The sequence below is a fragment of the Lynx rufus genome, unplaced genomic scaffold, assembly GCF_022079265.1.
Source record: "Lynx rufus isolate CCGP_SWC_20201006 ecotype Redwood Valley unplaced genomic scaffold, mLynRuf1.p SCAF_18, whole genome shotgun sequence".
Classification (NCBI taxonomy): Eukaryota; Metazoa; Chordata; class Mammalia; order Carnivora; family Felidae; genus Lynx; species Lynx rufus.
In genome coordinates, this window is record NW_025814832.1 from 23,354,787 (window position 1) to 23,489,973 (window position 135,187).

Genomic DNA, 135,187 nt, shown 5'->3' on the forward strand with positions numbered 1-135,187 from the left:
CCCTCTTGCTTGGTTCCTGCCAACAGTTCCCCCTCACATCCCCCCCCCAGCCCCAAGCATCCTCTTGCCCCTTGACTGCCGCTCCCCCAAATCTCACATACCTCCTTGGACCTTGCCTTCCCTTTCCTGCAATTTCCTAGCGCCCAACACACTTCTATGGTTCCCAACAGTTCTCAAGAGCCAAGATTCTGGGGTGTTAGGAAAGTTAAGAGAGCGTCCCCTGACCACCACCCCCTCCCAACTTCCCCGTTGCAGCCCTCCCTTTCTGCTTCTGCACTGCGTCCCGGGTCTCCCAACCCACCTCCGTGAGAACCTCAGGATTGTTCCTCAGGTGGTGAGGCCGGTTGGGTGGGTTGGCCGGTTTAGGGTTACGGAGTTTGGCACTAACTCACAGCCCAGGACAGCTGCCTTCTTTAATTAATTAATTCCAATTTAAACAAACAAACAAACAAACAAAAAAAACCCAACCCATCACTTTCAGTTGGACCTCAGTGCGTGCCTCCAAGGCATATGTCACATCAATTACAGACAACAATTAAGCGTGCTGCCTAAAAGAATCTGTGAGCCTCTTTAAAGACTCTAACACAGGGGCGCCTGGGTGGCGCAGTCGGTGAAGCGTCCGACTTCAGCCAGGTCACGATCTCGCGGTCCGTGAGTTCGAGCCCCGCGTCGGGTTCTGGGCTGATGGCTCAGAGCCTGGAGCCTGTTTCCGATTCTGTGTCTCCCTCTCTCTCTGCCCCTCCCCCGTTCATGCTCTGTCTCTCTCTGTCCCAAAAATAAATAAACGTTGAAAAAAAAATTAAAAAAAAATAAATAAAAAAAATAAAGACTCTAACACAATTTGGACCTAACTGCCTTAGATCACTCTGCTGGAGATAGTCCTCCAGGCAGAGCCCCCAGGGGAGGAAGCCGGCTGCTACTAACTGTTGGAGATACGAGGACGTTCTCCTGCTGGATCCCCGCCCTCAGCTGCCCACGTTGTTCCCTAACGCTAGGGTCGCCTCTGCCTTTGCTCAGGATACACAGGAACTGAGCTGTTGTAGGTGGGGCCTGGCCTCGCTTCTCCGACACCAATGTCCCTCAAATCCCAAGCCCACTGCTGCGCTGTCCTAACTGGCCGTCTTGCGTGGATAAGGATGAATCTCAGGCCCTGTGACGATAGGACGGCCACGGAGTTGATCTGTCCTTTTCCTCTCAGCAGAGATGGTGGAGGCGGGGTGCATTGAAGCTTGGACAGCAGTTAGCTTTAGGAAAATGGTTGAAGACGTTGCTCAGGGGCAGACGTGATTTCATGATGGTTCTTGATTCCCACCTTGGGTGACCCTTGGTAGATGTTCACAGAAAGTTGATACAATGTTGACGACAAAGAGGGGAACCAGTGTGGGACACCCACAGTATTTTTTCCACATACAAAGCCAGTAGGCAAAGAGGGGACTGGCCTAAGACCTTAGCCTCATTAACGATGTCCTCTTTACCTTCTCTACTAATAAATGGGGGGGGGGACCAACAATATTAGTAGAGCAGGTAAACATGGCTTTCCTTATCGATTTAACTCATTTATTTATTGGCAGATGCGGGTTGACCATAATCACTTTGTCCTTTTATGTTTGCCAGAATTGTCCATCTGAGTCCAAACTTCCAGAGAGCAGAGACCACATCTGTCCATTTTGCTTTGTAGGGTATCCAGCAAAGGGCTGCAGCACAGTATCACGGAGAAGTCCCGGACTTGAATCCTGGAGACCCACATTGTAGTTCTGGCCGTGTGGCCCTTCAAATCCAGGCCTCGTTTTTATTGGCTGTTGGAAAAAAAAAAAATGAAAACAGCATTTTCTGCCCTTCCTACCTGCCAACGACGAGGGAAGGATGAAACGATGTGATGTAGACTATAGATATGTAGAAATTGTCACATGAACATGAACATGAACCCATGTCACGTTTTTAAAAAAATTATAAAACGCATTTTCATGTACAGAGACCATGGCTTCGGGGGGTGGGGGGACTGTAAGTCAGATGATGACCCAAGGCCATGTTGCAGCCGGAAACCAAGCTTTGACCGAAGGGACACTGACCATCCCCATAGCTTCCCTCATCTCTGTCCCCAACGCAGAACAAATGCATTCGTGGGTCTGGCCTTTGAGGGTATCCTCTCTTCTTCTTCTAGGACACCCTGGCCTTTAGCTTACCTTTTTTTTTTTTTTTTAATAATTTTTTTTTTAAATTTAAATTTATTTTTAAAGGAGAGAGAGACAGAGCATGAGCGGGGGAGGGGCAGAGAGAGAGGGAGACACAGAATCCGAAGCAGGCTCCAGGCTCTAAGCTGTCAGCACAGAGTCTGATGCGGGGCTCGAACTCACAAACTGTGAGATCATGACCTGAGCCGAAGTCGGTCGCTTAACCAACTAAGCCCCCCAGGCGCCCCTAGCTTACCTTTTTAAAACAAGTAGGGGTGGGGGGAGGTGAGGGGGCACCGAATGAAAGTGCCCTTGGCTCACATCCCTTTAAGATTGGACATAAACACAGACCTGTGCGCGACACCTCATACACACGCAAGCCTTATGGCAGAAACGCAAAAGCCCAGCTTTCTGACTTGTCTCTAAACACCGTCACTTGGAGATACGAGAAAAAGTGAGTAAAAAAAGGAGAGCCCAGGACAGCTTTATCCATTCTGCAAAGGGGACAGCTTCTTGTACCGAGGGCTTCGAGATAGGAACTGGATAGTGCTTCTTAGCAAAGGAATGGCATTGTAAGATATTCACGAACAAAGTCAACTTTCTCGAATAGAATTCCGGGCATCAGATCTGGAAGACTCGTAAGAACCGGGTAACGCCGGCTGTTACAAAGCCTATTTGTAGGCTTTTACAAAGTCTAATAGGTGAAGGGATTGAGGGAGGGTTTCGGCACCACGAGAATGAGGATCTAAGGGACTATGACCAGGCCCCCGTCTCCAAGTCTGGTAGAACCGTCAAAGTGTGCAGAACTTCATACTAAAACTTTTTATTGTTTATTTATCGTCGGAGTAGAGTCGACGTGCAATGCCACGACAGGGATTCAGCCCCCACCGTATGCCGTGCTCACCTCCAGTGTGGTTACCACCCGCCACCATATAATGCCATTACCGTATCATTAACTACACGATTCTCTATGCTGCGCCTTTCATTCCTGCGATATATTCATCCCGGGACAGGAAACCTGCACCTCCCACTCCCCTCCTTCCCTTTCGCCCAACCCCACACTTTTTTCCGCTCTGGCCACCACCACTGTGTTCTGTGCCTTCGTAGGTCTGATTCTGCTTTTGCTTGGTCAATTCATTGTTTTGTTTTGTAGATTCCACTTCTAAGTGACAGCATATGGTATTTGTCTTTCTCTGACTTAGTTCACTTAGCATAGTACCCTCTAGATCCATCCCTGTTTATTGTAAGTGGCAAGATCTCATCTGCTTTTATGGCTAATATTCCTGTGTGTGTGTGTGTGTGTGTGTGTGTATGTGTGTGTGTGTGTGTGTGTGTGTGTGTGTACTAAACTGTTTTTTGTTTTTGTTTTTTTTAGTGGCTTGTACTGGGTTTTGTCCACTCTCCCACTCTCTCTCTCTCTCTTTTTTATTCCTAATTTATTCTATTATGGAAGTGTAATTGGTATACAATGTTCTGTTAGTTTCAGGTATACAGTATTGATTCAATACTTCTTTTTTTTAAGATGAAATTTATTGTCACGTTGGTTTCCATACAACACCCAGTGCTCATCTGCACAGGTGCCCTCCTCCAGGCCCATCACCCACTTTCCCCTCCCTCTCACCCCCCGTCAACCCTCAGTTTACTTTCAGTTTTTAAGAGTCTCTTACGGTTTGCCTTTGTCCACTCTCTTGATGAAGAAATTAGCGAAGGACTATCCAAGGCCAGGAAACCAGGGTGAAAGAAGCCTGATCTTCCGGTAAGGCCAGATGTAGGTGCTAAATGTTGTCTGCAGCTGAAGAAGGGAGGCATGGAATGAGGGAGTCTGGCTGAGAGCAAACGCTCCTTCTTGTGACATGTTGAGCGAGGACACTGGCCGGTAGCCCTCTTCTGTGGGTCAATGCATGAAAGGGAAAAGTTAAGGGACAGCAGAGAAACCGGGATCTCCTTGCTAGCCCAAGACCCAACGCCTTCCAAAGTACCAGTCACCAAGACCTCGAATACACGGGGACGAGTCCTAGGGTCCTGGATTGAAAAAAGGGGGGGTGGGGGAAGGAAACGTGAAATAAAGGAGATGCAAATGTAGAACTGAATATTAAAATCATTCTCTCTCGCTTGCGAAGGCTACCTGTTTTTACTCCACAGGAACATGTAGCAGTTTTTCGGAGTCAAACCCTCCATTGTTTTCTGGGCTGAGTGATTGACTGAGCCATTAAACATTCCTTGGCCCAAACTTCCTTTATTGGGAATAATTCCTGTCTTGCCTGCCTCACAGGATTGTTGGAAGATCTGATGAGATAATGGACGTAACCTCTCTGCAGAAACCATAAAGCACTCCTCAAATAGAAAGTAATAATATGACTATTCTAACTACTAGGAGCCCTTCAGAGGGTTGGCCTGTGAGTGGCGAGTCATAGAAGCTTGGAAGGTTACCTCTCTAGCCTTTGCTCTGCACTTGCCTCTTCCAAGCTGGATTGCCCTGATCGGCAGAGTAGGGCATTGATCAAATGTCCTAGAACGCAAAACTAGACATCCCAGTCAGATATTCTGGGCTCACCACCCCCCATGGATGCCAAGTCCTTTCTTACATTAAATCTGAGTCTTCCCTTTTTTTTTTTTTTTTAAGATTTTCTTTTTTTAAGTAATCTCCACACCCAGCATGGGGCTTGAAGTGACAACCCGAGATCAAGAGTCGCACGCTCCACCAACTGAGCCAACCAGGTGCCCCTAAGTCTAATGCATGGTTATTTCCTCCTGCTCTGCCCTGAAGATTTTCTCTCTACCTGCTGAATTAGGACATCATTTTTTAGTGTTTATCCACTGAAGACACTCACTACTGAGGAACACGACCCAAAGGTGCCAAATTATACTCGCTGGAGTGTGGAGTCCAAGTGTAATAAAAAAACCTGTTTTCAGAAGGGCCCAAGGACAGAGCTAGGCCTTGAATCCTTTTGTGTATCAAGTTTCAATCTCTTCCCTAACCCTATGCCAGATTCGGGTCCTTTCACTTGCTATAAGACTAGTTTTGAGGGGCGAGGGTGGCTATTTTGGCGCAAAGTAGCTGCACCATGTTGAAAATGTATAGAGAGGTAGGTCTTAATGCCAGGACATTTGTTAAGCCTGCTTTTTTTTTTTAATGTTTTTTAACGTTTATTTATTTTTGAGACAGAGAGATACAGAGCATGAACGGGGGAGGGGCAGAGAGAGAGGGAGACACAGAATTGGAAGCAGGCTCCAGGCTCTGAGCCATCAGCCCAGAACCCGACGCGGGGCTCGAACCCACAGACCGCGAGATCGTGACCTGAGCTGAAGTCGGACGCTCAACCGACTGAGCCACCCAGGCGCCCCTAAGCGTGCTTTTAATAACGAAAGGAGGATGAGGAGTTCCAATGGAGGTAAGATTTGGGAAACGTCAGGGGGGGTTGGTTTATGGGGTTGGTTTGTGGGGAAAGGTCAACCTCCCCCTCCAAGCTGCCCTCTTGGGTCCTCTCCTCCTTAGGCCTTCGCCTCACCTGCTTTACTCCCCCTCTCTGTACTCCAAGCACTTGTAATTATGATCACCCGCTCTTGGCTCTGAACTTGGATAAATGCTACCTTGTTAGCTAATAGTACCATTAATTATATTAATGATTAATAGCTAATTAGTCATAATGCTGTAATCCTTTCAATGGAGGGCTCCTTTCTTATAGCAGTTCTCTGCCTCAAGCACACACGCATCCCCTTCCCTATTCCTGGCCGCAGAACAAACGTGGCTCTAAGTTGGTGTTTCTGACCACTCCGGCAATCTCTAAATTTCTCCAGCGTTTACTAGCTGTCCCATCTATCTAGTGAACGACCACTACTGCTTATATTTTTACCTCCTTTATTTCTGTCCTCTGTCACTCACACTACCCTCCAGGAACAGAGGCCGCAGTCAAGATTTTTTTTTTTTTTTTTTAATTTCATAAGCCAAGGGCTCTTTTACTTCTGAGTCTCCCTTGGGCCCGCTTTCCTCCTTTGGTCCCCCTTCTTCACTTTACCTTCCCCTGAATCCTCACCCGCCCCTACTTCGGGGAGGCTCACACCCTCTGCCCCAAGCTCCCTCCCACTCTGCGACTTGGCTTCCTTTCAGCAACCACGCCCCCAGACCCAGGGAGGGCGGCGCGCACGCGCAGTCCACGCCTTTACCTGGGCGCTCGGCAGTGGGCGGAGTGGGGGAGGGCGGGGGTGGAGCGGGAGCCGGCGGTTATCTGGGCGGCGGGGCGCTCACATTGTGGCAGCGGGGAGAAAAGGTGCGCCGGGGCCGGCCCGAGGGGGCTGCGCATGCGCGCCGCCGCGCCCAGCGGCCGGGATGCCAGGGGGGCGGGCGGAGGGAGGTGTCGGCTCCCCGTTGGGCGGGGGGGCGGGCGAGGGACGGGGCCGCGGGCGCGCGCGCGCTCTCGCCGCCGCTCGCCCTCCCTCCCTGCCCCCGGCTCCGCACACACAACCACACACGCACACCCCCTCCCCTGCCTCCCTCCCCGCGCGCCGCCCGCCCCGCCGGCCCCGCTCGCCCTCGCGCGCTCGGAAGGGAGTCGCGAGACGTCGGAGCGGCGGCCACGTAGCGCTGCGGCGGCGGCGGCGGCGGCGGCGGCCGAGGCCGGGTCTGCGGAGCGGCCCTGAGGACAGACGTTGGGCGGGGGGGAGGGGCCGGCCCGGCCGGCGGTTGTTACTCGAGCGCCGCGGCTACAGGCCCCCCGCCGCAGGATGGACCGCCGAGGCGGCGGTCGGGGCGGCGGAGGCGGAGGCGGCCGGCCAGGGTGAGTAGGGGCCCCTGCCCCCCACGCACACGCCACAGTCGCGGCTGCGCCCCTTGCAGCAGCCCTTCCTCTCCGCCGCCCGCCGGGCCGGCCGGGGCTCGGGCGCCGGGTTAACCCTTCGCCGAGGCAGCTGCGTGCGCTAGGCCGGAGCAGCCCCCATCCGGCGGGGAGGCCCGGGGCGCTGCGCTCCTCCGGCCGCGAGCTCGGGCCGGGGGCGCCCGCTCCTGCTCCTTCGCCCCCTCGCTCCCGGACCCGGGCCGGGCTCCAGTTTTGCAGAGAGCCCGCTCGCCCCGAGGCCCGAGGGGAGGCTGGGGTTGCCTGGGTTAGCGGGCCGAGGGAGGTTTGCACTGGTCCTCCTGCGAGCCTTCCCCTGCCCTGCAGCTGGTGGCTTGCACCCACTGCCTCCCCGGCCCTGCGGCTGCGCCCAAACCTCCAACCCCCGGAGTATTGTGCCGCCTGAGATAAAATGCATCCAGTGTATACCCGCCCAGCACTCACCCCAGAGGGTAATGCAGACCTTTCTCCTCCCCCACCTCCTCCACCCCTCCAATCAGGCTCTACTTAAGATTCTTAGATGGGAGACACTAAAGGTAGTGACACCCCCGTTACATCTGCGCCGAACATGTTCATCGTCGAGGGATGTCTCCTGTAGAAATGATAAATGCCCCTGCCTCACCCTCGAAGTCTGTCTTCACGATTTGAGATCCCATATGCTGTTCTTTGAAGAGGGCCAGTCTTTGATCACATCTAGTACGTCCCTCCCCCACAACACACACACACACACACACACACACACACACACACACGCACACACACACACACTTCCTGATTGCCAGAGCAGCCCCTGTCATCGCGGATCCATTGTCAGGAATGGCTTGTGCCAATCAAAGGAATGTGCTCTTGCCTTTGGAAAAGGATTCTTTCCACAACCATGTCCTCAGGATGTTCCTGCGTGAGTCTGTCTCTGATTGTCCCCATGTTCAAGCGTCGTTATCAGAGTATTTTGCTGATAGGCATCTCCTGTGTACCCTCAGTAATCACTGAGTGGTGCTTTTTTCCTCAGTTGATGAGATACATAGGGTGTGTGGGTATTTCATTTATTTTGTGATGAGGTTTAACATCAGTCGTCAAGGTGCAGTAAATAAATAGGGTAATAATTTGGGGAAGAATGTGTATTTTTTTCCAGAGATGGCCAGGCCTGTATTGTTCTGGGAATGGCAACTAGCACATGCTTTGTTGACAACATGTGTATGCGTAAGGAATGAGGGGCTGGCGTGTGTGTGTGTGTGTGTGTGTGTGTGTGTGTGTGTGTGTGTTGAATGCAGGTGATGTTCCCGCCTCGGGCTGATTTGAGAGTGGTCAACTGAACTGTGATGGTCGGGACTGGCAGGGCATCTTGGTTGTCTGTATCAGGACTGTGCACATGTATTCAGATAGATACTACCTTTAGTATAATTTTGTTTAAAATGTGCACCTCTGAGTTGTAGGGATTCTGGAAATGTCTGCTTCAGCGGTTCTTAACCTTTCTGTGGGGTCACCGAAGCCTTTAGGGGCTGTCTTCTTAGTGAAAGAGACACACACAATTTTGTATGCGATTACAGTCCCCTTGAAGCTAGTCCTGGGACCTCAGGTTAAGATCTATATTATGCAAAAGTGAAAGGAACTTGAGTTCTGTGTTTTGTTTCCCAAGGTTTGGCATTACAGTACTTTGGTTCTGAGCAGCAAGCTCAGATAACAAAGTGGATTATATATGTATCCTTGTGTTTTGTTCCTTGATTACAGGGGGTCACGTATTTGTAAGGCATCATTCCCTGTCTTCCTGTAAGAAGGAGATGTGCGAATTTCAGAAAAAGTTAAAACTGGAGTCAAAACAATTTGTCCCAATTTGACCAATGGATGATGCATGCTCCTTGCACCGTATTCTAAATGCAGCACATTTCAGCATCAAAGTCGGTGGCCTGTTTCATGATGACTATCCGGAATGTTTATGTGTTGATTGAGGTTGATTTGATTTCTTAAAAGAAGGCTTTATCATTCCCATAGTAGAGCACCTTCTCCGTGCAGAGTTTTTCCACCTTTATTAAATACGATTTCATGTCTTCATTCAGGGTGGCACTGCCGTCAGAATCATCTTCTTTTAAAGTTTTGTTTTAATGGGAAGATCTGAACTGCAGTTAGGGAATTCGGTCTCCGTGTTTAGAACTTAGAACTGGAGAGTAACGTTGCACCATCCTGGGATAAATATCAGCTATTCTTGTTTAAATCACTCTGCATCCAGCTTTTGCCTTCTGATTCTATTTCAACCAAGAGAGATTTATTCCAGCTTGTGATCGTGCTGTGATGGGCAGTGACATTAAAGAAACACAGGCCCCGGCTTTCTGGGAGCTTACATTTCCAACAATATTTTTTACATAAAGAATCCTTTGAGACCTTCATATTTTTTGCGTTTTGGGGGTTCTGAGAGGCCGAGGAATTCATGGTATTAACAGCTTTTTGGAAGGCAAGGGAGCCTTGGAATCTTGCAAAGAACCTGTTCCACACACCTGAAGAATAGCATTTATTCTAATAATTATGCCGTGTACCCTATGAAGTTTGAAAGCATGCTGAGATTGCAAATATTGCACTTTTTATTATCTCATAAACATGCTTGAAGTGGCTTGTATTACAGGCTTGTTTTATATTTTTTTGTTCATGTCATGCCTGAAGTTTTACTGTCGGAAATTATTTGCCTGTCCTAAGCCCAGACCATCTCAGAGTTGCAAATATGTTACTTTTCTTTGTCAGCCTAGTGTAGTGCCAGATCGTTAAAATCTCAGGGGGGCAGTGTGCTTCCTTGATTGAATATTGCTGCACGGCTTCTAACTAGTCGCTTACCTAGTTAAACACCCACACACCGCAGAGCAGCTGATCCTGTAACACCTATGGCTGTGAGACCAGAGTTCTGACTGCCAGATTCAGAGCTTGGAAGGGTGGAAAACAATCGCCTAGCAGTGGAACACTTAAGGAGCAGTAGCGCCAGCAGGTCACTCATTAATACAAACAGCTTGCTTTAGCTTCTTTAACACCCTTCTTCAGACACCCTTCCCTTAGGACGTTTCAGATCAGCAGCTCCTACTCAAGGGAGACAGCACCTACTTTCCGCAACTGTGGCCTCAAGATCCGAGTCGCGACGCCCAGAGCTGTTTCCATTTCTGCTCTGAGTATGGGAAGTAATCTTGTAGTGTGGTAAGACGATACTTTTCAAGCCTGTAGAAAAAGGTTGATCAGCAGCGCTACTGATGGGATTTTGCTTTTGAATTGTCTGGAGCCTGTCGAAGAAGTAAACTGTGAAAGCGAACGGTTTAAAAAAAAAAAAAAAATCACCCTTCACTCCAGGGTTTTAGCAGTCACTGGCTGTATGGCAACGGGCGTATCACCTTTGTCTCTCTGGCCTCAGTTACCTCACCAGGAGAATGGGATTTGTTATGAAGATTAGAGATGCTGTGTGCAAGCTTCTGGCATTCCTGGCGCATGTACCTGTTAAGGAGGCAGTAAATGGCAGGAATGGCTGATGTGGGAACATACGGATCATTCTGGTTTGCAAGAGGTCCGGTGTTTCACTTGTGCCGATTTGGGAGGAAAAAATTGCAAATGTTTGACTTGGAGCACACCGAAGTCTTGCAGGTACAGTGTGCTTATTGGAACTTTGATTCGTTGCTCTATGGCCGGCTGAACGTGGTGGAGACCGGAAGACTTCGCTCCAGTGTCTACAGCGCTGCCCGCAGGCCGTGCTTGTTTTAAGCGTGTTCGGAGCTTCTGTGGTGAAAGGGGTGTTTCAGGACGTTAACGTATCTCGGTGCGTTCTGTGTCCAGAGTTGAATCATGTGCAAAGCCTTGTGTAAATTGTCACGGCTAACGTAAGCCATAAAGTGCTTGGTAGAATCAGTGAAGACATCAGACGCCTATTTTAGTTAATCTGTTTGTTTATAGAGCAGTTAGGTTTGATTTTAAGAAACACTTAGGGACATTCTCTCCTAAAGAATCCCCACTGCTCATCTGAGGTTTTGATCATAAACTGTCATTAGGGTTATAAGTCTGACTGCCTTAGGCATTGTTTGCTTCGGTGGGTGAAGGAAAGAACAGTCAAGTCGCCTTACCTGTCAGATTTTATCAACTCTCTACTTTTGGCCTGTACCTACAGATTGTGTGTGTGTATCCCTAGCCTTGTTTTTAGCCCCAAAGGTGGTGTTGTAAAAATATGACATTTTTTTTTCCTCTTTAAAACATAGGGTAAGAGATTGATTACTTCGAAAAGTAGATTCGAGGGCATGTGTACGGTTCTATTCAGTGCATAGAGCTTTGAAAATAGAATTTCTTGGGCTCCATAGAATTAAATTATTCTGTCATTTTTGCAGGATATCGTTGTGATAAGCCAGCGAACCCGCAAGAGTTACGTAGAGACTTTTCAGATAAGGTAGACACATCAGTAATGCATTAGGATTTACCTCAAGGGAATCTGTTAATCCCTGTTTTCTTTTATTATTGAGCCACCTAGGGGCTTTCCCGTCAATGGAAATCAGTCACTAGTATTGGATTGCTGATAAAGAGGGATTGGCAAATAATGGCCTTAGATTTGCCTTAGGTTTTGCAGAACACTTGAAAAAATTTAATCTCGGCCAGATGTATAATAATAAGAGGACTCGCGCCAGGTGAGCCCAGACTAACTAAACAAATAAAATTGGGATGATTGAGCTACGTGTTTTTTTCTCAACCAGACTACATTTTGCTAAGTAAACTTTCTCTGGGGACGAGGGTGCTGTTTTTCTTTTTTTTCTTTTTAATTGTTTTAAATGTTTTATTTGATTTTTTAAGAGACAGAGAGGGACAGTTCATGAGCAGGGGAGGGGCAGAGAGAGAGGGAGGGAGACACAGAATCGGAGGCAGGCTCCAGGCCCTGAGCTGTCAGCACAGAGCCCGACGCGGGGCTCGAACTCGTGAACTGGGAGATCGTGACCTGAGCTGAAGTCGGACGCCCGACCGACTGAGCCACCCCAGGCGCGCCTATTTTTCTTTTAACTGTTATTTTTCCTGGTGTGCTGGCGTCACGGGGCCTAGTGGAGAGCGAGGTGCTTCCGAACGTTTCTTGGTAAACCAGTCCGTGTGGTGAGAAGGGATTGTTGGAAGGGAACAGAAATAGAAACGAGGCAGGGTGCGGCTCCATTGCCTGACTCCGGGGTCTTGCTCTGCATGCGGCATCCGAGGGTCAGTACTCTCAGCCGGAGTTATTTCATAAGGGTAAACCGCGTTGGGTGATTCCCTTTTGTCTTGGATGCTAGTGAAGGATATAGTCGTGAAGAGCTTTGGAATTTAGACTTTTCAGCTTTGGAATTTTGATTCGGTTTTGGGGATTCAGTGGCATATAGCTTCTTAATGACCCCGTGTGGCCTACGAAATGAGTATAAGCAGGCCCTCATGAATTGTTTTCGTCCTTTCAAATGTGCCATTTTAACGTGTCTCAAGTCACGTCAGTGGCCTGTGGACATTGACACATGATAAAGTGTTGGGTTTTTGGAGGAGGTGAGGAGTGTGTGTGTGTGTGTGTGTGTGTGTGTGTGTGTGTGTGTGAGATGTTCCAGTTGTACGGATAAATCTGTGTTTTTTTTACCCAGTTCCTCCTAAGAGGAGGGGATTTGAAGTTCCCTTGCCTGAAAGATCCTTATAGAGAGCCGTGCAGCTTTCTTTGTAGCCTCCAGAGCAGACAGAGTCCTCCAAATAAACTCAACAAAAGTTTGGAAAAAACCTAAATGTCCATCTGTATAGAAGTTGGGTAGATAAGCTAGGGTATGTTCACGCAGCAGGATAAATTTTATAGCCGTAAAAAAGAATGAGAAAACCACGTATGGCTGTGGAAAATCTCTAAGCGGTGTATAAGTGGAGTACAGGATGTGCTCATTTGATTTGTGTGTGGTGTCCTTCACTCAAAATTATGTTTATAACATTCACTCTTAACTTTCGCGTGTAATAACTCATTTTGCCTCACGTAATATTCAGTTGCATATACTGTAATAATGTATTTGTCCATTCTCCCATTGATGGGCATTTGGATTATTTCTGGTCTTGGCTCTCGTGAGTAGTGGTGCTCTATCCTCTACACTTTCTTCTTAAAATGTTTGATCCATGTGGATGTATACCTACTAAATAATTTTTCTTTTTAATTTAAAAAAGTGTCCCTCACCTCTCTGGAGGGAAATGATAATGCCCTATTTTAAATTACATATTGAAATATTTAGTGGGACAGAATGATTCAAACCATCTTTTAAATGGTTTGAAATTTTCAAACCTAGCTTGGAGTTGTACCATATTAAGAGAATTCTGAAGTCAGTCTACAAGCAAACCCTGTGTATTTTCATCCTAAAAGAGGGGCTTAATGTGACAGAATAGGTCTTAAGAATAGTTACATCTCTTGAAAGGTTTGTCTTTGTAACTGCTAAATATTTCTTTTACTGCTTCATTTCAGAATATTCATATAATAATCCTTGCATTGCTAGTTATTAAAAGTGTTTACTTAATATTTTTATAACCGTGGTATAATTAAACTTTTTGGAAATTCGGGGTTTTAAACACATAGCAACAGGAGAAATTTACTGAAACACAGTTAACCTGGTGTTGAATATTTTGAAATTTGGTCGCCCTGCCGGGTTGGTCGGTGGAATGTAATTGTATGTGCCCACGAACCATAATAACTGCTGAGGCGTCGTCATTTCCATTGAAAACTGCATTTGATCACATTTTTTTTTTTTTGCTGTAATTGCAGTATTGCCATTTTCTCCCTCTTACTGCCCAAACGTGGAAATCGCGATTAAAATATAAATTTATAAAGCAGTGGTTCAACCAAGAGCGATTTTACCTCCAGGAGATACTCTGCAAGGTCTGGAAATAGCTCTGATTTGACATAAGGAGGCCCTGGGCCGGGGGGGGGGGGTGGGGGGAGTGGTGGGGCTACTGGCCAGAGATTCGGCTAAACATGCTACAGGGCCCAGGACGGCCCCTCATAACAAAGAATGATCTCTCTGCTCTAACATGTCAGCCGCGCTGAAGTTGAGAAACACTGCTATGAGGCACCTCACTGAGCTGATGCTACGAGGCAGGTAGCAATTTTAGCATTGACTTTGTTGGATTTAGCACACTGAAGTCACATTTAGTTTATTTAGTCTACAGAAGAAATAAGCTAGGTAGTTTTCTAAACTGTAATAAGGTTTTATTATTATTATTTATTTATTTATTTATTTATTTATTTTTAGTTTATTATTTTGAGAGAGAGTGCACGCGCACATGAGCAGGGGAGAGGCAGAAAGAGAATCCCAAGCAGGCTCCGAGCTGTCAGCCTGGAGTCCAGTGCAGGGCTTGAACTTAGGAGCCCTTGAGATCATTGACCTGAGCCGAAATCCAGGAGTGCCACGCGTCACCAATTGAACCACCCAGGCGCCCCCAAAGCAGACACATTTTAACTTTTCTGATCCTAATGGGTATCTCGTTCTGCTCCAAAAGAAAATATTTGCTTGACATAAGGTATTTAAAAAAAAAATTTTTTTTATGTTTATTTATTTTTGAGAGAGAGAGTGAGAACGTGAGAGAGGGAGACCCAGAATCCAAAGCAGGCTCCAGGCTCTGAGCTGTCAGCACAGAGCCCGACGCGGGGCTTGAACTCACAGACCGCGAGATCATGACCTGAGCCAAAGTCGGATGCCTAACCGACTGAGCCACCCAGGCGCCCCTACATAAAATATATTTAAATCTTGTAAGTTAAACTTAATGTTGCTCAGTGACAATAATGTTCAAATTAAATTTGGAAAATACATGCATAGTATAAAATTTTTCTACTTCCATGTGGCTGGTTTCTTCCTGTCAGGTCGTGGTAAAGGACGTGTACACTTGTGCCCCTGTTCCACCTTGTCGGGTATTGTAACGATGTCCAAGAGGTAGTTTGTTCTGCCTCCCATTCTCTCTCTGCCCTTTTCATCAGCTCCAGTGGAAAGTTAGATTTTTTTCTTTGAGGATGACTTCTGTCTCTAAGGTCAGGTGGTGAACAGGTTTTAGTGAACACTAAAAAGATTTGTCCACAGAGGCCAGATGTTGCAGAATTGGACCATTCTCCATCTAAAACTGTTTGTTGAGTTCCCCATAGCGCTCTTTCTCAAACTTTCTGACCGTGACCCACAGTAAAAAGCAGTGTGTGTGTGGTCATGTGTGTTCTCTCACGTTGAGTACCCCTACCCGCAGCTGAAGCAAGACTTCATGAAACAGTGCTTACCTTATTTGTGAAGCATTCTGTTGCGTTTTTTTTTTTTTAAATTCTATTTCATTTAAAAAAAAAATTGGGTTGGGTCGGGCAGTTTGAAAATCACCTCCCCTGGGGCGCCTGGGTGGCGCAGTCGGTTAAGCGTCCGACTTCAGCCAGGTCACGATCTCGCGGTCCGTGAGTTCGAGCCCCGCGTCAGGCTCTGGGCTGATGGCTCGGAGCCTGGAGCCTGTTTCCGATTCTGTGTCTCCCTCTCTCTCTGCCCTTCCCCCGTTCGTGCTCTGTCTCTCTCTGTCCCAAAAATAAATAAACGTTGAAAAAAAAATTTAAAAAAAAAAAAAAAAGAAAATCACCTCCCTATATCGTCCTTAACAAAAAGCATTTTTTTTTTTAATTTTTTTTTTTCAATGTTTATTTATTTTTGGGACAGAGAGAGACAGAGCATGAACGGGGGAGGGGCAGAGAGAGGGAGACACAGAATCGGAAACAGGCTCCAGGCTCTGAGCCATCAGCCCAGAGCCCGACGCGGGGCTCGAACTCACAGACCGCGAGATCGTGACCTGGCTGAAGTCGGACGCTTAACCGACTGCGCCACCCAGGCGCCCCAAAGCATTTTTTTTTTTAATGTTTACTCATTATTGACAGACCGAGCATGAGCAGGGGAGAGGCAGAGAGAGGGGGAGACACAGAATCGGAGGAAGCAGGCTCCAGGCTCGAACTGTCTGCACAGAGCCCGACGCGGGGCTCGAATCCCCTGACTGCGAGATCATGACCTGAGCCGAAGTCAGACACTTGACCCGCTGAGCCCTCCTGGGCGCCCCATATAGAAAGATATTTTTAACTGTATAGTATAACTTTCTTTAACACAGAGCCTGGTTTAGACAAGCATTTGCTTATGTAGAATGTGTACAGAATAAACGTATAGCAAGGACTCAGTGGTGAATGTTTACTTCTGTGTGAAAATCAGACTCCAGGGTCGAACTGTGTTTCAGAGACCGCCCTATCAGAAAAGCACTTATCAGAACCTCGTTCTCCAGAAGGATAAAAACTTAAAAGTTACATGGTTGGCATTGTCTTTCATTTCTGTACCCAAAGTTATATATAGTGTCTGTATTTTTGCTACTTATCAACCTTTACAAAGCACTTGCCATGTAATCCTCATATAACCCTTTGAGGTAGTGTATTATTACCCCATTTTACCAGCAGGGAAATTGAGACAAAGTGAGGTTATGTAACTTGCCAAGTTAAATATGTTCTCTTCTTGGCAATGAGATTTTATAAGAAAGGACCCATTAAATCATTTTATTTTGCTAATTAAAAACTGAAGTTTAAAAAACCGAATTTAAAAGCCCAGAAATATTTCTGACTTTCAGAACCCAGAGACTGCGTAAGGCATTCGTTTTAATTTTTAAGTTCATGTACAGTGACATTGACACTTTGGTACGTGTACAGTTCTGTGAACATGAGTACATGTTACGGACTCGTGTAACCGCCGCCACAGTCAGGAGACAGAACAGTTCCGTTGTCTGGAAACACTCCTGCCACAGTGCACTCCCCCACCCTCTGAACCTGGCAGCCGTTGATCCGTTGTTCATCGTGTTTTCTCTTGTGGAGAGTGTTACCTAAATGGGATCATACCGCGTGTGACCCTTTGAGACTGCTTTCAGCATAATACCTTTGAGATTCGTCCTAGTTTTTGTAGGTATCAACATTTTGCTTCTTTTTATTGCCAAGTAATATTCTGTCCTATTCTGTGGATGGATCGCACTGTTTTTCCATTCACCTGTTGAAGGACATTTGGATTGTTTCCAGTTTTTGGTGATTCTAAGCAAAGCCTCCGTAAATGCTCATGGACGGCTTTCAGAGCGACTGTAAGTTTTCATTTCTCTAGAGTGCATACCTAGGAACAGGGTTGCTGGGTCACGTAGTGTGTATGTCCGGTCTGTTTTCCAGAGTCAACGTGCTCCTTTGCATCCCCACCAGAAACCTGAGAGTTCCAGTTCTGCATCTCTGTCAGCACCTAATAATGGTCAACATTTTTTGATTTTAGTCATCATTTTGAGCCTTATGACCAGAATCTGGGTGGTCGGCCAACTCTACCGTCAGCTAGCTGTTGACCTTTAAAGGAGCCATTTAACTTTTCTGAGCCTCTGTTTCCTTGTCTCTCTTACAACCGAGAATATCGAATGTGTTGTAAGTTCTCCTCCAGTTCCCAAATCCATTGATATGGAACGAGAAGTCCTTGACAAGAGGACAGATTTGTGTTTGCTTGTGCAGAAAAAGCCTACTGACCCGTCTTCTGAGCTAAAGTAAGAACACTGCAAGCAGTATACATATTTATAAATAGAATCCATATGAAATTACTTGATATTTATAACTATAGTTAGTCGTTTGGAGCTAAACGTGACATTGTGATGGTGTGTGTCACATCTATAAGCAACAGTCATGTAGCTAATGTTACAGTTAACGTTGGCAGCCTATAATCTTTTGGCTAATGTTGGATATTTTTATATTGTAATTATTCCTTAGCTCTCTAGGGTTACAGTTTGCGAAATTTAATAGCAAATACTTTGCCGTTTTCTTTTTTTTTGAGAGAGAGAGCATGTGAGTGTGAGCAGGGCTGGGGCAGAGGGAGAGGAAGAGAGGCAGGGAAGGAGAGAATCTTAAGCAGGCCCCATGCCCAGCGCAGAGCCCAACTCGGGGCTCGATCCCAGGAAGACGAGATCATGACTTGAGCTGAAATCAAGAGTCAGGCACTTAACCAGCTGAGCCTCCCAGGTGCCCAGAGGATCACTTTTTAAAAAAGATTACGTATTTAGCTACTTGTCCTTAATGACTTTCTTTGAGTAGGAGACAAATTGCCTCGATATAGCATTAAAAAAATAGCTTTATTATTTTTCTAAAGAATTATACATGCTTATTTAAAACTAGGTAAGGATTTCAGAAAAATACAAAGAAAAGAAGTATCTCCTTCCCCATCCTTACTCTATCCTGAGACATCTCTCGGTATGACTGTACAAGACATACTTGTAAGGACATGGTTTTACATTAATGAGATGACATGAGCCGGCTCTTTAGTCTTTTTTTTTTTTTTTTTTTCTGATGTGGACATACTTCAGTGTTAAATAATATAAATCCATATCACATCTGGATGGCTACGTAGTATGCTGGTGTCTGTGTGTACCATTATTTATGTTTCAAGTCTTTTTGTTATAACAAATAATGCTACAGTGAATGCCCTTGTATACACACCTTTTTATGCTTGTGGCATTATCTTCTTATGGTGAATTCCTTGATGGCTAGGTCCAAAAGAATGCACACGTCACACTTAGGAAAATAGCACTGAACCCCTCTAAGGAAGGTTACTCCCTGCTTAGACAATCTGCTGTGCCAGGCAATGTCATACGTCAGGCTGTTTTGGCATTAGCCAGTTTGGGATTAAAGCCATAAAACATATGTACACATGTTTGTACATGGGTCCTGCTGAAAAAAACCAGCCCATTCGCTAATTGATAGTCTTTGCCAAGTAAACCTGCGAATGTTTCAAAACATCAAAGCCTTAAAAAACAAAGTTTAAAAATTACTTTGGAGAAAAGTTAACTGATAAAGCAACCTGCTTTTTTAACTCAAAGGGAATCTTTTAATTAAAGTGATCATAAATAACTCAATTTGTGCTATTCCAGTAAGTTCTGTTAAACATTTTTTAAAAATAATTTTTAAATTTTGGAATAATTTTAGGCTTTCAGAAAAATTGTAGAAAGAGTATTTGTAGACTCCTCATCCAGTTCCCCTTACTGTTAAGTTCTTACATAACCATGTTAAAGTCTTACATAAACTAAGGAAACAACATTGGTATATTACTATCAACCCAGAGTTCACTAGTTCATCAACAACTATCCTTTCTCTATTTGGAAACATCCTAAATCAGGCTTTTAAACTCTGTGCTTAAGTGAACTTGAATATCTGTTCATAGGTTAATTTTAATTTTAGTCATACATTGTATGTACCATACGTAATGTGTTTGGGTCTGTATTTAGACAAATATAACTCGTCTTTAGCACTAATATCTCTGAAAGTTATCTTTTGACATTTACAGACAGTTTTGCCCAAGGCCATTTTAGGGTAAACTTGAAGACTTTTTTCTCTACCCGTCTGTGTTGCATATAGAAATACGGGGTGTCTGGGTGGCTCAGTTGGTTAAGCGTCTGACTCTTGATTTCGGCTCAGGTCATGATCATGCGGTTCGTGAGTTCGAGCCCCACTTCGGGCTTGCACTAACGGTGTGGAGCCTGTTGGGGATTCTCTCTCTCCCTCTCTGCCCTTACCCCACTCATGCGCTCTCGCTCTCTCTCTCTCTCTCTCTCAAACTTCTAAAATAAAAGTAAGAAAAGAAATACAATCTATAACATGGATGAGTGTAACTCTTGCACAGGGGTACCGTTTCCGATACAGTTATGAGTTGCTGTCTCCAGGAGCACGTGAAAAATAGCCATCTTTTGTTTACTGGGAAATTAACTTGTCTCTTAATCGCAGGTAGTGGTCACCAGTCTACGCTGCCTATAATGTCTGTAATGACTGGCTCTGAGAGAATTTTAAGTATTAGGTGGTTCTTTAAATGTTTTTTTTTAATGTTTATTTATTTTTGAGAGAGACAGAGACAGAATGCGAGTGGGTTAGGGGCAGAGAGAGAGGGAAACACAGAAACAGAAGCAGGCTCCAGGCTCTGAGCTGTCAGCACAGAGCCCGACGCGGGGCTCGAACTCGAGGACTGTGAGATCATGACCTGAGCCAAAGTCGGACGCTCAACTGACTGAGGCACCCAGGCACTCCAAATATTAGGTGGTTCTTGAGGGAGAAACAGGTGCTGGCCTTGAGAAAGAACACCATTATACTTGGGTATCTTTGACTCTACGCTTTCTAATGCAGAGAATCCTTTCCGAGGCAAACCATGGCATCTAAACTCATATTAATTTGAATCACTCCTGGAAACTGTTTGGTTTATGGAAGAGGAGGAAGGAATTGGGAACATTAAAATAGATGTGGATTTATTTATTTTTTTAATATTTATTTATTTTTGAGAGAGAGAGACAGAGTGTGAGCAGGAGAGGGGCAGAGAGAGGGGGAGACAGAATCTGAAGTGAGCTCCAGGCTCTGAGCTGTCAGCGCAGAGCCCGACGTGGGGCTTGAACTCACAAACCACGAGATCATGACCTGAGCCGCAGTCGGTCGCTTAACCGACTGAGCCACCCAGGCACCCCAAAATAGATGTGGATTTAAAAAAAATCACTTTTCTTCCAGAATAAGTGGGACTCCTTGAGTGTTCCCTCCATCAACACGCCACATTTTTTTTTTTAATGAAAAAAAAAATCTTCTTAAGCATTCTAGGAAACAAAAATGTGATCCAGAAAAGCTTCAAGAAGAAGGTGCATTTGAGCTAGGTCTTAAGAGATGGCTAGGATTTTATAATTGAATGATGGGGGAGCAGCCATATTTTAGGTAGATGGAAAAAATGGCACAGTCAAAGATTTCGAGGTAGAAACAGTCAAGGTGTGTTTGAGAGAGGGCACAAGCATGTTAGACGGGAGAGGAGGCCCTTAGGAGCTAAAACTGAAAACGTCAGTTTGGCTCAAAACTTTTGGAATGCTCTACTGAGGAGTGGTAGCTTATTCCAAGGCTTTAGAAACCAATAAAGATTTTGTAGCTGGGGAGTTACGTGATCCACATTCTTTAGGAAACTGGGGTTTAGAAGATCTGTGTGTAGTGTGGTTTGAAAGAGGGAGTCAGACCGTTACAACCTGTGTATGAGGTGATTAGGGCCTGAACCGGAGGTCGTGTTAGCCGTCGGAACAGAGAGGACAGGGCACTTGGTTAAACGAGCACTTGCCGGCTCATGAGAGAGAGGAGTGAGGCGGAGGGAAGAGCCAAAAAGGCACACGAGGTTTGGAGCCTCGGTCAGAGGCTGCAGCTGATTCACTGGGACCTTCGGCAGATTTGACCGTAAAATAAAAACCGAAAGGCGATAGCGTCCTGGAACTGGGGTCAGACACGTAGCGTTGTGCTTTTCGAAACAGAAAACAAACGTGCCGCGTAGACTTGAGGACACGTGGTATTTGCTGACCTAGGACGGAGGGAGCACACCAGGAATGGAAGGAGGTAGGTTTTTATGTAACGGTTGAGAGCCGCGGTTCTCTCCCGACCGGCTTTTGTGCGGTGAAATGCTTCAGACCGTTGTGCGCCCAGTAACCCCGCCACCGCCACTGCCACGCTGACTGAACAAGAAGAGAATCCTGGTCCCCTCACAGGACAGCAAGTTTTACGCAACGGTCTTTCCGTTGGACCCGTGTATGCAAAGTGCCAGACCCTGCTATGTCGTGTATCAGCCAGAGAATACGCAGGAGGCCGTTTGAACGCCAGTCCCTACGGAAACCTTGGCTGTGTCCTTGAGCAGTATAGGTCTGAAACCTTACCTGCAGCCAGATGTACATAGTTCCACATAAAGGCAAAAGAAGGTTGTGGTGTTACCGTTCTGTCCTTGAAAACTTAAAAAGCAAAACCCGGCAGCGGCTACTGCCTAGAAGGTTGGATTCCAGTCTTGACCGAGCGGTGACCTTCCCAGGCAGTTGTTTTACTCCTATCACGTTTAATTTTTCCTTTATAGTCGATCATTGTGTGTGAACGTATTCGGGATTATAGTCTTATTAAGGCAGAAATACACCGTATTGCCCACATTATAGTTTTTAGAGAGAACGAGTTTTGAGCTGGATAAAGAGAAAATGAAGCAGTGGTCCTAATGTGAAGGAATTTTCACACAATATTTTACTTTCTCTTTAATTCCGTAGATCAGAATGTCAATTTAGATTTAATTGTAGTTGTTGTTATATTTTTTTCTACGTTGTCAGATTAGGGTTCTGTATGTTTCTAAGTTATGATCCTGGTTTTTGGTCTTTAAAAGGAGGTGAGGCTGCTTTTGAATAAAGCCTTTTTAGGTTACGGAAATTCTCCAATATAGGGACACCTGAGTGGTTCGGTCGGTTGAGCGTCCGACTTCGGCTCAGGTCATGATCTCACAGTTCGTGGGTTTGAGCCCCGCGTCGGGCTCTGTGCTGACAGCTCAGAGCCTGGAGTCTGCTTTGGATTCTGTGTCTCCCTCCCCTGCTCTCTCGCTCTCTCTCTCTCTCTCTGTCTCTCAAAAGTAAATAAAAAATTAAAAAAAGAAACTCTCGGGGTGCCTGGGTGGCTCAGTCGGTTGAGCGTCCGACTTCAGCTCAGGTCATGATCTCCTGGTGTGTGAGTTCGAGCCCCACATCAGGCTCTGTGCTGACAGCTCAGAGCCTGGAGCCTGCTTCAGATTCTGTGTCTCCCTCTCTCTCTGCCCCTCCCCTGCTCATGTTCTGTCTCTCTGTCTCAAAAATAAATAAAAAATTTAAAAAAATAAATAATAAAATTTTAAAAAAATAAAAAAAAGAAACTCTCAAATATAAAAAAGAAAAAAGAGAGAAATGTGATTAATATGTCCATCTCTCAGCTTCAACAGTTATCTCTACATGGCCAGTTTTGTTTCATTCATATGTATATTTGCCGTCACTATACTCCCTTTTCCAGTTCCTTTGAAGCAACTCTAGGGGCATCTGGCTGACTCAGTTGGCAGAGCATCTAACTCTTGATCTCTAGTTTGTGAGTTCGAGCCCCATGTTGGGTACGGAGATTACTTTAAAAAAATTCTAGACATCATATCTTATTATTTATATTCTTTCTGAAAAAGACAATTGCAATACCATTATTACATTTAAAAACTTCCTGAACATCATTAAGTATTCAATCAGCGTTTATATTTTTCAATTAACTCATAATTGTTTTTCCAATTTGTTTTTTCAACAGACATAGGCTAGAATGTTGAATTAGGGTCCAAAGAAGAGTGATTAGTTAATTATGTCTGGTAAGTCTCTTTAATCTATAGGTGTGATCCTTCCTTCCTTTCTTTTTTTTTTTTTTCTTTCTTTTTCTTTTTTTTTCTTTGCAGTTTTAGTTTAAGGATCTGGATCATTTGTTGTGTAGTTTCTCATAGTCTGGATTTTGCTGATTGCATCCATGTGGTGTCATTTAACATGTTCCTCAGTCCCTTTTACCTTTTATAAATTTGTTCTTAGATCTACAAGCTTTCTTTTTCCTTTTCTTTTTTTATTAAGAAATTTTTTCATGTTTATTTACTTTTGAAGGAGAGAGAGAAGGAGTGTGAGCAGGGGAGGGGCAGAGAGAGAGGGAGACACAGAATCTGAAGCAGGCTCCAGGCTCTGAGCTGTCAGCACAGAGCCCAACGCAGGGCTCGAACTCACGGACCGCGAGATCATGACCTTAGCCGAAGTCAGGCGCCCAACTGACTGAGCCACCCAGGCGCCCCTCACCTACCAGTTTTCAAAAGAATGAGTTGGTTCTCTTAGCAAGCTCTAAATGTGACTTTAAATGGATTTAAGCATATTTGATGTGTGTCAGTCCACTAATGTTGTCAATCCTCGTTGATACTGAATTGCCTCTGTCTTTGTCCATTAGGTGCTTATCAGGCTGGCTCCTGAGTCTTTTGACCCAGCCCTGGTAGCCTTTGATAGTTTCCTTGCTTTTCATTATGACGAGAAGTTCCAGATTTATGCATTTCCCGTCCTCTTTCCTTTTAGTAGGAAATACCTGAAAACCACAGTGGCTTCTTAGTACTGAGTTCAACACAGGTTAGAATGTTGAAGTAGTGTTTCGAGAAGAACTGCCTGCCCTCAAGGGGTTTATAGTCTTTAAAGTTTTTTTTTTTTCATTTTACTTACTTGCATACATTTTTTGAGGTGATAAAATCAGATTTTGATTTCTTCTTGATTAAAGCAAGTTGTGGATTTCATTGTATACCAGGTGAAATCATACAGCAAAGCGAGATGAATGTCTAAAACAAGTTACATTTTATCATTTAAGAAAATGCAAACTAAAAAGGAATGAAATGAATTTAAAAAGAAAGCTAAAACCTTGAAATGATCTACATTTTACAGACCTGTTGCCCTGTAGGAAGAATCGTTTTGTTTTTGCATAAATAGGCAACCATATAATTTATTGGCCAGCCTGGGAGATGTGTGAGAGGGGCATTATTAACAATTACTTTGAGAGAAACAAGTAAACCAGGGCTTTGCCCAGCGAAGCAGAATATAAACAAATTGACAGTATCCATAAGCCTCCTGAGATCAGGGAGCATACCTGTTATGTTCACAGTTATGTTTGTGGCACCTGACACGTAGTTGGTGCTCAGTAAGTATTTGTTGACTGTTAGTAAAAGCCTGCTCATATTTGGAGGGTTGGTGTAGATTTTAAGTGTTTGCTATGCTTAGTTAAATTATGATTGCGCCTTTTCCCCAACTTTCTCTCATTAACACTTGCATCTGAATGATCCGACACGTTGAATCTGAATGGGTGTGGTGAATTCATTCATTTATTTGTTAAAATTTTTTTTTAATGTTTGTTTATTTTTGAGAGAGAGCGAGAGCGGGGGAGACACAGAATCTGAAGCAGGCTCCAGGCTCCAAGCAGTCTGCACAGAGCCGGACTTGGAGCTCGAACTCACAAACCGTGAGCTCATGACCTGAGCCGAAGCCAGATGGACGCTCAACAGACTGAGCCCCCCAGGAGCCCCAAATTCATTTATTTTTTTTAAGTTTGGAATTAGTTGTTTTGTTTATTATAGAATTAATCCATGTTCGTTATAAAAACATCAGAAAATCTAGATAATCTCCTTACCACCACCCCTTGCCTCTACTTAAAAAAAAAAAAAAAGTCATCTGGCTTCTGGTTGGATTTTAAAGGGAGAAGAGAGCCTAGCAGTTATATATTCAACTAGTTCTTGCTCTTTCAGAATCCCTCGGACTCACCTTTTAGCCACTGGGCCTTAGTTTTTTCCATTTATAAGAGACGAGTACTTATCTGACAGGAACTTTGTCGAGGCTTAGATAAATGTGGTTTTTAGTGGGGAGGAGCTGAGGAAGGAGGGAGTGATCACTTGAACAACGTTTCTGTGATCAGAACTATCTTGGGTCTCTCTAGCCACATGTCTTAAAGATATTGCCAAAAGCAGTGCCAGAAAATTTGCATTGATGTGAACTTCTGTGAAAATTCTTTGATGGTGGTAAAGGAAGTCTATGTGCAGTCAAAGTCCACATTACTAACTAAGATCTTTTCCTTCACCATAAACAGATGAAGGGGAATTACATGCAGTCCTGTGTCCTCAGGCCTCTGACTGGGCACCCTGCTCGGTCACGTTGGCTTGGTTATCTTGACCACTCAAGACAAAAGTTATTTAAAAAAACCAAAGAAGCAAGCAAATACAGATTTATTCAGTTTTTTATTAACATCTATTTATAGTACACGTGTTGTGAAGAGCTGCGGTTTTCTTTAGGTTAAGAAACATTGTATAAAAAAAAAAATCACTTGAATGTTCCCTCCACCTACTCATTTGTCTGCAAAGCCAGGAGTCTGTTCACTTCCTCTTGAGCTCGGGGCCTTTGCTCATAGGCTCATGTTTTTAAGACATTCCAGTGCAGTTAAAATATAAATCTCGAAAGTGTGTATTGTTACTAATTAATTTATTTTATACCTTAAAAGTAACTTCTCTGGAGCTCAAGAGCAAATCGTGTCTTAAAATAGGCTGTTCATTCAGAAACTTGGACATTTGGGATTTTTGTCCTCCTGAAACATGTATAGTCATTACCAGTTCAATGTGGAGAATCCTATTCTGGGAAAAGGTAATTAAGACTTCCATGTGGAAAAATAACTTTTGTATTTGAACATCTCCCATCAGCTTTCCCTGCTCAGGTTGTTACTGACCAGTTGTTGGGCCAGGGAGCAAAGAGCTGAGAGAAATTTTGTGTGGTGCTGAGGGCTTCCCCCCTCCCCCCCCCCAAGTAGATTGTTAAATTACTAGCTGTTTATAGCTTAGCCCAGAGTTAAAATCTTAGTGTTATGTCACCAGTAACTAACAGAGGTTTGTCAATTTTGTGTGTGTGTGTGTGTGTGTGTGCGCGCGCGCATAATGATTGGGTCTTTCTTTCCTTAACCTGAAGAGTTGAGATGTGTTGAAGCATGAAGATGTGTTGAAAAAATTCCCCCTACACTTTACCTTTTATCTGGCATTTAATGAAAAAATCTTGCTCGAAAGTTGCAGGTCCCTTGAGGGCAGCAAACACTATACTCAAAATGAAACTAGGTTACTGTTTCTGTAACATGCCGTGGTTTGTATCAAAAGCTGTTTTGGTCTTAACTTTGAGATTATCCCGTCTTCTTTGAAGTGGTCCTATTTTAACTTGGAGTGGTTTTAAATTTTCGAATCTCCTGAAGTGAACATAAAAATGTTTTAATATTTTCTTATGTGGTTGTTGTACACAAGCTTATAGAAAGCTTATCTCGAGACGACGTATTTCTTCAGTAAGACCAAAAGAAAAAAAAATACTTAGGATTTGAGAAAGGATGGCAAGCGGACAGTGTTTTAGGTGGGTATTCCAAACGGGTTCTGGTAGCTCTGTTCTAGGTGTCCTTAGCTTTTAGCTGTCTGGACTTTCATGGTTTAGTATTTTGAGTTTGGGTTTCAGTGTGCGAACCATCTTTATGGCGTAAACCAAGAGAACTGAGCACTTTTCATTTGCTCTTTACTCTTACTGCTTTTTATAAGGCACCGTCTTTTTTCTTTTGGTTGACACGTTCTGAAGGGAGGTGGAGCTCAGCGCTTGAGGCTTTATCATATTTTTCTCCTGTATCTAATTTTTGAAAGTTTAACGAACTAACCTCCCACTGTAATGAATTGCAAGATGGTTTTTTGTAATGGATCCTTTGCGGTGAGAGGTGCTCCTTCCCACTGGCGTTCGGACACAGTCAGGTCTCCCCCACCCTTAAAAACCCAACTCAGACCTTCTCCCCTGGGCCGACTCCCACCCCCAGCTTCCGTTCCTCAGCGCCCATGCCCTCTGCATCACACCTTAGCCAGCTGGTTGAGGAGGCCCCACGGCCAGGGGGTGAGAGCTCCAGAACCCAGCCCAAGCCTCAGCCCTGAGCCCGTATATACTCATTAACTCAACACTGCTGTTTGTCCAGGGAGGAGGGGGGAGGCTCGCGGAAGGACAGGGGGCCCTTCAGCTTAGGGAATGACTTCAGCCCCTAAAGTCGGTGGTCAGTTTTCTCTCTTACTCCGTGTTTTAGCAGCATTTGATACAGCTGACCAGTCCTTTCTTGAGGAAAATGTGTTTATCTTGTGGCTTCGGTGCTTTGCACTTTTTAGTGTTTCCTTTTACCTCCGCGTTGAGTTTTTCCTCTCCTCTTGGTTGGCTCTTTCTCCTCTGCCCTGAGGTGCTGCGGTGTTTTCTTTTCTCTGTTTATCCCGTCTTCCCAGCCCCCAAATTTAAATTCTTTCTGTGTGCTGATGTCTCCCAAATATTCAGCCCCAGGCCTGACACACACACACACACACACACACACACACACACACACACACACACCACACACCCGCCTCCCATCTCCACACTCTTTTGGCCAGCTGGGCACTTGACTTGTGTCCTTAGTTGTCTCGTTTGCATCTTAAACATGACTGTGTCAAGTAGGATGCTTTGGGTTTCAACTGATAGAAAATCTAATTCAAAGTGATTTTAAAATAGGGAAAGTGCATCATTACAAGTAACAAGATGCCTCAGCCTCGGATTGGTTTAGGACTGTGGTTCAGAGACATCATCAAGGACCCACATTCTTTCCGTCTTTCTGTTCTGCCATCTCAGAAATGTCTTTGTCCCTTATCCATCTCCCACCGTGGGTGCAAGATGGGCACCTCCGCTCCAGGCATCATATCCAGACAAGAGAACATCGAGCAAGGGGTGGTTAATACTTTCTTTCGCTTTTTAAGAGCTTGGCAGTCTTTCTCAGAAGCCGCCCAGCTGGCCTTCACTCACATCTCACTAACAAAACTTGGCCATGGGCCCGCCCCTAAACCAGCCACTGGCAATGGGAATGTGGACAGATGAGCAATTTTTGGACAAAATAGAATGAATAAGTATGTTAGAAGTAGTAGTGGCAGAGTATAGATACAGGGGAAGTGATGGGGCTGGGGAATTTCAGGAAGAGTAAGTGGTGTTTGAACCGAATGCTAAAAAATTAGCAAGATTCGGTTGTTAGGGAGGGAGATAAGGCGCTCTTGGCTGAGGCGGCAGGATACACTGATGCCTGGCCTGGAGAAATTCTGCGATGCTCAGGGAACGTTGGACCCTGAAGCTGATGCATAGGTTTGTGGAGGGATGCGGAGGGAAGTGAGAGTCGCGCAGTAAGGTGAGGGGTCTGATCTGGAGGGAAGTTTGGACGTAATTTTATGGCAGTGGTTGTCATCGTAAGAGAATCTTAGTGATATTCCACGAACAACTTCTCTCATTACTGTGTGAAAGAGATGCCCTCTCTGAATTTGAGGCTGATGATCTTATATTTTTTATTTTGCCTCTCCCACCTGTATTTTCCTGTTAGCTGTAAAGGATGGAAATTCACACTGTCTGAATCCTCTTTGATCATGTTCTTTCTTTATCCATCACGCCTGATAAGCATATTCTGTTGATTTCTCCCTTTTCAGCCCTCTCTGCCGCCTTTGGTCATGCATGTATTTCCTAGCTCTGCAATCAGAACCCTCCGTGTTCTGTCCCTGCTCTGTATTTATTAACCCGATCGCCTCTTGATTCCCAGCAAGACTCCTTTGGCTGGGTCTGTGTCTTCATCGCCCCTGGAATATACTATTCTTATTCCTAATGGCAGCTTTACTTGCATAGCCCTCTCCTCCACCTGTCTTTTCATTTCCTCTCTGCCTTTTCACGTCCCTCCCATTTGTCAGGACCTAGCTCAGATCTCATGCTCTGCACAGGGCCCTCCATAGCCTGTGCATTCTACATCTTTCTTGCCCTTTTAAATAATTGTATGGCACCTCTAAAAGAAATACCATTGGGACACCTGGGTGGCTCAGTCAGTTAAGCATCCGACTCTTGATTTTGGTTCAGGGCATGATCTCATGGTTTGTGGGTTCGAGCTCCACCTTGGGCTGTGTGCTGACGGCTCGGAGCCTGCTTGGGATTCTCTTTCTCTCCCTCTCTCCCTGCCCCCCCCCCCCCCGCCCCATGCTCATGTTCTCTCTCTCTCTCTCAAAGTAAATAAACTAAAAAAAAGAAAATACCATGTGTTTTATTTGGCAGTTGTGACTTATTTTTTGTGTATAGTTCTTGCTCCTCAAACAAATTTTAAGCTTGTGATGGTTAGGGCCAACACAGTAATTATTTGAAGGAATGAGTAAAAAACATATCTTCACCTTATATTAGGCTCTTGGCGCTTTGCATGTAGATGATAGTCACAGCTTGTAAACAGAGTAGAGTGAGAATTGCACAGAAAGTGCTTAGTGTATAAACCCTTTTGAACTATAAACGTCACCTTTTTAATCAGAAAAAAAAATCAAAAAGCTATTTCTCTCTTTGGAGGAAAAAAGGAGAACTGGGCACCTATAAATAAACCTGTGTTTGAGTAACAGTTGTAGTAAACAGAGTCCCATCTCTTCCAAGCCTGTGATATGCTGGGTATACTGTCTTGTGAAGATTCAAAACCATAACTCAGTGTGGCGAGGGTAATCGAACCCTAGTAATCCACTTCTCTGTGTTCAGCCGTGCTTCCCCAGAGGGAGGGAAGATCTCTTGGGTCAGTGTGCCAGCCTCCAATGTAGAAACACCTCTACCGAGTCAAGTTGCACTGTCCTTTACCTCTGGAGTGGTTGGGCCCTTTTGCCTTTAATTTTGACATAGTCGTGGCATTGTTACCCGGTTTTGTTTCACTCAGCCTACAACTTACGTTGAAAAACAAACACCAACAAAAGGATTCATAAGCCAATTCTAACGTTCAAAACTCAAATGGAAATTACGGTAAAGCTGGACACACCGACCGAGAAATTATGATAGGCTCTTTTTTTATATTTGGTTGTTAAGACATTTTTTAAAAAGTACGATCTAAATGCAGATTCTGAGACACAATATTTAAAAAGCAGTGCTCTGTGGGAACGTGGCTGGGGAACTGGGGGTGGAGAGAGGAGCGTACGACAGCCCTTCATGTTCAAACGGTTGGGAATGACGTGGCAGTGGGCGACCAGAGGAATTAGGCAAAAGAATGGAAACACATGATCAACACAATGTGAGTGAATGTGAGTGTTGGAAGGGAATCCCTTATTTTCATGGTTGAGGAAACTGAGGGCTGGAAAGGCAGAGTAGCCTGCCCAGCGGTACGGAAGAGCCCGGCAGAGCCCTGCCTTAATTTCCCCGGTCTCACTGCACTCTGCTGTCCGAGCCCAGCTCTTAGCTTATGGCCCAGCCACTCATCCAGCAGTGTCATTTTTATGTAAGCTGTCATAATTTTCAGGTAATCTTATTTTCTCAGACCACCTTTGGACTATTCGTGTTCAGGTAGCCTATTTCGTTTTATTTATTTTTATGGAGATAATCATTCGTCCACCATATATAACTCGCCGTTTAAACATGTACGGTCTCAGTGGTTTCCGGTATATTCACAAGGTTGTGCAGCCGTCACTAGTATCGGACTCCAGAACATTTGCATCACCCGAAAAGAAACCTGGAACCCATGAGCAGTCCTCCCTGCTCCTCCCTACCCCAAGCTCCTGTCGGTCACTGATTCACTTTCGGTCTCCCTGGATTTGCTTATTCTGACCACTTCATGTAAACGGAATCCTATGGTGATTCCCTTTTGTGTGTGGCTTCTTTCGCTTAGCATAACATTTTCAGGATTCATCCATGTTCCACTGTGTCTCTATTCCATTCCTTGCTTTGATAATATTCCACCATGCGGATGTGCATTTTCTTCGTGCATTCATCAGTTCATATACCTGTGGATGGTTTGCGCTTTGGGGCTACTGTGAGTAATGCTGTGAACATTTATGTGCAAGTTTTTATATGAACATTCATTTTCAGTTCTCTCGAGCATACACCTAAGAGTGAAATTGCCGGGTCATACGGTAACTCTTGTGTTCAACTTTTTGAGGAACTGTCAAACTGTTTTCCAAAGTGGCTGCTGCAGTTTGTATTCCCATCAACAGCACATGAGGGTTCTTTTCACTCCACACCCTCACCAACCCTTGTTGCTGCTGGTGGGTTTTGGTTTTTTTTGTTTTTTTTTTAAGTTTTTTTGTTTGTTTGTTTTTGTTTGCTTTTTGCTTGTTTTTTAGGATTACAGATTTTATTCTAAATTTGCCACTTTGTAAATTTTTGCATTTTCAAAATTTATACAGTGCTACACATAAATATTATATTGTATTCTGTTATTATATTTAACACAAAAACATCATAGTTTTTGACCTTAGTTCTTTTGACAGGTGTGAGATGGGAGCTCATTGTAGTTTTGATTTGCCTTTTCCTGATGATGAGTATCTTTTCTTTCATGGGTCTGCTTAGCCCATTTCGTTTTTTGTTTTTTGTTTATTTATTTATAACATTTTAGTCAGTTGACATACAGTGCAATATTGGTTTCAGGAGTAGAATTCAGGGGTTCATCACTTACATTCAAAACCCAGGGCTCATCACAACAGGTGCATCACCCATCTAGCCCATCCCCCGCCCACCTCCCTCCATCAACCCATAGTTTGTTCTCTGTCATTAAGAGTCTCTTGTGGTTTGTTTCCCTTCTCTCCCCACTCCCTTCCATATGTTCATTTGTTTTGTTTCTTAAATTCCACGTATGAGTGAAATCCTATAGTATTTTTCTTTCTGATTGACTTATTTCACTTAGCATAATACATTCTAGCTCCATCCACATCATTGCAAATGGTAAGGTTTCATTTTTCTTGATAGCTAATATTCCATTGTGTGTGGGGGGGGTCTATGTGAGTGTGTGTGTGTGTGTGTGTGTGTATAATATATGTATATGTTATATATATATACCACATTCTTTATCCATTCATCAGTCGATGGACATTTGAACTCTATCCATAGTTTGGTTATTGTTGATAATTAGCCCATTTCATTTTTGAACCTTACTTTCCCTTCCCTATCTTTTGCATTTTTTTTCATCTTCATTACCTCATGTTCACTATGGAAAAATGTGTGCAACAAACTCTAAAATTACATAAATCTCTACTCTGTCACCTATAGTTTATAACTTCTTTGAGAAAGAGTTTCTCAACTGAGAAGGAGAAAGGAGCCAGCACTGAAAGCCCCCCATGTACTGGGAACTTTGCCTGTGTTACCAGATTATGTAGGTGTGGGCGCTCTTATTCTAGTCTTACGAGGGGATGCAGTGAGATTGAGTGACATCAGTTGCCTCGTCCAAAGTCACATACCTGGTTAAGTAGTATATCGGTGTTCATACAAGATCTTTTATTCTATACTTAATGATGTCACTCATCAGTGTTCTTTCGTTCAGCTGTTAATTCACTTCTGATCGTGGATACACTGTAGAGATTGAGAGAAAGGGTAGGAAGAGGAGAAAACATTAATTTGTAAACCTCACTACATATATGTTACAAAATCAGGAAAAGTAAAATCTGCTTATGATACGAGGTCTTTGCTTGGGAGTTTTGGACCTCTGAGGGTTCCATGGATGGGTTTCTGGAAATGGGCAAACTCCTTGAAATGGCATGTGAAATTTTGTGTGTTCATTTTTCTCGGGGAGAAGATCTTTAATTTTCCAAAGATTCTCAGAAGTGTAAAAATTGCTGTGCCAACTAGAGCAACATACAGACCTTATGGGAGGGAAAAAGCAGGCAGTATGAGAGCAGTTGTCTCTTCCCATTGGCCATGTTTTGGGTATGTTAGGGTTGGGTTAAACCTTCCCATCTGTCATCAGATATCTTTGTGTGAGACTGTTTATACCTGTTGGTTTAAGACTATTTCAGTTCAGCTTTTTTTCCAAGTGTTAACTTTTTGAAGTGTGAACAGTTAATGAGAAAACAGTAAGAGTCATTTGTCTTTTGGTAAATTCCAGCATTTCCTTGTTTACACGTCTGGAATATCTGCGATTTTTATTTCTGTGAAATATAGGAATGTAATGAGGGCCTTTCTCCATTATTTTCATTTTCTGAGTGAGTTTTCCATTCAAGTTCACAATAGTCTAGTCAGTTGACATACGTATAGGCCTCTCATAATGGCTTACATTACAGGCGGCCACAGTGAGAACAAGAAAGATTTATAAGACCTTTTAAGTCTCTGAATTTTATATTGATCAGTGTACCAGGGCAACTGCGTGATTCAGTCAGTTAAGCGTCCAACTGTTGATTTTGGCTCAGGTAATCATCTCACGGTTCATGAGATTGAGCCCCGTGTAGGGCTCTCGGATGACAGCACAGAACCTGCTTAGGATTCTCTCCCCCTCTGTCTCTGCACCACCCCCTCAAAAATGAAAGAAATAAACTTTTAAAAAAATGATCAGGTCCTCACACAGCCATTTTGAAAATGGACCAGTGCATTAAGTAGCTTCATTCCATAAAGCAATTTGGGTCAAGGCTAGCCTGAGACTTTCCAAGATTCTGTATCTCGTGGATACGTTCTGGTTGTTTTTAAGGGCACAGAATTTTATTTGAGTATTCCTGCAGCCGGGACTTTGTCGGGTTTTAACGAAAGAGATAGCAGGAATGCAAAAACTCTTACTCTTCCTTTTGAAAGAGCTCCTTCGTGGGGCACCTGGGTGGCTCAGTCGGTTAAGCGTCTGACTTCAGCTCAAGTCATGATCTCGTGGTTTGTGGGTTTGAGTCCTGCGTCGGGCTCTGTGCTGACAGCTCAGAGCCTGGAGCCTGTTTCAGATTCTGTGTCTCCCTCTCTCTGCCCCCCCCCGCCCCACCCCCCACTCACACTCTGTCTCTCTCTCCTTCAAAAATAAATAAACTTAAAAAAATTTTTTTAAAAAGAGCTCCTTCGTTTAAATTATATTCTCCTGTCTGTAGATGATGTTTGGGAGTTGAATAATGGAAAGATGTTTTGAATATAACTGTGATCATCCAGGCCCTGCAGCGTAGCCTGCTTAGTATTTGATTTCTCCTTTGGCCCTCAGGGGTTATTGGTAAAAGTTAAGGTTGCCTAAGCCACTGTGATGAGTAATGCACGTTAGTTTTTATTGTCTTGAATGGAAATGTGGAGACTGTGGATGTTTCGAAGGTAATTAGGGAGTCCCTTAGGAGGAGTACTTCCTCTTTGTCCTCTTTTTCCTAGCTTCTCCTGTGTGTTATTGAGGAAACACAGTGGCAGTCTCATTTAAATGTAGGTGTAAAAAACTTCAGTGAAGTTTTATTTTTTGCAAAAGCTTTGTCTAAAACTAAAGGTGACAAGCATTTCTCAATTCCATTTCTTACGGACAACGGATTAGATGGACTGCTTAAAAAAGAATTGACATATGAAATCTTATTAGGTGAGATTACATTAAAATTAGTTGTAGGGACACCTGGGCGGCGCAGTTAAGCGTCCGACCCTTGGTTTCAGCTCAGGTCATAGTCTCACGGGTTCGTGAGTTCAAACCTCCACCTCAGGCTCTGCTCTGACAGTGGGGAGCCTGCTTGGGATTCGCTGTCTCTCTCTCTCTCTCTCTCTCTCTCTCTCTCCCTCCCTCCCTCCCTCCCTCCATGTCTCTCTCTGCCCTTTCTCTGTTCGCTCTCACGTGTTCTCTCTCAAAATAAACAGTAAAAAAATTTTAAATTAGTTGTATTTTTCACCTATATGAAATACAGGCATCTGAGAACACTTTATAATATTGATCTAAAATATGGCCCAGTAATCTATGTCATTTGAGGTTTTGCTTATTGTAAAGCTGAATTTTACATGTTGTGTCGGTAGCTTTTCTAGTGCGTCCCAGGTTTGTTCTGTGCCTACCCTTGGAAATGAAGGACATTTACAACGTGCTACTGATCTTGTGACTCAGAACGTTTTTTACTGTCAGTTTTGTATCTGTAACTCCCACTTTACACACCCAAGTTTAAAGTCTACAGATTTCTTAAGGTTTCATCTGCTGAAAACTTAACAGTATTGTTGTGAGAAAACGAACTGAACCACATTACATTTTTACCTTGTCAGATTGGTCCCTGTGGAACACCCAGTGCAGGCGAGGCGTGCTGAGACCTGAGATGTGTCCCTGGGAAGTGACCCAACACTCGGGGCCTCGTGCAGGGAGGTGGGCATTCACTAGCGAAGGTTCAAACTTGGACCCTTGAATAACATTTTATTTCTTTTACTTTGTCTCATTAGAGACTTTTTTGTGTTGTTCAAGGCCTAAATACCTCTTTTGGAATAATTGTCATAGTGCACCAAGAGGCCGTTGGTAAACGGGACTGGGAGTTAGAACACCAGAATTCCAGCCCTTGTTCCATCACGTATCCAGCAACCATAATGGGAAAGTTATCAAACTGAGCCTCAGCTGTGAAATAGGAACTTGCAGTCCAAGCCACTGCAGGGCAACGGCTGCTTAACTAAGACAAACAAAACCCTATGTGGTTTCATTCCTATCTTTTTCATGTGAGTTTCTTGCCTGTAACTTTGCCTACTTCCCTTCTCCATCTCTCTGACTTCTGCTTGTCCTTCAGAACCAGCTCCAGCTTTATCTCATCTCTGAAACTTCCCCTAACAGGTGACCCCCCCCCTTTACACCAGTCAGTCACCTCCTTTTCCTGCACTGCCTCTGTACATTATAGGTATAGGTGAGTGTGTTTATTCAGGAAACACTTATAATAAGGCTTACTGTGGCTAAGTCCTCTCGTAAGCGTTTATATTTTATTAACTCATTTAATCCCAGTAACATACCATGAGGTACACACAATAATTGTCTTCATTCTGCAGATGCAAAAACTGAGGCATAGAGAGGTTAAGTAATTTGACCAAAGCCACTTAGCTCTGGAATGTGTCAGAGCCAGATTTCTAATGCCTCAGAGTTTGTGCTCTTAACCACTGGGCTGTGCTGTCTTTTGCAATTGTCCTTATCACGCTGTACTGCGATGACTGGTTTTCACGTCCGTCTCCCTGGTTAGACCTTCGCACACCTTGATGGCTCCAACTCCTGCAGCGCCTGACACATAGTAGGCACTTAATAAATGTGTAGCAAATGTATGATAAATATGCTATGTGCACATTGTAAAACATCGTATAAATGCAAATTACCACCACTACCGTATGCATTTTGTAAATCAGGGAGCAGACCTTACCGAGCTTTCCAGGTTTGCAGCTTGTTCTTGGTTCCCACTTTACAGGTCGACAGACTGAGGTACATAGACTGATCAAGTTTTAGACAGTACCAAAACTTGGGTTAAAAATGAACTGTAGTTATTGGTCCCATCATTAACCCTGTTGGATCACACATTCTTTGCCATAATAGTATAGCTTGTTTTATATAAAAGAACAAGATCAGGGAGGTCTAAATGACTCTTACCGCACTTGTTAAAATTACTTAGCAATTTAGGATCTGAAGTAGTCAGACTTCGAGTGTCCACCACAGGTATCTTGAAAATTGTCTTACTCTTAGAGATTATTTTTAAGAAAAAAACAAGGACAGGAGCACCTGGCTGGCTCAGTCAGTTAAGTGTCTGACTCTTGATTTCGGCTCAGGTCACGATCTCACGGTTTGTGAGATCGAGCCTCACGTCAGGCTCTGTGCTGACAGTGTGGAGCCAGCTTGGGATTGCCTCTCTCCCTCTCTGTCTCTGCCCACCCCCCCTTCTCTCTCTCAAAAAGTAAATAAACATTAAAAAGAAAGAAAAAGACAAGGACTTGGTGAGATTTCTTTCATTGCAGACGAGTAGAACCTACTGTATTAAGAAAAAAAAAAAATCAGCTTTTAGTGTGGACATGAATTTTAAACTCTACTTAATTACCAGGTAGAGAGATTAAATAATTATTTCATAAGGAACACATTCTTGTAAAACAGTATTTTGAATTGCAATTCAGATACTTAAATTTTTATTTTTGTCAATACTGATAATTAGTATAAGGCGGTTTTTGCTTTTATTTTATCCTAATTCCAGGTATTATCTTTCCTACTTTTATTTTTTTCTACTTCAACTTTTTAACTTTTTTTAAAACTTACTCTATCTTGCTTAACTGTGTATTTGTTTTGTTATATGTAATATATAATAGAATATGCATATATATACCTGCCATTCAAACTTTTCCGAAACATATTATCCTTCACAGACTTTTCCAATTTCTCCAACTTGGAGAAATTTTTCTCTCTTCTAAACTTTCAGATTTCTGCTTTTTTTTTTTTTTTTAAACTCCAGTGTATATAGTAGTTGTTAAATAATTACTTGACTGTCCAGAGACTTTGAGATTAGTTGTTACTTGGCAAATGCATCACTAACATACTTTCCTTATAAGAAAGAAGTCAATGGCCTTCTGCAAAAGCCACAGAGCTTTGAATAAAGTATCAGTTATTGTCACAGACCCAGTTGTCATCCTGTCCCTTCTTCCTGGTGGACCTTATTTATTTATTTGTTTGTTTGTTTATTTGGAAGGATTTTGCCAATACACATTTCTCTTTCCCTCCTTGTTCCTTTCCATTTCTTGGTTGTTGTGGTCTTGGCCTTCTCCTCAATCGGTGTAGGTTCTGGAAACCTCCGTCCAGCGGGACCACGGTTGGGCACCAGGTAGTTTGGCCTTGGAAACAGGCTGGAGGAAGCGGTTCCGCAAGAGGAGTCAGGACGGGTGGCAGAGTGATACGCTTTACAAAGTTGCCCTTTCAACTTGCAGCGACTCGCCCCAAGTACACGAGGAGGATGTATAGTTGCATATTTTAATAGGAAAAAAAAAACCTGTTGGGTTTGTCAAAAATTAACTATTAAAACGTTTCAGGGGACAAAGTGGTTTTTCTTTTAAAACTAAATGTAAATAAACACTCTCGAAGACTACGTAAGTTTGTTTTGTAATCCACTTGAGGGGGAACATGGCATTGAAAAGCGTGCATTCTGGAAGTTGTACTTTGCTGTTTATAATATGCTATCGCGTTCTCTAGTTTTTCTTTTAAAATTGTGTTTTCTTCCCAGTGGCTGGTCAAGCTCATAGAGTGCCAGGACTGCTTGCTTCTCAGTTTGTTTACCCCTTAGCATACGTACCACTTTTTTTCCTAAGTTGTGTATGTTAATTATGGCAGGACACGAAGGAATGACCTGCTTTAGTTTGGAATCTAAGAAGCAGTAGAAAACGATGTCTAAGAACTTGTGTTGTTGTAACACCAAAGAGAGATGAATTTAAACGGTTTTAAATATCAATGAGAGTTATTTCTTCGTTGCCGTTTCTGTCTGCTTTCAGGTTCTTAGAGCTCCGTGTATTCACCTCGAGACCCTTCTAAAAAATGAAGCTAAGATGATTTGTAATAAGTAAGTTAGAACTGAGGATACACAGTAAGAGTTGGATAACGAAACATGGAATGTTCCGTTTCCCTCATGTGCTTTTGGTCTTGCAAAGGTTACTCAGTTGTGCTCTCAGGAGATAGTTTAAGTCTTCTGGAAAGAGAATAAAGGAAGATTATTACCAAAATTGAGTGAAGGGTAAAGGTGCCAAAATCAAATGAAGCAAGTAAAATGCGGGCAGAGAGCCCGTGTGTGTTTCAAAGCGAACAGTTAGACTGCATCTTCCGTTGCGACCGTGTGGTTTGTTGATGTTTCTGTGAGTGTCCCTGATTGTAATAGTGGTGAGATGCCCCTCTCAGGTTCATGTGGGAAGGCATTTATGCGTGTGTCATTTAAAATAGAATAAAGCGCTCTAACTCTAATTTTTTTTTAAAGAAAGAATAGTCTCATTTTCTAACCTACTAAGTAAAGAATTCCCCTGTGTATTAAGCCCTTTGTCTTTCTGATTTAACTTTTCACTTAGTAATTCTACTGTCTGTGCTGTCTAGCTGAGGACCGAGATAGCTGATCCGTGTAATATGTATAAGCGTACATATAAAGAACTACATTAGCTAGGTTATGCTGCCATAACAGATCACTGCCCACCCTTGGCTGAAATCAGTGAAGGACTTTGCTCTCGCTGCGTGGCCATGGTAAATGAGCAGGGAAGCTCCGCTCACATCACTCAGGGATGCAGATTGATGGAGCAACCATCTTCTTGTACATTACTGGTCACCATGCCTGAGAGGGAAAAGCGGTCTGGAGGGCCTCTTCTTGGCAATGAACTACAGTAGCTCAGAAGTGATGCACAGGTCTTACTTCACACGATGCCCACAACTAGTCAGGTAGTCCTCGCATGGCTATGGTAGGGGCAGGAATTCAGCCCTGCCAGGGAGCCAGCTGAAAATACTTCATAAACAGCACCATGCTTTTGCTCATCAGATACTGTCTGGTCTCTCTCATTGGCAAAATACACTCACTTCCTCTGCAAGGTAGGGAACCCCAAGGTCTAGCCAGTCATGGTGATGCGGTTTTGAAGTGGTGGGGGGGAGGTCCGGGGCCAATGGCCAAGAAAGAATTCTTGGTGCAGAAAAGGTGATTGACTTGTTAAAGTGCGGGGAGAGGACCCGCGGGCAGAAAGAGCTGCACTGGGTTGTGAGGAGTGGATTATATACTATGGAGTTGGGGGGTGGGTGGGTAAGGAAGAATGGACATTTCCAAAAGGACTTTTATTGGCCAAAGAGGACTCATAAGATACTGGAGGCCTTGCTATTGTTGAGCTAAAGTTCTTTTTCCCTCCAGCCAAGCACTGACATTAAGACGGTAGGGGGTTCCTAGAGGACTATTATTCTCTGTATTTGCCTCAAGTATTTGTCAGTGGGCTGCAGGTTGTAAAGAATTTTAATTTTATCTACATTTTCTTCTTGCCGTTGTGCCCCGCATCACTGTGGAGGGGAGTGCCACACTTTAGGGCTCCAGGAAATTGAGCCTGTGCGTTTCTGGAGGCTAGGCTATTGATAAGATTGCCTTTTTCTTGTAATTTGCTGAGACATTTGTAAACTGATGGAGACTCATGTCCTGCATGACTGTGATCTCTATCAGTTAACCATTTGTTTTTCCCTTTCCTTTGTTCCCGGGCAGCCAGGAGTGCCTGAGGAATGTCACACGTATCCCATGGGGAGAAGGGGTGGGGGAGCACTTGGGGAGGGAGGGCTGCAGGGTGTTAGCTTGTGCTTTGTCCTGAGCTTGCCTTTGGCCGCCTCATCAAGGGCATCAAGCTTCAAGTCCAGGACCTCAGAGTGACTCAAGGGTATGACGATTGGTGGTCTCTTTGTGAGGAGATGACGCACAGTAGTCTCTACATTGGATCTAGATGTTGCCTTTCTTGATCTAGAGACTTGTGTGAAAGAAACTGACAGATGGTCACTGCCCCGACATACAAAGTGCAGCCATGACTATCTACTGGGCTCCCATTTGAAAGGGGGCAAGAATAGAACTGTAGCAGTCAGTGCACTATAGCAAATTCTAAAATCTCGGAGCAGTCATTGAGAGGCCCCCCTCAGGATGGGAGAATGTTCTTGAATAGACTCTGATTGGCTCCTTAGGAGTAACTCGAAGGTCTGTTTTCTCCTTGCTCCCTCGCTTCATCCTCTTTTTTTTTTTTTAATTGTTAATTTTAATTTTTTTACATTTTGTTTATCTTTGAGAGAGAGGGAGAAGGAGACACAGAATCCAAAGCTGGCTCCAGGCTCTGAGCTGTTAGCACAGAGCCTGACGCAGGGCTCGAACCCACAAACCTGAGATCATGACCTGAGCTGAAGTCGGATGCTTAATCGACCGGGCCACCCAGGTGCCCCTTCTTTTCCTGTAATCTTCTGAATTGTATGTAGAATGGACTCATGAAGAAGATGCCCCCTTAGGGGAATGATCAGCTTTCTTGGCCTGCCTCCTCCCATAGACGCTTGAGGACCCAGAGGAGCATTTTAAGTCTTGAACAGTCATGGTCTCTTTTAATCCAGTCTGGAGGTTCTTTTGGCCATATAACTCTTAAAAACTTAATTGGTTTTTTTTAAAAAGTTTATTTCCAGTCATCCCTGTGGGCCTTAGCCACATCCACAGTTCTTTTCTAATCCTACTTAAATTTGCTACAGAGCTCTGTCTTACTGGTCCCATACTTCTTCCTGGACTTAATTTTGAGTATAGGTATTTCTGCTATAATGCCATATATGTCTTCCTGGGTTTTGCAGAATCATACATTAAAATGAATGAGGCTTATGGGAAAAATCAGTTCGGGGCAGACCACTCAAAGTCTGTGAAACACTGTAACCGGTGTACCAATAAAAACAATAATTAAAATAAATGTATTATAATAAATATATTAAATGATAAGTTCCAAATGTAAATATACTAAATCGCCATAGGCATGTGCACCCAGCATCAGTCAGTCGAACCTCTACAAGACTTAATCCCCTGGGTAGTGGTTTCTTCCCTGGAGACTGGGGTCTTGAAGACATTCGCTTACGGTAGAGACCAGTTTCATTACAATTAAAATTTTGATGTATGAGATGGGGTAGGCTTTGGCGATCCAAAACAATTTTGTAACCCGGGAGGGGAACGCATGCCTCAACTTGACGAGACATAAAGTGGAAAGTGTGGTGGTTCATGAAGCAGCTGAACCAGCCGCTCCTAGCATTCAAGGAAGGCACGGAAGTCGGATGCTCAGCTTTTTTCTTAAGGTCTTCGTAGGTTGCTTAGGCTCTCTCTTTAATTGTGAGAAAGCTTTCTCTTGATCACTTGAAACATGAACTCACAGGGGAACATATCATAGAAACCAACAGAAGAACTTGGGTGTTACACTGACATCATTTCCCCCATTTACTAATAGCATTTCAACTGATTCGCATTAGAGAACTAGGCTTTGTAGCTACGTACACTAAGAGACTGCTTTCCTCATTAGTCTCTTTTTTTTTTTTTTTTTTTTGCTGGGCCCCGCCTTAATCCAGTGGGAGGTTTTATCAGTAAGTAGTTCTTGATCCCGCCTCAGGACTGAATTCTAATCAGCGTCTGTAGCTCGAAGACTTTCCCTGTTTTTATTAAGCATCTGCTTCTTCTAACCTACAAACCGCTGACTTTCTGGACTCCTTTAATCCTGACTGCAAACCGATCAATGCTTTTCTGCATTCGTCCTTTTCATATCATGATTTGTCACGGACAGCCGATAGTAAGCAGCACTCTCTCTGGACAGTCCCATTCTCCTGGTGGAGCGGTGAGTGCTCTCTCTTGGGAGACACATAGGTGATAAGCCTCACCAGTAATTTCACCACTGCATAATAAGAGTTGCTGTCCTTGTCGCCTCCCATAACCTCCCTTGCCCCCTTTCACCCGCTCCTAAGCCTTTGCCCTATGTGTTCGTTTTTGTGGATGAGGCAGTACCAGCTAGGCCAGGCCAGATGATGCGTGCAATAGTACTAAACAACACAAGATCTCAGAGGTCTTAAAAACCCACCCTGAGTAAAATTAAATAAAAAATAAAAGTAAAATCCCCTGCGCCGCGCCTATCCTGTAGGTCATTCTAGTCACTCGGGGTCCCAGGTTGATACCAGTGATGGCAGTTGTCATCTTGAAGGTTGGTGGTCCCTGAGGCAGAGAGAAAAGGGGTGTGTGTGTGGGGGGGGGGTGTCTCATTGGTCAGAAAATGCCCTGTCCTGCATGTCACCTGTGCTCACGATGTGCGGTCCGGAAGTAGTCACGGTACCCGCACCCACCGACAGGGGAGGGGTGGGGCTAGAACACGTGGTCCTGCGACACGCCTCCAAGGTTGAGGACCCACAGGTCTTTGCGAAGAACACCTTAACGATGACTGATGACCGCAGAGGATTTCCCCGCAATTACTGTTCTTTGTCTTCCCGGTTTTTGTTTAATTCTTAGCGTTTGCTGGTTAACTGAATTTTACTGTCTCTCCTCCCTTGCTAAATTTGAGATAATTAGCGTGAGTAAGTTTAACGTGATTTATAGTAGTTTACATTATTTCCCTGGGTCAGAAGTTTTGGCACATGCAAAATAAAGCTAAGTAGAATTAAAAGCTACTGGGATCTTCCTGCTTACCTTATGAGGTATGAAATTTTGAAATGCACAAAAGGTACGCGGTTTTATAGGGACAACTGAGTTGAAATTATTTTGGAGCGTGATTTGTCCATGAGCCGTGGGGTCAGGCAGGCCTGGGTCAAACACTGCTTCTCTAATGTAATGGGTATGTGATCTTAGATTACTTAGCCTCTCACAGGCATAACTTCCTCATTTATAACTATAAAAATGTACAAATATATCTGTTCAGATGTCAAGTAAAACATAGTGGTGTTTATCGCCAGGCGTTTCTGAAATTCCACTGAAATGAAAGTAAAATCACTTTTTTTAAAAGAATACATCCATAAGGTCAAAGAAGACGGAAGATAGTCACAGAGGAATGACAGTAGTAGTTATGAGCCACATATTATAGTCATAATAACGTAAGAACAAATACTGATTTAACAAAAAGCTGTGATCCAACTATTATTGGGAAGATGGAAGGAAGGTTGGGAGCAATAAGGTAAGAAAACTATAGTGAGAGAAATAGTAATGTCTCAAACTGAAAAAAATCAAGAAATAGAAATCCAGTCATATTTACAAATACGGAAGCACATCCTGGGGGGAGGGGCTAATAAAGTAGTTGAATGGTTTCGTCTGTGGGGGATGGGTTTCAGATAGGACAGAGTAGGCAGAGGGCTGCTCTTTCCATTAGAAACCTTGCCGTGTATTTGACTTGGGCAGCTGTGCATGCTTTTCCTTTTTTAGTGATTTGATTTAAAAAAAAGAAAAGAAAAAGAAATTAAAAGCGAGTTTCAAAACCAGCCCCAAAGTCTTGTGGTGGCTTTCAAATAGAAATAATAACAAGCACCTTTACCTGCCGGCGCACAGAGGAGGTGTTCAGCAAAGGCTAGTTTCCTTCCTTGTGTCGACTGGACAGGGTATGTGTTTGCAGTAATATTCATGATTCAGAGATTAGGTGGTTGACTAAACAGCAATGTGAGGTATGTCACAAAGCAAATTATGTGCCCTTCTCATTTTTTTTTTTTTAATGGACGGTTTTATTTTTCTTGGAACCGTATCAACCTGATGGTTACTGTTTCTTAGAATTTAGACCTCCGTGCAACTGACACATGAAAAATTACCCAGCTCTTGAGCACATCTAGTCCGTTCACCTAGAGGAGACTTAAAAATACGTAGCAACTTGGAAATTGCTCCAGCAAACCTGAATCCAGTAATGTCTGTGCCTAGATTATACCGTATTGAAGGCCGAGGACATTTTCTGTCTCTTCTGGAGTTATGTCACTTAGCTGTTCTATCCTCCTAGCTCACTGCCAGCTTTGTTCTTTGAGCCCTCGCCGTGGCGGATGGTGGTGACCGAGGTTGTAAAGAAAGCCAGCCGGCATAAAGCTCTTGTGTGTTTCGCGTATGACACGTATTATATACCAAGACTAAACGCCCTGTGGACAGAGACCGTATATTCTGCCGTACCGTTATGTGCCGTAGCACCTAGCATAATGAACGCCATGCAAGCGTAGACACCCAGTTCGTCGTCCAACGTATACCCAACACCTACTAAGCGCCTGGCCCTGTGCGAAGCTCTAAAAATATCTCCGTGTACCGGACAGATGATGCCTCCCGCTGTCGTGGACTTTACAGTCTGACAAAATACGTGTCGGATTTAGTAAACCAGTAGCCCAGTAAAATAATGGCCCACGCGGAACCACTTAAAGCAGGGTAAAGAATTGTATATATAAAGAGTCTAATCCTTTTCAGCTGTGTTTGTGGTATGATGTAAGCTCATGCTGTAAGAAGGAAATAGTGGTATCTGACCTTTTTTCCTCTTTGCTTTTCTTTGTAGATAAGATGCGCCAAGTCACTTGCAGCTGTCTGCAGAAGAAAAATCCCTAGTGCTCTGCTCTTGCCATAATACCAAACCTTTCGACTTCTGCTTTGGTGCTGCAACACTGGAAGAATTGCACACAGGTCCCAGGAATACCCTTTTTCCATTTGAGTGGTTCTTTGTGGATGGAAAATTATTGGAGGCTTAACAGCTACCCTGTTTGAGAGCTCTCTCTCTCTCTCTCTAGTCTGAACTGCGTAATAAATCGGGCCACGTACCCATGAGCCACACAGCCAGTTCTGGTCAGGAGCTGGCTGAAAACTGTGCTGCGCGTGTAGCAGGAATGGCACAAGAAGAGAGCCGTCGTGGTCAAGCGCCATCTACCTTTTATCACGGTGCCAACCAAGAACTTGACCTGTCCACCAAAGTGTACAAAAGGGAAACAGGAAGTCCTTATTCTGTGTTAGTGGACACCAAGATGAGCAAACCACATCTCCACGAAACAGAGGAACAGCCGTATTTCAGGGAGACAAGGGCAGTGTCTGACGTGCATGCTGTTAAAGAAGACCGGGAGAATTCTGATGACACAGACGAGGAGGAGGAGGAGGAAGTCTCTTACAAAAGGGAGCAGATCATAGTGGAGGTAAACCTTAATAATCAAACATTAAATGTGTCTAAAGGGGAAAAGGGTGTCTCTTCTCAGTCCAAAGAGACTCCTGTTCTGAAGACAAGCAGTGAGGAGGAAGAGGAAGAGAGCGAGGAGGAGGCCACCGATGACAGCAATGACTACGGAGAGAACGGAAGGCAGAAGAAGAAGGAGAAGACGGTGGAGAAGGCCAGCGTCACACAAAGGAGAACCAGGAGGGCCGGCTCCGTGGCCGCAGCTACCGCTTCCCCGACTCCCAGGACTACCAGAGGGCGTAGGAAGAGTGTAGAGCCACCTAAGCGGAAGAAGCGGGCCGCGAAGGAGCCCAAAGCCCCAGTCCAGAAAGCTAAGTGCGAGGAGAAAGAGACTCTGACCTGTGAGAAGTGCCCCAGGGTGTTTAATACTCGCTGGTACCTGGAGAAGCACATGAACGTTACTCATAGGCGCATGCAGATCTGTGATAAGTGTGGCAAGAAGTTTGTCCTGGAAAGTGAGCTGTCCCTTCACCAGCAAACAGACTGTGAAAAAAATATTCAGGTAGGTTTCATCACCGAGAGGGCAAACCTTTCAGGATACAACCTGGCTGTTCAGACTCACCTGGTATGTGCCCAAGAGAATAAATACAGTAGAGGCTGAAGGGACAGTTGTCACCGATTTCTCTTTTTAAAAGCTCCTTCCTGCTTTGGTCTTTTCAAAACCCAGGCTTAACATTTTCTTTCAAAAGCATTGCATTTAACTGACGCTGGACTAGTGGGAAGCCAGGTACGTGGAAGGGGGATCTGTTGTAGGTGATTGCCCAGGAGGTAGAGTCAACACCGACTTGGCACTGAGATTCGCTGTCGTAAGACATACGTAATGTGTCATTCGTTCTGGCATCTTCTCTGTCAAGGTGGGAGACACTGAGTCAAGGTCAGGAATAGAGAGAGGTCCCCTTCTGGGTTTGAAAGGATGCCAGATTCTAGTGCAGCTGATGGGGACAAAAACCGTAATGACTCAGACCGGTGAAAATGGAAGATCTCCAGGAGTGAGTTTGCTTTTACCAGTGGAGAGATGACAACATTTAATTTATCAAGAGGCTGAGCCCATGGGAATATGCAAACTTTAAACAGAGGCTGAGCTGGTTGAAAGTGTTGCCCGCCTGGCGGTAGGGTTACATAATGCTCCCGTACGGTATCATTAAGGTAACAGAGTGTGGTATTCAAAGCAGGCTGGTGTCTTGAAAGGACGGTATTGTGACAGGTTAAGAGGTATGCTAATTATATTATGTTGAGCCGTATTGGTTTGTACACGTGAATGCATATTGATGAATGTTCATAAAAGGTAAGTCTGTTAACGTCTCCGCAAGATATGTAAAATACAAGTGCTGTGCTGCATTCAAGCTAAACTTCTTTTGAAAAGTGAAATTGTTCTGTTTTGGTTTGTTTCTTGGAGTGTGCTTGATCTGGAGCCCTCCTTCGTCTTCACTTTCCCGCTTGCTTTTGATCAACAATTGAGATCATTGCTTTACGCTAAACAGGTTTTTTAAAATATAAGTTACATTTGCTAGAAATTCACTGCTTTTGATTCGTCGGCTGTGACGTCGCCTGTTTCGCGCTTACGCTTGGTAATGAAAGAAGGCTGAGTGGTGGCGCCCCTGCCCTCCCGTAGCTACCGTTGCCGTTGCCCTTGCTGGGTTGTCAACTGGTTCAGACCAAAGGGAGCGCGACGCGATGCTGCACCCTAGGGGTCGGACTTCGGCTCTGTGATGACCCTTGCTGAAAGGTGTATCTTGATGTTTATGCAGTTGTGGTTTTTTTGTTGCTACTCAAATTTTCTCTACGAAGTTACAGAAAGAAAGCATTTAGTACATCCTCCTTCTGTGACTTTCCTCGCTGTTGCTGACCATAAGGCATTTAAACTTGTGTTCAGGTTTTCTGGAATCCGCCGGAAGAGTGCTATTCACATTCCTGAAGGACACTGCTTCGTTCATATGTGTAGATCCTAATAATCCTGGCGACCCAGGAAGAAGTAAAAATCGAAACCCTGCCCTGCATAATGGCTTTGGGGGGTGGGGGGGGTCTGCCCTTTTCTCAAGCAGGTCCAAGCACAGGCTTATTTTTTACACTCCGAGTTCTTGTTTCCCGAAGTGATCGTGATGCTCAAGATCTTTATTTACAGTGAATAACTACTTGTTCCCTTAAATATCCCAGAGTCTGGTGGTTACCTAGAACATTCTAGGATTGTTTTGCTTTAACCAGAAATATTTTATTTTGATACGCTTTATGCCTGATATTCTAGACTATCCATGATTCGTAATACGAGGAACTGAGCACTGTTGGCGCGTGTGTTTCCTATAGATGCGTGTACGAGAGATCTGGAGCTGGCCCTAAGGGGGAAGGAGGTTTAGGAGTTACAGAAAATTCTGCCAGAGGGAAATGTTTAGTAGAGTAAATGAGATAATGGGAAGATACAATAAAATCTCAATAAATGGTGTGAATGGAGGCTCCAAATGCATTCTTTAAGGTACAGAAACATTGTTACGCTTCCACAGATCTATAACCTTTAATGTGTGTTTTATCTTGCTTTTATCTGTGCTGCTTTAAAATTAGTTTGTAATCTCTGGGAAGCACCTGTTACCTGCATGCTGACTTACGTGTAGGAGACAGATGCTCTTCGTAATTCATTTATTTTTAAAAACTTGGTTCTTCTCGTTGGTACTGTACTAATTTGCTAAAAGCAGTCGAGTCTTCTGTATGAGTGGAACTTCCCATTTCTTTCCGTCTTCCTTTTTGCCATTGTTTTTGTACTCCCGACGTGTGTCTAAAAGATGCGTCTTGGAGAATAGAACATACAGAGGTTGGTGTTGGCATCTGGACTCCTCGGAGGACTGGCTTCGGTTTGGACTCGGGCCCTGTGCCCCGAGTCTAAGGCACGGCTGTTTCGCGGGCCGGTAGGCAGCTGTGGCTTTCTGCAGGCCCCCGTAAATAAAGATTATTTCTATTTATCCTGCTCAGTGTGTTTCCTGTAACAAGTCCTTCAAGAAACTCTGGTCCCTTCATGAACACATCAAGATCGTCCATGGGTATGCAGAAAAGAAGTTTTCCTGTGAAATTTGCGAGAAGAAATTCTACACCATGGCTCATGTGCGGAAACACATGGTTGGTAAGTTCTTCCTGCTGCTTTTCTCGCCACCCCCGTCATTTTCCCTCGTTCTTTGGTGTGTTTGACGCGTCGGATTGGGCAGGATCTGAGGAACGGCCTTGCCGTAATCGTAATCGGTTCTGACTCGCTGAAACTAAAGGCGCCGTGTCCCCCCTGAGCTTCCGCGGCACAGCGTGCGCGGTACGGTAGGTAGCCTGCCGCACCCGGGCTTCTTTCCAACGTCGTGGCCTCTTCCTCTCTTGAGAACGTTGCTGCGAAGGCCTCACTAATTAAAGCGTGGAAGGTTAAGATGGCACGATTACCTCGCAGTAGTAGCGGGGTCTGGGCCACTTTGAGCGGCTTGGCGGGCCCGTCGTGAGTCCGGCGCCTTCTGTGTTCCAGCACACACGAAAGACATGCCGTTTACATGCGAAACCTGTGGAAAGTCGTTCAAACGCAGCATGTCCCTCAAGGTGCACTCCTTGCAGCATTCTGGAGAGAAGCCCTTCAGATGCGAGGTAAGGGCTGTGCTGGGCCCCGGCCCTGGGGCGGGGCAGGGGCAGGGGAGGGGGGGCGCGGTGAGGGAGGGGAGCGGGGGCCGCGGGCGCCAGGTGCCACTTCTAACACCCCGGTAGCTCTCCCAGACTAGGGCAGCCCCGGGACTGACACAGAGCGAGTTGTTTCTCTTTCCTCAGTCATCCCGACAAGTCGGGTGTGCTTCGGGGATCATTCTGCAGAAGCCCTCCCTCTTGCTAATAACCGAGCTGCAGACATATAGCAGCGCCGCAGAGGGAGCCTCAGCGACCTCGTGGGCTGGGCCCCAGCGAGGCCAGCGAGCGCGGCTCTCACGCGTCTCCCCGTGTCCGCTGCAGAACTGTGACGAGAGGTTCCAGTACAAGTACCAGCTGCGCTCGCACATGAGCATCCACATCGGGCACAAGCAGTTCATGTGCCAGTGGTGCGGCAAGGACTTCAACATGAAGCAGTACTTTGACGAGCACATGAAAACACACACTGGTAAGAGTTCCCGGGGACCGGTTGGTCACCACCTGGGCGTCTGTGCACGTAAAACCCGAGAGCACACATTCGCGTTCTGAGTGCAGATCCTCCTTGAGATAAGCCCGGCACGTGGAAACACAGACGTGTCGTCCTGGGAGACCGGGCTCTCCTTAACTCCGTTCGTTTAAAAAGGGAGTGTCTGCCAGTGCCTTTTACCCGCGGGTCCCTCCGAGACATCGGACGCTTAGGGCACAGGATTCCTGAAATTGTACGCCACTTATTTTGTGTACGTGCGTTTGTGCTTTTTTAAGGAAAGGGTTCCGGACCCTTAAAACACGAAGGCCGCCGACTGCTTTAGATCGAATACTCTCTCAGCTCGCTTAAAGTCTGATTGGATTGGATTTCCCGAAACTGACCGCTTTTCAGGAACCTCTCCCGTCAAATGAGATTAAGTCTTACTTTAACCATTCCGTGTTTCTAGGGGTGTATGCTTCCTAGCACGGATGTGAATCTTGTAAGCCCTTGACCACCCAGCCCGCAGGGACGCACGGCATCAGTGTATCTCAGCCTTGACCGGGTATTGTGGGGTTAGCAGTCTTTGCACCGATTGAACAGTGTGAACCACTTTCCGGGTTTCTAAATAGAATCTAGTCACAGGTTTCTCCGTTCTGTTAGTACAAAGTGACAGAGCTAGAAAGAACCACGGGATTAACTTGCTTAGCGCCCTGCTCGTTTGGCTCGGCCAGTGGTGAGGAAACTGTCCTGGCCGGATCACTGGAGTGCGCATTTTTCTGTCAAAGTCCGGAGAAGAACGCCTGCCTGGCTTCTTTCCCATTCAGAGCGGCGCACCCTGCGATTTTAAGGATTAGTCTAGATGAAGAGTCACGAGAGGATTTTCATTAAATAAGTTACACCCCAAAGAGTAACTTTGAAGCCCAAGCGAATGGGTGGCAGGATATATCAGAGTAGTTAACAGATTCTCCTCTTCTAATTTGGTGGCTCTCAGATAGGCTCCTGGTTGTAACCGAGTCACTTTTAGGATTCAGTTTTTTGTTGGAAAGCAGGAAACTGTGGAACTACGTGGAAAATAAGCTCTTGGGAAGGCAGAAGCTGTGTCACATTCACACACGATGCCTGGGACATAGCGGGGGCCCCATAAATGTCCCACGATTGGAAGGAACCTGGAGCCACCAGTGCCCTCTGCCTCGCGCCCCTGCTCTTCTCTGCGTGTCTACTGGGCCCCTCTGTCCCGGTTCCGGACTCGCTCCTCCTTCTGCGGTTCTTCCTCTTTCTTCCTTCCCCTCCGTCCTTCCTTCTCTAGGCCCTTAAATGTCCACAACACGAAACAGAGTGTGTATTTTGTGATTAACTTATTTGTTGAATAAAATTTTATGTTGAATGTTCTTTGACCAAATAGGCAAGTTCAACATTTCCTGTTTCTTCTAAAAAAAAAAAAAAAAAGAAGCCACCTAAATTCACTTAAATTTTTATCCCTCTCATTAAAAGAGTAGTACATACTTCTTAAAGTGTATTAGAAAATGTGAAAGTTGAAAACAAAACAAAAATGATCATCACTGAAAGACCATGACTGTTAACATTTTGGCATACATTTAAAAAAATTCTTTACTTTCTTAACACACGTATAGATAGATCCTGCGCATAAGTATTTATGTGTTCGTGTGTATAGTCATAAAACAAAAGTTGGGTCTTTATTGTAACCTACTTTGCCTTTTTACTGTGTTATGTCATTACCAGTCATATCGTTTTAATGGTTGTATAATATTCCTGCTGGTAAATTTGCTGTAATAATAGCCGTCATTTGCTATGCACATACATGTCAGGCACTGTCTAAAGTGCTTTACATACGTTACCTCATACAATAAATATAACTTTTAACGATAGTCCCATAAAGTAAAAGATGTTGTTTTCTATTTTTTTTAGCCAGTTCCCTATTGGACATTTAGATGATTTCTGTTTCCAACTTTTCTACTCTTCTAAATAATACGGTGATAAACAACTTTGTGGTTAACACATCCATGACTAGTCACTTAGGGTAAATTCCCGGAGATGGGATCATCAGGGCAAAGAGACGTGCACGGTCTTAAGACGTGGTATGTGTTGGAAAATAGCCATCCACATACACTCTCACTGGCTGCGCCTGAAAACACCCATTTCCCCAACACTTTCCAACGCTAAATAAAATCATCACTGATTTGATAGGTGGAAAATGGTTTCTTATTGTAATAATTTGCGTGTAATTAATTGCTAGGTAAGAGTGGACATTTTTTCATGCACTTGTTGAGAATCAGTTTATTTTCTTTCCTGAATTGCTTGTGCGTCTTCTGTATTCACCTTTCCATTGCAGAGCTTGACTTTTTTTTTTTAATTGTTTATAATAGCTCTTTATATATATTTACATATACTGGACCTCGTTTAACACTAATATTAAAATACTCTTCCCTGGTTTGTCATCTGCCTTTTAATGTTGTTCGTGATACCCGAGCTGGGAGGGTAGCTGGTTGGTGGGGTGGGACAAACCTGGCTGTGCCATTCACTCCCGTGGGGCCTTCCATGAATTATGCAACCTTAGTGGGTCTCTGCTTCCTTGGCATTAAGTAAGGATGACAGGAGTACCTGGAAAATACAAGGAGAAGGGTTAGCACTCAAGAAGAAAAGGGATAGCTCTTTTAAGGCTGGGCAAAACCACATTTAGAGTGTGTTTTATTGGGGATTAAGGCCATTGCAGGAACGGACATTGCTTGGGCTGTTTCTTTGCAGTTAAAGAGACTTGAGGCGGATCTTATCTAGGGAAGCTGGCCAGCCCTCAGGCAGGGTTTCCTAGGGTGGTGTGGACATGGGGTGAGTTCAACATGGAATAATTGCTGATTCTCCTCGTACCAGGCGCAGCACTAAGTGCCTGGCGACACAGGGATGAGTTGAGACCCGGTTTGTGCCCTCAAGGAACTTCCAGTCCAGGGACAGAGATGATGATTGTGGTGTAGTAGTAATAGTCATAATAACAATATAATAATAATAATAATAATAATAATAATAATAATAATAACAGTCCTAATGCGCCACTAAAACGCGTGGAGCGTCTGCTACGTGCTGGAGACTGTTCTAAGCTCTTTCCTTCTATTTCCAACTTATCTCAGTAACCTACTATTGTTACCTTCAGTTTTCAGATGAGGAAACTGAGGCTCGGAGATCACATAACTTGTCCAAGGCAGTCTGACTCCAGAGCCACATATTTAACGGTTCTGATATAATTTAACGTAGCAAGTGATAAAATGGGGGGGGGGTGTGCAGGGCCTCATGAGGGCAGACAGCACCATCCCAGAGTCTGGTTCTCAGCTTCCAGAATGTGCCCGTGTACTCCAGCAGATCAGGATCAGAGGAACTGATAGGTGCTAAATAGTGTTAATGATCTATAAGCAAAACCGCTGATTTATTAATTCACAGTGAAAAGGCTGAGCGGCAGGTGGCTTGGAGCTCTTATTTCTTTGGTCGTCATGTTCTTTGCCTAAATAAAAATCTATATCGGAAGCTAAATTATCAGAAGATTGGTAGGGATGGGGAATTACAGGAGAGGAAGGTAATTGAAAGATCTTAATAGTGAGTACCATATGTCATTGAACCTGATTGCAACCATCCCTCGTAAGACAGACTTCATTTGCACACTGCTAAGAAAATGTTGCCAAGTAAAAATGCCACACCATTGATTGTCGGGTGTGTGTCCGTTTCTGAGATGCTGACATGCCAGGGCACGCATGTCTTAATGTCTTAAAGTAACACATAGTTGTTTATAAACATCAGTCAAGAACCAACCAGGGGCGCCTGGGGGGGTCAGTCGGTTAAGCGTCCGACTTCAGCTCAGGTCATGATCTCACGGTCTGTGAGTTCGAGCCCCACGTCGGGCTCTGTGCTGACAGCTCGGAGCCTGGAGCCTGCTTCGGATTCTGTGTCTCATTCTCTCTCTGCCCCTCCCCCACTTGTGCTCTGCCTCTCAAAAATAAATAAATGTACAAAAAAATTAAAAAAAAGAACCAACCGAATTGTGGGGGGCACATGGGTGGCTCACTCAGTTAAGTATCCAGCTCTTGATCTCAGTTCAGGTCTTGGTCTCAAGGTCCTGAGTTCAAGCCCCACGTTGGGCTCTGTGCTGGGCATGAAGCCTACTTAAAAAGAAAGAAATAAAAATTAAAAAAAAAAAAAAAGAACCTACCAAATTGGGCTCCTGTAGTGAACAGGACTGAAACATCCCTGGGTTCACAGGGCTTGCAGTGAGTCTAGGGGGCAGACACACGAGGCACCACACTGGTTCGCTGATGAGAGCACAGCAAGCACGCGGAACTAAATGAGGTTGGCTAGAGTTTGGGGGACAGGCACGGCCTGGTGTGGAGTGTGATGAGACGTGTTACTGGAGAGCAGGTGCCAGGTCTCACACACACACACCACACACACAAACACACACCCATAAGACGTGTAAAAACGTTTGGACTTTATTCTAACGACAGTGGGAAGTTCTTGAATGGCTTTGAGCAGATTGTGACACAGCTCTTGAAAGTTCTCTCTGGCCGCCTGTGGAGATTGGGCTGGAGGGCGGGGGGTGAGAAAAGAGATGGCGAAACCAGTCAGGTGGCTATTGCAGTTAATCTAGGGGAATGAGGGTGAGGATATGGACTGTGGTAATGGCAGTGGGTGAAATGAAAGTGATGCACCAGGGAGGTGAACTTGGTGACTGATTGGATAAAGGTGGTGTGCGAGGGAAGAATCAAGGGGTAGTCCCAGGTTTGGGTCTTGAATGCCATTTGTCAAGATAGAGAACGGTGGATGGAGGGGCACGTTTGCTAGGCAAGATAATGAATTTAATTTTGCACTTGTTAGGTTGTTGTTTTTTTTTTTTTTTTTAGCCTTTATTTTTGAGAGAGACAGAGTGCATGAACGAGGGAGGAACAGAGGGAGAAATAGAACTTGAAGCAGGCTCCAGGCTCTGAGCTGGCAGCACAGAGCCCAACATGGGGCTCGAACCCACGAGTCGTGAGATTATGACCCGAGCCGAAGTCAGACGCTTAACCGACTGAGCCACCTAGGCACCCTTGCACCTGTTAGTTGTGAGACCTCCGTGGGACATACAAGTGGAAATACCCAGTAGGCAGTCTGTAAAAAAAATGGGTTTAAAGCTGAAGAGAGAGATTTTAGGCCACACACATCGATCTGCGGGTTTCTGCTGCTGCCCAAGGGTATTCATACTAAGCAGACTGGAAACCAGGATCGCTTATCCCTTTGAACAGTGCAAAAGGCAACCAGCTAGCCAGCCCAATTCTTGTTCTTTCCTATCTTCCATGTAGATTCTCTGCCTTCATTTCTAACGCTCTTCCTTCACACCCATTACAACACTGCTTCCTCCAGTCGGCTTAGCTTTCTATGTAATAGGCCTTCTCTCTAGACGTATTTGTGTTGAGATACTTTTCTGGTTGCCGTGATGGACTTCGCTTTAGCGTGTCTTCCAGTCACCCATCTACCAGCTCTTCTGCAAAGTGGGACGTTGTGCAGGTGGCCGCGTGCACATAGTACATTTTGAGTCTCCCTTATTTCAGCCTCATTTTCATCTTACCCCGAGGTCTTCAGGAGACCTTCCCATCACTCATTAGCACAGTTAGTTGGGGCCAGATGAGTAATGAGAGTTAGAGGCAAGTGGGATTGTAGACTCACGTCTGAAACAACAAATGTGGAAAATGTGGTAGGACTCCAAGAAATGAATAGAAGATTACTAAGCAATGAAAAGGACCCATTGAAACGTGATCCCATGGATTTGTGGGAGGCGGGTCCTAAGAGTTGTGGGCCCTTTCTATGGCAAATCATTACAGCCTAGAAGACTACACATGAGAGATGGCTAGAGAGGTCCAGGATTCGATCCGGAATGGAGCACACAACAGAAAGTAAGCTTACAGTGAGGATATGCTGTTTGTGGCACAGGGTCTAGTGTGCCTCATATGTGGTCCGTGAGTCAGGTGGACAGCGTTTGCTCAGAGTAGACTAATAATTCAAAGAGTAAGTCCTTTGGCTTTGTTTCCAACCGGCTTTTGGGAGCGAGGACCAGTTCTGGAGAGTCCAGGAGGGAGGGGCCCAGGGGGGTTGAAAGGTTATCAAACAGGTGTGCTTTTAAAACATTATATGATGTAAGTAAGTGGTGTTTATTTAAGAGAAACAGAATGTACACATAAGCATAAAAAACAAAACATCACTCATCAGCCCATCGCCTCCGGGTAATCACTGACATTTGTTGTGGTTCTTTCCATATTTTTTCTACAGATGTTTTTCACCAAAAGAGGGTAATACCGTGTGTGCATTTTCATTTAAGTTGATTGTTTTACTTAATAGAGTATGGATTCTCACGTTAGGAATTTGAATTCTGCAGTTTTATAGTATTTGTTAACGGTGCTGTCCATTCAGATGGGTGCGCCATATTGATTTAATGAACCCCACTTAACAGAGAATTTGAAGTTTTTAAGGTAGTTGGAGGGAATGGGTTAAAATGAAAGAAAACAAGTTGGGCTCAGAACTTACCCAGAAAGTTGAATGTGGATCACAGAGAAGAGCCTAGCAGTGGCAGCAATTGAATAATGAAAAGCTGAAAGATAAGAGGAATATGATGTCAGAAACTAATACTGGTGATTACAGACAAAACTGATCCCTCCTGACTACACAGCCCGGTCTCTTGAGGAAGCAAGGAGAATTCTGGCTTTCACAGAAGGAGGGTAATGGGAGATGTCAGTTTTCAAAGGCAAAGATAAGAAATAAGGACTACAGGGGCGCCTGGGTGGCTCAGTCGGTTGAGTGTCCGACTTCGGCTCAGGTCGTGATCTCACAGTTGGTGAGTTCGAGCCCCGCATCGGGCTCTGTGCTGACAGCTCAGAGCCTGGAGCCTGCTTCGAGTTCTGTGTCTCCCTCTCTCTCTGCCCCAACCCCGTTCATGCTCTGTCTCTCTCAAAAATAAATAAACATTTTAAAAAAACCACTTTTTTTAAAAAAAGAAATAAGGGCTCCGATACGGGTACAGAGGTGTTCCCTCCTTGTGTACGGAGGGGTCCCAAAGCGGAGAATGGTAGGAAAATAACATTCCTCCGTGTGTGCAGGGATGCACAAAGCTCCGCCATATGAAGGGCTGTGTTGTATGTGTCGAAAGCACACTCTGGAACCAGACTGCAGGGTTTTAAATCCTGGCTCTCCTCCAGCTGTAGAACCCTGGGCAGCTTTCTTAATTTCCTTATCAGTGAAACAGGGATGATAACACAGCTGCCTCCTACCCAGGTCTGTCCCTGGGAGGATCACCAAAGTTCACAGACGTGAAGTGATGGGAACAGTATCAGGCACACAGGAAGGGTCCGTACACCACAGCTATTGTTTATGCCGAGTAGGGCGAGGACGCTGTTGGAAACGAAAGGGAGCCGACCTGAGCTGAGAACAGACTCTTGTAGCAGGAGTTACAGTAAAGGCACAAGCTCTGTACTCTGAGAATTGGTGAAGGAATTAATAAATACGAGCATATGTCCACTGAAGGGCACGTACACAGGTACTCAGCACGGCGTCCGCATGAAGTGATTAATGGATGTATGCATTCAAAAACTGTTCTGTCTCCCCCTATGGCTTGGGTAGAAGGGTAGGCTGGCAGCATGGAACTGTGTCGTCATCCAGAGGAAGTTAGGAACCCTAAAAATCAAGCCCTTATTTCTCCCCTAAGTGCCTTGACGGGGCATTTTGTTTCCTTTTTTAAAAATGTTTATTTATTTTTGAGAGAGAGACAGAGTGTGAGAGGTGGAGGGGCAGAGAGAGAAGGAGTCACAGAATCCGAAGCAGGCTCCACGCTCTGAGCTGTCAGCGCAGAGCCCGACGCGGGGCTCGAACCCATGGACTGTGAGATCATGACCCGAGCTGAAGTCGGACGCTCAACTGACTGAGCCACCCAGGTGCCCCAATTTTGTTTCCTTTTTGACTCATCGGCCCTATGCTTCTCATCCAGGACCAGGACCCCCTCTCAGCACCCCCACACACCCACACACACACGCATGGACATTTGGAAATGATGTAGGGACAGTTTTCATAGAATCTCTTGGGAGCATTTAGTGGGCTGGCACCGGGAACGCCGTGGGCTCTTCGGGTGGGCCAGGCGGTCCCACGTGATGAAGAAGTTGTCTGCAAAAATGCCAGGAGCTCTCCCCCGGGAGCCACGGCAGCGGGGGTTCCCCGGGGTGGGGCGAGCCACCCAATATTTTCCCAGTCCAATACCAAAAAGTAAGCCACATGCTAAGGATCCCGCGCGAGTAGACACGAAGCGACTTATGCGCTCCCCAGGATGTTTTCAGCAGCCTTTCTTCTGGTTGGAATTCAGAAATTGCTAACAGATTAACTTGCCTAAATGTAAGAGGCAGAGACGCGTCCGCGGCACAGGAAAACGATTTAAACGGTTCTTCGCGTCGGATGTGAAGGATCACTACCGTAGATTTTTGGGGGGGGGGAGGGTTTGTTGTTGTTTTTGTTTTTTTAACCAAGCCCAGATGGTAGGTTGCATGTAAGTTTTCCTCCTATCCGCTCTTACTTGTGAAGCCCCAACTTGGGGAGACTCTCTTAACGCCTCTTAGGCTATAATAACATGCCGTACGGGAGCGACGTGGTGGTGATCTCCTCGTTGAGTGCGAGGGCTAGCGTGAGCACGTAATTACCGCCTAGTATGTTAATCGTTTTCTTGTGTCTGTGTTCATCTCAGGAGAGAAACCCTTTATCTGTGAAATCTGTGGCAAAAGCTTCACCAGCCGCCCCAACATGAAGAGGCACCGCAGAACGCACACAGGCGAGAAGCCCTATCCGTGTGATGTGTGTGGCCAGCGGTTTCGCTTCTCCAACATGCTTAAGGCCCACAAGGAGAAGTGCTTTCGGGTGACCAGCCCCGTGAACGTGCCGCCTGCTGTCCAGATCCCACTCACGACCTCCCCGGCCACCCCAGTTCCTTGCGTGGCGAACACACCCACAACGCCCACGCCCCCGATCAGTATGAGCCCCGCGAGCACTCTCCCCCCGCGGCCCATCCCGCACCCCTTCTCACACCTCCACATCCACCCACACCCTCACCACCCGCACCACCTTCCTATCCCTCCGGTCCCGCACCTCCCGCCGCCCCCAGCTCTCTTTAAGAGCGAGCCTTTAAATCACCGAGGCCAGGGTGAGGACAACTTTCTGCGGCACCTGGCAGAAAAGAACAGTTCAGCACAGCATCACTAACATCCATCTCCTTAAGTGTGTTCTCCACGAGCTGTGTGCCCGTGTGTGAGTTTGCAGAAAGGGAGCTGGTGGGCATTTCTGTAGCTGCCAGACTCTCCTCAGCCTCCACCAAGAGCTGTGTCATTGTCTTGGGGAATCGACACATCCAAGGGAATGAACGAGAAGACCGCCTTGCGCTCCCGGAGGGAACTGTCATCTAAACCAGGGGAACCACCGAACTAAAGCCCAATTCGCTTGCATTTTCTGGTGGACTTTTATAAATTTCGAATACTCAGACTTGTGGAATTTTATAATTTCATATCAGCTGATGAGGTATGCTTGCTTTTCTATCCCGGGCTTCTCCTCAAAGAGGGGACAGGCCCGGCTTCCTTTGTACTAATCGGGAAGGCTGTGAGATTAATCCAGAGCATTAATTGTATCACTGTGTATCGTAACCAATTCTTTTCAGCTTTTGGCGCTGGCCTCCGAATCGAGCCGGCCGTGTTTCACAGTATATCAAGCATTATAGAGAAAGACAGAAATTTTCTTCTTTGTGTAGCTCTCCTAACGCACTCTTTATTTTACTACAGAAATTATTTTAGAGTTTTTGTATAGACTTCTTTAGTAGTCTGTTTCTAAAATGAAATGTATTTCAATAAGCGGTGTAATTTTTTCAGTGTAGCTGGGCCTATGTTGTAAAATAGAAAAAAAAATTTTTATAATCATCAAAATGTGATTCTTAAAGACGCATATAACTTCTATAGTTCAAAGTTATTCTTACATCCGTACAACTCAAAGGTGCTTCAGAGACTAGATGCATCTGGGAGGGTCTCCAGACACCAGGTCACTGCAGAATGAGGTCTTGCTTTCAGAACTTGGCGTAAGTCCTTGGCAGTTTTTAAATCTCTGCTTCACACTCAAGCATCCGTCTGTCGGGCTCGTTGACACGCTCCTGTCCTCCGTGTTTCATTTCGTTTGGTTACCGCGTGAAGCGGGATGATTTCATTTGGTCACTGCGCTAAGTGGGGTGATTTGCAGGGAGCTGGACCCTTTCCAGGGACGTCCCCTCACGCTTGCATGTTCGAAAAATCGGAGTCAAGCTGTTCACCGTCAGGAGGAGGAAGTGATGGAGAATCATTCTCCCTCACGTCTGCGTCTCACTTTCCCCAGGGCTTGTGTCCAGCCGATGGCATAACCAAATGGAAGTCTCACGAGACACTGCTCGTTTCGAGGCTGCTGTATTTTTCTAGAATTGTTAGGAAAATACGAAATAGTACACTAAAATCACAAGCATGAATGATGTTGCTGACAGTAGCTGAGAAGTTTGGATGAGGACAGATTTGACTATGAGTTTTTAAAATGTCTGTTCAGCTATGGATCCCGCCACAACTTTGAGCTGTTCTAACACAGTTTAAATCGTAGCGAGGGAAAGAAAACTGCCTATGTTTTGCTGCCCGGTTCTCTGCAGATAATTATGCGACAGACAGCGGTGTTCCCAGGTGGTGAGGGGAACATCTCTAACCACCTTTTAGATGGGTTACTTTTTCAAGTTTGGGAAGTTTCGAAAGAGCACGAGCATTCAGGAGCTTATATAGGAAAGTCTGAATAGAAGGGCTAACATACTGCTCATACTTAACTGATCAAATTTCTCCAGACTCTGTACAGCTAAAACTTTTATATATATATATATGTCTCAGAGAACTGAGTTCCAAAGCTAGGTCTGCTTTCTTTCTCTCTCTCCCTCTATTTTTTAATCTTGACATTTCTTCAGTTCCTCCCCCACCCCCTACACTGCCTCGGGCTCTTAGATCATTGCCTAAATAAGAACCCTGGCTTTTATTTATTTTTTAACTTTTAATATTAAATGTGCAGATATACTTCAAGCACTTTTCTGGCTGATTAGCTCTGTGGTAGGAAAATTTGGAACTTTTGATGGAGGTCAAGTCCCTCTTTTTAAAATATCACATTCTCTGTTAGCTTTTTGGTTTAAAATTTCCTCATTTTTTTCCTTCTGATTATTGCCTTTTGCCTTCTGTAATGAGCATAGGAAGATTTTGGAACGGGGCAGGAAAGTATCTCAAGACCTACTTTTCTTCCTGTTTTTGGATGTAATTTCTAAAGAATGTTATTTTAAATATTTGCGTGCATTTTTCGGACACCCAGGTACCCAGACCAATAAGGAAAATTAATTTCTTGTTTGTGATTGTCATTTCTTTCGTGGCTGCGTCCCTTTACTTACTCCACAGTCTCCTTTACCTCCCATGACAAGTTTCTGGGTGGATCTACACCTTTATGTAGACATACCGTTATTTAATGGCCAAGCCTATGATATTAAGATGGTTTTTTAAAAGATGTAAATCGCAGCTTAATTGGTTCTGGTACCTTATTTTATTCTAAACAAATTTACGGTGTTTGGTAGCAATTCTGAATTCTAGACTTGAGACCATTAAATCAACCATTTTATAAAGTGTACTATAATGATACACTGGAAAATTCAGGTCGTCATATTTGATTTTTCATTCAAGTGAATATAGCCATAAGAAAATACCTACTTACATAGGAAAACCAGTATGAAGCAAATAATCACCACCACCCTTAACAGAAGCAAAAAAGGATTTGTTTTTGTTTTGTCTTTTGAATCAGCATTGTCACACGACACCGTTCATAGTGAAATGTACTGTGGAACAATCTGGAAACTTCTAATTGTTTTTCCCCCTAGATGGGTATACCTTCCTTGACTCGGGGTTTGTAGTCTTCAGGAAAACTGCTCAGCACGTAACGATTCCTTATCAGTGTCATATTACACATAAACAATGAGATGCATTAAATAATATTCACGACGTTAATGCTTCTGAATATGAGAACTGCAGGATTAAGCCTTAAACATATATGTGCGTCAGGTTTAACATGCTTCAGACTCCAACTCAGGGTTGGAAATTTGATTGGGGTCCTTCACTAAGGTAAAAGTCGCATCCTGTGTGTTCCCTCCAGCCTACAGTACAGCACCCCGTGACTTCTTCAGAACTTCATGCCCGTTTGCTATCTGTTTACAAAGAAAAGAACCACGGAGGAGTTTGAGTCCTTAGCCCTCATCTGTCCTTAGTCTGCTAAGACAACAAAGGCCACCTTTCAGCGTCCTAGCGATACCCAATTGAGGCTGTTTCCCATTACTTAATTTCACTGTCTTCAAAGGCTTGTTTCTTTCTTTGGTAGGGTTAAGGCTTACTTGAGGAAACTTCCCAAGGACTTTCTTGAGTTGACATTGCCTCCCCCCCCCCCATTCTTATCTCATAGATTTATCATTCAGATACAAACTCTTCCTTAGCCTTAATGAAAGGCTGCTTGCTGCTTTCTCAAATGGAGTCAGGGAGACTCAGACTGAGACGTTTTAATTTGAGTGAAGAAAACAAGGGGAGCAGTTTAAAGGCACGTGGCTTCATTTCCACATCTATTTGTGATTTGATTCTTATTTGTAGCGAGCAGGGAGTCTCCACCTAAGACATTACCGTAGTTCAAAGAAATCTTCGCAAATCAGCCACGTGTCTTTTCACGGTCTATCACTTACATTCATTGTTCTAAATTAATGACGGAGGACGGCATTACCATGGTTGTCTTTTTAAAAACTACATTTGCTGAGGGTCGCCTGGGTGGCTCAGTCGGTTGAGTGACCGACTTCGGCTCAGGTCATGATCTCACGGTTTGTGAGTTCGAGCCTTGCATCGGGCTCTGTGCCGACGGCTCGGAGCCTGGAGCCTGCTTCCGATTCTGTGTCTCCCTCTCTCTCTGCCCCTTCCCCACTCATGCTCTGTCTCTCTCTGTCTCAGAAATAAGTAAACATTAAAAAAAGATTTTTTTTAAATAAAAATTAAAAAAACTACATTTGCTGGAAGCACCTTTTCATTGTGGCCAGAATGCTCCCTGTACCTCCACTGCCCCTAGTGTACTGACCGAAGGCGAAACACGCTAAAGAGATGCTTGTCAACTTCGAATTTTCTACTTCTCGAAATTTTTTTCAGTCCTTACGTTTGTTACGTGGATATGTGCGTTTCGTTTAATTTTTTATCTCCCTGGAAGTTTGAAATTTTGAGAAGATTGAGCAGAAATAAAAATCTGTTGCCGATGATATTTATTTACCCTACCTTGCGGATTTCAGTCAATGAAGCAGAATGGTGGGTCGGATTTTATTGTACCAAAAAAAAAAAAAAAAAAAAAAGATAAAAAGTTGGAGAAACTTCTGTGTGAGCTACTGCCTAGAAGAGACAACTCGTACTACATCGCCGATCCACACGATGCACATTTCCATGCTGTTCTAGACTGTGGGAAGTACTTAGTGGAAAAGGGGATACGTTCCATTTAAGAAGTGTATCAGCTGTTCTACCACGACAAAACCCAGCTCGCTTGGAATTCCTCAGACTATACGATTGAACAAGTAAATACCGGGTTTTAATCGCCCGTTGCCTAAGTCCGGATAGGAAATTCCCCCCAAAAGATCATTTTTTTCAGGAATGAAAGGTCATTAGCCACTGGAGTTAGTGGCATTCTTATGCAATAGGAACATTACCACCCTGCTTCGGTCATCTGTAGCATTTGTACTAAATGATGATGGCCTTCCAGCCCTGGACGCTACCTCGATAAAGCAAACCAGAGATCCTCTCTCCACTTTCTATGGAAGCCATAAAAGTTGCCATCGGTATGTCCACTTTCATAATGCTGTACTTTTATACTCTCCCGACTTTTTATAGACTTTGTGACCGGACCTTTTTGTCCTAGAGGATCGGTTTTGCAAGATGCAAAGGAAAAGCAGACTCCTCGGTCGTCCCAGCTTTGAAGCCTTAGCTTCAGGAAATTCGTTTAAAGAACCAGATGGCGTACCACTTACCGAATTCTTGATCTCGGTCAAAACTGTTCGGCCGAGAGGCAGCTCCAGAAAACAGACTTCTCTCTCTGACTCCCTGTGTAGAAGCTATCTTGTTGTAAGAAACTACTTAACAAAGTGGATCTCTACTACCTTGTTATTCTGTGGGTCACTCGATGGAGTGTGTATTGTCACAGTGTTCCTGCGGTGGTTTTTATTTCCTTGTGACAGATCCGTGAGTGCACACCTCTCCCGAATCCCCCATTGTCTCTCTGAAGCTTCTTCACGCTCTCTCACTCCGTTCCCGAGTGCCTTCAAAAAAGCCAGCATCCTGGAACATTCTTCTCCTGGTCTGAATCCTACCTCTGAATATCTCCTTCTGCTGAGTGTTGGAAGCCACCCTTGCCCTAGTTGGTCTGGCCCTGCAAACTAGCTGAAACCTTGGATGTGAACTTTGAACCTCTCCCTGTTCTGTTTCCCTAGGTCGCTTTTAGATCCCACTTCACGCTTTCGCCTCTGTCTTACGTCTTGACGCATTAACCTCTCTAATGATGGAAGATTTTACCCTTACCCCTCATTCGCTTTTCCTCTCACCGGAAACTAGATGTTCCTTTAGAAGTAAAGGTCACCGAGCACCTCTTTTGAACAGCTCCTTCTCATCATGGTCTTGTCAAACGCCACCCTCCCCCCGCCCTTTCTGATTAAGGGACCCCGAGTGCTGCTGTTGCTGCGTCCTGCTCCTGCGTTGCCCTCTCTCTCTTCCAGGAACATTCTGGAAGATCGTACCCATCATTTTAGTGTAGTCAAATTACTTCAGACTTGCTCTCTGGGTTTATCAGCAGCCCTTCATTGATGCCTATCTCATCCGCCTGTCCCTCAGAAACGTCCAGTTCCTTTCTTTTCCACTGGCTCTCATCTAATTAACTCTTAAAGTATGACTGATGCATAACATATGAAGGATGGAATAAGAAGGGGGTTGCAGTACGTTCTCCGTGTGATCCGAGCACCTTATCGCTAAACCATTGTTAACAACGGCCCGATCTTTCCCAGTCAAAGCTGACGTGCGCGGTGTTGTGCGGGTCTCTTGCTCCCTGTTCGGTTCTCCTCCCACACCGAAAACAAATAGAACTCTTTACAACGAGGAAACTCGGTTGCGTTTTCTTTTCTCTTTTTGTAAGGGAATGAAATCTGCTAAGTGGAGTATTTTGGTCTTAGTCAAAATTTTTCCTTTCTGACCTAAATTGCCATGTCCCTTTCCCTAAAGCTGATCATACTAATAACTCAGGTTTTCAAGACTAAGAGCCACACAAAGTGGGAGTCTGTGAAGGCAGCTGTTAATAAACTCCTCACCCTTTTTTTGTCTGGCGACCGTATGTCGTTGGTGAGACGGTGCAAACTTGTGAGAATTGGTTACGTTCGAAAATGAAGAAATTCAAGACCTCTGAAGGCCTCCCAGGCCGTTTGGAATTGGAAGGCCAGCTCACAGAATGCAAAAAGTAGATTTATGTGGAATTAAGGATCAAGAGTTTCCTCGTTTCAAGGGCTTTTCGCTTAACGTTTTCCTCGATGGTCCCCACGATTGACCTAGAAGTTGGCCTCTCGTATTGTAACCGGCTCCCTAAAGTAACCACTTCGACATGCGTGGCTTCCCTTGGGAGTCACAGGCCACACATACCCCAGGTTGGGGAGAGCCACGGCGGGTTCCCACGTGAAGCAGCCACATCCCTGAGACGGACCGCCGGCTCGGTCATGTCTTCAGTGATAGGAGACGTTTGGCGCAAGTTAGCGAAGGGCCCTTGTCCCTGAGAAGCGTCCCCTCCACCTTCTGGTCGCAGGTTCCTTTCACGCTATTTGAGCTTCTCTGGTGAGATCAGGGATGTTACAAGTTACTTGAAAGCACCCTGGGGTACAAGTGGAAAGTGGGGACGTGGCAAGAAGGGGTAGGGGCGGTGAATTTTGCTTCACGTCGGAAGGAAATGGAGTACTTGCATTTGCTGGTTTTGACCAGCCAGGGAGCCTCTCTCTGACGGGGATGTGCCAAAGAATCAGGTGGTTTCTGAATATCCAGCTCCGCTGAACGAACGCAGCTTCCTCCCTGCCTGTCTTTTCCAGGTGAAAAGGGACCATGTGCTCAGAAAGGCAGAGACACAGACGTCACATCACAGCCTGCGTAGGACTCGAGGCTGTGCGTAATTGCATTTGAAAGTCGGTGGGAAATAGCTGATCCTTTCAGAATCTCTTAACAGTCTTAGAAATAGCCTTTCTGTCCTTGGTTAGCCAACTCACTAGGTCTTTCCAAAAGTGGGAAAGAAAGAGACTGTGTAGCATAATTTTGGTGTTTCCTTCTAACGTTGTATCCCAAAGGATAGGTCTGCAGCCTCTGAAAATCCGACGGATTCTTCTCAATCTTCCATAAGTTCAAATATGCATTGTATTCATGTCTCGGCAAGGGCTGTGTGATTCTACCCCATGAGCAGTACCGGCTTTGTCCACAAGGGAGCAACAAAGTACTTCGGCGTCTTTATTCTCCACTTTCGGAAGAAAGAGCGTGCTTTTAAGTCTCTTGCAGACTGTCCTCTCTTGGCTCAGTGCTTATTTATAGATCTTTGTTTTTAAGACATTTTCCCTTATTACAAAATCCAGTAGTTACTCAGCCTTCAGGATGCAAACAAAGATTGAAGAGTGGGGTCAGGCAGCTTAATTAGCCGCTTCAAACAATGGTGCCCGGAGATTGAAAGCTAGGACCATCCCATGGGGGCCCGGTTGTGCAGAGCAGGAAGGCAGCCCTCCTTACTTCTTCCTTACAAATGCCACCACCAGCACAGGGCGATCACATCTCTGAGAGGCACAAGAGCAGCGGGGTGGGGGTAGGGGGAGACTCTGGAGTACGAACGAGGAAATGCTTCTCTGCTGGGCTCCAGTGGATGTCTGTTACACCAGCGAGCAAGTCCTCGGCCTTGGACCCTGCATCCTGACCCCTGGGAGGTCCCTCTCCAGGTTAGGATTCAGTCCGTGTTCCCTCTGTCAGTGACTTGTCCTAGGGCTGCTGACCCCCTTCCGCTCTCTGACCAGGAGTTTCGTACTCATGGCGGCATCTGCCCCACCGTGGGCCGGTCAGTGACAGCCCAGGGCAAAGCCCCGCACGGCACTGTTTACCCCGTAGAGCTGGGGGCACCTGCGCCTAGAGCCGCCTTCCCTTCTGACCAGATCTCTGCCTGGCTCCTGCCCCAAACCCCGGCCCAGGCTGACCCACTCCTACACTTGACAAAAAGCGAAATGAGCTGTGATTGATTGGTTTAGGTTAACAGGTGGCCAGAAGTAACTTGTTGGGTTTTATTTTTGTTACCCCCCCCCCGCCCCCCCCCCCCCGCCAGTACTGAAGTCACTTGCACTTTTCCTCATTTCTTAAAAGAAAATCCAGTTTGCTTGCCAGGAGTTGTTTAGCATTAGGTTTACAAAGTTGAATGTTGAACATTTGTCCAAAGGAGTTTGACAAAACAGAAGCTGCTTGGTCCCTGTTCCACCCGCCAGCTCCCGAGGCTCAAGGCCACGCGGCTGGGGTACTTGTGTCAAGTTCAGAAGGGGGCAGTGGCCCTCTCCTACCTCTGCGAAGACGCAATTGAAGGTCAAGTTGGGACTCACGTAGGGCAGGTACCTCTCTTGCTGCAAAGAAGTTTAGAGAAGTCCTTCAGTCGGGGTGGTGACAGGTCGGTGGGACAGGATCCCTTCAGATGGGAAAGAGCCTGCAGAGAGGAGGGCTCTTGGCCCTGGGGTGCTGCAGCGAGGCGGAACCCAACTCCCCCCTGAACCTCCAAGCTAGCCCAGCTTCCCTGAGTCGTCTCCTTTCCGGCATCCTGTCACATCCCTCATTGTACTGATTTCCCACCCCCCCACCCCCACCCCCACCCCCGCCTTGTGTGAACTCTACCAATATTATTTTTTTAGCAATTGAAATGCACTTTTTAATTTCCACTCAATCATGATTTTAAGTATAAAAAATTTATAGACTGTTAAAACTACTTTTTGTGTGTGTATTTTTAACCACTCGATGTAGCATTGTCTATTTTATTCTTTGCGAGACTCTGGTATAAGGTGTGCCACTTCATGATATTTCCGACATGCTGGGCCTTTGGATGTGTACGGTAACAAACTTAATGCTAATGTTCAAAGTAAAAAAAAAAAAAAAAAAAGTAGCCACATCCGTTGTGTGTCTTTCATTTCTTCCTCCTCCTCAGTCAACAACATCCTGAGGTCTCCTTGTCCAGTGAATTCTTTTTTTTTTTTTCTGTGAAATGAACAGCCCTGACCTGCTGTCATCAGTGGTCAGTCCTGCCCAGCTCACAAACTCTACAACCCCCCCCCCCGTATGAGGGATGATACATTTTCAAGGCCCATGGCCAGAGTTAAAGTGATTCATTCTCATCCTCGTCTGCCAGCCCCTCCCCCACCGCCCCGACTCCTTGCTGATCGGTTTCAGTAACACTTACTCTGTCCAGCTGAACAATAATCCGATCATATCCTCGAACGCAGTTATTTGAGGAAAGAATCGTGGCCAAGATCTGAACCAGTCTGGGGAAAACCAAGCCCGGATGGAAACAGCTTACGAAGTAAGTACCTTCAGGGAAAAGCAAGGATTTAAAATATGGCGCTCGGGATGAGGGCCCTCTTCAGGCCCCTCCCATTCATTCATTCATTCATTCACCCATTTGTTTATTCCACAGATGTTTATTGAGTGCCTAGTCTGTGCTGGGCGCTAATCTAGCCACTGGGAATTCAAGCAGTGAGCAGGACAGGGTCCCTGCTCTCGTGGACCCTGTCCAAGTGGAGGACACTCAAGAGACCAGTAATTATCGAAGACCATGTCAGGCGGTGAGATGCTGGGTGAGGCTGGTCCTCAGAACTGTTTTCCACTGTCAGCTGGAAGATCACCTGTTTTCTGTCACATTCCTTTCCAGCTCAGGGTCCACCCGGTTTGGTTCCTTTCAAGGACTGCAGCGAGGGAGCTAAGGAGGTAGAAAAGAAATCCCCTTGTTCTGGGGCGCCTGGGTGGCTCAGTCGGTTAAGCGTCCGACTTCAGCTCAGGTCATGATCTCACAGTTCGTGAGTTCAAGCCCCGCGTCGGGCTCTGTGCTGACAGCTCGGAGGCTGGAGCCTGCTTCGGATTCTGTGTCTCCCTCTCTCTCTGCCCCTGCCCTGCTCACACGCGCTCTCTCTCTCTCTCTCTCAAAAGTAAGACTAAAAAAAAAAAATTTTTTTTAAATCTCCTTGTTCAAGTCCCCTCTATTTAATACCTTTCAGAATGGAACAAAACTGTCCAAATCATAGAATTACCATACTTGCTTTCTAGCATGTAACTCTGACGAGAGACTGAGGTTAACACATATTTTTTTCATGGATATAGAGTAGATACTCCCCTGCCTCAATATATACTAACTCAGCAGCTTTCACCCTTTGGGACCCTTAATAAAAAATGTATGTTCTCATTACCTAGCTAATCCAACAGAAGGAAATTAAAAATTCAAGAAAAATATCTTTGTATGTACTGTACTTTGATGTTTTCTGTTTTTTAAATGCCAGTCATAAACAGCTTAATTAATTTTAAGACCCATGAATAAGTCCTACCTGTAGTCCAAAGAATCTTGTTCTAAAGCAGCGTATATGTATATTCTTTTATTCCAACTACAGCCTGGATTCACTTTCATGTAGAATCAGGTTGTGGTAGCTGAAAGTTCCAGCATTTTAAGTCTAACGTGTTTCTATTTCTGACTAGGTCCCAACTCTGATGCTCCCTACACAGATTACTCGTTCCAGTGCCCTGCGGTGGAGATAGTTCACATCACAGGCACATTGCGGTCCTTTCTCATGGGGCCTGTAACCCACTGCGAGGACCAGGGCAACTAGAACCCTCAAACAGATGACCCTCAAACAACATGGGGTTTATGGGTGCTGACCCCCCTGCGCAGTCGAAAATCCAGGTGTAACTCTGGACTCCCCCCAAACTTAACTACTTGTTTTTTACTGGAAGCCTTACCAATAACAGAAACAGCCGATCAACACATATTTTGTATGTTCCGTGTATTTTTTACTGTATTCTGACAATGAAGTAAGCTAGAGGAAAAAATTCATTAGGAAAATCATAAGGAAGAGGAAAATACATGGACAGTCCTGTGCTGTTTCAAAAACACCCACATTATGAGTGGACACCTGCAGTTCAAACCCACGTTCGAGGGTCAACTGTACCTCCCCGCAATTTAAGCATAAACTCCCTTTCAAGACCTCCGTCGTCACTGTGAATAAGAACGACCCCGGATGCGTCTCACACCCGTGCGTCCCCCGACCTTCCTCCCAGTAAGCTCCCAGTAAGTGGCGTGGCCATTCCCACCACTCTCCAGTCTGGGCTTGTCACTGCTCGGACCAGTAGAATGGCAAAAAAAGGTGTGCGAGTCCCGGAGCCTATGCTTCAAGAAGTCTTGCGGCGTCTGCCTTTATTTTCTTGGAACCCGACCACCCCCATGAGGAAGCTTGGGTTGTACCACCCAGTGGTGGCTGTGTGGAGACAGAGGTCCCAGCCCGCCCTGCCGAGGCTCCAGACCCGCGGGCGGGGACATGGCAGACCCTTCAACTCAGCTGCCCTTCTAGTGAAAGTGAAATGCACGCTTAGGAGCAGGGTAACTGCCCAGCCAACCCAAAGCATCGCTAGAAGTGAATTCCTGTTACAATCAGCTGCTAAGATTTGGGGTGGTTGGTTACAGAGCAGTCGATAACCTGGAACAGCCCTCAGATTTAGGTCAAGCAGTTCCTAAGAGCTTGTTCTTTGCCTAGTCCCTTATGCAAGAAGCTTAACCTTTTTTGGCCATGGCTGAATAATGGTTTTAGCTCATTTGTTTTTCGATTCCTGCTGTCTCTATTTCCAGTCCATACTTAGCAGCTACGAACCGGGAAGGAAGGAGGGTTTCCCCATGTCCACAACTGATTTCACCGACATTTCAGAATTCCCCTCCGGCCGGTCTTCTGGCCTGCTGCTGGTCTGTGTTCCCAGCCTCATTCCTGAACTCCCCGAGTGAGGGAACGCTCGGCCTTAGAGCCCTGACCGGTACATCTCAGCCTCGGGCCCTGCAACAACTTGGATCCTTCTGGAGATGTTACTGAGGGAGACCTTGTAGTAAAAGGGCCACACAGGCTTGTTCACAGGAGACCCTGGGCTCAATCTTTTCTCGCCCACGCAGTGATCCGTGTGGCCGTGAGCAAGTTATTTAACCACTCTGAGCCCGGTTCTACGTCTGCGAATGAGGACATTCGTAACATCTCCCTTAAGGTGATGGTGAGATTCAATAAAGCGGTGCAGGTAGAAGGCTCAGCTCAGTGCTTGGCAGGTGGCGTTTGGGACAGGCAGCTCCGAGGTGGCCCCAGTGACCCCCACCTCCAGGTATTCACGGCCAGTGTAGTCCTCTCCCCTTTGGTTGGGCTGGATTTGGTGACTGACTTCTACAGAGTAGAAGATGAGCACAGGGATATGAGGTCACTTCCAAGATTAGTTACAAAAAGACTGGGCGTGGCCTCTCTCCAACCACCAGCTGCTATGTCGTGAAAACACATGCAGCCTATGGAGGACGTGGCCAGGAACGGGAAGCTTACTAGCAACCATGTGAGTGAACTTGGAAGTGGTCTTCTGGGGCCTGCCAACGGCCACGCGAGTGAGCTTGGAAGTGGGCTCGCCAGCCACGGCAATCTCCAGGTGACCGTAGCCCAAGCCAGCAGCCTGATGACCTCATGACAGCCCCTGAGCCAGAGATGCTCATCTAAGCCGAGCTCAGTTTCGTGGCCCACAGAGACTATGGGCTGACAAATTGCTGCTTTACGTTACGAAGTTTAGGAGTCGTTTATTATGCAGCAATAGACAATACAAAGCACACATATTAGCTATGAGGAGTTACAGAAGACAAGAACTGAAGTGGGTGCTGTGGTCTGCCACCCAGATGCTCCCGCCTTTCAGGGTTGAGGCTCGAGAGTGTTTGTGCCAACAGTTCTCATCTGAAGGTCTCCCCAGGAACTGTTCTCAACTGAAGAGAGCCACCTCCCCAAAAGTCATTCGTCCTCCCCTTCCCCAAGCACAGCCCACATCCAGGGACTGGTTGGTTCAGAGGTATGTTAAAGATCCGACCCGGGGCGCCTGGGTGGCTCAGTCGGTTAAGCATCTGACTCTTGGTTTCATGGGTCGTGACCTCATGATCTCGTGATCTCAGGTCATGGTCTCATGAGTTCGTGAGTTCAAGCCCCATGTCAGGCTCTGCACTGACAGTGTGGAGCCTGCTTGGGATTCTCCCTCTCTCTGCCCCTCCCCTGCTCGCCCTCTCTCTGTCTCTCTCGAAATAAACAACAAAAAATAAAATAAAACAGTGCCGCAATAAATATCTGTTCCTCATTTGTGCTTTTATAGGGGATGGTTTCAAGATCGGGGTGCCAGAGTCAAAGGGTAGGTCTCTCGAGCATAGCTACCACCGGTCCCCACGCAAGGCTCTCGGAATTCCATTCACGATGTTTCCTGGGCTGCACCCTGAAGCCTGGACTTGAAGACACTGCTGGTCAGGACTCGGAAGGAAGTGAGGGACACACGATTGGCACTGGAGGCAGGGCAGAAAAAAGTTCGGTATATGTCTCTGCAATGTTTTTGCTGAGACTTGAGAAAGATCCAGAGTCACAGGAGATCAAGGGTTGTACCAGCTGGCTAGGGTTTCCATCACAAAGTGTTGCAAACTGGATGGCTTATACGGTAAAAATGTACCATCTCGGCTACTAAACCGAGATCAAAGTGTCAGTGGGGTTGAAGCTAAGCATCTGTTCCGAGCCTCTCTTCTGGCTTCGGGTGGGTTGCCGGCAATCTTTGGCATTCCTTGGCCTGTAGAAGCATCACCCACCTCTGTGTCCATCACACGGCGCTCCCCTGTGTGGGTCTCGGTCCAGCTTTCCCGCTTTTGTGAGGACACCTGGCATATTGGATTATGAGCCCACCCTATGCCAGGTTGACCTCATCTTAACTAATCACTTCGGCAGCAACCCTGTTTCCAAATAAAGTCACATTCTGGGGGGCCGGGAGGCAGGATTTCAACATGTGAATTTCAGGGGTGGGAGGACACAATTCAGTCTATATCAGGGGTATTCTTCATAGCCGCAGTCAAACCAGGGGGGCTCTAGGAAGCTTAGGTTGTGTACCGTTCCTTACCCATCCCAGCAGAAGGCAGATATAGAGAAGGGACTGTCCCCGAAAGACCCGTGGGAGAGCCTTTTGGCTAATGGAGTGGATCCCCGTGCATGCCGTGCGAAGCCCACAAGTTCTTGAAAACTTTGTGTCTGGAGAAACCTCACGAAGATAGATTGAAAGAGACGGTAGAAAATGAAAGAAGATTTTGGGTTCCCCAAGTGTTACTGACAGGAAGCAGGTTGATAGCACTTCTCAGCTGCAAACTTGTGCCATCTTTCACGAGAAAGGCAGAGTGACTCAGAGGGGACATCGGAGAGCCCAGAGGCAGAGTCCAGAGCCTTGGAAGGGTTAATCCCATGGCCTTGAAACCTGTAAGAGTTTGCTCCGTTGGACCGGCGACATTTCCCCGTTTCGAACCAGAACATAACGGTCGTTTTTTGCCTGTCTCGCCACGTATGTTGGGAGCGTTGGGGGCACGTAACCTAAATTCCTTAGGTTCACGGGTCCGTAGGCAGAGAGGGATGGCGCCCAGAAGCTGTACTGAATGAGTTGTACTCGGGGAATCCATCTGTATTTCATTTCGATGATGCAGGTTTGGACTTTGGAGCCGACGATACTTACATGACATTTTGGACTTTGAACTGATGCTACGATAGGACGAGACTCTTGGAGACCTGGAAGGGGGTGAATGTATTTTGCCTTTGGGAGAGCTGTGAATCTGCAGACCGTGGGTAGGCAGAATTCTAAAACAGCCCCCTCCCCCCGATTCTACACCCTGATCCCTGAAACCGTTAGTATGAGGAATTTCTGCTCCCATGATCATGTTATGTTCCCTGGCACAGTTGACCCTGAGAAGACCCCAGTCCAGCCCTGTCCAGACTCCTAACCTACGGAAGCGAGTGTTAATAAGTGGGTGGTGTTTTAAGCAGCTGTTTGTGGTGTCAGCAGTCGGGCACGAACTGCCTTGGCAACAACATTAAGGACCAACTCTCATCTCCTGCAGCCTGAAAAGCAGAAAACCTGAAGATCAGGCCCAAGACTTAAGTATAAAAGCAGCAGAGCTCCAGGGCCACCTGGGTGGCTCAGTCGGTTAAGCATTGGACTTTGGCTCGGGCCACGATCGCACAGTTTGTGAGTTCGAGCCCCGCGGTGGGCTCTGAGCTGACAGTTTGGGATTCTGTGTCTCTCTCTCTCTCTCTGCTCCTCCCCGCCTGTCTTTTTTTTTTTTTTCCAACGTTTATTTTTATTTTTGGGACAGAGAGAGACAGAGCATGAATGGGGGAGGGGCAGAGAGAGAGGGAGACACAGAATCGGAAACAGGCTCCAGGCTCTGAGCCATCAGCCCAGAGCCCGACGCGGGGCTCAAACTCACGGACCGCGAGATCGTGACCTGGCCGAAGTCGGACGCTTAACCGACTGCGCCACCCAGGCGCCCCTCGCCTGTCTTAAAATAAATAATAAATACACTTTAAGAAAAGGGCTCCAGATAAAGTTGAATTCTTATCCACTGAGACCATCATCAGGGGCCTGGTTGGGAAGGGGTGGGACCCCTGAGGTTTGTAATGGAGACATCGGGGTCCTATAAGTTCCAGATCCCCTTTAACCCTCTGGGACTGCAGAAGTGCCCCCTGCCTCCCAGTAAGAGGCCAGTGCTCCCCTCTTGCTTAAAGAAGATGCGGAGGCCTCTGCCTCAACCCTCTCTGGGTCTACCCCACCCCTTCTCCTGGCCACCAGGCCGGTCACAGCCTAGCTAGGGAAGTGCCGGCCTTGCTAACAGAAGAAAAGGACGATGCCCGTTGTCACCTTGTGACCTCTTAGCTCCAAATCTGCAGTTCATTCCCCACTCTGTAAAAATGGATCCGAACCCTTTACACACAGCTCACCTTTGCCAGTTGGCGCAAGGTCAAGCTTTGTCACTAGAGGGCCGTGGAGAAACTTTGCAGGGGAAGAGGGGTTCTCCTTCCCAGTTCTACGGTGGAACTTCTGGCAGGTTCCTGCAGCTTCTCCAGCTCTGGCTTCTGGGGCGTGGGCAGCTGGTCCATTGTCTGGTCCTAGGACCCTGCCGTCAGCAGCCCCCGGAGGCCAGCAGCCTTCCCCAGCACTCCACCCGAGGCACTTTTAGAGTGGACCACCTCCTGTGACATACCTCCTCGTGTACGGATTTCCCAGGCACCCGAGAGGGCAGATTTGGGCGAGTTCCGCCGGACAAATTTCCAGTGAGACCCGTTGCCCAGCCCAACGACTTTCCTGCCATCCGATGAGCCATGACTGCGTCCTCTTAATGAGATCTAGGTCCCCGCCGCAGGGAAGCCTCTTGAGGGCCCTGTCTCGGCATTAGGGGTAGCGGCTGGTCCTTACATCTGCTAGTCCCATACACCTCCGAGTTCTCGTTGTGTTTTACCGGCCAACCCTTCGTTACTCCAGTTCCCTGTCATAGTCCTTATTTGCATATTAAACGTGCCCTGTTCAAATCACTGTGTGGCTTCTGTCTCCTGATTGGACCCCGCCTGGTGTGGGCTCTGTATCCTGAAGTTGCATAGACCCGGCCAACATGTACTGATAGGAGCCGGGACGGGGTGATGGGGCTTGGATCGAGGGATGTGGGGTCCCATGGGGTTGGAGGCGACTCCCGAACAGCGATGGGGATGACGGGATCCTTGCATAATAGAGGCCAGATGGTAGCAAACATCAGCAGCAAGTGAGTTCAATTATCATAATGAGTGGCCGCGTCAGATTTGGGGCCGGAAGTGGGGGGTGGGGGGTGGGATGGCAGAGCTGTGGAGGTGATTGATTAGCACAACATGCCAGGAGCGGTGATCTCCATCACAGCCTCGTTAAATTCCCCAGTCTGGCCCCTGCGAAAACCAGACAGAGCCTCGGAGACCCGACTGGACCACTACAAACTCAACAAGTCGTAGGTCCACTGAAAGTGCCGTGCAGCTGTGGCATCTGGGCGAACGCTGAATGACACGGCCACCGATCTGGCGAATGCTTCCTTTTCCCTCCCTGCCAAGCGCATCAGGAAAAATCCACATCCGTTTAGATGGGTACAAGTATATACGTCGTGCTCTAATTCCCCCCACCCTCCTCCTGTGTCGCCTCCCCACCCCACCCTCCAAAGGGACCTTTGTGACATCCCGAAGAGTATCACCGTGCTCCACGACAATGGTGACATCCTGTTCGTCAGACGGCGTGGGCGACAAGTGGCAAGTATTTGGAAGCTTTGCTGAGACACATGTACTCAAGAGAGGGGGAAAATAACCGTTGAGAAGATTCAAGCACCTGCCACGACCCACCGTGAAACGCGTAGAGGTCCCATGATCCCGGGCAGGTAAGGGCCAGACAACGATGACATTAGCAGTTTCAATGAAGAAACCGTGTGGAGGTCATGGCAGGCCGCATCAGGAGAATGATGCAGACCGTGGCCCATGCTATCTGTGTAAGATCATCATAAACCACTTGCGAAACAGCTTCTGGAATGCTGGATCCTGGTAGGCACAGAACACCTGACCATGGCCATCAAGATTCACGCAGCCAGAACTTTCCCTCGTGAGCTCCGTGTGTCATGTCCCGTGGGCCTAAGCAGCACTCTGAGATGCAAAGAATACACCCAGGAGTGCACTTGAGCAAAAGCAAGGGGGCACAAGTAAGACATACGAGGAAGTTGCCCAAACACGTGGCCCGGCCCCCTCCCCGTGCGGTCCACCACTCTTACCCTGGTGCCTCTCCTCTGGCTTGCGTGTATGGTGGCCCCAAGGGAGCAGGGGTGGGGGGCGCTGGTGGAGGGTCCTTTACGATCATCTGAAGGCAGAGGGGAAAAACGCAGAGCTTGGTTCGCAGATGGATCGTCTTGCTGGATGCCAGCTGGGAACAGACTTGGGCTGCACTACAGTCCTACTCTGGGGGGGGGGTCCCAAAAAACAGCCGTGAGGGAAACCCCCGGTGGGCAGAGCTCTGGCAGTGTCCCTGGACATTCGCTACGTGTGGAAAGAAAAGTGGCCCAAGGTAAGACTATACCAGAGACATGGACCGCAGCGAATGGCTTGACTGGTTGGCCAGGGGGTTGAGAAATAAAGTTTGGAAGGTCAGGGACAAGGAGGCATGGTGAAGAGACACGGGGACGGGCCTGTGGGAATGGGCATAAGATGTGAGATGAATTACACATTAATGCCCCCCTGAGGGCATCCGCCATGGAAGATGCCCTTAGGCAACGATGTAGACTGAATAACGGGGCCGCTTGACATTAACCAGCCTCTGCCATTGGTCAGCCCAGTGCTCGCTCAATGGATGCGCGAGTGGAGATCCATGGGAGTAACTCACGAAAGCTATTAACTGGGTCAAATAGCACGAGCATCCACTCACCAAGACTCATCTAGCGGCTACAAACCAGTCTGCCAGTAAGAGACCGGTGCCATGCCCCTAATACGGCACCACCTCAAAAAGATCAAGGTGATTAGATTGGATCCCTTCCACTCTGGACGAAGCAACAATTCATCCTGACTGGAATCAACACATATTCCGAGTTTGGGTTTGCCTTTCCTGCCACGGAGTCTGTGATGGTTACTCCTGTGTGCCAGCTCGGCTAGGCTATAGCACCCTTATTCGGCCACATGCTAATCTAGGTGTCGCTGTGGTGTTATTTAGCATCTACAGTTAACTTTCACTAAAGGAGATTATCCTGGTTAATTTGGTGGGCCCCGTCGAATCAGTTGAAAGGCCTGCAGATCAACACTGAGGTTTCCCTGCAGAAGAAGAAATTTTGCCATGGACTGTAGCATTCGCTCCTGCCTTGGAGTGTCAGCCTGAGGGCCTGCCTGATGGATTTTGGATTTGTCTGGCTAGCCCCTATGGCGGTGCAAGCCAGTGTGTTGCAATAAATCCCCAGATAGATCGATGACTCAGATAGATACAGAGGGAAAGATACAGATAGAGTTTCTCCTCCTGGTGAGTTTCTCTGGTAGAGCCCTGAATGATACAGGGCCTGTGCCAACATCACTTTCTGAGGGTTTTTTTTTTTAAGTCTTATTTTTACTTAATTTTTGAGACCGAGAGAGAGCAAACAGGGGAGGGACAGAGAGAGAGGGAGACAGAATCCCAAGCAGGTTCCGGGCCGTCAGCGCAGAGGCTGATGTGGGGCTCGAACTCGCAAACCGTGAGATCATGACCTGAACTGAGATCGAGTCGGAGGCTTAACCGACTGAGCCGCCCAGGCGCCCCACTCCCTGAGGGTTTATTTAAAAAACAAACAAACAAAAAAAGAAAAACGAGAAACAAACAAAAAGGAGTCATGGAGTGGGCAGTAAGCCTCGTCCCAAATCACCAGTTTCCCGGGAACCCAACTTAAGAGCACAGCTAACCTGTCCCAAGCACCTGTTGTGCGCCGTCCGTTAACATGAACTTGACGTCGCAGCTGAGACCAGGCAAGAAGGAAACTATTCAGGGCCACAACTCCGCAGCCTAGCATTCTGTGCTGATGCGCAGGGTTAATCACCACAAATAAGGGTAAAGTCACATTTTGTAGTGTCGTCAGTGGATAACAGGAATGGTAACCACGGAGTGTGGCCGGCCTGAGTGGGTGGGCACAGGTCAAGCCAAAGAAGACTTTTGCTGGGCAGTTCCCCCAGCCCCTGGGGAAACGGGCAGGTGTTGACGCTGGGGGTGGAGGGGGTCAGGGGTCCCCACGGGATGACTGCAGGAGAACAGTCCCCAGCAGCCCCTCGTGTGTGAAGTGACCACACCAAGGGGGTCAGAAGCAGAGGAGTGATAGACTGACCAGTCAGAGTCCCCGGGGTCAGGAATATTGAACCGAGAAATGGAAACAGTGGGTATTCAGCATGTGGAAATCACTTTTCTTGCTCTCCGGTTGTGGCTTTGTGAAAATCAGTTTAGGAAGGCACTGAGCGGCTTTGACCGGTGCGCTGATTTCACGGCTGGGTTTGTGCTTGGTCACCCGCCGGGCCCCGGGTGAGAGGGTATGCGTTGCTGGAGGCCAGCGCGGTGGTGGATGAAAGTCCAGTGAACTCATCGGGGAAAATGCCCGCCCGAGGCAGGCCCCGGGGCAGCAGAACTTTTATAAAGAACCGGCATGTAGGCCAGCTGAGGTGAATGATGGTGGCTTGGGTTAGCAAATAATATCCCAGACAATCTTAGACCACAAAATAATGCTCAGCCTGGAAAGCTACAAAATTAGAACGTCAAACATTAGCTAGTTACAAATTAAGACTCCTTTATATACCTCCCTCGCCGTGGGGAGCCCCATCTTGCTGCCCAGATCCCTACCACAAGGAGAATGAACGCCGTTATGTATTTGGGGATGATGTGACATGTTTGGGTTGGCTCTATCGGGACTCACACCCACTGTCTTGAATGAAAGAACAGGACCCTTTTCAAAGGATTTGGGTTTTTCCACTTCTTTCTGATCCAGGATTTTAGACCCTAGGGACAGGTCAGGGAGGGAGCTGGGGACTGGGGCTCAGGAGACCGTGGATGGAGAATCTGAAACCCCCATGGACCTGGGGGAACCCACTCTGGCGAATCCCAAGATCACGGCCTCGCTGCGGCTCCTTCCCTCAGGAAGTCAGTCCCAGGACCTCCGTCTGGCACCCCTTTCTCGTCCCTTTGCTTGCATAGTCGTATTTCTCTTATTCCAGTCTTTAAAAATAATACAAAAATCTGAATTTCTGCATATTTTAAAGGAAGGGAAGCAATATACAGACGGACCCCAAAAAAGCAATAAATGCCAACCTCATTTTTGTCGGATAGTTATTCCTCAGTTGCATGTTTAACACAGCAAATTGCCTTGTATTAAGGCATTTGCCTCCTCTGAGCACCCCATGCCGGATGGCAGGGACTGGGGAGTCTGGGCACCAATTTCTCCACCAGTGGAGAAGCCACACACAGATAATCAAGACCCCAGTGCTCAGGTTCTCCAGGCTATACTTCCGGTGCCTACGAGGGGAGAAAGAAATGGAAACTGCCTTTCCTAACTCAGCCTCTATCCCAACCCGCCTGCCTGGGCCAACCATTCATCCTTCAAAACCCAGCTCAAGGGGCGCCTGGGTGGCGCAGTCGGTTAAGCGTCCGACTTCGGCCAGGTCACGATCTCGCGGTCCGTGAGTTTGAGCCCCGCGTCGGGCTCTGGGCTGATGGCTCGGAGCCTGGAGCCTGTTTCCGATTCTGTGTCTCCCTCTCTCTCTGCCCCTCCCCCGTTCATGCTCTGTCTCTCTCTGTCCCCAAAATAAATAAAAAACGTTGAAAAAAAAAAAAAAACCCAGCTCAAGTATCACCCCCTCTGCGTATGGGGGTCTTCCCCAAGCTCGTCCCTCCTACGCTCTGCCCACAACTGTCACACTTCTCACATTATTTATAATTATCGTCTGACCTGTTTGTCTCCTAGTCCGACTGCAAGGCTGAGTGAAGAGAACACTCGCTAGCTGTAACCCATGGCAGGTATTCGATATGCAAAGTAATTACGACAAAATTGCTTCAGGATGAGAAGGATGGGATCTTGAAGGTGGCTTCCCCATTTAAGAGTCTGCGACGACCACAGTCTTACTCCCAAGACTGGGCCCTAGTGGCTGAGAGGCATTAGGTGAGAGACCCAGGATTCGTAAACCCTCAAGCCGGTCTCTGGGACGCAGAACTAGATTTATACATTATACACACAGGTATGACAAGGATTTGGGGGTTCAGACGTGCCTCTCTTCCTGCCGCGAGTATAGATCGGTCACCTGAAAGCATTTTTGAGGTCAGTCATCACACTGTGAGACGAGATGGCGTTTCTCTAACAGGTGAGAAGACGGAGTGGTTCTCCAAGACCGTGGGGATGAAGGCAAAGAATGTCTTAGAAGGGTCGAGTGATTTCCTCAACCACATGCACATTGAGGGGGATCTAGCTTTTTTTTTTTTTAATGTTTGTTTATTTTTGAGACAACGCGAGAGACAGAGTGCAAGCAGCGAGGGGCAGAGGGAGACACAGAATCCGAAGCAAGCTCCAGGCTCCGAGCTGTCAGCCCAGAGCCCGACGCAGGGCTTGAACTCACCAACCGCGAGATCATGACCTGAGCCGAAGTGGGACGCTTAACCAAAGGAGCCACTCAGGCGCCCCGAGGGTGATCTAGATTTTGAGCATTCGCAGTTCCCCCTGTGGGGTTGACCCTTGATCGGGGTTGACCAAGGAAGTCTTGACAAGCTAAGGCTTGCAACTTACGCCACGGGCAGCTGTCCATTTCCTCACTGCACTGTCAGGGGGCAGGGCGGGGATCTGGGAGGCGCTAGTTTTGATGTGGGCCTTTTAAGTAGAGGGTCATCCTTGGTGTGGTTTGAAACTGTGCTTTCTTGCTGTGCTTGGACAATAGCTAAATTAGCCCTCTATGAAGACGGGGAAAGAAGGGAGGTCTAAATATAATCATGGGACGCAGTTTGAGACTCGCCGTGGGTAGAATGCAAGAGCCCTAAGCTGAGGTAGAAGATAGTAGGAGATTCGAATCCATTTCCTATCCCCACTTTCCCAGCCCTGGCCAGTTTTTAAAGGTAGAGAAAAAAAAACACGGGCAACACCGGGCAAACCAGGTCACTGCGCATTTCTGCCCCTTCCAGGTACCAGAGAAGAAAATGCCATTGTGTGTGTGTGGCGGGGGCGGGGGCCCGCAAGAAAGGAGGGGGTGCGGCGTGCCTGTGGCTGCCAGGCTGCAAATGTCAAACAAGGTTGTGCAGGTGATTTGTGGAACCAGAGGGTGAGCCCTTATAACACTCCTGCCCGGCCGGTGGAGACAGATTTTATTAGAAACCTTCCATTCTGTTTTCCTGGCATTTGACTAATTTAGCCAAACCACACTTTGGCAAAAAGTCTGGCTGTCCTTAGCCCAAGGGTGGATTTGATTTCATTTGAAGTAGGGTACGGGGTGTTGGAGAAAGGGCCCTGGGCTGGGCAACAAAAACGTGGGCTAGGCGCTGACTTACAGTGGGGGGCCTTGAACACGTCGGGGGGGGGGCCCACTCTGGGCCTGGGTTTTCGCATCCGTCAAACCACAGGGTTGACCTGTAGGCTCTGTCCCCACCTTCCTCCGCCATAGGATGTCATCCTATAGTTCTAGGGCTGGCTCTGGTCCTAGATCAGGGGCAGGGGCAGCGGAACCGAGTGCAGGAGCGGAGGAGGGGACCCAGCTCAGGCGGTTGGCGCCCCCTTCTTCCCCGTTGGCTTTGCTTTCGGGCGCCCGAGTTGCCAGCTCTCCGTTGACCAAGCGGCGGGGGCTGTAAAGGAGGCTCCGGGAGGCGCCCCCTCTCGCGGGGCGGGGCCGCTGCGGGCGCTGGGCTCCTCTCCCCCCACCCCTGCTCCCCGTCCGCCCTGGGACCGCACCCGCGCCGGGACGTGGCGCCCGCAGAGGCGTGCCCGGGGCTGGGCGGGGGCCGCTGCCCGCCGGACGCCGGGTCCGGCTCGTCCTTCCTGGACGTGACACGCTCCGCGCTCCCGGCCACAAATAGGAAGCGGGGGGGGGGGGGGGGGGACGCCCGGCAGGCGCCCGGGCCGACGCGGCGGCGGGTCGCGTGCATACGGAGCCCCGGGAGGAGGGGCGTCGTCCGCGGGTGTAGACCGCGGGGAGGAGGCGCGGTGACGCGCGGCCGTCCCCACTTCGCGCGGCTGGGCCGGGTCACCGCCACCCGCCACCGTCTCAGTTGCTGTTCTGTGTCGGCGGCGGCGGCGGCGGCGTCGGGGCTGCTGATTGTCTCGCGCCCAGACTGGCTGGCTCTGTGCAACTTCCAGACGCCTCTTTGGGGCAGGTCCGGGGGGAGCGGGGAGGAATCTGATTGCCAGAAGCCAGGCACACAACCTTGCCTCCGTGCTCCCCTCTTTTGATCCCCTTAGGGCATCCTGGCCCCACGCGCAGGGACGGTGACCCCATTTTACGGATGGCAAAACTAAGGGGAGAAGCGACTCGGCCAAAGGCACATCTCGAGATACAAGTAACAGAAACAAGAGAACTCCCATCCCTCACTGCCGTTTCCCGCCTCCCCCCGGGGTGATGCCCTGGGCTCAGAAATCTCCCTCTTTCTCTGTCTGCCACCTCTGGTAAGGAACTGGCCATCAGCAAAGATTTCCAAGCCCTGAGGGAGGGAAGACTGAGGGCTCCCATCCTGTGTGGGGCTCCCCGCCTTCCTTTTGTCGATGACACCACCCTCCCCCTCCTATCTGTTTTCCAGGCTCCACCTCTTACCAGCTTCAGTCCATCAGGAGTGGAGGCTGAGAACCAACTCTCCTACTTCCTCATTCATAAATCCGATTAAAGACCGCTCCAGTGTTCTAACCTGTGGAACTCGGGCAAGCCCCTACCCCATTTTGGGCCTCGGTTTTCCCATCTGTATAAGAGAGGCTATGTTACCCCCTAAGAAGCCTTCCAGCCCTCATATTCCAGGATACTTGGATACTTTCGCTGCAGGCACCAGCCCGCCGTGAGGAATGAACCTTCCTTCCTTTCCTCTGTATCTTAATTACAGTTGCCTTCCCAGTGCCTGTGCAGGTGAGGGTGTTCCGCAAAGGCGATTGAATAAGAATAAAGGTCTGCCTTTGCCTGTCCCTGTCTCCTAACAAATGCCTGACGATGACCAAAGCAACGAGAGAAAATAGCTGTGCTTAACTGCCCTTCCGAGGAATCTCTGCATCCCCTTGTGGGACAAGGAGCAGACGCGGCCACCTCCCGAGGTCCTGTGGCAGCAACGGTGCCCCTGATTTCCCGGTGTGGGGCGACGGGGAGCTTTCTCAGCCACGTGCATCCGGGCGCGGGCCCAGGACGCACAGGTTGAACGAGACGCGGTCTTTGCCTTGGAGGAATTGAGACTGGAGCTAGAGAACAGCCCAGGCCACCGATTCGCACGACACCTCAAGGCAGTTTTTATAAAGCAGACAGCCGTGCGGCACGAGCACCGCCTCCCCGCCGGGTGTACTGGGTTTATTTTGGGGTGTGTGTGTGTGTGTTTCAAGTGCATTTATTTTGAGAGAGAGAGAGAGAGGGAGAGAGTCCCAAGCAGGCTCTAGGCCCAGCACTGAGCCCCACGCGGGGCTCGATCTCACAACCGTGAGAACGTGACCTGAGCCGAAATCAAGAGGCAGTCACGTCGGCTGGCTGAGCCACCCAAGCGCCCCTGTTCTGTTGTTTCAACACCCCTGCCATCATTAGCAGCTCCCTCAAGGGAAACACGCACAGCTCAGGGCTTGCCACGCCTCGCTCACTTCGGGCGCCACACCCGAGGGAGAGCTTGGCTGGGTGACTCCCCCCATCCCCCTTCTCTCAAGGTCTCTGGGTCGCTCTGTCACCCCAAAGGCCTCGGGAACAAGTCTGCTGGCTTTCCCTGCGGTTCAGCTTCAGTCCGCGGTGGGAACAAGGCAAGGGTTATATTTGGCATGTTGCTTTTTTTTTTTTTTACCTCGTGCTTGAGCGGTGCTTTAAACGTTTACAATGTCTTTTTCAAATAAACCGACGTTTATTTATGCGGGTATGTGGTTCGGCTACCTACGCGTGCGCTATGAAATTCACAAGGTACAACCGAGAATACACTGGTGGGTAAGTCTCCGTGCCTCCCCTGCCTTCAGGCCTCCCAGCTCTCCTCCCAGGAGGTAACCGCCCTTACTAGCTTCTTACATGTCCTTCCAGAAGTCATCCTCTCTTAGGAATTTTTCAGAAAGTCGTGTCTGTCAAGACCTGGTGGACGGACGACCTGCGTCACAATCGCCAGAGGGTCTGCTCCCCAGGTCCAAACATTAAAGTCAGAAAATAACTGCTCTGAGGACTGTGACGGCTACCGTCCTGTGGTTGGAGAGATCGTTCCATATGTTCCTCCTGTTTCTAGACGAGGAGGCTGAGGCCAGACCCGCTCCAATAACGCCGGATCTAGACCCAGGGTTTCTATCACTTTCCGCTCCATTGATGTTCTCAAGACGGCGTGTCTGTATGTGTGTCCTTAGAAGGAAATCCCCTTTTGAAACGAAACCATCCCTGGAAACATACGTGTAAAATAAATAAAAGCAAAGCCCCTCCCCTCCTGCAGCATGGGAGGGGGGGCAGAGGGAATTCACTGAAACCCCCCCCCCCCCGCCTTTTGGCAGCCCCAGTGGCTGCCTCCTTGGAACCCAGGGGTTGAAAGACCACAGACTCAACTCATCTTCGGGGGGCGGGGGGTGGGGGACATCCTAGTGGCGACAGGAATTTAGCATCCCGATGGTCAAGTTCAAGGTGGGGGAAGGCGTTCCAGCTCAACTCTCCCAACGGGGGCCCCGGATACCCCCAGTGCTTGGTAAACTCCAGCCGCGCCCCCCCCCCATCCCTCAAGTCCATGGGAAGCCTGGTGTGCACAGAAGTCTGCTTGGAGCCCTTGTGTCCCCTTTGAACATCCGCGTCCTGATCAGTTCGAGCGTATTTATGGAGACCTCTGAGGTGCCCGGCACAAGAAGCTCCAAGCAGTTTAACACTAGTCCCGCCCACCCGTGCTCTCGGTATAGCTGGAGAGAAGAGACACAGAAGAAGCGGTAAGGACATAAGGCAGGCGTGTGCTGGGTGAAGGGTCAAGGCAGGTGGGCAGGCAGGTAGACCATCCTTGGATGCCAGGGAGCGGGACAGGGCGGGGATGGAGAGACAGAAGGAAGAGCGGATCAGGGAAGGAATTCAGGAGGCACTGCCTTCCAAGGAGGCGCGGCCACGCTCCCTGGAGATTCGACATGAGGTCAGAGTCTTAGGAGCAGCAAATCAGGCCCTGAATGCCTAACCCAGCTTCATTAAACCCACTGGCTTGAGGGGCTTGAGTTAGAGTTCAGGAAAATCTTTACAGCACTAAACGTCCCTCCTTCAAACCTAGAGACCCCCCCCCTCCCCAGAGGGAGAATACCTTCTCCCTAGGGAATACCTCCTTCCACCTGCCTCACTCACCTCCAAGCCCACACTGGTTTCCCACTACTGGAAGGCTCTTCTCCAGATATCCGCACAGCTGAATCCCTCACTGGGCCCCACACCTCATCAGTAAGGCTTCCAACTGCCCTTGATTAAGTATCACCCCTCCCTCCCGCTCAGTACCCTTCCCTGCTCTACGTTGCCCATAACACCTACCATCATCTGGCACTCAATATGTTTACTTGTTGGCTGCCTCTCCCATCAGATGTGAGCTACAACAGTCCCAGATACGCAGTAGGTAAGCAGCAAGCAAACGTTGAATGAATGAGTGCATGAACGGTCTGTCCTAGTGAATCTCCAGAGAATCCTCCCTAGGATAGAGCGGGTGCTCCTGTTGGCCAAGAGCTTGGGTTTCGCGGACGGCGGCGGGAGGCAGCTACATCCCGGTGGGATTTCACCGTGTCGTGAGCAGTGGTAACCAGCTCGATCACGCATCCCACCAGGAGGTACAGGTGCCACGTTGAACCAGCTCCTCACGTGGACGGTGAGGCTCCCTGCGGGGGAGGGGAAGACCGGCCCTGGAAAGGCTGGGGATGAGCGAGTGCAAGGCGTGGTTCCCTGCTCCCTGCACGCTGCCTGGTCACCCCAGACAACAGAGAGAGAGAGAGAGAGAGGAGGCAGTCAGGCAGGAGGGGAGTGATGGTGAGGCTGCCTGACGGGTGTCGCCTCCTTTCCCGGGACTCAATGCCCTTAACCTGCCCTTGGCTCCCCTGATGAGTCAGCAAGTTCCGGTCTCTGAGGTTCATTGCAGCACTTCCCCCCCGGGGCGGGCCAGAGGATCTTGAACAACACTAAGTAACACACCTAGGAAGGCAGGAGGCTCAGAGAGCCAGCGGCACAAGAGTCATCCTGTCCAAACCTATGTCTCTGTACCAAGACCCACCCCCCACCCCAGCCCAGGAAACAGCTGGTGTGGGGGACTTGGGGATGGGGCGGGGGGTGGTCCTCAGTTTCAGCTGAAAATCAGCACCTTAGGTACAGCAGTTGAAGAAATACAGTTTCAAGGCAGCAAATCCTCACCAAAAAAAAAAAAAAAAAAAAAAAAGAATGTAGATGTGTTTTGCTTTAACTTACAGCAAAACTGAATATCTACCAAGTATGATCAAAGGGATGCTTCCTCATTTTATTTTATTTTTTTAATTAAAAAAAATTTTTTTAACATTTATTTATTTTTGGAGAGACTGAGAGAGACAGAGCACGAGCAGGGGAGGGGCAGAGAAAGAGGCAGAGACAGAATCCAAAGCAGGCTCCAGGCTCCGAGCTGTCAGCACAGAGCCCGACGCGGGGCTCGAACCCACGGACCGCGAGATCACGACCTGAGCCGAAGTCGGACGCTCAACCGACCGAGCCACCCAGGCGCCCCTGAAATGTGGCACTTTCTAATTTAGAATCTGCCTTCAAAGATATGAGTACTTTCATACATATATATTCCCATTAGAGTCTCAGAAGACCCTGTGGGTTACCTATGGTGATCCCCATTTTACAGAGGAGGAAACAGAGGCCTACAGTGGGCACGGCACAGAGTCCAGCCAAGCCTCCCGCCTTGAAGCTCTTCCCAGCGCACCACACTGTCCCCATGTGATCCCTACAGCTCTGGGAGGCTGGTCCAGAGCAAGAGGCCGTGACGCACGTCATAGGTGAGAAAACCGACTCCGGGAGGCGAAGGTTTCGAACAGATCCCCTGGCTCAGAAGCCTGGTCTTTGAAGTCAGACAAACCTGGGCTCACACACCTTAGTTTTTCACTCCCTAGCTCCACTTGGCACATACTGGGCCTCAGTGGGCCTCAGTGTCCTCATCTATAAAATGGGGCCAATGATACCTACGTCACAGGGAGCCGGGAGGGGGAACTGACGCACATTATTGCTTAGAGCGGTTCCTGGCCCATAGCGGCTGTGAGGATGCCCGCCGTTCTCGTTAATTTCGCCGTATCTCACACTTGGGTGAAATATCCACGGAGGGATGTGACGGTGAGTCTCTTCCAGGGGCAGGCAAGCGGGCGCCTCCCCGCCTCCCCGCCTCCCCCCTCCCCTCACCACCCTCACTATTCCAGAAGGTCACCCCAGGCTGGTTCTCTCCCAACCCCCAGGAGCCTCCGCGCCACCGCCTGGCTCCACCTCGCGGCCACCGGGCCCGTGGCCACCCCACCTCTGCCTGCGGCAGGGCCCGGAGCCTGGACACAGGCTGGCAGGACGCCAGCTCCCTTGGGAGGATGCCCCACCACTCCCTCTGGGCCCCTCTATTCTGGGAGCTGTAATTTAGACGGCCTTCCCCGCCCCAATTGCTATATCTATGGCAGCAGTCACTGTGCCCGCGGGCCCTGCCCACCCCCTACGACGCTGCCTTTTCATAAACAGCTCCCAGGCTGCCCTGTTATCTTGGGTTCCTTGCCTCTGGGGAGGAGGCCCTGCCACCCTGAAGATACAAATAACCCCTCAATCCTGGGGGAAGCTGGCCTGATGTGGCCAGAGGTGGGATGGAAGCCTCACCCACGGGAGCCCAATATAGCAGATCTCAGAACCTGACCCTGAAGTCGGCCGAGGCGGGGTAGGGGGGACAGGAAACAGAAGAGCCTGCCATCATCCTCCCGACACTCTGAGAACTGGGCTGGCCTGGGCTGTGGTCTCCCCAAAGGCCGCCCTGCTCAGCCACAGGGCCATGAAAAGAAGGAGGGGCAGCCAGTAACAGCAACACAAGTGATCTTTCTAAAACACAGAGGTGATTGTGTCAGCCCCTCGCTCCAAACCTGCAGCGGTTCCCCATGGCCCTTAGGGAAGAAGCTCACAAGACCCTCCGTCTTCTGCCCTTTCTACCACCTCTCGGACCTCAGGACCTTTGCACGAGCTCTCCCCCTGGCTAGACACAGTTTTCCTCTTTATCCAACTCCTATGCATCCTGCAGGTCTTGGCTTAGAAAGCACTTCTCATGGAATCTTCCCCTGACATCACCACACGTATACACGCCTCTGGTCCTCCCCCTTGAACTGGGTTGGATGTCCCTCCCATGTTCACCAGAATCACTAGGCCCCTGCTGATGCGCCTTGTCTGTCTCCCTAGCAGACTGTAAGCACTCCCAGGGCAGGAACTCTGTCTTGCTTATATTGTTCCTCCAGAACCAAGGCCAGTCCTGGTTCATGAAAAATTTGTTGAAAGAATACATGAGTAAGTAAATGAACAATTCCTCTGTCCCCTGGGATGAGTGGGTCTCTTGGAGAAAGACTTGCTACTTTGTGCCCTTGATTGTCCCAGGAAACCCCGTCTTCAGGCTCTGTCCCTTCGCCCTCTGTGTGTAACTTCAGGCTTCCTGCACTGATCTGTCCATCCTGATCTGGAAAATACGGTGGCTATGGCCATGGGCCTGCTTGTGGGGAGCCCTGAGGGATTCTGAGGACGCAGAAAGGACATGGCAGGCATCCCTGGGTTGAGGAGGAGGAGGGCACAGAAAGAGGGAGTCCTCAGGCCATGGGTCACTTACAAGCAACATCTGTCACTGAGAAGGAGGGCGAGTGTGCATATCAAATGGGCGGTTTGGGGCACTTTCTGCTATGACACGGAGACGCTTTGTATTTTGCTTGTTTCAAAAAAAGGAAAATGGCCAAGAATAACCTACAACTATGGCGGTAGGATTGGAGTGAGATTTTTCTACCAGTCAGCCCCATAAATTAGTGGAGGGCCTCTGAAATTTGAGTATCTGTGTGTCCAAATCGCATTTCCTCCGTCATTTCTCTTGTCCTGCGGTCTCGCTTGGATTTGCCCCAGGTCATCCGCCCTGCCTGGAGGCCGGGAAGATCTGCCTGTGCGGCCACTTCCATGTCCTGAGAACCTGAGACCCACTCCCAGGACCACAGCCATGGAGCCAAGGTCAAGGGAGAGAAGAAGAGAGCAGTGGGGGCTCAGCAGGCCACCTCCCCACTCCTGGAGGCCGCAGGATGAGATGGCCCAAGACAGGCCTGGTGAGGACAATCAATCCAGTGGCAAAATATACGAAGTTTGTGCCCTGGGCGGGTCACGTGATCCAGACATGCTCCCACCCCAGGGCCTTTGCACGTGCTGTTCGTGCTGCCTGATTCCCTTTTCCCCTCAGATTTCCATAGCGCTCACTCTCTCAGGTCTTTGCTTAACTGACCCCTTCTCCGTCAGACTTTCCTTAGGCACCCTATTTAAATCGAAGCCCCCCCCCGCCACCATTTCCCTGTTTTATTTTATTTTTTTTTTTCAACATTTATTTATTTTTTTTGGGACAGAGAGAGACAGAGCATGAACGGGGGAGGGGCAGAGAGAGAGGGAGACACAGAATCGGAAACAGGCTCCAGGCTCTGAGCCATCAGCCCAGAGCCCGACGCGGGGCTCGAACTCACGGACCGCGAGATCCTGACCTGGCTGAAGTCGGACGCTTAACCGACTGCGCCACCCAGGCGCCCCACCCTGTTTTATTTTTTTCCATAGCACTTCCTGCTATCTGACATACTGGGTTCTTTCCCTCTCTCCCCCCGTCCTTCCTTCCTTCCTTCCTTCCACGGCCTGCCTCCTTTAATAGAACGTGAGAACCATAGCAATTGTGTTTACAGGTGTATTTCTGGTTCTCTATTGCTGAGTCACGGATCACCCCAAAAAGTCAGCAGCTGAAAACCAGCGTTTAGCTCTCCAAGTGCCCGCGAGCCAAGAGCCCTGACGAGATGGCAGAGTCACCTCGAAGCCTGACTGGGGCTGGAAGGGCTGCGCCCAAACTCACTCATGTGGTTGTCGCCGGGTCTGCCCTGGCTGCTGGCCCGAGGCTGAACTCAGTTCCTCGCCTTGGGAGCGTCCCCGGTGGGGAAGCCTGGCGGCCGAGCGAGCGATCCAGAAAGAGGGGAGAGCAAGAGAGTGAGAGAGAGCGCCTAAGATGAAGCGTCGTCTGTCCTGACCCGCACCGGCTGAGCCGGGCCTTGGCCCCTGCCCGGCGCCACTGGTCACTCAGACCGACTCTGGTACAGCGTGGGAGGCGCGGGCATGACGGTGTGGACACCAGGGTGTGGGCTCAGCCCCGAAGGATCATAAACACCTGCCGCTCTCCTCGGCGCCCGCACCCCCACCCCCACCTCTCCCCTGACGTGTGACCTTGGGCAAGTTCCTAGACGCGGAGGCCTGCCACGGGGATGTAAAAAGATGAGGCGCTAGGCATCACAGTGTCTGACACACAGACGCCCTCAGTATATGTCACCATCGTGGGCAGCTGTTGCTAATACAGGAGGGAAAAACCAAAGTATCTTCCTGGAGGCAGGAGCCGTTTTAGAGCTGGGGGTGGCGCGCGCGCGCGTGTGTGTGTGTGTGTGTGTGTGTGTGTGTTTCTATACGGTTCTCTTCCCAGAGCACTGGCTGAGAGCAGCTGTCCCAGGTCGGCAGCGCCTTGGGTGAGTCATGCGGGCCAGACAGCGGGTTTATCACTTGGACCAGACGTGGTCATGTGTTGGGGCCTTCGTCACCCAAACAGGCGGGACGGACTGATGAGCACAGGGGCTGCTGTCCTTTTATACCGAGTTAGCCGGTGATTCTTAAACGTTTTGCAGAGCGGGGAGGGAAGGATGGCTGGAGTCGTGGCAGCTTTTTGAAAGTTTACGTGAAAAATGGACAGTTATACGTAAACACACAAAAATTACCTATAATAAGCTCAGGCCAATCACAGATGGACCCCAGATTCCCAAGGCCAGCACTGGACTATGGCCTTCTCGAAGGCAGCGGTCGACTGGAGTACGTGTCTCCCGAACCGATGAATGAATGCACACCTACGTGAACGAATAAAAAAACCTCAGAAAGAGTCAAATAATGGCCCGAAGGCCAGAATCTTGGAATCTTTGCTGGCTGGCAACGCATCCTCTCCCCTTGTACACTTGGCCTCGGCAAAGCTGGCTGGGTTCAAAAGACCTGCATTCGGGTGTTGCCTTCGCCACCTTGGACTCACCTAACCTCTCCCGGACCCATTTTCCACATCAGGAGAATAATGTGAATAGCGGAGAGTGTGTTGTAAGTTACAAAGCTTGCTGGTAAAACAAGGGGCTCTCGTTTTGGCTGGACCTGATTCTGGACGGTGCCTCTTCTCCAGCACAGATCTGCCTTGAGGGTGGACAGATTCCTTCCCGGAGCCCTTAGCTGCTGGTCCTTCCTTTTGTGAGCACATCTCCCGCCCCTCCCAGTCAGACGACCCAGCCTTGGGTCATTCCAGGCCTGGATTGGGAATCCTGCAGTCATTCAGGCCACAAATATATTTTTTTGAGCAGCTACTCCAGATCAAGGCGTGCACGGGGTGCTCCCCAGCACCTAACCACCATGGGAGCAAACCCATTATGGTGCCTGTCCCCGTGGAGCTGACAGTCTGATGGAAGCAGATATTAATTAACCAGCCAGGAGAGGCCCAGGGTGCTGTGGAGGTGTGTGATCAGAGGTCCTTATCTCCGGGGGAGAGGGAGGGTGTCTGGGGAGGACCAGTTTCCTTTTAGAAGCGACAGATGAGGGGCGCCTGGGTGGCTCAGTCGGTTAAGCGTCCGACTTCAGCTCAGGTCACGATCTCGCCATCCGTGAGTTTGAGCCCCACGTCGGGCTCTGGGCTGATGGCTCAGAGCCTGGAGCCTGCTTCCGATTCTGTGTCTCCCTCTCTCTCTGCCTCTCCCCCGTTCATGCTCTGTCTCTGTCTCAAAAATAAATAAACGTTAAAAAAAATTAAAAAAAAAAAAAAGAAGTGACAGATGAGCTGAGCCCTGAACTCAGTGGGAGGCCATCGATGGGCTAGGAAGTCCTCTGGAAAGAGGCTACAGCAAGTGCAAAGGGCCTGCGGAAGCGCATTTGTAAGTCCAAAAGAAGGTTATTACACAGAGGGAGGGGGACAAGGATGCAAGAAGTAACCAAGGACGTGAAGCAGGCAGAGGCGAAATCACCTTGTTCACTTTAATGTGACATTTGCAAAAATGAAGGAATTGGAGTGGCGTATTTCAAGTCTCCGATAGCCGTTACCCCAAGGGAAGGTGTCTGAGAGGCCAAATGAGAGGAAGTGCCCTAGCAGGTGGGATTTGAGTCAGACTGCAAGGACTTCCTGGCCCAGAGGGGACCCTGGGGGGTTACTCTCTCACTCCACCTGCTGTGTGTGTGTCCCAGGTAGCAGAATGGGTGTTTGCACTTTCACTGTCTCCTGATGCCCTATCCTCGCTGCTTACTGAGCGGGGGACAGCGAACAGCCCTGTAGGGGTGAGTCTGTTGTGGGAGAGGGACTGCCTGGCGTGGGGAGAAGGTTGCTCTGGAGTGTCTCCAGGCTGCTTGGGGAGGGGGACGTGGGGAAAGACAGGAGGGGAAGCCAGCAGCCACAGCAAGGGCAGGAGTTGGGGTGGGACAGGGAAGGACAGTGGTCAGAAGGGGGCACCCCTGGGGGAACTGAGCCCTGGATTATGAGTCTCCTCCTTCTCCCGGAGGCACCTCAGGTCCCAGCTGCTTCACCTGCTGAAGTCCGCGACAGAATCGCCCTGGTGGTCACAGGTAGAACAGATCTGTCCTCCGCCACTCTTTCGGGAAGGCCTGTTGGCTGGTCTCCATCGCCTCTCTCGACTGTAAGCTCCTTGAGGGCAGGGTCCATGTCTCCTCAGTGTCTGATCTCCCAGTGCCTGGTACAGTTAATACTCGCGGAATGAATGCAAACACCCACGGGGAGCGCCTGGGTGGCTCAGTCGGTTGAGCATTGGACTCGATTTCAGTTTAGGTCGTGATCTCACTGTTCATGAGACGGAGCCCCGTTCTCACTCTCACTCTGCCCTGCCCTCGGCTCTCTAAACAAACAAACAAATTAATTAATTAACTTAAAAAAAAAAAAAAGGGAACCCTGCAGCTGACTGCCTGAGCTCAAATCCTGCTTTCGCCACTGCCTAGCTCTGTGACCTTCGACAAATTACATACCACTCTGTGCCTCATTTGTCTCCGTCTGTAAAATGGCCGGGCTAACAGGTCCTAGGTTGATGCGAGCAGGAAGAGAGCTGAGGCTTCTAGAACACCGCTTGGCGCACAGCGAGCGCTCCATCAATGCTAGTGATTGCTGGCTAGGAAGAAGACAAGAGACCTGAAAGAGGATGTATTCGGCTCTGGTCCCTAAGCCCCCCCCCCCCCCCCCCCCCCGCCCCCAGCACAACGCCTTAGACCCAAGGGACCCACAACAGAACTCGCAGAACTGCCTGAAGGGGGCGCTCCCGGGGGCCTCTTGCGCTAAGCCCACCTGCGTCTGGCGCCAGGTCACTGAAGGCCCTCCGCCTTCTACGGAGAAGTGCAGACCTGAACATCTGGGCTGACCACCACTTGCCACACAGCGTCCTTGGGCAAGGCGCTTTCTTAATGTCCCCAAGCTTCTGCTTTTTCACTTGTATTACGGAGAATATTAAAAACCCATCTTGCCAGGGTTGTTGTGGGGATTGATTATGTGCCCAGCACAAAATCCTCCTTCCCGCAGGTGGAGTGTAGGATCGGCCCCTCCCTCTAGCCCTGGCCCCTCCCCCCACCAGGTCTATTGCGGAGCTGGAGTCCCTGGTCCTGGATTCCTGGCCTCTCTGGCTGTGACACCAAAACCTGAGGCAAGAGTCACGCCCTCTTCAGCTCCCTGGAAGAGATCTATCGCAAGTCAGACACAAGAGTTTGAAAGACACAAGAGTTTGAATTAAGGGGGAAAAAAAAAAAAGAGCCACACCCTCTTTGTGAAGGCCACCTGGAAAGCCCAGTACCTGGCCACCTGAATCAGGGTTCACCAGAGTCCCCTGTCCCCACAAGCTCTCTCTGCCAGATGGACCGACCGGAGAGTTCTAAGGTGAATCCCACGGGAGGAGGCTTGTCCAATCGCCCAACTGTGTTCATTGGCACAACGAGGGGGGAAAGTTTAAGAGAGGCAGGATTGTGTCCGGAAAAGTTCTGTGTAGGGGGACCTGGGAGTTTCTAGATGTATTCCACAAAGGCGCCTTGCACGTGGCTCCTGTGAGTTTTGGTGCTCCCGTGGCTGGCAGGCAGAGGTGGGCAGCAAGAACTCGCTTAGGCAGCACCAGAAAAGTTACCCACCCACCCCACCCCCAGCCCCAGCCCCAGCAGTGAATCTGGAAATAGCTGAGAGGGCTGTTAATTACATCAGGATCAGGGTTTGAATCCGGTACCCTCCTTGGGGCATGTGACCCTGGGCAAGCCATTTGACCTCTCTGAGTGTCAATTTCCCCGTTGTGAAATGGGGATGCTACTGGAGTGACTTGGTAGCCAGGAGATTCAACAATGGAGCAGACACAAACGAGGCACTAGGTAGAGACAATAATACAAATGTGGTCTCCGCCTTGCTGTTGCTTACAGGCCAGAAGGTGTGGGGTAATGGTTGAGACAACCAGGCTGGAAGACCACCTCCACCGATCCCTGGCTGGGTCAGCTCCACTCTTCCTGCCTTGATCTCCCTACAGCGAAAGGAGCCGTTTCACAGAGTGGTGAGGATCACACGAACTGACACATGGAAACATACTGACCGCATTAACCACAAGTTCTGGAAGCACACAAGTCAGTTTCAGGAGGAGCTTCAGGGGGCGCCTGGGTGGCTCAGTCATTTGAGCGCCTGACATCGGCGCAGGTCATGATCTCATGGTTCGAGCCCCGCATCAGGCTGTCTGCTGTCCGCACAGAGCCTGCTTCCCGTCATTCTCTGTCTCCCTCTCTCTCTCTGCCCCCCCCCCACCACGCTTTCTCTCACTCTCTCAAAAATAAACATTAAAAAAAAAAAAGAAAACAAAACAAAAAAGAAGGAGCTCCAGGAGAGGCTGGACTTGCCCAGCAAATGGGGCAGGAGCGTACTTGAGGACGGAGGTCCCCAGGAAAGATCAGGTGTGCCGGAGTGCTGGAAGAAAGGGTGGGCAGTGAGGACAGAGGCATGAGCAGCAAGCCAGGGACAGAGTTGGGACACTAGAAGTCACTGTCGAGGGTTTTAAGCAGCTGTAAAGCATTCGTTCTCCTTTGTGTATGTGGAAACATGGCACACATCTGTCCGTTTCTTTCATGTACCCCCAGCCCTCCCCCACACCCCGACACAGGGTAATTCCTTGCTGACCCGCATTCCCTCTCTGGTTTCCAGCGCCATCCATCGGATGCCACATCACACAGGGCCTTTGCATCTGCTGGCTCTCTTGGAGGAGTGGAGCAGGGGCAGGGTGGGGGTTGGGGGGGGCGGTTAGACCCAGGCAGCGCCTAATCTCTGCATCCACACATTTCCTTTGTGACCCCATGAGCCAGGTGTGCCTGGGTCTGAACCGGGGCAAATAATTTCCCCTGTTGTGAATATTCAACCGTAAGTGCAGCGACCTAAGTACAGCGTCTGGTTCAGAGCACGTTCTCAGTATATACAAGTTTCAGCTCTCTGCTCTCAAAACAGAATCTTCTCTTCAACCATCCGGCTGCAGGGCAGTCGGGGGTAGGGGAGCAGGGGAGCGTGGCTAGGCACGGACTCTCGAAAGCGGGTTTTTTTTATTTACAACATCACTTGCAAAGGGCAAACAGTTGGGTCCTTAAATCAGGGTTTATGGGGTAGGGGGAGTGGGAGAGTCTCTCTCCCGGCCATCCCCTGTAACCTGTAACGGGGGAAGGGTCCCAAGAGGCGAGGTGCTGGGACTCCGCGCGCGGAGGACAGAGCGACGCGCACGTGGGAGAGGAACTGCTTTCCCTGGGCTGGGTCAAGCCGTACCTACCGCCAGGCTTCGGAGAGAAGAAGGGAACGAGGGCTGGGCGTGGGGGTGCATTTCTGCAAAGCTCAGGGCTCAGCGCCCTGGAGGCACAGCCCTGACACTTCTGGGTGTACGGGCGGGGCTTCACGTAGAGCCCCGCAGCCGCTCCGGCGAGGGTGTCCCCCACCCACGCTCCTCGGGAGGGACGCGCCCCGTCCCGCCTCCCCTGCCCTCTCCCCTGCCCTCTCCCCGCCCTGCGCGCAATCCCACCTTCGCTCCAGCTCCGGGAGCCTCCAGGGCAGCCGGGAGGCGTGGCCCGCGAGCGGCCCGCCCCTTTGATGTGCGCCGGCACGGCTGTGATTGGACAGTCGCTTGTGACGTGAGGGGACTGCGGTGGGCCCGGGTGCTGCGGCAGCCGCAGCGCCAGCCGCGGCTCGGGCTCCGGCTCCCGGGCATTTAAAGGGGACGCGGCGGCAGCCCGTGGTGGGGGGGGGGGGGGATGGGGGGCAGGTGGAGGGGACGGCCCAGACGCACATCATCCACGGCCCCTCGGGACTGGAGGGACTCGTGAGCCGGAGCCCAGAAATCCGGGGGTGGACAAGACACCGCGTCCCCTCCAATTCCCGTAAGCACCCCTTAGCCCATCCTGCGCCCAGATACCTCAGCTAGCCCCTCTCCCCCACTCTTTGCACTCCAAACTAAGCCGGGACAGACCTCTGCCGCCGCCGCTCCCCGCGTGAGTCCTGCGCTCCCGGAGGTACAGAGGAGGGCTGGGGTCCCAGTGCGGGGTGGGGGCTGTGTGGAGTTTGAGGGCGCTCCTTCACGCGTGTCAGTGGGGGGAGCCCCTGGAGCGGAGAAATGAGTCCTCCTTCTTTCTGCTACCCCGGGAACCTCGTGCCCGGGTAGCCCTCTGTCCCCTACTCGGGCAAAGCGAAGGAATCTGTGCCCCCCCTTGCTCCCCGCCACCCACGAGCCCCCCTGGGCTCCCCGAGCTGCGCACCCCCCCCGCCCCGCATTGGAGCGAAGCACCCGCCAGCTGGGGGTGTGCCAGAGTGCCTGCTTTCCAGCCACCTCTAAAAATATCTCTCCCCCCACTCCACTGGCAGCTGCCACCTCCCTGTCCACTGAGGATCCCCTTCCAGCTTGTCCACCCAGGCAGGGTGAGCCCAGAGGAGGCTCCTGGTCTCAGCTTCTGCACCGACACCGGGGCTACAGGTCATCACGCCAGCTAGTCAGAACAGTAAGCTCACAGTTCAAGGGGGTCTCCGGGGCGATAGGGGACGCTCTCTGGCTGCCGCTGTCCCAAGAGCCACCAGGGACTCCTAAGTTCTAATCCTGAACCTGACGCTGTGCGACCTCCAGGATGTTAGCTTGACCTCTCTGGGCCTCGGGTTTTTTCCTATTTGCTGCTGGTGGTAGCGAGAAGGAAGAGACCATGGTGACGTTGGGAATACTGCCTGGGAAAGGGAGAAAACCTCAGCTTAGTTGTGACATCCAATTCCTAGTGATTGATACCAGAAGGTTCGGTCTTGGGCAGGGGGCTTGTCACTATGATATCTCCAGGGTCCTCCCTCCCCACCCCCATCTCTCTTCGGCACGTTTCCTGGGGGAAACTGTCCCGAAAGCCTGTCCTGTGAGCTCCACCCATTCATTAAGAGGGGACTTTCAAACTTAGGGCCCATGCCAAAGAGGGGCCTGTTTCCCTGCCCCATCTGCCACCCCATTCCCACAAATGTCATCTATAAGCATTTGTGGTAAAAGGCAGGAGGGAGCAAGGAGGAATCCGGTGATCTGATACGGAATCGGGTAGGCAGGCGCCGCTTTTCGAGGGGACTAGAATATGGACCCCCTGCCACCCTTAACGAAACCCCCTCTCTCCTCTCTCTGCTCTAGCCATCTGGAGAAGCTCAGAGACCCCGTCTCCCTTTTCTCTGAGGGACTCTTTTTGGTGACCACAAAAGAATTTGGTCACTTAGGACAAAGCCGCCAGAGGTGAGTACGCTTTTTGAACGTCATGAGAATGAGATCCCAGGAGGGCCTGGGACCCTCTGCTTGCTGTGGGGGTAAGGGCGGGGGGTGGCTGCCTGGCCCTGCTCAGCTTCTGGGGGAAGAAACCCAGGATGCCTGGCTTTCTGCTCTGGGGACGAAAAGAAATGAAGGCAGTTCACCAAAGAGTAAATATTCAACTCATTTTCCCTGAATAGATGAAAAACATGTAACTGTATCGTTTGCTCTGATGCATAAGTTTTGTATACAACTGAAAATCGGTAGAATATTCTACCAAATTTTTTTTTTTTGAAGAAAGTGAAACAAGGGGCAACCGACACAAGGAGACCCTTTTCTATGGGATGAAAGTCGCTCTCTGCTTGAGCAGCCCGTGTTCTCTTTGTATCTTTGTATTTCCCGCTCACTTGTCTCCCCGTGCCCGGCGCGGCATGTGTCTGTGTCTGACCCTGCTTGTTTCTACCACGGGAGGGGTATCCCTTGACCTTTCTCCTCCAATGAACTAGGCCTGGGGACAGACACAGGATATCAGGCAGGCTTCTGGAAGGTTGGAACTCCCTCCAGATAGGGCCTGGGGACAGCCCTCCCATCCTCCAAAACATGCCATTCCAACGTCCCCATGCCTCCCTCCCCTTCCCCCCCCATCTTCTTGATCCCTCCCCCCCAACCGCCTCCCTTTTTTGCCCCCTGCCCCATTCGGCTTCGGCTGCCTTTCCCAATTCCTAGATTAAAAGTTCTTAAGGGAAAGGCTGAGACCCACATCCATCCCTGTCAAAAGGGCTCAGTGCACCTACGGTTCGGGAGTGGGGGGGGGGGTGGGATTGGGGTGGCTCGAGGTGACACGGCCTGTCCCTCTGACCTGTGTCCTGTTGCTGGGATGTCCCAGTCTCTGTCTTGGGGGCAAGAGGTTCTCCCTGATGTTCTGGGATGATCTGGGGTGAGTGTCACCTTGACAAAGTCAGGGGTTTCCAGTGTCATCTGCTGTCACCACCAGAGGGCAGCAACCAGCCAGACACTTGTTCCTTTGCGCGGCTAGTCGTGGGTTCTCAATATTTTTCCAGATCCGGCCCAGCTTCTTCTAGTCGCTCATTCAACCCCAGGGGCAGAGCGGAGGGATGGGGCATGGGGAGGCAGTGGGAGTTGTAGGTGACATCCTCTGTAGCCGAGTTGGTGAAACCCCCACAAAGCTAAACCCTGTCCCCAGAGCCACACAGCAAAGCCCCGCAGAAATTCCAAACTGACTCCTGGCCGATTGCCAAGCTCTGAAAGCACCAGGGAGGCCAGTCTCTGATCACCTGTGATGCCCAGGGGTCCTGTTGCCCCCACACCCGGCCACCTGTGGTACAATGAGCCTGGTCACCTGCCCCTCCCCCTTTAAGGGCAGAGAGCACGCAAGGCTGTGGCCAGCAGTTCGTGAACCAGGTTCCCCATGGAAACAGCACAGCCTGGGGCACGTTCGCCTCAGACGCCAAGTTCTGGTTTCGCGGTCTGTCTTTGCCACTTACAGGGAGTGACCTTTAAGTCGGTTCACCTCTCTCTGGGTCTCCGATAATGTCACCTTTAACCTCTCGAATGTTGCCGGGGCGGGGTGGGGGGGGGTTGTGAAGACGATGCCTCGCAAGGGCTTGGCCGCCTGGGAGAACTGTGTCTATTTGAGGGGTTTTTACGGAGCCCCTGGGGGTGGTTCATCCTCAGCAGAGGAGACGGAAGCAGGCCGGCATTCGTGGTGGAAACAAAGCTAGCTGCGGGCACCCTCCAACAGACCTTGTGTGGTTGTCAGGAGCTCTGGACGACGGCTGGAGGCCCCACAGAGTCCCTGCAGGCGGTGCCCAGGGTGATGTACCAACGATGAGTGGGTGTTTTCCAGTTGCTGGCCTCCGATGCCTGTCTAGGGTAAGTGGGTCCCTCTGGGGATTTCTCAGGATGAGGCCTCAGCCCCCTTCCCCTGCTGCGGTGGAAGGAGCCCTATCCAGCCCCTTTTTGGCCTATCCTCGTCTCTCCTGGGCCTCCACTAATCCCTGGAAATTTCCATCCCAGGTGTGGGGGCCTGAGGCTTTATTTACATGTTCAACTCCAGGGATCCTGGGCCCCTGAGACTCCCAGATGGATGTCAGTGAGACCAGAGGGTGACCCTAGGGACGAGTTCAAAGGGACAGTTCTATTAGGGAGGCAGAGAGCTAGGTTCACATCCCAGCTCCGAAACTGAGAGCTTGGACTTCTGTTCCACAAGGCGGGCCGGGCCAGAAGCATCACAGGAATATCAGAGAGCGAGTTAGGAAGAAACCAGAAGGAAGAGTGGGCCCGTCTGGACTAACTGGGGTGGGAGGCCAGGCGGGAGAAAGGCAGCGTGGCGGATATTCTGAAGCTGCACGCGATTTGCTCTCTGCCACCCGGTCATGTACCGCGGCGGGCCGGCAAGGTGGCAGGGACAGGCCTCTGAGGGCTTCTGCAGTCTCCATCTGCTTGCCTTTCTTTGTGCCTCACACATGCCCTGTTGTCCCCTATCCTCTCCCATGTCCTCTGGAGGTGGGGGACGCTGGCCCGAGGCCCCCCACTTCCCGGAGCCCCCATCCCCACTCTGTCTCTCTGTCCGGTCCGCCTCTAGGCTCCCCTGGCACGACCTCCCCCTAGCCTTCTCCTTCCCTGCCAGGCGCCCGCCCGCCCCCTTCCCCCTCCCCTCTGCCTTTTCAGCCACGCTGCTCTCTTTCCTCTCCCTCACCTGTCTCCCAGGTATGTCGCAGCCTGGCTCGGGAAGCTCCTACCTCCCCAGGCCCCACTGCTTCTCTTGGTGCCCACTTCCTTCGGACTCTGGCAGAAACCCCACCCGCTGATGTGTTCCTCCCAGGGAATTGGCAAGTGATTAGTGACGATGAGCTGTCAGCACAGGGCCCTAGAAACTCCCTGGAGAAGCAGTGTCCCATCCTTGGACCCCCGCTAGCCACAGCGCCCAGAGAGCCGTCCTGGGTCACCTCGCCGGCCTGGTTATTCCAAGAGCTAAACTCCAGTTCTCTGGCAGCCCTTGGCTCCTATCGAGGCTCAAGGACCTGGCATTCGCAATCCACATGCCTTGGATGATACCAACAGCGTTCCCTGGCGCCACACTCCTTATTGTCCACAGTCCCATCGAGGGGGCACGGCCCAAAAAGGGAAGGAGGAGGCTGCTTCAGTGGGATGAGTGCCCAGCCTCCCTTGCTTGTGTTTGTCAGGGAAGAAGGGTGCGGAGAGGACTCCACACCAACAACCGGGGTCCCTGGGAGCCTCCAGAACGGCCTCGTCCAGAAACCTCCCCAAAGGAGTGACCCGTTGGAAGCTGCTCTTCCCCTCTTTTAAGCTGACCCCGTTAAGTCTCAGTGGCCCCAGATGAGAGTAGCAGAGACAGGTGCCAAGGACGCCCTCCTGGGGTCCGGAGGAGGATGGTCTTCTGAGGCCAGACGCCCCGCACAGTTCGCAGAGAGGTGCCGACGGGGTGGGCAGGGAAGGCTGGGGAGAGGGCGGCGGCGTTGGGGACTCCGCCCAGCTTAACCAGCCTTGGGTCCTCCTCAGGTCTTGGATGTGCCAGCGCCTCTGGCCGTGGCCCGCTAACCAGCCTCTCCCCGGCCGGCTCGCGCCGCGCCCCCTCTCGCTTGCTCCCTCCTCCTCCTCCTCCTGCTCCTCTCCCCCCTGCTCCCAGGACGGCGGGATGGCGGCGCAGGGCGCGCCGCGCTTCCTCCTGACCTTCGACTTCGACGAGACGATCGTGGACGAAAACAGCGACGACTCGATCGTGCGCGCCGCGCCGGGCCAGCGGCTGCCCGAGAGCCTGCGGGCCACCTACCGCGAGGGCTTCTACAACGAGTACATGCAGCGCGTCTTCCAGTACCTGGGCGAGCAGGGCGTGCGGCCGCGGGACCTGCGCGCCATCTACGAGGCCCTGCCCCTGTCGCCCGGCATGAGCGACCTGCTGCAGTTTGTGGCCAAGCAGGGCTCCTGCTTCGAGGTCATTCTCATCTCGGATGCCAACACCTTCGGCGTGGAGAGCGCGCTGCGCGCCGCCGGCCACCACGGCCTGTTCCGCCGCATCCTCAGCAACCCGTCGGGGCCCGACGCGCGGGGGCTGCTGGCGCTGCGGCCCTTCCACACGCACAGCTGCGCGCGCTGCCCCGCCAACATGTGCAAGCACAAGGTGCTCAGCGACTACCTGCGCGAGCGGGCCCACGACGGCGTGCACTTCGAGCGCCTCTTCTACGTGGGCGACGGCGCCAACGACTTCTGCCCCATGGGGCTGCTGGCGGGCGGCGACGTGGCCTTCCCGCGCCGCGGCTACCCCATGCACCGCCTGATCCAAGAGGCGCAGAAGGCCGAGCCCAGCGCCTTCCGCGCCGGCGTGGTGCCCTGGGAGACGGCCACCGACGTGCGCCTCCACCTCCAACAGGTGCTGAAGACGTGCTGAGGACCGCGGCCTGCAGGGGGCGCCCGGGCGGAGAAGGGGGCGGGGTGGGGGCGGGGAGATCGGGAAGTACAAAACCTAGTTTGCCTACTCCCTTTTCCCTTTCGCTTTGGTATGTCCCTCCGGGAGTTTCGGGAACTCCGGGCTCGTCCACCTGGGGGCTGGGGGAGAGAGTTCGGAGCCGTCCCTATCTATGCAGTTAACCCGGCTCGGCCGCCCCCGCCCCGACCCAGTTCCAGTTCCACTGCAATGTTAAATTCTGGAGTCTGGCCCCCACCGGGGTGGTGCGCATGCCTGGAAGGCAGCAGTGTTTTCCAAAAAGACCTCGCCCTCCGAACGGAGAGGCAGGGGTTCCCTGGCGGGGTGGGGGAAAGGAACATCTCCCACAGCTTTCACTGCTGCCTTGGGCCGCGAAACCTTCCCTCTCCCCCAGTCTTCTGTCAAGGGGACCCCGGTCCCGAAATCCTCCCGGCCGCGCCGCAGTCCCGGCGGGGAGAGAGGAAGCCCTCTGCCGAGGGCCTCAGGCCTAGATCTCGCTTCACCTATTGCGTCCCCACACTACACCCTTTTTCGTTTTTGCCCCCCTTCCCGCGCCCGCCCTGCCAGCCTCCCCAAAGGGGGAAGAAAAAAAAAAAAAAAAAAAGCCAGAGGGAACAGTCGCCTCCTGGTGGTGGAACGAGGTAGCGCACCGTCCGGCTCGGGTCCTTCCAGCCAGGGACCTCGCCGCGCGCGACGGTGTCTCCTCCTCTCACCCCAGCCTCGTCTATGCAGCAAAAGACCAGGGACTTTACCAAAGTCGCCCCGCGGGCTGAGCCCTCTGCGCCCCCCTCCTCCCGTATGGAACAGAAAGCCATGATGTTTTCAAGCAGAGCCAGCGAAAGCCAAGCCCTTCCTCCCTCTTTGGTGTTCTACCGCTATAAAGGAGGTGACGGGCAAAGAGCTGACTGAGGTCTCTCGCGCCGGTGTCCGGAGGGTGAGGGTGAGGCGACCCCTGCTCCCAGAGAGCCCCACGTCAGCGGGGGAATTGGTCCCCACCCTGGGAAGAGCGCCCGGCTCGGGCAGCCCAACCCGAACAGTAACACATCGAGCAACGGTCCAAAAAAGGAGATTCAGTCAATGCAGAGGGGACACCAGGGGGCTGGCGTAGGGGCCACCTCACGAGGACGGAAGAGACGGGGACAGACTGCTGCCAGCGGCAGCAGGGGGGGGGGGCTCAATAATGAGCAGGAGCATTTAACTCCCTCCTCTCTGGCCCGCCAGCCCTGCGGGGCAATCACCAGGAGGTCATCAGAGTTTTATTCAAAGTTGGCACTCAATGCTGCATGGAGGGGTGGGTCTTCTGTGGACAAGATCACCAAAGTCCTTGGCTTCCGGTTCTTTCCTGTCTGCGGCAGGCCTTCGGATACATCCCTTCTCTCCCCAGGACCCCTTCCCACCACCGAAAGGAGGGGGAAGGGGCGGGCACAGCTCACAGGTGGGCAGGCCGGGTCCCGCCTTGACTCTGGAGCTGACTTTGCACTGGAGCTCAAGAGGCTCGCAGCGCAGTGCTCCGGGCAGGAGCTCAGAAAGCCCCAGAGTGTCAGCAGCTGGGCTCCACGTAGTTCCCTGGGAAGAATCCAGTCCCCTCCGAGCTGACGCCCTCACACCAGCCATCGGAGTAGCGGCGTGTGATGCAGATGACGGTGCCCTTAGAGAAGGAGAGTTCGTTGTCCTTCTGGCGGGTGTATGGGTACAGCGTCACCACTGCAGGGCGGGAGGAGAGGGTGCCGTGAGACGCGCCTCTTGCCTTACCGTGGGGGGTGCAGGGGCCCCTGGACGGGATTCCAGGCAACGTCTAGGGGAGGCGGCTGCAGGGAGTGGGATGGGGGGCGGAGTGTCTTCTCCAAAACTCTTGGGACCCCTCCCCAGCCCGATTAATATTCAGTGCCGGGCCAGCTGCCTGTCTGTCCAGCTTGGTTCACCACTCCTGGGTGAACGTTCGGTCAGCTCATCAGCAAATAGGGTCTGTGTGTGTGTGTGTGTGTGTGTGTGTGTGTGTGTAGCAGGCTCACACCCTTGAAGATTCTAGAGTATTAGGGGTGGGGGGATCCCCAGTCCCGGGAGTCAGGTACCTTTCTCCAGGTATGCAGCAGGGACCCAGCTAGGCTCCTCTGGCCCGAAGCCTGGTGGGGGCAGATGTGGCAATCCCAGCTCATGGACGTCCAGGGGTGGAGGAGGGGGCAGGTCCAGGGGCAGCTCTGGTGCTGGGAGGGGAAAGCAGAGAGCCTGCAAATATGCACCGGGAACCCCCTCCACTGGCCCCAGAAAACTTCACTGTTGGCAAGCAAGGCTCCAGGATCTACCCATTTGAGGTCATCTTTCTCCAGCCTTCCACCACCACGGTCCCCCCGCCGGGTCTCTAGAATGCAGTAGGCGCTCAGCAAACACAAAAATACTGAGCAGAGTGCGGCCGTCAGGCTCTGCCACTGAGCTGGGTGACCCTGGGGCAAGCGACTTAACTTAACCTGTCAGCCCCGACTGCATCTGCTAAGTCAGAGTGTGAACACCCTCGTAGGGCTGTTAAGGTCAAGCGAGAAAATGGAGGGGAAGCTTGAACATAGAGCCCGGTAGAAAGCAGGCGCTGAGTTGAGGCGAGCCAATTCCATGCAGGGGGATAGGGGTGGGGTGGGGTGGGGTGTTAGGAGGTGAGAAGAGGACCCCCCCCCGCCCCGCCCCCGACAGTGGAGCCAGGAGAGGGCGGGGCTCCTTACCCAGCAGGGGCAGGGACACTTCCTCCAGCGGAGGGGGCGGCAGGAAGACTTCGGTGGTGGCCGGTGGAGGAGGTGGAGCCACGGGGTTCGGGAGAGGTGGGGGTGGGGGTGCTGCCTGCCCCTTGGTCGCGGACACCCCACCCACACCTTCGGCGCTGCTGAAGTCCAGAGAAAGCGGAGCTCGGCTAGGTTGGGGGACACCTCCCCTAACAGCATCCCCCAGCTGGCCCCGCCCCTCCAGTCGTTAGCCCCGGGGCCTGTGATGAGAGTCCTCTGGACCCTAGTAGTCCCCCTGACAACCGGTAGGGGGCCCCCTCAACCCCCTCACTTGGACTTGTGGGGCTCACCCTGCAGAGGCCAGGGAAGAGGCAGACGAGGCGGTGGAGAGCTTGCCGTCGGGCACCACCGGGAGCTGCACCGGCTCCGGGATCCGCGGTGGCCTCCTGGCGGCGGAGGGGAGGGGTGCCGTCAGGGGAGCCAGGAAGGCTTCCGGGGCGAGCGGGGGTCGGGTGCGGGGAGGAGGAGGGGGCAGCTGGCGGAGGAGGAAGTTTGAGGATGGCGAGGCCTCACCCCAGGGTGGCGGAGGCGGGCGTCGCAGGCGCCTTGATGCTCTTTCGAGAGAGGGTCCCCGTCCGCGACAGCTGCGTGCTCAGATCCTGCGGGGGAGGGGGGGGGGAAGCAGGGGACAGGGCTGACGTCTATGGGAACCCCTCCCCAGTACCCTCCCTGGTCCCAGAAAGGAAATGAGGGAGAGGCACCGAGAACTGGGAGGGAGAGCGCCTTCACAGCAAGTTCCCACTTCCACTTCCCAGCCCCCTCTCCCACCCCCCCCACCCCCGCCCCCCACGCCCCGCTCGCTGTTGCCTGGGCCCCAGGCCTCTAGTCCGGGCCGCAGGCCCGACGGAAGCCTGAGCAGACGCGGTCTGACGGCCACTTCCTCCAACCAGCTTAGCATCCGCACCTCGCACCTCGCTCCCCAAAGCATCTCCGTGGCCAGCTTGGTGGTCTCTAATTCTGATAGATCCTAACCCGGCAGGCGCGCGCGGGGCTCAGGAGGTGGGGTGGGGTGGGGGCGGAGGGGACCATCACACTTAGCAATATCCCACCCGTCATTTGGATGGGCCTGCAGAGCTGGCTTTGGGCGGCTCAGGACAGAGAGGGGCAGGGCGTTTAAAGTGCACACAGGCCAAGGGCGAGCCCACACGTTACTGGTGGGGTGTCGCCAAGTCCGCGGACCTGGGGAACGCTGCCCTCTGCTGTACTCCGAGAGGCACGAGACAAAAAGGACCCGAGCTGAGGCGCAAAGGAAGAATCGAAGCTGGACAATGAGGAGAACTCACTGGTGGGGAGGCCTGGTGGCTGGAGGAGGGAGTGCCGTCTCCCCTTTTGGGGGAGACGGGCCGTTAAGGGTGTTAAGAGGTCCTTTAGATCCAGGGGAGCCTTAAGCTAGCCTGGCATGTTGACGAAATGGACCGTGTGTGTTCTCCCCCCTCTCAGGAGATGAGCCGAGCAGAAAATGTCAGTGGCCGGGCTCCCCTGGCTTCACAGGTCCCCTCTGAGTGGCCGCATGCATCCCCGCCCCTTCCCACCCCCACGGCAGCCCCCTGGGTGAGTGCTCGGCGGTGACCTCAAACCTCCAGACAGAGGAAGTTGCTGTTCTCTGTGTGTGGCTGGGGAACGATTCTCATGCACGCCCCTGACATCCTCCCTTCCCCTCTTCCCCTTCACACCCACCCAGCCCCCACGGAAGGGGGTTGCTCAGACCCCACCCTCAGCAGACCATCTGGGGACAGGGTTAAAAGCCGGCCATGGAGGGAGGGGCCGGGAAGGAGCGGGGGGAGCTCGGAGAGTAGGGGTCCAGCTAAGGTGATGGCTTCAGAGAGTGAGGGGAAAAAAGGGCTGCGGGTTGGGACAAGAACATGGTCGTGGAAGAGAACTGGGGGCCCGGGGAGAAGGGAGACACGGAACAGGAGAGGGTGGGTTGTGGGGAAGAGGAGGGGCCCTCCCTCTACCTTGATCCCATGGCCAATGTCATCCAGGCAGCCAAAGTTGAGAGGTCTCCGGTAGTAGGGCGTGAGGGGAGGGAGGCTGTCGGGGGCGATGACTTTCTGGCCAGGGGGCAGCCGCTGGACAGTGGCTAACGTGCCGATCTCCCTTCGGGCCACCTTCTCCATATGCATACTCACCATCTGCCACGACAGGGGTTGAGGTGACAGAGGGGGGAGGTGGCCTCCGCCCCAGTGCCCTTCCTCTTAAGGGAGGAGGAGGATAGAGACTTGGGGTGGGGGTGGGGACCACGCGAGGCCGAGAGATCCAGAGAAAGAGTACATTTTCTCCCCCCAGGCCACGTGGCATTTGGGAAAAGGGTTGCCAGGGGAGGAAGGAGCCACTTTGGAGAGACTTCCTGCTGGAAGAGCATGAGGGTTATTATTAGCTAGAGCAGGATCCAGGGGAAAAGAGAAAACCCGGCATCCCTGCAGATGCTGGGAAGAGACCGGGGCCCCGGGTTGGCTCGGTAGCCGAGGTGGACGGTGTGGACCATGTGGAGGGGGCGGAGAATCGAGGCTGTATCAGCTGACTCTCTTGGGGGGACGGATAAGTGAATTCGCTTCCTCTTGGAATGTTCTGTGGGGCAACTCACAGCATCGAGAGGGTGGGAACTCCGGTCCGCGAGGGTGGGCGGGGGGGGGGGGGGGAGGAAAAGACACACCCCGCCGTGAACACGTGGGTGATGGGCCAGCCAGGATCTGAGCGTGTTGTTGATGGGGCAGTTCCTCCGCCAGGGATCCAGGAAGGAAGGAGGAGGGTGAGTGTGCTAGATGGGCGGGGGGGGGGGGGCCACTGTCTCGTGGTGGCATTGTCTTCAGGGCCGAAGACGGCCTTGCCCAGCAAACACTTCGGGTCTAGGACAACTTAGCCCGTTACCACCCCGGGGTTGAGACGCAAACAAGGCCCCTCTTCCTCTTTCTTGTCCTGTACGGCCAACCGGGGTCGGTCAGGCCTGCTGCCTACGGCGCCGGCGAGAGTTCAGAGCAGGAAAAAGCTGTGCCTTCAAGGAGTCCCTAGTCTGGGAGGGCAGCAAGGCCCAGCACGGAGACATAACCAGAGAGGAGGAGGCTCAAAATGCTTGGGAAGCGCCAGGCTTCTGTGGTGGAGGAAGGCATTTGGAGGAAGGCGAGAAAGAGCATTTGCCGGAGGGGGCGCTGAAGAATGGGGGGCCGGTGCAAGAGGCCCTCCCACACGCCCCTTACCTGGCCCAGCGTGTTCACACGGGCTTCGACCTGCCGCAGGGAGGCCGCCTGTAGGTCCAGCATCCGTAGAGTGTGTCCGGCCAGGTTGCCTACTTGATAGGCCACACTGGCCAGAGCCTGGGTGGTGAAGGCCATGGTCTCCTCCAGCGCCCTCCGCTTGTCTGTGGCCTGAAACGCACACGGCCCTGGTCTGAAGCCAGCCCAAGGATTCTGCTGGATCTTTGGCTGGGCGGGTAGGGTGGGAGAGGGTGGAGGGAATGGGGGGGCTGAACTTTCTTTCTTTTTGAAAGAGAGAGAGAGAGACAGAATGTGAGAGACGGGGAGGGGCAGAGAGAGAGGGAGACACAGAACCCGAAGCGGGCTCCAGGCTCCGAGCTGTCAGCCCAGAGCCCGACGCGGGGCTCGAACCCACAAACCGTAGGATCATGACCTGAGCCGAAGTGGGAAGCTTAACCGGCTGAGCCACCCGGGTGCCCCAATCCCAGCCCTTCTAACCAGAAGGTCTGGAAATGCGGTCAATGAGTCTGTGCCTTTAAAAGCTCCCCAGGTGACTCTCGGGTTTCTTGTTTTTCTCCAGTCCACGGGGTGGTGTTTGGGAGCCAATGACCTAGTCCATTTTATAGACAAGGAAACTGAGGCCCAGAGGCGAGTGACTTCATTCATTCATTCCCTCAGCGTATTGGGAACAATACACTGATAATCCGGTAAATCCAGACTTCCAACCATGGCCTATATAGGGCCCCACAGGGTGGGCTCTGCTTTTCTGTCCCCCCTCATCCCTTGCCACCCCCTCTCACGCACCCCCCCCTCCATGCACATTGGCCATTAGGTTCCTGTTCCTGATCAAGCTAAGATTGTTTCTACCTCAGGGCCTTTGCACTTACCGTACTTGTTGCCAGGACCCTTATTGTTAAGTCTCAGCTCCTTAGAGACATATTTTGTTACCACCTTAAGATTCTCCTAGCCTATTTCTGTATTGGCTCTCTTCCGTGTTTCCCCTGTAGCCTTGTCCTCATAGCACCCAGCACTGTCAGAAATGATTGATCTATTTACTTTATTACCTAGCTCCCCCTCCCATCCGCCCTCCCGTATACTAACACGTAAGCACGGTGAAGGCAGAGAGCCTGTCTGTTTTATTCCGTACCCTGCCCCGGAACAGTGCCCAACACACAGACGAGATTTAATAAATACGCGTTTGTGAGTTAAGTCATGAATTGACTGTGACCCCAAACACTTTCTGGGCATCTCCTTAGTGCATGGCAGGCGCTGTGCCAGGTGCTGGCCGGAGTCACACTGCCAGTCAGCCGTGGAACGGTGGGCAGGGAATGGCCGAAGACAGAAGAGGGTTTTGCTTGTTTGTTTGTTTTGTCTTGCTTGTTTGGTTTTGTTTTCAGTGCCCCGTCAGACCACGGGCGCTGGAGCAAAACTTCTCTGTTATTTGGTTCCCCACGCAGCTTCCTCATCTCAGGTCAGATCATGACACTGCTGTGATTTAGCCTGTCCCCCTCTCTAGGGGGTAGGGGTGAGTCCAGGGCAAGTCTGGGCCAGGCCCGAGCACTGACGGACAAGGCTGCACCATGCTGCCCCCTTGCTAAAGGCCCTTGCGTGCTCCTCAGGGCCCGTCGGCGGAGAGAAGGCGTAGAACCCATTAGAGCAGGACGCCTCCAGGGTGGCCTGAGCCAGGCTGGAGTCAAAGGGCAGGCCCAGATCCTTGTGGGCGGCCCTTCCCTGCCTTTCTGTTCCAGCAGCTACTCATTTGCCCGGAGTTTACACCTCATCAGCGTATGTCACCAAGAGCCTTGAAAAGGCGAAGAAATCAACCTGAAATCAACCTGGGGTGTTTAAACCAGAACGGATAGCAGGTCTAGTTTCTAGTTCAAGACCTTTCTTTAACAGGTGAGGACACAAAGGCCCAGAATGGGGCAATGACGACTCCTCCTTGGTCCCCACCCAGATTCCTCCCCCCAGGTCCCCTGCTAGGACCGATGTGTGGAACGGTTAGCCCAGATAGCACAGTGCCTGCTTGGGCCCAGCTCTGGGAGGCTGGGGCCTGGATACCTGCTGACCCCTGGTTTGGGCTTGGCCCACAGTCGGGCCTGGAGGTACGAGGGTGTGAGATCCCCCTTCATGGCCCGCTGCTCATTCATGATGCAAATTACCTTGTCTGTAAACTCAGTGGACTCTGACCGAGAACTCTGCAGTTGACCCCAGCCTGCCCTCCCCCATTCCCCACGGGTTTCCTGACACCTGGTTGGGGCCTTGGGGCTGAGGGAGGGGGCGGTGGGGAGGCCCGAGGGCATGGGAACCAGGCCTGGTTTAAGAGCAGTTCTGAGGGGCGCCTGGGTGGCTCAGTCGGTTGAGCGTCGACTTCAGCTCAGGTCACGATCTCACGGTCCGTGAGTTCGAGCCCCGCATCAGGCTCTGGGCTGATGGCTCAGAGCCTGGAGCCTGCTTCCGATTCTGTGTCTCCCTCTCTCTCTGCCCCTCTCCCGTTCATGCTCTGTCTCTCTCTGTCTCAAAAATAAATAAATGTTGAAAAAAATTAAAAAAAAAAAAAAGAGCAGCTCTGAGAAGTTGCCCAAGCCCCTCATAGGCATTTGCTCCCCAGACCGAGATGCTCAAAGAGGCCAGGTAAGGTAACCGAGGTCCATTAGTTAGTGTTCTGCGTGAAGGAAGCAGGGGTCCGGGGACTCTGACCTGGGTCAGGGCTCTCGATGCCCTCGGTATTTTTACAAGGGCCGCTTCACCTCGCTCGAATTGACTTTCATTATCTGCCTGTGCCTTTCATCGTTCCGATGAATGATGATGATGGCGGTGGTGATGACAGCAATGGTAATCATTTCCATTTATCCCCCCCCCCCCCGTCCCCACTAAGGGCCAGGTGCCGGGCTACCTGCTTTGACCATGATCACAACTGAACCCGTGTGACCTTCCCGAAGAAAGGTGTGAGAATCAGAGGGTATCTTGCCACGGGTCCTGCCGCTGGTAGGCGGTGGAGTTAGAAACCAGACTCAGGTCGGGGCGTCTGGGTGGCTCAGGCGGTTAAGCGCCCAACTTCAGCTCAGGGCATGATCTCGTGGTTGGTGAGTTCGAGCCCCACGTCGGGCTCTGTGCTGACGGCTCAGAACCTGGTGCCTGCTTCAGAGTCTGTGTCTCCCTCGCTCTCTGCCCCTCCCCCCACTCATGCTCTGTGTCTCTGTCTCTCAAAAATGAATAAACACTAAAAAAAAAAAAAAAAAAAGAAAAGAAAAAAAATCGGACTCAGGTCTCGGTGACCCCTAAATCCCCTGTGCGCATGGTGAATAGAAGCGAGAACCCATCTGAAAGGGCCTGGGGGTGCACAGAGGCTACTGAAGGAACGGACAGAACTTCTTCTGCCCTCATCCAGAAGAGAATGCCCTCCAGCACCACGAGAACCAGGCTGCCTTCCGAGCTACACGGTCCGTGTCCTCCACAAACGGGTCACTCAACATCTCCGCAAACCGATTATTTCTCAGGGCCGCCCATTCACCTAGAGGTTTGGGGATGGGCTCTGGAGTCAGAGTTCTGGGTTCGCATCCGGATTCGGCCACCGGCTTGGAGACCTCGGGAAAGCGAGCTCGGCTTTCTGAGGCTCAGCCTCCTGGCTGTAAAGTGACAGCCCCTCTCCCCTCTCAGGACGGGGGAGGGGGGGGTGAGGACCCACAGAGGCCATGCGGGCCACATGCCTGCGCAAAGGAAGGGTGCAGAGCGCTTTAACTGCTATTATCATCGACCCTCTTTAATCTGCCATTTTCCCATAAGCACTTGCTACTTTCATTATTATTATTATTTTTTTTTCCAACACTTCGACCGCGCCGGGAGGTCCCCGGGCCTTCCAGTGCGAATGAGCTGGCTTTGCCTCATAGGGCATGTCAGGGAAGGCGAAAGGGGGAAAGGAGAGAGCCCGGTTTCAGAAGTCGGGAGGCCGAGGCCGAGCTCTGTCACATCCAAGCTGGGTGACCCTGGACAAATCACCTTGCCTCCCTGAGCTGCTGGCTCTTCACCTACGAAAGAGGAATAACGCTACTTGTCTCATAAGGCGCTTACGAGCATTAATGAAAACACAGAGGTGCTCAGTCATTGCTAAGTTTCCCTCGCCCTTCTTCCCTCAATCCACGAATCTACGTTGAGGGTCTCGGAACAACTATACAATGTAGGGAACTGTTCTAAAACGCCACGATGGTCGTCTTTGGCCGGGAGACGGCTCCCAGCCATCACGTTGTCCTTCCCCTGCCTCTGCGTCAGACCCCGTCTCTTTAACCCAGCCTGGCCTTGGAGGTCTGTCTCCTCTCACTCAGATATCAGGGAGAGGCTTCTCTCCCCGGTCTCTCTCAAGTTCACTGTTTGGAGAGTTCTGAGGTCTCACCTGGAGACAGCCTGCGAACGGAAGGACGATGACAGCATTTGCATGTGGACGAGGCTTTGGGCCTGTGGGTGCGAGCGGGACCCAGGAAGGAGACGAGTGGCCTGTCCCGGGGCGTCTCTGAGGCGCCCGGAGAGAGGAGGGACCTGGGGGGGGGCGGTGGGCGCAGGCTGGGTAGCACAGCACCAGAGCTGAAGTTTCGGGGGTCTGGAAAGAAGCCGGGGCCTGGGGTGGAGTATTTCCCAGCCGGGCCCCAGGACGCGCCAGCACCTGTCAGAATGGCTCCCGTGGTCCTGCCTTGGAGGTGGGCTCCGGGCCCCTCGGGCCTGTGCCCCGTCTGCCTACCTGCACGTAGTTGTCCACGCAGTAATCGGCGACACGCAGCAGGGCGCTGTGGTTGCCCCGCAGGGCCTCCCGGCCCGTGGGGATCTCAAGTTCCTGCAGTTGCTGTAGCTCGGCCATGGCCCCCCAGCCTCTGGCTGGCTCCCCTGGGAGCCGGCCGGTTTTGCGCCTCACCCTGTCCTTGATTGGTCGCTCTCCCTTCCCCCCCCCCCCCCACCGCTTTTGGTTTCCTCTGCGTGAGAGACCCAAACCTGCTTGCAAAGGGCAGGCGGGCTCATTCCGGGACAAGAGGAAGTGAGTCCCTGTTCCCTGGGCCTGAGACTCTCTGCCCCCTGCCCAGAGGAAGGGGGAAGCCAGGGGCCCCTCTGGGAGCCCAGCCCCCCAATCCCTCCCAGCAGAGGAAGCCAAGGTCGGGGCGCTGTGATTGCTCCCTGGGCCTGGAGAGGAAACCGCTAGGCGGGTGGGGGGTGGGGGTGGGGTGGGAGACGGAGGAGGAAGGGGGCTGGCCTGCTCTGGGGGGATTGGGGAGTGGAGGTGGATTTTCCACTCATGGAAGGGGGAGGAAAGGGCAGAGGGTGGGGGTTTCCTTGGGAAGCTCAGGGATGAGTCACCAAGGGCCTGGGGAGTGGAGGGTGGTGAGGCTATGGAGACCAGTCGTGCTGGGGGCCGTAGGGTGTTGAGCAACAGTGGAACACAGCCAGCACGAGAGGAGTCGGCTCAGACACCGGGAAGACACAGCCAGAGGCCCCCTGAGAAGCGTTCCCAAGCCTCTGAAGGCTTATGTGTGAGGGAGACCTGGGGCCCATGCCCTGTGCCTGATGGAGGTAAGACGAGATGACGCGGGAGGGACTCCGATTAGACAACAGGAAGGAGTTGGCTTTGAGAAGCACCAGGTGTAAGGTCCAGATTAGCCGGTGGATTTCAGGAAGCATCGGCGGACAGAGCAGCGAGCTGGTCTCAAGAGGTGCGTGCTTTCCATCCTGCGTGAACAGGGCGGTTGGACTGGAGGCCTGCAGGGCCCTGGCCTGCCCTTAAATTCTTAGCGCTCGCAGCTGGGGGTGGGGCTCGGCGTCTGGAGCCGGGGTGGGGGGAGTCAGGGTGGACCCCAGCCTCCTCCCAGCCCCTTCCAGCGCCCCTTGTGTCAACCCAGAGGGAGGAGAAGAAGAGGATCCCTTACTGGCCATATTGGTGTCTCCGGCATCTGCTTCTCGACAGGGTCCCTTTGTCGTGGGACAGGTGTCGGCCTGAGCCGGAGCTCAGGACCTACGAAACAGCATAGCCCTTAGGGGGTTCTGGAAGGAGGCCGAGAGAAATATCAGGATGTGGGCCCCGTGCTCAGCGATTGGAGAGGGAGACCCGCACTCAGGGCTCAGAGGGACACGTGAAGGCCAAGAAGCACGGACCCGGGCGTTAGAGGTGGCCGTGGCCCCAAGTGCTGGCAGGCACAGCCTCCTAAGTGAGGAGTCTGTTGTTTTCAGTAAGCAAAGGAAGGACTGGACGAGCTGGGAGGAAATTGTGAGGTGTCATCGCAGGGCTCCAGGGGGAGACACCACCGTTTCTTGGGTGAGGGACGTTAGGAGCTGGTCTAGGACTTGCTTCACCGAGAGGAAAAAGCTCAGAGGAGGCTCAGAGGGAGGGGAGGGGAGGGCTTGGGAGAGAAGGCACGGGGAGGGGAGTGTGTCGGGCCGGAGGGTGAGGACTGGTTGTAAGCCAGGAGGGTCACTAAGGGAGCAGGGCGGGTGCACGGGGCAGGGTATCCGCTCCAGGGGCAGTGAGGGCTTGGAGGCTCAGGCCAGTGGATGGGCTTAGAACCCTGAGCCCCTGATCAGCTTAGGCATCAGAGGTTTTGGCTTCCAGACCATCTGCTTTATCTGAAGACTTCCAGCCGATAAGCGGGGGAAGCTCAAACACCGTCTTGTCTGAGTCGGGGACTTGAAGTGCACATTCTTTCCCGGCAGGTGAGAGGGGCTGAGGTTGCGCTGGGCTGGGCTTTAGTCTTAGAATTATTCAGGTGAGGCACCTAGCAGGCCTTCCCGATGACCCTGTCGTGATGGTGCTGATTGCAGCAACTCTCGTCATCATAATAAATGCGTTTATGATTCATTATGCGCCAGCCAGAGCGTTAAAAATATTTGAGATGCGTTTATTTTCCTAGGACTCGCAAAAATCATACAAGGAGGGGGGGTACCATCATTATACCCATTTTGCAGATGGGGAGGGAGTCTAGGGTGTGAATACGCAGGGCCTGAGGTGAGGGGCAGGGCAGGGCAGGGAAGAGGGCTCACGGGGACTGCGATCCCAGCTGCGCGATCCTTTCCGGGACCCAGGTGTCCCGGGGGGCAGGATGGCCCAGGAGCTCAGCGAGAAGGACCTGTTGAAGATGAACGTTGAACAGCTCAAGAAGGAAGTGAAGAACACAAGAGTTCCGGTAAGCCTCGTCTTCCCTCCCCTGCCCCTCTTCTCTTCTCCACCACAGCCCGGTCCTTTCGGAGCCGGGACCCCAGGAAGAAGGGACAGACGGTGGGGTGGATGGTGCAGGAGAGATAGCACGCAGAGGGAGGCTGGGGGTCAGCCCCATGGAGGTGGCCAGGAGCGAGGCCCGCGGCCTGGCGGGCCTCCCCAGCTCCGGCCAGCGCCCCTCGGAGGCAAGAACTCACCCCCCCAGCCCCTGCCTGTCCCTTTGGTCTTTTCCCTCTGCAGCCTCTGTCCCCACCCTGCCCAGGACCTGTTTTCTTGGACCGAGCGAATCACGGATCCGGACAGACAAACAAGGGCTCTAGGGCCACACTTTTGTTTCCTCACAGATTTCCAAGACGGGAAAGGAAATCAAGGATTTTGTGGAGGCTGAAGCAGGAAATGACCCCCTTCTCAAAGGCGTCCCCGAGGACAAGAATCCCTTCAAGGAGAAAGGCGGTTGTGTGATAAGCTGACGGCCCTGGGGCCCCCTTGCCCTGAACGTCCGTCCCTCCTCAGCCCCACTCTCCACCAGGACGCGAGTGTCCCCGGACGCCCAGGGAGCCAGGCAGTTTTCACCGTCTCTGGGCCACAGCATGAGTAAAGACACCTGGCCGTGCACTTGGGGGTCCGTTCCCCGACCCCTTCGACGCTCCCCTCCTCCACCTGCTGGGTCACTGCTGGTCCCGCCTGGAGACCCTCTGAGGAGAGCCTCCTTGGCTCAGCAGCTGGCACCTTGTGCGGTGGGGGTCTGAAGAGCGTGCGACACCCTGAGACCCGAGACGGGAATCCTTAGAGACATCTGGGCCACCACAGGGCCGTCCTGTCTCCCCCCCCCCCCCCCACTGTCTTCCGCAAACCGGCATTCCTATTCAGAGTAGTTTGGGTTCAGGGCCGGAGTGATGGGTGGGAGGGGGGGGGGGTCCTTCTTCTCCGTCGTGTGTCCGATCCCTTGGTCCTCCCCCTAGTCACTTTAGATCGCCCCAGAGGGGCCTGAGGACAAAAAGAGCTTGGCAACTCATGATGTCATGATTTCTTTCATATTCCTTTTTTTTATGTTTATTTATTTATTTATTTTGGAGAGAGAGAGAGAACAAGCAAGGGAGGGGCAGAGAGACAGAGACAGAGACCCAGAAGCCTGAAGCAGGCTCCAGGCCCCGAGCTGTCAGCCCAGAGCCCGATGCGGGGCTCGAACTCACGAACCTGTGAGATCACGGCCCGGAGCGCAAAGTCGAACACTTAACCGACTGAGCCACCCAGGCGCCCCTGTAGTTGAGATTCTTGAGTGTCTCTTCCGTGCTGGGCACGAGGGGGGAAGAATGACGACGCTCACGTGGCTCCTGTTTTCACGGAGTTTAGCGGAGAAGGTGTGCAATTAGGCGCAACTGAGCGGGAGGGGACGTCAAGGGCGGTGTAGGGAGGAGCACAGCGCAGACACTCAGGCCTGTGGGCAAGGTCAGCGTGAGCTGTGGCGGGCCGGTGGGCAGCGGGGCGGAACTGGGCAGACAGAGGCCCAAGAGGGAGAAGGGGGTCAAGCCTTCAAGAACCTTCTGCGCGCGCAGCCAAGAACTTTGTTCTTCACTCTCATTGCAGCAGAAGGCCTACGAAGGCATTAAGCAGCCAAGGGACAGGAACTGCCTCGCAGAAGGGAGGCTGGACCCCACGAAGGAGGATGCTGATTCCTGGGCCTTGTTAGCAGGGAGATTACGGTCTTAGGGAGCCACAGGCGGACTCACGTGATACAGGGCGCTCAGTGCAACGTGTGGGGGCAGCGGGGGGGATGGATGAGGGGACCCAGAGGAGGACAGCCTAATCTAGCTGAATGAGTGAGTTGCATCCTGGGAGGGAAAACAGGGAAAGGCCTCTAGAAGGAGGTGATAGCCTCATGATGTCATGGTTTATTTCATATTCTTTTTTTTTTTTATGTCTATTTATTTATTTTGGAGAGAGAGAACAAGCAAGGGAGGGGCAGAGAGAGAGAGAGACAGAGACAGAGACAGAGACATAGAATCCGAAGCAGGGTCCAGGGGGGAACAAGAGAGGGGCCTAGAGCTTTGGAGTTCACGGCTAGAGATGTGGGCTTGGAGGTGAGCAGAGGGGTCTCGGTGTAACCCACCAAGCTGCCGGGAGCGGGTTGGCGGGTGTTTGCAGTTAGAAGAAAACGTGTTTGGCAAGATTGAAGGCGGGAAAGCACGGAGACAGAGAGACAATGAAGGAGATGATCACTGGACCCGGGGCGTTGGCCGTCGTAGGTCTAGAGCGGGGAGATGGGGGTGAGGAGTTCTTTGGGTAAAATAAGGTTTTCAGGTCCTGACACCTCGCTGAGTGGTGGCCGAGGGAGAGGGAGCTGTCGAGGAGGACGAGTTCCTGGCTTGGGAGATGACCAGACATGACCGAACGGTCACCCACGGGAAAACAAACCCAACGTAACACAGTGATCCCGCTGGGGCTGCCCGCTCTCTTAGCACCCAGGGCCTGCTGGTGAGGTCATGGCCGCTGGTCAGAATCCAGGACCTCCTGGGAAGGGTCCACTGCTTTCCCCAGGCCATCCTGAAAATTCCCTCCCGACCCCACCTCGCCATTCTGTGATTCAGCCTCGAATTAATTCAGCCACTCGCAACGTACCCGGCCTGGGAGAAGGAAAAGAGGGACGAGAAAGGGCAAAGACGTAAATACGAGAATTCTTGTTTTTTTTTAATTTTTTAAAAATGTTTACTTGTTTTGAGAGGGAGAGAGAAAGCTCGAGCACGAGGGGGGGGGGAGGGGCCGGGGAGGGGGGTGGGTAGAGAATCCCAAACAGACTCTGCACCATCAGCGCGGAGCCCGATGTGGGGCCTGAACCCACGCACCTTGAACCCAACCAACCGTGAGAGCACGACTTGAGCCGAAACAAGAGTCAGACGCTTAACCGGCTGAGCCACCCAGGAGCCCCAAGAACTCTTCTTTTTTTAAGGCGGGGGGGGAGGATGAACACTCCAGAAGGTTCTAGCGGTAGGAAAGGAAAAGCAGGTGGGGGCTACGGCGATAGGGCCACAGGCCCCGTGGCTGTGGCTTCCTTCTTCCACCCGCCCGGTCCTTGCTCTGCTACCTCCAGGCGGAATCTCACTGATTGGAGCCTTCGGTCGCGGGGTGACTCTAACCGTTATTCCTGGGGCGTTTGAACCCTGGACAGGGCTCTGCACAAAGCAGCAGCTTCTTCTGCGCACCTGCTCTCAGGGCACACTGCCCAGGTGCCCCGGGTGTGCTCTTGGCTCCTCTCACACCCGTCCCGTCCACCCCGAGGTGTGGGAGCGACCAGAAGATCCCTAAGCCATCCGCTCCGAGCCCCCCTTCCGTCTGTTTTCCGGATGCCAGGAGGGGCCTCAAAGGGCCGAGGAGTTATCAGCATCAAAGGAATTATTAGTTGGTGCCCTGGTGGCCGCATTCCTTCCCCGCATGCCCAAACCTTCACGAGGTCAGCGATGAGCATGATGATGAGCTGGGGGGGGGTGCCTGGGCGTCATCTAAGCCCCCCCGTCCCCGCCTCAGTCCCGTAGATCCGGGGGTTTCACACCCATGAGAGAAAACCCCCGTGCGTCGTGACTGGTTCACTTCAGAGCGCAAGCAGCCGTCTTGTGACGACACCTCGTCTTTGCCAAGTGTCTCCCAGCTGGCACCAAGCCCGGGCTTCGCCGGACGCCTCCTTCGCTTTATAAAGCCGGCAGGGTCCAGAGGACGGACAGACGGACACACGGTGAGATCAGCAAATCCTGAGAGCATTCGCCCCTTGCCTGAGATTTACAGGACACTTGCACAGATGGTACAGAAGGTTCCCGTGTCCCCCTCCCCCAGCTTCGCCTGATGTTAGCATCTTCCAGAGCCACGGCACGTGCAACACAGCCTCTATTCCTGCCTCTCTGGCTGCTTTGTTTCATGAGCCCCCGTCGGCCCAGGGGTCCCCCCGTCTGTGGGGTTACAAAGAGCCTCTTCTGCAGGGGCGGCCTTCTGGTAAATCTACTCATGCCACTTGAACTCAGCCTAAGTGGACCAACCACACGGCCCTCCCCAGATACCGTTGTCTTCAGTCCCTCCATTGGGCTCTAAGACCTTGATCATCGGACCAGAACCTTGATTGCTCCCCAGGAATCAGAGAGGAAGGAGTTTCCTTTCCCTGATGATTTTTGGGCCACTCTGAGAAGGGCGGTTCCCAGAGAAAGGGGAACCACGGGAATCCAGGTACGCAGACCTGCTCAGGACCTGAACTGGGGGATCGGAGTAAGAACGGAGAGGAGGTGATGAATTGGAATGATACTCGGGAGGTACCGTTTTCAGGGCTTGGAGGTCGCTCGACTCCCAGCAGGACGGCAAGGTAACTTTCACGGATGACCTCCAGTTTCTTTCTGGGATGACTGAGCGAGCGAATGGTGGTGTCACCAGTGGGAACGCCCTTCTCACCAAATGATTCTAGGTGATTCCCCTCGGCTTCTCCTCCCTCCCCTCGTACCCTGTTGAGAACCACTGGGAGGTGGCGGCTGATTCTATGGAAAGAGGAGGTGAGTCCGTGCGGGATGGCTGCGTGGGGCAGGATGGGAAGAGGCCAACGATGGAGCTTGGAGAACATCAGCGACTCAGGAGGAGGAAGGGCCATGAAAAGGACCAAGGTGCGAGGAGGCCAAGCACAGAGCGGGCCACTGAAGTTCTGATGACCCTGAGCAGTAAAATGACACCAAGTCAGGAAAAGGGAGGCAGAGAGGGACTCGGACTCCTGATTTCCTGGCCAACGAATGTCAAGCTGAAGAATTCTTAAATTCTCTGTCTTCTTCCTTCCATAGTCCACGTTCACCAGAGACTCCCAGGGTGGGATCCCCAGGCCTTAGAAGGAGGGGGGGTGGGGGGTGAGGAGCAGAGTTTAACATAGGGTTCAAAATAGCACCCTCACCGTCCTCCTCCCTGTCCTCCTCCTCCTCCACCATCTCTGAGGTTAGAAGCTGGGGGAGGGGAGGCGACTCTGAAGTCGTTTCTCAACATCCCCTGGGCCCCTCTGGCTTTCCTATTCCCTGGTTGGATTTCACTGACCTTTGTGTCCACATTTACTCCCCGGCCTGTTCCTTTTCATGTCACACTCTCGTCCTCAGTGTCTCCGCTCAGCTTTCAAGCACCCTGAGGGCAGAAGTCAAGTCTTTGCCTTTTGTATTCCCGGCACCCTGAACATCGTAGGCACACAACAATGGGTGTTAAATGACCGCGTGTGTCCCGGCATTTATACACTTTCTAGGGGCCAGGCATTGTGAGAAGTGTTGGGGACACATCATGCCACATGCAAACCAGTAGCCAAAGACGGTAATAAACCGATCGCCCTGGGAATCTAGCACAAGGGGGAGGCCAGGCTAGGCACAGGCCTGGCTTCCCTGGTGGCCCTGGTCTCTGCCCGCTCCTGGTCCCTCTGGTCAAGGACAACATACTACAGTCACTACCTTCTGAAAAACGCTGCCTCTGGGGGCCCTTCATGGGAATAAAATCCTTGCAAAGGGCTCCTCAGACTGTCGGAGGAGAGAGAGGCTCCGAGAAGGAAATGGGGAGAGGCTCTCAGAAAATCTGGAAGGACAGAGGGGGCTGGGGCGGGGTTGGGGAGCTAGTGTTTTACTAAGCGTAGGTTAAGAGCCATTAGTGAGTTGTGAAATCAACTTGGCAGGTGGAGACCCACTTTTAGAAACCTTCCCACACCTCCAGGTGACAAAGACCTTCGAACGCGCCCGGGAGACTACCACGCGTGAGAAGCTCAGAATTTCTCAAGCCTGTTCCGTGGATGAACAGCTCAAATTGTTAGAAACTTCTTCCTCTTGTCCCTCTAACTTCCACCCACACGTTCTCGTTCTCCGCCTCTATTGCTACCCTCCAAGTTTTGTTTTCCTCCCCATATAAGCCTGTGTTCTTTGCTCAAGGATCTGAGCTTCCGGAATCCTCACTATTCTGATAGTCTTTCTAGCAGTTACTATTATAGAGCCTGTCTTGGCTCAGAAGCAGAGGAAAGGGCTTTTGCTTACTATTTTACTAGTTCTTGCCACACTGCTATGCAAAAGGCACCGTTGTCCCTTTTCCTTTACCAGTGAGGCTCCGAATCTTTTTTCCCAGATAATTGACATGTAATCGACATCTATGATTGTATACGTTTAAGGTGTACAACATCATGATTTGTTATCATTATGGATTGTGAGATGGCTACCTCAGTAAGCTTCATTAACACATCCATCACCTCACAGAGTTACAACTTCAGAGGATTTGAAATGCTTACGCAAATGCACTCAGCCAATTAGTGGCAGGGGGAAATTCATCAATGTCTTCATGCAATGCCTAGAATTGAACCTGATCCTCTGAATGCCCTCGGGCTGGCTCAGTGGGGAGGATCGCTCTCGTGACTCCCCAAGCTCCCAGTCTGTGGACAGACTTTGGTATTTTTATTTTTAATTTTTTTTAACGTTTATTTATTATTGAGAGACAGAGAGACAGAGCATGAGCATGGGGTGGGGGGTGGGGGCAGAGAGAGGAGGAGACGGAATCGGAAGCAGGCTCCAGGCTCTGAGCTGTCAGCCGGCCCAGAGCCCGATGCGGGGCTTGAATCCACAAACCGAGAGATCATGACCCAAGCCGAAGTCCGACGCTTAACCGACTGAGCCACCCAGGCGCCCCTGTGGGCAAACTCTTGATCTCAGATTCCTCATCCGTGACCAGGGCAGAAACACGTCTCTAGATAAGTACTTTTTTGACCTTTTTTTTTTTTTTTTAAGTTTGTTTATTTAGTGCGTGTGAGAGTGAAAGTGAGCAGGGGAGGGGCAGAGAGAGAGGGAGAGAATCCCAAGCAGGTGCCATGCTGTGAGCCCAGATCCCCACGCGGGATTTGAGCTCACGAACCATGAACTCATAACCTGAGCCGAAATCAAGAGTCAGACACTAACCTACTGAGCCACCCAGGTACCCCCTTTTTTTTTTTTTTGACTTTTTAAATGTCAAAATACACATTCAGAATAATGAATAACTTATTGTGCATTTTAACAGATTTTTGTAGCGAACAGGCTGTGTAACCTCTGCCCAGGACAAGAAATAGAATAATACCAGTACCAGGGCACCTGGCTGACTCAGCTGGTAGAGCGTGTGACTCTTAATCTTGGGATCATAAGTTCAAGCCCCACACCGGGCATAGAGATTACTTAAAATAATAATAATAATAATAATAATAATAATAATAATAATACCAGTAGCCCCAGAAGACTGTTGCTGGCCCCTTTCCAATCATGGCCCTCTCTCTTCCCCAGGGGTATCCTCACTTACGGGGGAATTTTTGCTTTGCTTAATCGTTTTCCCATCTAAGTTTGCAACTCTAAACAATATATGGTAGTTATGTTTTACCTGTTTAGCACCTTTTTTTAATGGAGTCCTACATGACTTATTCTTTTAGATCGGCCTTCTTTCGCTCCATACTTTTTTTTTTTTTTAAAGACTCATCCATTTTGTTGCTGGATAATATTCCATTGTATGGCCTGTCAATTACTTACCCATTCTACTGCCGGACATTTGCGTTCTTTCCAATTTTTGGCTATCACGTTGCCCAAACGCTCTTATACACGTTTCCAAGTACACAAATGCGCCCATTTCGGTGGAGGTATGTCCAAGACTGAAATTGCTCGATCACAGGATATTGGAGTATCTTCAGTGTCAGTAGCTAATGCCAAGTTAGTTTCTACCGGTTTACATTTCTCTGAGGGTTCACATTCCCTATCCTTACTAATATTCAGCATTGTCATTCGGGTGAGTGCGTAATGGTATCTCGTGGAGCTTTTAATCTGCATTTTCCTGATGATTAACGATGCTTTGCAGCTTTTCATATATATATATATATATATATATATATTAGTATTTTGTTTTTTTTCATATATTTTTCATATATATTAGTGAAAATTTTTTTGGAAATTTTATATGAAAATTTTTTCATATATATTAGTGAAATTTTTTTTCATATATTTTTCATATATATATATATATATTAGTATTTTGTTACTTTTTTAAGATTTTATTTTTAAGTAATCTCTACACCCAACTTGAGGCTCCAGCTCACAACCCCAAGGTCAAGAGTTACATGCTTTACCTACTGAGCCAGCCAGGAGCCCCTATCACAGTTATTTTGGCTTTCCTTTTTTTTTTTTTTTAAGTTTTTATTTATTTTTGAAGGACAGGGAGAGAGAGACAGAGACACAGAGCATGAGCGGGGGAGGAGCAGAGAGAGAGACACAGAATCCGAAGCAGGCTCCAGGCTCTGAGCTGTCAGCACAGAGCCCGACGCGGGGCTCGAACCCACGAACCGCAAGACCACGATCTGAGCCGAAGGCGGACGCTTTACCGACTGAGCCACCCAGGTGCCCCTGGCTTTCCTTTTTTTGTGATGTGCCAGTTCAAGTATTTTGCTATTTTTCTATTAGGTTGTTTGTGTTTCTTCTTACCGATTTTTTTTTTAATTTTAATTTTATGTCCTTATTATGACAAGTTCTTTAAATAATTTAGATACAATTTCCTTGCCAGTTATGCATCACAAAGAGTCATACATGAGGGGGTCCTACAAGATCTTTTCTTATCCTGTGCTTTACCTTTTCAATTTCTTATTGGGGTCTTTTGATAGGGAGAACATAGAGCATCATATTAATATGGTGACATATATTAAGCTTTTAGAAATATTTGTGTCTTGTTTAAGAGGACTTTCCCTACCCTACGGTTATGAAGATAGTCTATGTTCTCTTCCAAAAGCTTTACTGCTTTTCCTCTCCCGTTAAGGTCTATGAGTCACCTGGAATGTATTGATGTGTTTAGTGTAAGTTGGGAGGAATTTGATTTCATTATTTTTCCATGGGGACTCCCAATTCTCCCGGAATCATTTATCGAAACGTAGATTCTTTTCCCTGCTGCTCTGTTGTCCTACCTCTGTCTTGAATCACTTGTCCAAGTACGTGTGGGGCTGTATCTGGGCCCTTTATTCTGTTCCACTGGGATGCTGGTCTCTCCTGCACCTGTACCACGCTATCTTAATTCCTACAGTTTATAGTTGATGATAATAAGTTTTAATATCTGGTAGAGTAAGCCCTCCCACCTCTCATACCTAGATATTTTTGAGGCCGGGCTCGCTCATACACACAAATCCATTCAAACGTTTATGGAGCGTGCGGGAGGGGTGGGGAGGAGAGGTGCTCAGGGCAGCGAGCAGGGCAAGGATCCTCTGTTTCCATGGCACCCTCCCAAGGGGCGGCCACGTACAGCCACAGTGCCAATCACCCTGTAGGGGGATCACAAATGCGTCATTGGGCCCCTTCGTCTCTCATCCCAGAGGGCCCCGCAGCTCTCAAAACCCAGATACAATTCGAAGCAGACAACGCTCCAGGCGCGTCTCTTCCCTTCCATCCCGGAGGCACACCCTTTCCTGCAAATCCCGCGCGTCTGGCCGGCGCCCAAAACACCGATCCTGGACAGATTCGCCAATAGACGTGCTCAGTCCTGTTGGTTGAGGTTCTAACCGTCTGAGGAAGAAACACCCCATCCATATGGGGAGAAACCGCCGGCGCAGATCCTCTGACCCGCTGGCACGGCCTGATGAACAAACACGGACAACTTCACTGCCTGAGTAACAGACAACCAATCAGACCCGCTTCACTCTGTGACCGACTCCCAGGCGGACTGGCCCCAAACACACACCCTACTTCCCAGCCCGTTACTGCTTCCCGCGTCCCTTGCCACCGCCCGGCATTTCATTCCAGGTTTACAAAGCAGTGATTGAGCGCACACTGCACATTAGCCGATAGGAAGAAGGATTCCCAGCAGCTTCGGCTGGGGGGGTGGGGGTGGGGTGTCCCCCTAGACCCACAGGCTGCCGCCCGAAGCAGGCTCCCAGGGTCCCTCGGGTTTCCCCGCCGTCCCCTCCAGGGTAAAGGCACATTCGGTCACCACCACCACCACCACTTTTCCGCCCGGACTCTCACGCATGCGCACTGCGACCCTCAGGCCGGCAGTGAAACGAGAGGGGGAGGGACCCTAAACGGCGATCCCCTAGGTCACGGGGGTAGCGACCCCGCCCGAGGTGGCCGCCGCCGCCAGCAGTCCTCAAAACAGAAATTGCAAAACCAAAAGGTTTGGTGAGGTCCCACCGAGATTTGAACTCGGATCGCTGGATTCAAAGTCCAGAGTGCTAACCATTACACCATGGGACCTGCTGGCTGCTTTAGGCGGCCGGGAGGCTTCTCAAGCCACATGGCGCGCGGAGCTGCCTGCCGAGAGGGTCGGCGGACGCCCGCTTCTCCCGGCCTGGGCCCTGGGCTCCGGGCCCGAGACCGCTCGGGCGGGCGGAAGCGGACCAGCAAGGGCTTCCGCAGCCCCCGACGTTGCGAGTCCCGCGGTGTCATCTCTTGCCGCCGCTCTTCCTGCTCTTCTGCTCTCCTCCGGGGGTCCTGACGTGCGCCCCCGGGGAAGCCGGAAGAACGGCGGGCTGGGGGGCGGAGAAGGCGGAGCGGGGCGGCCTCGGCCCCTGCCCCGAGCGGAAAGCCTGGCGCACGCTGCCTGGGCTCCGGGCTTGTTTATTTATTTATTTCCACGGGGCGCCCTCTGCCCGGGCCACGGTGGCCAAGCGGGGAGGGAAGCGGCCCAGCACGGGGCGGGACGGCGGTTCAAAGCCCGGGCGCGCACGCGAGCCCGGGGTTCCTACCGGAACTCGGGGGCGACGGCGGAACCCGGGATCAGGCGCTTCCGCGTCCTGCTTGGCGGGACCCCCGTGGGGGCGGCGGTGGTGTTAACTTTCGATCTGGGGTCCGCGGGAGGCAGACTCGCTCCTGGGCTTTTTCGCGTCAACTTTTTAATAGCCTTTTAGAACCTTTGGCTCAGCGGTTTCACTTCTGTTAACTTTATCCTTAAAGGACTACTTTAAGACCGGTGCGGCGGAGTGTTCGGGGGTGTTCTCGGCTGTGATGTTCATCATGGGAAAGAGCAGAAATGTCCGTCAGTTGAAAATCGGTTTAGTAGATATTGACAGTTTCTGTACGACGAATGCTGTGCAGGTATTGGGGGGGATGCGTTTTTATTGCATTGACATCGTTTTGGTTTGTTGCATTCTTTTGATTTGTTGTATTGACATGAAAAGAGCGACAGGCCTCAACAAACCCAACCAAAACAAAAATCTATTTACTAATTCGTGTGTAGAATGCCCACTTACATAGAAACAGAAAAGCTGTGTCCGTGTGTGTGTGACAGACATTTGCCGTTGATTGATTTGCCCTGTGTCATCTGCCTGTCTTGAGGGATCCAGCCTTGTGTGGGTCTGGGTGATAGCACGGCTTTGCTCCAAGACAGATACAGTCGCTCTCCAGAGTGACAGTGAGTGTGTACTTAGCTTGCTCTGCTGGACTTAGAATCCAAAGGGACGGATGCCCAGAAACGGGGACGTTTTAGAACTTGGCCTGCAGCTGGCTGTGACACCCAGTGCCTCGGGGTCAGTGGTAGCAGCCATGCCCACTGGCCCCCGAAGTGGCGCCGGAGACAGACAGCCCAGGGTCCTGACCTTGGGGCCGTTCCTGGTTGCCCCCTTGGTTCTTGTCCATTTTCCTGAGTTTGCTTCTCTGATGCCAGGAGCTATCTGACTTCCTTCCAGCAAAGTACCTTTCCTGTGTAAGTTACCCAGAATCCTTTTCTGTTGCATTGGGTCAAAAATCTGCTGAGCCCAGATCCAAAAAGGTCTGCTGTTGACGGAGAGCCCTGGGGAATAAATTGATGAGGCTCTTTTCTCCTAGTTTACGATTTTCTGTATTCCTTGAACAAATATAACTCTTGTATATTGTCAGAAGAAACATTAAAGATCTTCCATTTTGAGGAACGAACCAAACTCCCGTTGAGTTTCTATGGTGAGATAAGGGTGTCTCTTTATTAGGCTGGAGTGACAATATCGAATTGACTAAATATCAAAGGACTTTGGCATCTCTGGCTTCCCATCTATTTCCTTCTGTACCGGTGAACGTGTATTGAAATTAATTTTTCAAAAGCTACTATAGAAACCCTAAAGAGTTGCGATTATACCCTTTGGAAGTGGACAGGAGATGGTTCCTTCTGTCCGGCGGGAGGACTTCACCCTCCTCCTGTTCCCTACTTCTTTTCCGCTTCCCTCCACCTCCACAGCTTGAAAAATTTTACCAGCCAGACACCCTCGCTGAAATCCCCACTCGTGAATTCGTCAAGTGGCAGAAAAGCATCATCTCCCTTACAGCTTGTGTCATTACTTGCTGGAATGATAGGTACTTGTGTTCTGTGGCTCAGTCTCTCCCATGTTCCCTCCCCCCACCTTCCCCTGGGTTGGACTGTGAACTCTTTGGGGGGCGGGGTCCAGGACTTGCTGGTTTTTAAATGTGGCTAGTGCCATACCAAACACGTTCACAGAACCCCCTCGGGAGGGCCCAGGAGAACTGGGGAGGAAGAAGCTACATTTCCTTTAACATCACATTTGTTCTTTTTGAGACACCAGAGAAAACAGAGACGATATGTAATCTCCCTGCCCCAGCATAACTAGTTTCTTTTAACGTAAATGCATCATGCGTGACCCCCCCAAACACGGCATCTCATGAAGGCTTGAAGAATAGGCTCTCGGCTTCCACAAGGTGGCTCCTGGAGCTTGGGGAAGTCTGGGGCTCTGTGAGAGGTAGGGATAGCAAGGCTTTGGCTGGACTGAGGCAGAAGGGACCCCCGGAAAGTTTAATGAGGTCAGAGGTTAAGAAAAGACAGCTAAAGTCCGGGATTAGAGACTTTTCAGATATTCTTCCAAGTTTCTCGCGAGCCTATCAATGGCTAGCGAAGGTACAGTAGCGTTTTGAGTAAGTGGGAAGCATTCATGCTCATTGTCAAGTCTACGTCTGGTCAGTTTCCTTTATCCATGTTGACGCTGCTCCAGGTTAGTTGGGCTAGAGCCAGCCTTGCTCTGTGTCCTTGCGCCCAGGATAGGTGACATCTGCCACGAATCCCCTACTTTGCCTCGGGAGCCCCAGCTATGTCAGACAAGCCGTTTAAGTGCCACCTCGTGCAAGGTGACCCGTGATGCCCTGAGTCTCTGAGCCTCCTGCCCAGCCCCCTGCTCTGGGCCTCAAGTTCCTGAGGCTCTGATGGGGAAATCTGGCTGCTTACTTTCTGTGAACAAAGCAGCATCCACATTTTATCCTTTTCTCAAATGTTTTCACTTTCTCTGTTTAAAATAATTACCTTATCATTTCAGATGTTAAAGGTAAAGCATTTCTGTGGGGCGCCTGGGTGGCTCCGTCGCTTAATCGTCTGACTCTTGGTTTTGGCTCAGGTCATGATCTCATGCTTTTGTGAGTTCGACCCCCATGTTGGACCCTGGGCTGACAAGTGCAGAGCCTGCTTGGGATTTTCCCTCTCTCCTTCTCTCTCTGCCCCTCCCCCACTCACGCAGTCTCTGTCTCTGTCAAAATAAAGAAAGAAACTTAAAAAAAGAAAAGGTAGGGGCACCCGGGTGGCTCAGTCAGTTAAGTGTCCGACTTTGGCTCATGTCATCGTCGCATGGCTTGTGGGTTCGAGTCCCGTGTCGGGCTCTGTGCTGACATCTTGGAGCCTGGAGCCTGCTTCGGATCTGTGTCTCCCTCTCTCAACGTTCTCTCTCTCTCTCTCTCTCTCTCTCTCTCTCTCTCAAAAATAAACATTTAAAAACAATTCTTTTAATTTTAAAAAAGGTAAAGCATTTCTAATGGAAACTGTAGAAAAGGCAGTTGAAGTGGAAAGATTTTTAAATGTTTATGTATTTATTTTGAGAGAGAGCAGGCACACGGGTGCGTTATGTATTTATTTTGAGAGAGAGAAGGCACACGGGGTAGGGGCAGAGAGGGAGAGAGAGATTCCCAAGCAAGATCCGTGCTGTCAGCGCAGAACCCAGCACGGGGCTGGATCTCAAGAACTGTGAAATCCTGACCTGAGGTGGAATCGAAAGTTCGATGCTTAACCACCCGAGCCACCCAGGCGCCCCAAGTAGAAAGATATTTATTTATGTATGTATGTATGTATGTATGTATTTACATTCAAATCCAAGTTAGTTAACATACAGAGTAATAACGATTTCAATATACCCTAGTTCCATCCACATTGTTGCAAATGGCAAGATTTCATTCTTTTTATGGCCGAATAATATTCCATTGTGTATATACACCACATTTTCTTTTTTTTTTTTTTTTACATCTTCTTTATCCATTCATCCATCAATGGACATCTGGGCTCTTTCCATACTTTGGCCATCATCGATAGCGCTGCTATAAACATGGGGGTGCATGTGTCCCTTCGAATCAGCACTCCTGTATCCTTTGGATAAATACCTCGCAGTGCGATTGCTGAGTCATAGGGTAGTTCTGTTGTTAACTTTTTGAGGAGCCTCCATACTGTTTTTCCAGAGCGGCTGCCCCAGGTTGCATTCCCACCAATGCAAAAGAGATCCTCTTTCTCCGCATCCTCGCCAACATCTGTCGTTGCCTGAGTTGTTAATGTGAGCCATTCTGACGGGTGTGAGGTGATATCTCATTGTGGTTTCGATTGGTATTTTCCCTGATGATGAGTGATGTTGAACATCTTTTCGTGTGTCTGTTAGTCATCTGGATGTCTTCTTTGGGAAAGTGTCTATTCATGTCTTTTGCCCATCTCTCCACTGGATTATTTGCTTTTTGAGTGTTGAGTTTGATAAATTCTTTATAGATCTTGGATACTAACCCTTGATCTGATGTGTCATTTGCAAATATCTTCTCCCTTTCTGCCGGTTGCCTTTTAGTTTTGCTGATTGTTTCCTTCGCCATGCAGAAGCTTTTCATCTTGACGAGGTCCCAATAGTACGTTTTTGCTTTTATTTTCCTTGCCTCTGGAGACATGCCAAGTAAGAAGTTGCTGCGGCCACGGTCAAAGAGGTTGTTGCCTGTTTTCTCCTCAAGGATTTTGATGGCTTCCTGCCTCCCATGTAGGCCTTTCAACCATTTTGAGTTTATTTTTGTGTGTGTTACAAGAAAGTGGTCCGGCTTCGTTCTTCTGCATGTCGCTGTCCAGTTTCCGCAACACCATTTGCCGAAGAGACTGTCTTTATTCCATTGGATATTCTTTCCTGCTTTGTCAAAGATTAGTTGACCATACATTTGTGAGTCCATTTCTGGGTTCTCTATTCTTGTTCCATTGATCTGAGTATCTGCTTTTGTGTCGGTACCATACTGTCTTGATGATTACAGCTTCATAATACTGCTTGAAGTCTGGGATTGTAATGCCTCCAGCTTTGGTTTTCTTTTTCAAGATAGCTTTGGCTATTCGGGGTCTTTTCTGGTTCCATACACATTTTAGGATTGTTTGTTCTAGACTCTGTGAAGATTGCGGGGGTTATTTTGATAAGGACGGCGAAGGATTTGAAAATAATTACAATTCCAACAAGCACTTTTATTTATTTGTTTGTTTGTTTGTTTGTTTATTTTCTTTAGTAATCTCTCCATCCAATGTGGGGCTCAAACCCATAACCCCGGGATCAAGAGCCCCACACTCTTCCAGCTGAGCCAACAAGCACCTTTGACATTGGATTTTTTTTTCATTTCCTTTTTTAAAATGCATTTGTACATAATCGTCTCTGTACAATTTCATGTTCCGCTTTTGCACTTAACATAATAATGACAGGTTACCTAAAAACCTTGTTTCTTCTTTCCTTAAAAAGCTTAAAATATTTACATGGGTAATACACGAGCACAATATAAAATTCAAAAGTAAATGCACAGATAAAACTTCTTCACTATAATTTTCTGCTCTCAGAGGCAACTTCTGATACTCTTCTGGAGATATTTTATTTATTTATTTATTTATTTTTACTTTTATTTATTTTTGAGAGACAGAGCACAAGCGGGGAGGGGGCAGAGAGAGAGGGAGACACAGAATCCGAAGCAGGCTCCAGGCTCCGAGCTGTCAGCACAGAGCCCGACGCGGGGCTCGAACTCCCAAGCTGTGAGATCATGACCTGAGCCGAAGTCGGACGCTCAACCGACTGAGCCACCCAGGCGCCCCTCCTTTTCTTTTAAGAAGTGGAAACGCTATTCTGTATTCTGTTTTACTCATTTAGCACCACATCTTGAGGATTGCTCCATAATAGTATATATGTCTAATGTTTTTAATGATATTTTATTGAGATACTATTTACATAAAGTAAAAGGCACAAACCTTAACTGAAGAGCGGAAGAGAAGGGGTAGAGACGGTGACCTCTGGAAGACTGGTGTGCCTGGAACTTGCTGGTGTCCGCAGCACAGACTATGTGCCTATCAAGAGTGTTGAGAATGGGAACTGGCAGGAAAAATCAGGATGCCGGCATCCGTTAGTGACTTCATGCGGTAGCTTTTAGGATGGCCCTGTAAAGGAAGACAAGTTTCAGGCTGAAGGCGCCCTGTTTTCAAGCAGGTGTAACACGTTTCTTTTAAGGGTGGCATACCATCCAAGCTTACTGGCAATCCTGTAATTTGGAGCCTTGCAGGGCGGGGGAAAGCTAAATTCTCGACCCCGAGAGAAAGCACCAACAGAGACCAGAGACTTCGCAGGAGACCCGTTTGAGCCAAAGACCAGCCTAGTACATTGTGATGTTTGAAATATTTTCTGCTCACACGGGGGCGCCTGGGTGGCGCAGTCGGTTAAGCGTCCGACTTCGGCTCAGGTCACGATCTCGCGGTCCGCGAGTTCGAGCCCCGCGTCGGGCTCTGTGCTGACCGCTCAGAGCCTGGAGCCCGTTTCAGATTCTGTGTCTCCCTCTCTCTCTGACCCTCCCCTGTTCATGCTCTGTCTCTCCCTGTCTCAAAAATAAACGTTAAAAAATAAAAAAAAATTTCTGCTCACAAAGAGGAAACAGCTGGGGGCAAAGAGCAGATTATAGTCTCTCTGTACCTTAGAAGATTTTGAATAGCCTCAAGGCAGAAGCCATTTAACTGAGTGCCAGAGGATAAACGAAGCATAGAGGCCTGTGGTTACCAGGACGAGTTTCCCCGTCTCAAAGACTACATCTAGACAAGATGTCTGGAATCGACTAGAAATGACAGAAAACCTCTTACGTTTTACGGAGTAGCTAACAAGGTTTCACTGGCAATTTCCGTTTCCTTAAACATCTGACTGATAACTGCCAATGAGTCTTACCTCCTAGGGCCAGTCCCAGGCAGGTGCGCACCTGCCTAACAGGGAGTGGGCAGTTAAAGCTTTGACAGGCCACAGAAGGGTCACCCTGCCCAAGGACCTCAGACGGGGATATGGAAGATAATGGAAAGGGGGACTCCTACGAGAGGGAAGAACTTGGAGTTGCCGGATGGTCTGAACAGCCAGGGTTCACACTCCCTGATCTCCCTCCCGATCATAGGACACCTGTGGTCTGCCCCATCTCTAGGCTTCAAGCTGTATATGAGACCGTCCAAGACAAGTTTCAACTTGGGTCAAGTTCCTGGTGCCTGTCGGTAAAAGCATTCTAATAGATAATCCTTTTTTTTTTTTTTTTTTTAAGTAGGATCCACTCCTCGCATGGGGCCCAACAAGAGGCCTGAATGGGGCCCAACACGGGGCTTGAACTCTCAACCCTGAGAACAAGACGTGAGCTGAGATCAAGAGTCAGATGCCTAACCAGCTGAGCCACCCAGGTGGCCCTCTTAGATGACCTTTTCGTAGTGGCTTACATATGGTTTTGGTCCATTAAAAATCAAAATCAGTTGGGGGGGGACCTTCCTAAGGGTGGAGGAGAGAGCTCCCAGCCCCATGTCGTTTACCCACGTGAAATGGACACACCCTCACAAACAAGCAACTACCACGGTAGCCAACAAATTCCTCTTTTCTGAAAGTCATTACTGTAGCAATTTTCCTGAGCAAGGCGCTGGGAATCAGTGGATAGAGGGGAGACGGAGAGAGCAGGCTCGAGCTCCCCCTGCAGGCCAACACGATTATTTGCACCAGCTTGCCCTGACATTTGGTGTCTTGCAGAAGTATCTGGAAGGATTCCTTCACTACCTTTGCCCTCCTTCACCATTGTAAAGGATACTTCACTTTCACTGCCCTGGAAGGAAACTTGTGTCATTGCTTTGGTCCGGGCTGCTTGCTCGTGTCTGAAATTCAAGGCTCGAGGGAGGCCTGTGTGCCTGTTACTGTCTGTGACCCGATTTCTGCTTCCAAACCACCCAAGGAGAAGACTTTTCGTTTATGCTTTTCTGGTTTGAGAACAGGCGGACACACAGAATGGTTGTATGATTCAGGACACTGTGGTTATAAGTAACAGGAGCCAACTCAAATTAGGTTAAGCAAAAAGGAAGAATTAGAAGGGTATAGCGTTTCACAAAATCCCAGGGCAGGACTGTAGCCAGACCTCGGGAAAGAACCAGAAGGCTGGCAGGCGTCTCTCATTTCACTTCTCCTTCAGCACACATTGCATTTTTTTTTTTTTTCTAGCTGCAGGCCGGCCTTCTCAGCCCCTCAGTCCACGCGGCGGAAGGGGCATGTCCGCAGCTCCTGCGTGCGTGACATCTGACGTCCGGCCACCCGGAGAGCCTGGCTTTGCGGGACCGATTCAAATTCCAGGAGACACAGCCTGACTGGCCGTGGGTGCAGGAGCCTGACGCTCTTGGTCTGATACATTTTGACCAGGCTGTGGAGTCACACACTCTCCGGGTAGTTGATCCGCCTGGAAAGTTGGCTCGCAGTTTAGGCAAACACCCTACAAGAGCTCCGTTTGAACTACTCTTCCCTGCTGGAGTAAACGGTTCCAGATCTTGGGACGGGGGCGGAAAAAATGTGCCTGGCTGGAACATACCCACGACAAGGACAGCATGTCAGAATAGTCCCCGCT

The 135,187-nt window shown here is 49.9% G+C and overlaps 4 protein-coding genes, 3 long non-coding RNA genes and 1 other non-coding gene across 26 annotated transcripts; 4 read left to right on the top strand and 4 right to left on the bottom strand.

Moving 5' to 3' along the window:
- The first annotated feature begins 45,008 nt into the window (after positions 1-45,008).
- On the top strand, positions 45,009-61,626 carry ZNF652 (zinc finger protein 652). Its single transcript, XM_047081075.1, has 5 exons — positions 45,009-46,193; positions 48,650-48,797; positions 49,179-49,294; positions 49,649-49,793; positions 58,543-61,626. Exons 1-5 carry the CDS (start codon positions 45,291-45,293, stop codon positions 59,052-59,054), a joined length of 1,824 nt encoding a protein of 607 aa, XP_046937031.1. The 5' UTR covers positions 45,009-45,290; the 3' UTR covers positions 59,055-61,626.
- A 21,110-nt stretch (positions 61,627-82,736) lies between these two features.
- LOC124513262 (uncharacterized) lies at positions 82,737-83,655 on the top strand. Its single transcript, XR_006962337.1, has 2 exons — positions 82,737-83,156; positions 83,288-83,655. It is a non-coding gene; the product is annotated as an uncharacterized LOC124513262 (long non-coding RNA).
- An 890-nt stretch (positions 83,656-84,545) lies between these two features.
- On the bottom strand, positions 84,546-92,574 carry LOC124513260 (uncharacterized). Of its 2 annotated transcripts, none has more exons than XR_006962329.1 (2): positions 91,659-92,574; positions 84,546-85,077 (listed from the first exon to the last, which is right to left on the bottom strand). It is a non-coding gene; the product is annotated as an uncharacterized LOC124513260 (long non-coding RNA). The 2 variants fall into 2 exon arrangements; XR_006962328.1 differs by having other exon boundaries at positions 90,755-92,574.
- A 1,195-nt stretch (positions 92,575-93,769) lies between these two features.
- On the bottom strand, positions 93,770-97,097 carry LOC124513261 (uncharacterized). Of its 7 annotated transcripts, none has more exons than XR_006962336.1 (3): positions 96,978-97,097; positions 93,937-94,072; positions 93,770-93,809 (listed from the first exon to the last, which is right to left on the bottom strand). It is a non-coding gene; the product is annotated as an uncharacterized LOC124513261 (long non-coding RNA). The 7 variants fall into 7 exon arrangements; XR_006962332.1 differs by having other exon boundaries at positions 93,937-94,076; XR_006962334.1 differs by lacking the exon at positions 96,978-97,097 and adding an exon at positions 96,732-96,866 and having other exon boundaries at positions 93,937-94,076.
- Positions 97,098-97,230: 133 nt separating this feature from the next.
- Positions 97,231-104,074, top strand: PHOSPHO1 (phosphoethanolamine/phosphocholine phosphatase 1). Of its 10 annotated transcripts, none has more exons than XM_047081079.1 (6): positions 97,236-97,332; positions 97,814-97,947; positions 98,601-98,699; positions 100,492-100,604; positions 101,442-101,563; positions 102,255-104,074. In XM_047081079.1, the coding sequence occupies exons 4-6, from the start codon at positions 100,560-100,562 to the stop codon at positions 103,138-103,140; spliced, it is 1,053 nt and encodes a 350-aa protein (XP_046937035.1). In that variant the 5' UTR covers positions 97,236-97,332; positions 97,814-97,947; positions 98,601-98,699; positions 100,492-100,559; the 3' UTR covers positions 103,141-104,074. The 10 variants fall into 10 exon arrangements, with proteins under 10 accessions (XP_046937038.1, XP_046937035.1, XP_046937040.1 ...); XM_047081078.1 differs by having other exon boundaries at positions 97,240-97,464; XM_047081081.1 differs by having other exon boundaries at positions 97,240-97,443.
- On the bottom strand, positions 103,704-113,984 carry ABI3 (ABI family member 3). The gene is made up of 8 exons (XM_047081076.1): positions 113,868-113,984; positions 109,139-109,306; positions 107,900-108,076; positions 106,458-106,543; positions 106,235-106,330; positions 105,888-106,045; positions 105,249-105,380; positions 103,704-104,880 (listed from the first exon to the last, which is right to left on the bottom strand). Exons 1-8 carry the CDS (start codon positions 113,982-113,984, stop codon positions 104,717-104,719), a joined length of 1,098 nt encoding a protein of 365 aa, XP_046937032.1. The 3' UTR covers positions 103,704-104,716.
- On the top strand, positions 113,983-117,339 carry GNGT2 (G protein subunit gamma transducin 2). Of its 3 annotated transcripts, none has more exons than XM_047081088.1 (4): positions 113,983-114,158; positions 114,537-114,688; positions 116,192-116,292; positions 116,669-117,339. In XM_047081088.1, the coding sequence occupies exons 1-4, from the start codon at positions 113,983-113,985 to the stop codon at positions 116,792-116,794; spliced, it is 555 nt and encodes a 184-aa protein (XP_046937044.1). In that variant the 3' UTR covers positions 116,795-117,339. The 3 variants fall into 3 exon arrangements, with proteins under 3 accessions (XP_046937044.1, XP_046937046.1, XP_046937045.1); XM_047081090.1 differs by lacking the exon at positions 113,983-114,158 and adding an exon at positions 114,170-114,273; XM_047081089.1 differs by lacking the exon at positions 113,983-114,158 and adding an exon at positions 115,722-115,822 and having other exon boundaries at positions 114,595-114,828.
- Positions 117,340-126,469: 9,130 nt separating this feature from the next.
- On the bottom strand, positions 126,470-126,541 carry TRNAQ-UUG (transfer RNA glutamine (anticodon UUG)). Its single transcript has one exon. It is a non-coding gene; the product is annotated as a tRNA-Gln (tRNA).
- Between the last annotated feature and the right edge of the window lie 8,646 nt (positions 126,542-135,187).

Bases quoted from the DNA above. Each gene is read 5' to 3' on its own strand.
- ZNF652 (XM_047081075.1), top strand. From the start codon at position 45,291: ATGAGCCACACAGCCAGTTCTGGTCAGGAGCTGGCTGAAAACTGTGCT. The intron at 46,194-48,649 runs GTAGGTTTCATC...TATCCTGCTCAG, and splicing joins ACTGTGAAAAAAATATTCAG to TGTGTTTCCTGTAACAAGTC. The intron at 49,794-58,542 runs GTAAGAGTTCCC...TGTTCATCTCAG, and splicing joins GCACATGAAAACACACACTG to GAGAGAAACCCTTTATCTGT.
- PHOSPHO1 (XM_047081082.1), top strand. From the start codon at position 100,560: ATGAGTGGGTGTTTTCCAGTTGCTGGCCTCCGATGCCTGTCTAGG. The intron at 100,605-101,441 runs GTAAGTGGGTCC...CCTGTCTCCCAG, and splicing joins GCCTCCGATGCCTGTCTAGG to GTATGTCGCAGCCTGGCTCG. The intron at 101,564-102,254 runs GCAAGTGATTAG...GGTCCTCCTCAG, and splicing joins GTGTTCCTCCCAGGGAATTG to GTCTTGGATGTGCCAGCGCC.
- GNGT2 (XM_047081088.1), top strand. From the start codon at position 113,983: ATGGCCCCCCAGCCTCTGGCTGGCTCCCCTGGGAGCCGGCCGGTTTTG. The intron at 114,159-114,536 runs GTGAGTCCCTGT...TGGGGGCCGTAG, and splicing joins TCATTCCGGGACAAGAGGAA to GGTGTTGAGCAACAGTGGAA. The intron at 116,293-116,668 runs GTAAGCCTCGTC...GTTTCCTCACAG, and splicing joins TGAAGAACACAAGAGTTCCG to ATTTCCAAGACGGGAAAGGA.
- ABI3 (XM_047081076.1), bottom strand. From the start codon at position 113,984: ATGGCCGAGCTACAGCAACTGCAGGAACTTGAGATCCCCACGGGCCGG. The intron at 106,331-106,457 runs GTGAGGCCTCGC...CTCCGCCGCCAG, and splicing joins CCCGCCTCCGCCACCCTGGG to GAGGCCACCGCGGATCCCGG. The intron at 105,381-105,887 runs GTAAGGAGCCCC...TTCCCCTCCCAG, and splicing joins AGTGTCCCTGCCCCTGCTGG to CACCAGAGCTGCCCCTGGAC.